At 34.4% G+C, this 144,179-nt stretch overlaps 2 protein-coding genes and 3 long non-coding RNA genes across 10 annotated transcripts in view; 3 read left to right on the top strand and 2 right to left on the bottom strand.

Annotated features, from left to right (window-relative positions):
• Positions 1-26,728: 26,728 nt before the first annotated feature.
• On the bottom strand, positions 26,729-127,284 carry LOC128237123 (uncharacterized). 6 transcript variants are annotated; one of them, XM_052952357.1, is made up of 16 exons: positions 127,173-127,284; positions 65,726-65,853; positions 65,057-65,212; positions 64,301-64,397; positions 58,775-61,439; positions 57,183-57,330; positions 56,153-56,221; positions 54,266-54,667; positions 53,538-53,597; positions 46,106-46,215; positions 45,380-45,419; positions 43,721-43,834; positions 42,756-42,821; positions 37,828-38,142; positions 34,939-35,067; positions 26,730-32,694 (listed from the first exon to the last, which is right to left on the bottom strand). In XM_052952357.1, exons 2-16 carry the CDS (start codon positions 65,811-65,813, stop codon positions 32,495-32,497), a joined length of 4,659 nt encoding a protein of 1,552 aa, XP_052808317.1. In that variant the 5' UTR covers positions 65,814-65,853; positions 127,173-127,284; the 3' UTR covers positions 26,730-32,494. The 6 variants fall into 6 exon arrangements, with proteins under 6 accessions (XP_052808319.1, XP_052808317.1, XP_052808316.1 ...); XM_052952356.1 differs by lacking the exon at positions 127,173-127,284 and adding an exon at positions 94,236-94,304; XM_052952355.1 differs by lacking the exon at positions 127,173-127,284 and adding an exon at positions 87,734-87,773.
• LOC128237129 (uncharacterized) lies at positions 70,158-79,611 on the top strand. Its single transcript, XR_008261507.1, has 5 exons — positions 70,158-70,317; positions 76,914-76,988; positions 77,552-77,614; positions 77,841-77,929; positions 78,301-79,611. It is a non-coding gene; the product is annotated as an uncharacterized LOC128237129 (long non-coding RNA).
• Positions 94,925-113,732, top strand: LOC128237130 (uncharacterized). The gene is made up of 5 exons (XR_008261508.1): positions 94,925-94,955; positions 95,680-95,741; positions 109,561-109,619; positions 110,401-110,530; positions 111,817-113,732. It is a non-coding gene; the product is annotated as an uncharacterized LOC128237130 (long non-coding RNA).
• Positions 127,285-131,687: 4,403 nt separating the features above from the next.
• LOC128237126 (NADH dehydrogenase [ubiquinone] 1 alpha subcomplex assembly factor 4-like) lies at positions 131,688-136,374 on the top strand. Its single transcript, XM_052952378.1, has 3 exons — positions 131,688-131,917; positions 134,284-134,381; positions 135,756-136,374. Exons 1-3 carry the CDS (start codon positions 131,752-131,754, stop codon positions 136,113-136,115), a joined length of 624 nt encoding a protein of 207 aa, XP_052808338.1. The 5' UTR covers positions 131,688-131,751; the 3' UTR covers positions 136,116-136,374.
• A 2,310-nt stretch (positions 136,375-138,684) lies between these two features.
• The window catches only part of LOC128237127 (uncharacterized), an 8,610-nt gene continuing 3,115 nt past the window's right edge, over positions 138,685-144,179 (bottom strand). The window contains exons 3-4 of the long non-coding RNA XR_008261504.1: positions 144,101-144,179; positions 138,685-142,711 (exon numbers count right to left, since the gene is read on the bottom strand). The exon at positions 144,101-144,179 is cut by the window's right edge and continues 88 nt beyond it. This is a non-coding gene — a long non-coding RNA (uncharacterized LOC128237127). The remainder of the gene's footprint in view (positions 142,712-144,100) is intronic.

The raw sequence follows: 144,179 nt of genomic DNA, 5'->3' as shown, positions 1-144,179 counted from the left end.
CTGGCTCACATGCTATCACTATAAATTGGCAAATACGGCCACGGAACAACAAACCAGTCGAGATCTACTGCATTCGTACTCTTATCTGTGCGTTTTTCTTTCGTTTCGCACCAAAATCAATACGGTCGGGAAAATAATTTTGAAAAAATAGTGAAATTCATTTTTTTATTTTTTTTGTACTTTTCGGAAAATTAGACCCGCCGGTTTTGTAAACCAATTTATATAAAAGTAGTGGCCTAACATTGAGAAGATTAGCATATGTTGTTAAAAGTATATTCAAAATGTTTGTATTATATAGCTACGTATTGGTCATTCGAGTTGATATAGACTAAACTCTTATCACTCATGATAAAATTGTGGATTATTTCAAATTGTCTTTTTGGGGAAAATATTTAAAGGAAACAAAGAGTTTACCTTATAGATTATGCAGATGTTTCTAAGCATATTGTTTAAATTTGGCAATCAAATTAAAAAGAGAGACAACCTTCAGAAAACTGTCAACAATATAACGTCTTAATTGATGTTTGTCACAAGCTCAGTAAGCACTATTTTAATTCAAGACCTAATCGTGTCTCGACTTACTATATGACCTCCAAAATATAATGACAAATCTACTTGAAACAGAGAGTTCTGATCAAAATGACCCTTCGTAGACGTGTTATAGTTAACAGATATGGATTAGGAAAACAATCGACGCATTTAAATCGTTATTTAGTGTGCCATTGATTTACCCGTTTGGGATGATCCTAGGTTCTAAAAATGTAAAGAATGAACCAGTAAGCATTTCCTTAAATTTGCCGATTAATCACCAAAACTTGCAAAACAATAACAATACTGCCATTGACTAAAAAAGGTATCGAATGAGGTTTGCACGAAACAGAATGGTTTTAAATCGTAGTTTTAAAGAATAAAGTGCATTAAGTGAGTCGGTAAGCATAGTTAAAACGTGTACTGTTTTCACGAGATATTTAATACAGACATAATTTTCATCTTAAACAAGCGTTATCATAAACAAGCAATTGCTCTTCATTCGGTGTACAAGGTCGTTTTTAAGAAAACTCGTTGAAACATATAGAAAACTGTGTTAAAAATCACCGAATCGAGGACGTTTTTCACCCCAAACAATGAACCAGGAAACCTGGACGCACCTGACATTACTGACCTTGTCATAAAAGAGTCGTTACAGTACATACAAAAATTCATTACATTACGATTTCAAGTTTACACAGTAAAATAATTTAAATTGTTTACTCTGTTCACGTTTTTTTTGTATGAAAATGGCTGATAATTAAATTAGTAATATTTTATCTAGTTTATTTATCATTGCGCTAATTTACATTTTTAACGCTGTTATTTTTATAAACTGTCACAGATGAATAACTACACACACAATGCACTAGTTGATTTTATCCACGATCGATCCTCAACTCTACCCTCCGTTCGCTTTACGGATAATAAAAATTGATCCGAAATCAATATATCATCAATGTATTTTCAACACTCTCGGATAGCCTAGTAAGTATATAAATGGGGTGAAATTCAGCCGGTTGCGAGTTCGAGACCAGCGTTGAATTTTATTATTGTTCATTTTTGTTGTATTTCCTTTCAGTAGTATGCTCTTGTTTATCATCTAACTCTTATCTATGTTGCTGTGTCATTCTTTTATAATTAATATTAAGGTTGTTTACAATGTAATGAAAGGTCATACATAAAATGAAGCAGACAGTTTAAACAAGATCTGAATATTGCTTGCAATATACAATTAATATTGTTTACCAGTACAGGTTCTTTTATACAATCTACAGAAACACTTGCAGGGAAAGGGTTGAGATTTTTTCATTCTGTGATGGCTTAGATTTTTAATTCTAAAATTCCAATAAATATCATGTTTAAATTAACCTTTTGACTCCTACGTGCTATCTGTCAAAAGTTTTGTGGTTTTTGAATTCGGATGTTTCAGAGAGCGTCCATAAGAAGTTATGAAGCAATCTACCAATACTTTGTATTTGAAGTGTGAATTTGGCAGATTCCCATTTCATATTGAAAAATATACTAGGATTGTTAAAAAAATCCGTTTAGCATGATAATTGTATATTATTTGCTGTTTTACGCGATCAAATTTATATTGTTTAAAGAACGCTTCTTTCACGAACTGGGCATCAAGAATTCGTGAAATTCTCCTATAGCCTTGTCTTAAAGTCTGGCTTTATCCTGGTTATGAACTCTGTTACTCCAGTACTCTTTGATATACTTTTATTAGTAATTTAAGGTCTGGGTTAGTCATGTCTTCGGCTCTTGATATATATAGAGAAACAAAATCCAACTTTGAATAAGGATGGAAACTATGTTTCTTTTTGAAATAAGCCTTCAATGGCAGGAATCCTGCATGTGATGGCTGTCGTGGTAACAAGCCTACGGTATATGGAACGCAAAATAACATGCGATAGTTACACATTCTCGTACACCAATGCGATGGTGCTATGAGCTCACAACGTCAGATTTATCATTATCAAACCTCAGATGGATAAGAATGTAAACCTACCAGGGGAACAAAATTCAGTCCCGTCCGAACATATTCTAGCGAATCTGATTAATTGCGAAAATAATACACCATAAGAATGGTACATAAGAACAGCACTATCTTATTTAAAGACGGATAATTTGCAATTTCAAAGTTAAAATCATCACGAAATCACGCTTGTCATAAAGTTTTTATGGCAAATTTGTTATCTGTTACTTCAAGTTGAGGGTGTGGGGGGGGGGGGGGGGGTGGGGGGGCACTTAAAGCAGGCTTAAACTAGAACTAGAATCAATAACACAGGGTATTCAATATTCCCTTTGAGGGAAAAAGAAAACTCAGTTTAATATGGTTTGAGTTACAATTTTTTGAAATTTTGATTAAGATCTCATATCATATAACTTTAGGTCACCAAAAAAGAACAGTTTTTCATAGCATTTTATACGGATATTAATACATTATGAGAGAAGCATTAAGGTAATTTATAGTATAATATAATAATAATAATAATGCATTAAACCTGTATAAAACAAGTTGTTCTTAATGGAGACAGGAAGAGAAACAGCAAAATCCATTGAGTTTTGACATCTGATCTCAACAAACATTGTTTGTTTTGACTTTCGTAAAGGAAATTAATACACTTTTTGTTTCCTCACATTTGAGTTTTAAAAAAGAGACTACCTTTCAACTGCAACAAATTCCGATGTTGTTTAGAAATAAATTATTTTAAAGTTTAGACATCAAAATAGTTTTACCTGATTCATACATTGCATTCAATGAATACTTATGAACTAATTTAATGTTATTCTTGCTTTTAATGTAACAGTTTACCACTACCCACGCTATTTTTATGTGATAGTCAAGAAAATTTTCCGATTTGTACTGCCTGCTTCTGTATACTTTTCGTAGGGCACTTTATAAGGGGTCACGTATCACACAGTTGACAGACAGACAGACGGACGGACGGACGGACGGACGGACGGACGGACGGAGGACAGCGGACGGACAGACAGTTTATTTGAACTTGTACAATTTACATAGTCAACAACACATATGTTTATAATGACCAATATTAACGTGTATGCATAGTAATAAACAATGTATTACAAACGAGTATATATACAAAAAAATAACAAAAAGTTTATACACTGTAGGTGTAGCCTTATCGCTATCGGCATGGTGTCAATTACTGACAACATGTGATAAGAACGAAATTATGAATGTCTGTAGGTATATAAATCATCCATTTGTCATACGAAAATCAATTACTAATAACACAACATTAAGTAAAATAGATTACTGCGCCATTTCTGATTTAAGCTGTGGCTTTTCAGTATGTTTTTTGTGACGACATTTTTGTTTGTTTGAAACCTTTTTTTTATAAAAACGTACCCGTGTAATGTTGATAGCACCTCAAAACATAAGTACAATACAAAAGTAGTAAATGTACGTGTACCGTAGTCATTCAAAAAATATTTTTGTTCAAATGTTTGCAAAAACTGCAAAGAATATGTTGAAAATACATTGGACAAAACGAGAATTTAACTGTTCACTCGATCGGCTATATCGCATTTCAAATAAAAATAATGTTAAAGTAATCTTGAATTATTTACTCAAATAATATCAGTTTACCTTGATACTTAACATGAAGTAATCCTGTAGCAAACGTAAGGGAGGCTTATTATAAACGTAATCCGGGTTAGGGTTAGTTTTAAATACTTATTGACATATAGCCGCTAGCTTATTTGAATATTTATATTAGTAAACGTGCCATTATTGCATTAAACCTGATGTTTAACAGGGGCGGATCCTGGATGTGATGTAAAAAGAGGCGTAAATTAGGGTCGAACCGAAATGTATTAGCAGGAGGGTTTGTGTGAACTCCCCCAAGAAAATTTGAACAATGTACAGTCCGAAATGGTGCATTTTGAGCGTATTCCATTACTTTTTTTTCTCCTATTTTGAAATTATAAATAAACTAAGACAATTTCTTTTGAAGGTATATAACACTAGCGGATCCAGTGGATGGGGGGGTACATTCGCCCCATGTCGACTGACAACTGACTGCTGGTCAATTATGTCCCTTGATTGTACAGACATGGTGTGATTGCAAAGTCACATTTTGCGTTGCAATGTTCAATGCACTTTTACAAAAGATGCCGCTTAAAGAAACGAAAGGGCGTTAAATGCGCGCGCGTGTTACAAACCAACGTTTAAATCTAACTCGTTAAATTTAAAAAAAATCATAACCTAAATTAACCACAATGTTGGTTTTTATTGGTGAAATAGATACAAATAACAGGAATAATTGTATTAATTATGTTTGACTTATTTAGGCCAAGTACGCTGACAATGTCCAAGGTGTGTTGTTTTATGAACAAAAAATTATATTCATACGATGATAAAATACTGAAGCACGCTACGGCAAACAGAGATTGTTTTCGTAACACATGATATACAGCACGCCGTATTGAAAAATCCATATCACCGTACTGTCGTTTTTTGAAACCGTATCATGCGAGAACGATGTGTAGTCTCGGAACTACTTTCGCATTGCTAAAAATAACGTGACAAAAAAAAACTGGTAAAACCTGTCAACTTTAAATACATAAAATTTATCTAACTTTACTCGCGCCCAATAAGCATGTAAATATTAAGGAACATGGTTGTTTAAAGAAATTTGAGGATAATCACGAAGCAGAGAACACTTCCAATCTATCTAGACAACTAGTTGTTTGCCATTTCATAAATTGTAGCATAATCATTAACATGAGCCAATACAAAGTAGATGGCGAATTCGCGTCAACGATAGAAACAGCGATTGACTCTCGAAGTTCCCTCAATTCTGTATATAAAGATCGTCAAAAAATCTCACGAATATACACTTTGTTAAAAATGGCCGCGTTACGTCTACAGAATTGACGATTAGTGTATACTTGTAACAGTGTGTGTATACCACGTGACAAATTACGTCATATAATCTACGTCGGAATGCAATATTTTGCTTAAAATGAAGACTCAAAACAAAGATAACTTTTCTTGTACTTTACCATTTTAAATGAAATAGAGGGCAGTCTATGCCACTTAAAGAGCCCCGCCTTCGTTTAATTACCGATGTTTAATAAGGTGATTAGTTTCATCAAACACTTTGACAAACCTTTTTCCGAAATAATGTTTTGACAGTGCTCCGTCAGACGGCCGTTTTGTGAAAAGGTTTTTCGAAGTGTTTTAAGAAATTCAACTTTCAATCAATCTCTGGTAAAAGACCGATGGCGGGGCTCCGTAAGCGGCGTAGACTGCGCTTTGTTTCAATTAAAGTGGTGACGAAACAGTGAAGTTATCTTTGTTTAAAGACTTCATTCGAAGCAAATAGTTGCCTGCCGACAGAGCATTTATGCCGCAATTTATCATTAGCAATATATTATTTTGCTAAGATATAAAATACTTTCTTCTTATTTTGCTAAATAAAGTGAATTCTGTAACTTCTGACTTCGTTTCGCTGTACATAGTAGCCCCCCTTGACTTCAATACACAAAACTACGTAACACACTCATACGCGCAAGCCAATCCATATGTTGACATTTGACAGATGGCGGTAGATTTAAATGCAATATGGAATTGAAAACGAAACATAAAAAGAAATAATCAGATGGGCAGGTATATAATGAATGTAATATAACGATTAAACGCCTTTTTGCATCACGTCTCGTTCGGTGAGTAAACATGTATCCGTCGATATGTGTATACACACATAACTCGACTTGATACAGGTCACCAGAAAAGCTCCTACCATTATATCCCCTATATACCAGTGTTTTCGTTTTATACTGTAAATATAACTCGTAGGTTGTGTTTCTTGTTGGATTTTATTGTTGGATTGTATGATTTAATAATTCACTGTTTCAAATTTATATATAGTTTCATAGTTTCATAGTTTATTTCAAATGCATATCAAACAATCCAACGAAAAAGTCCAACAATCCAACAAAAACGCAACCTGCGAGTTTAGATATAGCCGATAACACTTGTATATTTGCCAATATGAATGTATTAAAATGGCAAACCAAAATGACGCTTCGTTTATCAGCTTGAAGCAAACCTATAAATCATTAATATTTGTTGAAACTTGAGCTACGAGTTTAAATATAGCCGATAACTAACACTTGTGTATTTGCCAATATGAATGTATTCAAAGGGCATACCAAAATAACGCTTCGTTTATCAGCTTGAAACAAACCTATAGTCTGTTTCAAAGGTTTATTGAAACTTGAACTGCGTTGGAAAAACAAAACACATAGGTTACAAAATCGTCCCATATAATGAAACCTAAAACTATTCTTACGCTTAAAGTGACACTCTTGATCAAAGTCAATACATACACATGTATAACAAATATGACTTTTGAGTGATACACCTTTAACTACATACTAAATAATGTATTTATGGAAAATATTAATTACTGATTTTTTTCGATATGTATTCATTTCTTTTGTATATTAAAACAATTCTATTAATTGTGGTAATTGTTATTTGGGAGCCAGAGGGCATCTTTAAATATATAGGTTGGTATGTTTGGTTGCCCGCCCCTGTTTTACAACTGTTTACAAAACAAGCTTCTTATACTTGATTACTCTCCTTTGCCAGTTTGAATCTAGGAACTAAACAATTGGTCTAATAAAAATGGCAACTTTAATGATATTAACCCTGTCCCTCTATCACTCTTCTGTACAGAAAACCTGCTTTAACAGTCTAATATGGCGGCTGCCTTGGCAACAATCCTTAGATATATGGGTCGCAAAAGAACATGCGATAGCTATCTAAAATGAATATTTTCCCAGAGAATGGCTCGTATTTATAACATATAGAGGGGATGTGGGGGAATCATGTCATTACCATTTTGAATGTAATAAACAATTAATAATTTTCTTTGGCCTTAACATGATTATGCACTAGAAATGTAAATGTACAGTATATTTACAGCACACAACGCTCCGTTTAAAGCGCAGTTGTTCAACTAACCCGGATATCTTTAAATGAGGAAATTAGGAATTGAATTTAGGATGTAAGCGATGGAAATAACGTGTGTGTATTATTGTTTCGAAATAAGAAATGTTAAAAGAGATAATATCGTACAGTTTATATTATAACGCTGTATTGCATTATCGATACAAGTTACAAACCATGCTTGAATCATGAATTGTTTTTTCCATGGGAATCACAAAAACTATTTTGATAGAGAATACTTAGGCAAAAAAAAAATACCTGTGTTTCCGGTGACCCGACCGACCCTATTTTTTCCTCGCCGACCCTAAAAAAAATTGACATAAAAGAAAAAAATATTTTTAAATTCTATTGTAAAATATATTTTTTTTAAATATATCGTCATTATTTTCGTTGTTTGTCTTTTAATGACCCAAGAGAATAAACTTTCATTCCTGATTATGTATTTCCGAGACGGGAAAACAAAATGGCGGAGGGCGGCGAACCCTGTCCGATATCTTCTAATTGGCAAACGCATGTTTACGGTCCAAACACGTGGTTGACCACAGGAGACATATTTTGCTGTCTTTATAATGAAAACATTTTGGATTATAGTTCGCGGTATTTATCCATATCCATGTCCAAAATAAAACTTACTTTTTTACGATTAGGCTTTGCGAATTCATGCAGGCTTCTTACGATTAGGCGTTGCAAATTCATGCAGGCTAACAGCAAGGTTCCAATACACATTTCATTAATCGTTACATTAATTTATTGGCTATTATCAATAGTTATTTATTTCGCCTTATTTAAGTCCAATCAACTGAAATCCAAACAACACATTTATTGGAATGTGTTGGCTGCAGATCAAACGGTACAATTTGTGACGTCAGAGCACGAGCGGTGATAAGATCAAAGGCGCGTGGCGACGGTTTGTATTTAATTCGGTCAGTCGGATACCGTATGATCCCATTTGATTGCCAGGATTTCGCCTAGGCTGGTAAGAAAATACCATACGATCGAAAAATTAATAATCAATAATCGTCGTCTGGGAATCTTAAAACAATGACCGAAATGTTTGAATTCACTATATGTATGAATGAAACTTTGATTGTACGAAAATAAGATAAGTAAAATAAAATCATATCCGCGTTTACTTGTTCTATTATTAACCTAACTACACTTAAAGGCCTTAAGGAGCTCACAGTTTACGAGAAAATCGGCGATTTACCTCAAGAATATTAACAAATTTAGTTGTTAATTGACTGTTTGGCTAGAACATTATTACAGATTCGTAGAAATTAAAGTGCCGGATTTTCCCTAAAAACCGATCGAGACTTATAAACGAGCATTGTATACAAAAAAACACCAGATTTCATGGGCAAAATTGGGGGGGAAATACGGTAGTCTAAGGTAAGGAAATGATTTTAGACATTTAACAATGCTATTTTTATCAGAGTTTTTGTAAATTAGGAAACGCTTAGATATAACATAATTGATCTGATGCAACAGAAAATTGCATGATATGGAAACTGTAAAAAAAAAAAAAAAAATCCCGACCGACCGACCCTATTTTTTTCGCCATGTTACCGGAAACACAGGTTGTTGTTTTTTTGGCCTTAATGGTATATAAATAGAAGACTAATTCTATTTCACTGATGAAACTTTTAACAGCCGAAAAGCATATAATAAATAGTGGATCTCACTCTTATGGTCATCTAATACGGAATTTATTTAACGAGTTTTCTAAAATCGATTAAAAACGATAAATGGTGGTTTGTTTTACAATCTTAGTAGATGTGTTTATTAAATTGAATGACCGCCAATGTTTTATTCTATTTATATCATACATACTTTTATGCCAAATTTCAGCGCTAAAAACATGAAACGTCGTTATATAAAGCGGCCATTTTCAACGTTCTTTATCAATATTTATTTACACCTCAATTTCAATGAAAGCAGCATCTTTGGGTATGCTCGGATCGCTAATGATCTCGTATAAGTAAACATGTACATTGGCAATTGTTTATCCTATTATTGTTTTTAGTGTGTCAGCAGGCCACAAAAAACTTTAATCAACATGTTTACAAGTGGAAAATTATCAATTGTTAAATTATTGTTGTCACTAGCGTTTCAATGTTACATTAAAAAAGTCCTATGAACTATTATATTGTTCTGCGTTGGTATGACGTCATATGACAAACTGTTTCCGGTTACAGTCGGGTCGTCAATGGGTGAGAAAACATTTCTGAATGATTTTCTTAAATAATATAAAGGTTGGTTTTTTTCAACAGTTTTGGAAAAATATAATGAGCTATTGGTGTAAACATAAGTAATGAATTGCTTGATTGATGTCATTATCGGGGATATTAACGAAGTTGGGCTGGTTAAAGTACGCATGGAGTCCTTCGGACGCCACACACGTTGACCAGCCCAACTGCGTTCATATTCCGATAATGATATCAATCACGCAGTTCATTGCTGAAATGACGTTACGTCACATCTTTTTATCATAATTATTACTTTTATCATTATTTTATTATTTACTAGAAAACAACAAAACTAACAACAATAATCAAATAAAATTGGTAATTCACTGTTTCATATATATAGAGAGATCTATAGAGTTGTATACAATAAGTAGTTTGCTGTTCTTACTTGTACTTATCCACGATAGTCGCTGCCAATTAGATCTTCTTTTAATTATATTCCATTACCTTCTTTATGTATAACATGAAACAATCCAACAGTAAAGTCTAATAATCCAGCAATGAACGCAACCTTTCAGTTTGTTAAAAGGTTAAAGGCATACCAAGGCATTACGCTTCGTATATCAGCTTGAAGCAAATCTATAAATCATTAATACGTGTTGAAATTTGAGCTACGAATAACAGATCATCAGCTTGAAGCAAACATAGAAATGTTATTGAAACGTGAGCTACGAGTTTAAATACAGCCAATTACTAACACTTGTGTATTTGCCAATATGAATGTATTAAAATGGCAAACCAAAATAACGCTTCGTTATCAGCTTGAAGCAAACCTATAAATCATTAATAGTTGTTGAAACTTGAGCTACGAGTTTAAATATAGCCGATAACTAACACTTGAATATTTGCCAATATGAATATATCAAATGGGTATACCAAAATACCGCTTCGTTTATAAGCTTGAAGCAAACCTATAGTCTTTTTAAAGGTTTATTGAAACTTGAACTGCGTTGGAAAAACAAAACACATAGGTTACAAAATCGGCCTATATAATGAAACCTCTAATTATTCTTACGCTTAAAGGCCTTATTTGTATTGATCTTCATCTTAATTGCCCGGTGCTGCTTATCAGATCTCCGATCTGAGTGTCCAACTGTGACGTTATAGAGGTTTTATTATAGAAATGGACATATACATATACAATACATATTGTTTTTTAGTTGATGTTCTCAATTTCAAATGATAATAACATTATTATTACAATGCATTAGAAAAAGAAAGATAGTAATGTTATTTATAACAGCCCATATATATGATTTACCATGATGCTTCACATTTTGATATAACAATAGTGACCATGCATTTAAAGTGGATTTAAATATAAATGTTATAAAACTTTTAAAAAAAAACTAATTACTCTGATATGTTGATGATTTTTTTCAAATTGTTTCAATTAATAATTACATTAGCGTATGTAATTGACTACATGTATTAGTGAGATAATCAGATTATTGTCTCCAAAAGTGCCAACCTAAAATGGCCCTGAGCTAATAACCAAATCTACAGATAATTGGCCACTACTGTGATACCAGTGCAATGCACAGGAGATGCACAGAAGGGGATAATCATGCCAAACATTCTTTAAAGGCCTAATTTAAGTAATGTTTGACGAGACAAACCCCTGCTGGTCTTCTGCTTATTGCACTTATGTCACAGAGGGGGCCAAATTCATGTAGTAGTGTTATTAAAGGCACAAAATATAGGTTGAATATATACAATAGCAATACTTTGGTTGTCTGGTTAGCGCAGTGGTTAGCGCACTCGCTTCTCACCTAGGCGACCCGGGTTCGATTCCCGGCTTATGCGCATGTGAGTTTGGTTTATGGTCACCAAGCCGGACAAGTGGGTTTTCTCCGGGTTCTTCGGTTTCCCCCACAGCACAAGACCACACTCTCGGGTAAAATCGTGCCAAAGAGAGTGATTACTATAATGTTGTAATACCTTGTTTCACAATCGTTGTAAAATAAACATGTTTAAACTAATAGCAATACTTTCAAGGGTACTTGACTTCCGATTTTTGAGAATTAATTCCTTACAAAAGTATAACGTTTAATCAAGCGTGTTTACAAAACTTAGCTTTCCATTTTTTTAATCAAATAGTCTTTGCAGATTTGCGTTATCTTTAAAACAGTTATTTTCAGCGATTAAGTTTACTTGAAATGGTTCAACGTATCACGTCAATTTTTTCCAATAGTTTACTAAGGTATATCATTTGGAAGAAGATTTTAGGAAATACGATATATATTTATTCTATTTTTAATAATGTTTCCTTTGCGTATCTTCCAAGATAGAACAAGAAATCTCATTAAGGCTTGTTTAATATTAAAACCGACGGAAATGAGTTACATAAAACATTTAAGATTTTTCCAAATGCGACTGTTCCCAGTTTTCGGCACGTATTGAAAGATGAAAAGAAAAAAAAACAAATGAGTGTGCATGTTGATTGATTGATTGATGATTGATTTATTTAGTGCGAGTGTGTGCAAGTGAATACGTATGATAACCTAACAAGATGAGTGTGAATGTGAGTGTGGGCGTGTGCTGCAATATTGCTGCTAGCTTCACATATTCTCCATTTTGATCGGCATATCAGACCATCATCAGACATTGTGCCATGAATGTGACGGAGTTAAATGCCGTTTCATTCTTTTTCTCTGTTACTTTGATGTTGTTGTATTTGATTAACTCCGCCGTGTAACCGAGTAACACTTTAAATTAGGCTAGACCCAAATCATCAAGCTGACCCTTGGCATATATTTCGACATACTTTCCAGATTTCTTTACTGTCCAATAATTTCGCTTTATGTTTGCCCGCCTCATTTTGCGCTTTGTGCGGAAATTAATATGTGTTTGATACTTGCAAACTTTTCTGAGGCTGCTGACAAGTAACTAGATGCTCTGGGAGACAAAGACTGCCCAGTTATAGTTGTTACTTTTTTCTGAACAGACATTTCTAGTGAGTTGTTCAGTTGCAGTGTCTTTGATGCCAGAAAACCAGCAAAGCTTCTTGACATATTTGCATGGTTCGGCATTGTAGACAGTACTCCTGTATTGAACGCTTCACACTTTTGTATGGAAGTGTCATCCGATACGCTCAAAACTGCCTGTTCACTAAGTCTTATTTCCATTATAGTTTCCATGAGCGCACGGTCATTCGCTGTCATGTTCAGGTTCTCGATGTAATGTGTGGGCAGAAATGCAGAGTAGTACCACCAGTCACCTAAGCCACCTTTCCCCTCACAGACGAGAGACTCATGTGGACAGTGACTGCAGTTTGCAGAATAGCACTCAATTGTAGCCTTAAGCGGTAAATCTGACCTATAATGTTGCCACCACCAATCTCTCACAATCTTTCAATAATTATTGAACAGCGAGCCTTTATGTCCTTGGCTTGTGCGGAAGCAGCTTCTTGTTTAGACATTTTGGTGCGCATTTTTGGAAACATATTTGGGCTCCAATTAGCACCCCATTTCGGCATCAAAATTCAAGTTTAGATCCAAGACCAACCATTGTCTCTTTAAGAATACTTAAAATCAGACTCTGGCACTTCTTATCATATTCTATAAGCTGCACATGTATACTACTTATGATGTTTAAGAACTGTCTCGAATTTACTCTGCGGTTTCCCTGTTTACACCCCCCTTCTCTTGCAGATACTGCCGAGGGCGTAGTTCTGGTGAACTTGGTCAGTTTTCCACCCATGTGGAATCGACATCTCCAGCTGAACTGGGGCCGGGAATAATATCAGACCCCTAAGCCGCACGGTGAGCTTTTGCGTACTTTTTTCCAGACTGGTATACTCCGCCAGACTTTCCCCGTTTAAGCTTTCCTTTCTTCATTTTTTTAAAAAAAGGTCTTGCAATGAAATCACAACTGTGACACCTTTGGAGACAAGATACAAACTGAGGAACCATAATGTAAAAAAGCCTTTAGATGTTTTAAAATCAGATAAGTAAACATGATTCACATGGTTTATAAGAGGCCTTGTGGACCTTTAATTCTTTACCTGGGTAAGAGCAAATTAAGTAATAAGACGGGGGGATACAGATAAGAAAGTAAATAGTGTTTATAAGGTATATTTGATTGTATTTTATCACCATTTATTTAATTGGAAGAGAAGCTAATCAATGACATCTCAACTTCCACAAACAGGTCACAATCAGTATAGTCTATGATGAAGGTTAAACTGTACTTTAAAAAAATATGAACGTCAGCTATACTTTGGTACCTTCATTTAAAAGCTCATTGAGTACTTGAATTAACTTAATGCTTTTCTATAAGGCCACTCTTTTTATACATTTTGGATTACAACACAGGCGATGGTAATTTTTGGTAACACCTTTTACCATAAATAATAACTTCATCAAGATGACAGGGACTTCCCGTTGTATTCCGCATTCACTTTCGAGTTAAAGGCAGAAAAGATTGATAGATGAGTAAACATGTAAGGAACATTTATCAATTATGTGAAAGATTGTTGTTCATTGAGGTTGCTATTAAATCAAATAAATGACACATTGTCATTTGTGTATTTGGTAAATGCTGCAACTATTAAACAGTGCATGCATGCTGATAATATCATTTATTTTATTTCAGGTGTCCTTTTTGGATGTTAAAGTCGACTGAATTGATGTTCAACAGGAGAAAGTAGTTGATACTAATGATCTGCTTAAACTTACTAGTATGTCAGTGGTTGTACAAGGTAGTCTAAGTAATGGTAAAGCTGTCAGTTTCTTTCTATTGTTCTGCATAACACAAGAGACAGATTCGGTTCAAGAACAGACTACATTAAATGAAGTAAGATCTTCACAAGGACTTCAGAAATACATGTACATACACGTGAATTGCACACATCAAAATTTAGACGTCTATTTAAACCTGACATTATGACACAGGATGTGAAGCAATAACTCAAATGCTGAAAACAGTCGAACGAGGAATAACATTACTTTTTAACTTGCATAGTAGAGCTATAAAAGTTTATGCCTTACTAAAGACATTGTATTGTTACTGAATTATATATCGTTTTACGTTATTGTTAAATTGTTAAAATAAGTCATAAATATTTTTGTACATGATATTTTATTCCTATGTCTGTTTAACTCTCATGATTTCTGAAAACATAAAAATCTAGGTTATGTTTTTATGCAAGAATTAGCCGCCCAAGCATAGGTGTCATATGTGTAGGCATTAACCACTGACCTTGGCCTTAATTAAGAAACACAGTCTTAATATTGATATGAAACTTTGAACACATTTTGCAAGAAACAATACGCTCATGTTTGGCAATATCATACAATGATATTTCATAACAAATTATTCAAAATACCCCTTTGCCTTAATTTTCATAATTGAGATTGTTAAGCATTTATATATAAAGATAAGGGCCTCCAATTTAAAGGTCAAGGGTAACTCCAACCTTTGGTTTTTGTGTCAAGATACCTCATCACACCTAATGAAACATCTTAAATTGATGCAAAATACCATTCAATGATGCAATTAACTTATTCATTATGATGAGATTTTGCATATAATGAATACCATTATTTGATTTCTGTGAATGAAACATTTATAATTTCTGAAGGACCACCCAGTGGAACTTTCTGCCAAAACATTTGTAAACCAAAAATATGGAGTGGCCTAAGTGTTATTATGATGATGTATCAAGATAGACCAATATAAAGATAAACTAGGTATCATGTATACGAACTTGCTACAACTAGTATACGAGCAATGAAACAAGTTCAATGCCTATGAAGACTTCAAAACGAACTGAGAATGACACAGCATTTTAAAGAAATATTTGTAAAAACTACATACCTTTATTGTTCATGTTATCTGATTATCCAAATAGTGAAATAGAGTGAAAGTCAGAGGGCGAGGTTAGCAAACATCAGCAGGGCTTGCCACAAGAAAAGAAATGCACAATAAAGCCTTCGAACATGTAAATATTAACGGCCTTAAATACTGTTCAAAGTTCCAGATAAAATATGGTCAATAACAATGACGTCATTTATTGGGAATCATCGTTAGCCTATTTTATTTCGATAAACATACTGTATTCTTGAGTCTATTTCAGTAAGATATTGGAAAATACATTTTATATATATAAAGCAACTCAATAAAACGAAACAGTAAAACAAAATTCAACGTAAATATGAATGAGTTGGTTGGAACTGTTAATCGAAATATTGACAGAATAAAGTAAGTTAGATAAACAATATAACTCAATGATTATGTTTTTTTTGTGTAAAAATACCTTCTTTCTTTGTCTATTTTGGTTTTTGTCTTTTGTCGTATACCTAAGATCACGAAGAGCGTTATATATGCCTTCCTACTAGTACAATGCACAATGCAATGTGTATGGAACTAAAACATTAAAGAATATTTGAGAGAGTTCTATATTCTGCAATTATTGATTAACATAGTTGTAAACATGATTTCGAGGTTAACGCATAGTGGTCATAATACACATTCTTTTTCCAGATTTCCAAGAACACAACAATTATTGGCAGAAGCGAAGCTGGGCTTCAACAAAAGATGAAAAATTGCCAATATTGTAGGTAAGCAATACGTATTAGTAATGACTTTATCACTGCATGAATACTTACTGATGGGTTAAAAGTTCATATTTTACAATAATAGTATTTCGTACTCATTTATATTTAAATGATACATGCACTTATTTCAATAATTAAATTGAAAAAGGTCTGACAGGAAAAGGTTATTCTCATATGAAAGCTACACACCAATCTGTTATTTACTTGGTGGATTTTTAATATAGGTGCAGTCGACGGAACACTCGTCCGTATCATTGCCCCCGAAAGACAGTGGCGAAGCCTACATATGCCAGAAAGGAGTCCATGTTATAAACGTGATGACTACATATAGCCACGACAGAAGGTACTCCTTTGAAGTTTTGTTGGATTATAACCTATAAACAGTAAAACTGCGATCGCTCGAGGACGCCTGTGTTCGAGCTAAAATCTCGAGTGATCCGATGTGTCGAACGACCTAAGTTTCCATTTTAGTCTGTTATGAAATGTCTTATAAATGTATTAAATATTTGAAGTCGTCATACCGATTGTTTAGTTTGGCACCAATTTTGTATTGGGTTGTGGAAATCGCTCATATGTTTAAAGGCAATTCAAAATGTGAAGATATAAAAGAAAAAAAAAACAATAAATGAATAAACAGTAAAGTTTAATTTTACATTAAAACGCAAAAACATCTAAACAAGCAACATTGGTATATGACAGTGCATGTTATGGCATAAGTCAGATTTAAGTTTCGCTAAATAAAGGATGGATAATTGGCGCATCTTGTCTGTCTCGTGTAACTGTTGAATCATCATAAGAACTATTTTCAAAGATTATGTTGTTGTGCAAGCTTATTGATACTCGCACTCCGTGCCAAGCTCCAATAAGAGTGTTAGTTATTTGAGGTTTATGGAGCATAGTGCACAGACAAAATGTAACCATGGTTGTGTGCGGCGGGGAATCGAACCTTCGATTCCTGACAGTCAAGTGTGTTACCACTAGACCACGGATCCGCCTCAAATATTTGATGTTAGACTGTTATGGTATTACTCATTTATATTCTTCACAAAAAAGTATTGTCATTAACTTCTAACAAGTATCTTCTCAAATGCCCCTATCAAATAACAGAGGTCATCTATAAACGGTGATAATCGGTTTTTCACACCTTAACAAATGTTGCCGTTCATTTGTCAGTGCATCTTTTGAAATTGGAATAAAAACTGTAACAACTGGCAATTGTTTGTTTATTTTGAAACATCCTTTCGGAAAAAGTATGAAAATGTTACCTCGAGCGAATCATAAGGTTTTGCACATGATTTGTGTATTTGGGACCGGCAATAGTGCTCGACTCCTCGACTTACTTAGGTTTCGATCCATCGTCAGTATTTTTATAGTAAAATAGAAGGAATTATGGTCGGGACTTAGCTTCGACTTCGACTGACCGCCAGTTCTCGAACGACCGCAGTTTTACTGTATCTAAGTAATGAGGTCAGCTATGGGTCTTCTATAATTGCTGAGCTTAATATTTAACCATTGCATTTTTACTCCCTTTTAACCATTTTCCCATTACATTCCGTTTAAAAGGTTTATCGATATTGTCGCCAAGAGGCCAGGGTTGCAGCATAATTAGTCCGTCATGAACACCTCGTCGTTGAAGGTAATGGCTATATGACTGAATACCTAAACCATGTAGTATATACAACAGTTCTGTTGGCATTTTCTTATCTATCGGTAAAACAGTTAGAATCATGGTAGACCAATGCATCAAACCTAAGAACTTTACTTTCGACTACTGTACTTGTTTCTCTAGTTTTTCATATAAATATTAAACAGCCTCAAACTTGTGGATGCACATATCTTGACAGTGTAACGCGTGCAACGTTATTTTCTGGGAAGAAATGCAAAACATACTGATTTTGAAAACCCCTTTTTGTCTTTCATCTATTACGGGAACACATGGAGAGTGAGAGGCCAGGTTTTCTGCTTGGGGATAGTGGTTATTCACTCACTATCAGCCTACTAACTCCGCTTGCAAATCCCACAACCCCAGCTGAAGCAAGGTACAAGCTCAGAGCAAAGGAAGGATGGTTATTGAACAGAGTTTTGGATTCTGATAGGAAGGTTTAGGTGGGTTATCTCAACCCTTCAAATTATTACCATAGACCTCATATAACACAAACTTTTAAGTTGACGAAGACCCTTATCTAAGACTTTAGGCACTCTTCATGATCACTTGCCCATCTACTGATGAGTCATAAGCCGACACTGTTTCTTGTAACGTTTCGTAAAATCATCCTGATGTTTACAATTTACAGATGTCTCCACAAAACCGGCGGTGTGTTGAGTAATAGCCCTCAAAAGTCTTGTGCAATTTTACGGCATGTGCCAAGTTGCACAATATGTGTTTGGGTTGGGGTCTGACACTGGACGATGCCCAAGTAGTGTACCCAGGCCAAGATGCTATGGAGGCCTGGATCGGACAACCAGGCTTGCAGGTGTAAGAAATGCGAAGGCGAGTTGTCAACACTTTTGTGTGAACTTTAACATAGCTTGTTTATTCCATTTCTGTTTAGTGATCGATTTGTGTTAATAAATGCTGCAAATCATTACACAAGTGTATGTGTAAACTTACTTAGTCATGTAAAAGTAAATAACAAATAAACAGTATTGTGACCTTGACCTGGAAGTGATTGGTTCCAAATGGGCTGTACGTATTGCCTTGATTATCAGAGTGATCCTATTGTACATGTAATACCATAAACTGTTATGCAAGCCATTAAGTATATATGCAATGGATATAAATTGTCATTGGAACAAAAAAAAAAACGCCAAAACAAATCGTTCATATTTTAATATATATATACAATAGGATCACTCTGATAATCAAGGCAATACGTACAGCCCATTTGGAACCAATCACTTCCAGGTCAAGGTCACAATACTGTTTATTTGTTATTTACTTTTACATGACTAAGTAAGTTTACACATACACTTGTGTAATGATTTGCAGCATTTATTAACACAAATCGATCACTAAACAGAAATGGAATAAACAAGCTATGTTAAAGTTCACACAAAAGTGTTGACAACTCGCCTTCGTATTTCTTACACCTGCAAGCCTGGTTGTCCGATCCAGGCCTCCATAGCATCTTGGCCTGGGTACACTACTTGGGCATCGTCCAGTGTCAGACCCCAACCCAAACACATATTGTGCAACCTGGCACATGCCGTAAAAATTGCACAAGACTTTTGAGGGCTATTACTCAACACACCGCCGGTTTTGTGGAGACATCTGTAAATTGTAAACATCAGGATGATTTTACGAAACGTTACAAGAAACAGTGTCGGCTTATGACTCATCAGTAGATGGGCAAGTGATCATGAAGAGTGCCTAAAGTCTTACGTAAAATGAATAGCCTTTCTATAAACAACATTCTACAGAAGCTCGGTCAGTATCTATATGAATTGAAAAACTCCATTTTCTATTCAACAAGGTAAGAGCTAAGATAGGATAAATTTAAAATTTTAATCATGGGTCATTTGCAGTGACCTGTGAATAACAACATACTGCAGATAATAAATAAAATAACAGAAACATAGGCTTTTAATGCAAATATAGCTTAATAATGATTTTTCAAACGCAAAAATATAAGCTTAGTAGCTGGTTGGTAAAATTTAACATATTTCCCATTTTCATCGGTGTAAAACTAGAATGTAATTTAATATATTCATTGCACCAATCTGACTTAATAGTATTTTATTCAATTTATCGAAGTCAAACATAAGGTCATGAAATGTAAAACAAATCGGCATTAATTTGCATACCAGTACCTTTAAATGCGTTTATATTTGATAATGGTACTATTATATCAATGTTACATTTCCATCCGGGGGGGGATAGTATTTAGTGATATGCTGATTTGGGTTGAAAATCATTCGACTAGCAAACAGGGTGTAGTACACATCTTATAAAATTTATTATCATAATTATTATCGCAAAATAGGATGTAGTTCTTTGTTGAATAGCATTAACACTACCAGTTAGTAAGTTGCTTATGCACCAGTCAATTGTAACCACGCCCCCCCCCCAGGTCCGGGGATAGCCGGGGAAATGGGCTGTGTTTTTACTTTCCAGGTGGCCCCGCAGTGCCGGATGACTGCGGTGGTTTTATCTTCGTGCAAAATTTAGCGGAGAATTATCCTTATCTAGAGTCCCTTGGGTTCGGGTGCATTTGGCGGGGATTTTACCATCAGTTCGTCCCCGCAGGGCGGAGATTTTACCCGGGCTTGGCTTGACCAAAAGTCAAAGTCCCCGCTATTCCCCGGACCTGGGGGGGGGCGTGGTTACAACTGACTAGTGCATTACTAAGTGGAATTCTCAAATCATAACTAGATAACCAGTTACTGCTAGTTTAAGCCTGCTATAAGTGCAATTAACAGGAGATGCACAGCAGGGGATTATCATGCCAGACATTCCTTAAACTAGGCCTTTAAAGCCAAAAATACATTTATAGATAATCGTAACACGAATCCTATTTAGTTAACCAGTTATTATATTACTTATTAAGTGGAATTCGCAAACCATAACTATTTAACCTGTAAATGTTGTACAGATAAAAAAGGTAACAGATGACAGTTCTGGGCACTTTCAATCCAGTTTTTAGTCTTATGATATTTATCTTACCGAAAAAAATTCGCGAATATTAACTAGATAGCTAGATAATCACGTGAAAATTCTGGTTAACACGAAATAACATGTTATCTTGCGGCACTTACGTGTATATGCCACCATACCAAAGTACTAGCATACACACAGTGTTACTCATTTAACAGCCGTCTTTAAAATAAGTTTTGTGAATTTTCCTTTAGGTTCGAACCAACGGGACATAAAATGGGTCTCGAAGCCTTTTAAAATTGTACCTTTGCATGTGTGTTGGAAGTCCAAACATGTTTGACGAGCTTGATATGTCAATATTTCTCATCACTGGTGATAGCTTACACACCCAAAAAGAAAACTCTTATGACAAATGGAAATAAACAGACACACTTGTCATTAAAAAGTTTAAATCAGGTGATGTAAGTCGCTGAAGAAAATAGTTCTTGGCAGCAAACTTCTTCCGAAAAAAACCATGATCATCAGAACAGGAAAATCAGGAAATCTGAAACATCTCTATTTAATTTTTAAGCAACCAAACGAAAATCATGCAATAAAGACAGTGTTACATTTCTAATTACTTGTTGCATTATTAATTTAAATTTCACATTTTAACCGTATTAATATGAGAAGGTGAAGTCAATTATGGCATGTCTTTTGCAACAGACATACATCCGATAATAAACAAAGTCCTAATTATGTAAATCTTCATTTTCGTCAAAATATTTCTGTTCTGACATGTATTCACTAAAGATCGAATGTGCCTTTTTCTGTATATTTTAAAGTGTTCAAGTTCTTTATTTACGTGTTCAAAAAAGGGTAAAATAAATCGTAACCTTATAGTGTGGTGGTGGTGGTGGTGGTGGGTGTTGTTAGTCTAAAATTAGATTGCCAATGAGTTGTATTGGTGTTATCATTCTTCTTTATTTATTTTTATCGTGCGTGTAATAATTAATGATTGTATCGCGCAGAAAGTCACACAATGAAGTAAACATTTCTTGCTTAGCTCGATTAAAATGTCATGCACCTCTCCTGTCAGCACTCATATAGTGATCCCTAAGCACGAAATATCGAGCCGAAAGGGTTTCGTCCGTGTGCTGCTGTAGTTTATTTCTCGAGTCTTGGTACTTTTAGCAATGGCAAATGAAATGTGCAGATGTGTCACGGCAATTGTCAGTATGTTCAGGAGTAGTTTTTGGCCCAGTGATTTTTGAGGTGCGTATGTCTTATCAGTAACTGAATAATTACGCTTAATAAGTTCCTGTTGTTTTCACAGACACCAAACCTTTTTCAAGGTTCAATTGATACATCTACATGAAGAGAAAAGTTTCATTGTGGAGGTATTGCTGTAAACATTTTTCTTTCATAACATTGTGTTTCATCATTTGTCTCACTGTTCTTCCATCATTTTTTTAATCTAATTCTCGGTCAAGGTTTGCAGCATCCTTTGCCCCTACATTTGCTTGCTAATCTTCAAGTTCAATACCCCTGATGTTTTTATGCCCCGGTATCCAGTGGACTCCAGTGGACTCGTTTTAATCAATATAGGACAAATGTGATTTTATGTCAAGTAAAGTTTCAATGTGTTTTGTACGTACCATCGTAGTAGTGTAACCTTTACGAATTACGCTCAGGCATTGTCGACCTTTTCTTTAGCCAGGGTAAATCAAAGAATTGCAGCGCTATTTCTATGCCGACAAGTTCTTCTTTAAGTTTTTTATTGTGACTTGAGATACTTTCGTTCAGAATTATAAAGTGACTATTGTTACCCTCAAGGAATATACCAGTCCCTGCTCCTGTTAGCCCTGGATTACCTTACGTAGAGCCATCTGTGAAAGCCAGAATATATGTCTCATTACAATTTGCTAGTCATGACCAACTAGCATACCAAGTATAAAGTTCCTGGGTGCAAGTGTTCTTTAGTTACTGAGCAGTAACCGTTTCATCACCTCAAGGTCACGGTGCCCTTAACCTTTGACCTACTAATCTCAAATTCATCCATAGTCATGGCCAACTAGCATACCAAGTATGAAGTTCCTGGGTGCAAGCTTTCTCTAGTTATTGAACGGAAACCGTTTCTTCCCCTCAAGGTCACAGTGACCTTGCCCTTTGACCTAATGTCAAGGTCACGGTGACCTTGCCCTTTGACCTACTGATCTCAAAATCAATAGGAGTCATCTGCTTGTCATGACCAACTAGCATACCAAGTATAAGGATCCTGGGTACAAGCGTACAAGGTCACTGTCAACATATCGTTTTTTACCTGAAGGTAATCTTCACCTTTGACATGTTGTACTCAAAATCAATAGGGGCAATCTACTAGTCATGAACAACTAGCATACCCAGTATGAAGTTCCTGGACCCAAAGGATCTTTAAATATTGAGCGCAAACCGTTTCTTCACCTCAAGGTCAAGGCGACTTTGACCTAGTGATCTCAAAATCAATAGGGGTCATCTACTAGTCACGACCAACTAGCATACCAAGTATGAAGTTCCTGGGTGCAAGTGTTCTTGTGCGGAAACCGTTTCTTCACCTCAAGGTCATGGTGACCTTGACCTTTGACCTACTGATCTCAAAATAAATAGGAGCCATCTACTAGTTATGACCATCTAACATATAAGTATTATATTCCTAGTTACAAGCGTTTTTTAGTTATTAAGCAGAAACCATTTTTAAGCTTAAGGTCACCACTGCTATATCTTTTTTTTTTAACCTTGATCTTTGACCTTTTGATCTCAAACTCAATAGGGGTCATCTACTAGTCATGACCAACTAGCATACCAAGTATTAAGTTCCTGGGGGTAAGCGTTTTATAGTTACTGAGCGGAAACGAAGTGTGTGACGTACGGACTGAAGGACGGTCTGACGGACACGGCAAAAACAACATGTCTCTCCATTAATAAATGTATTTTTAATTAAAGCATCCAGTCCTTTTAATGCTCTAAACCCACTTCTTGTTTTTTCCTCAATTGAATTTTCAAATGAAAATTTGTCATCAAGACACACTTTCTTTGTTTGAACTATTTTGTAATTAAAAGTGTTTATGCTGTCAAATGTGGCTGTTTCAAACAGTAAAGCGTGGGTCTTCTCTGGTACCAAGTTCATGTTCCATTTATCGCACCAAATCCTAATTTCTTCATCATCAGGTGTTGTGTCACAATTCCATACACTTGCATCAACAGGAAATTCTACATGCTTTCCCTCAACTCTGTCTATGCTCTCACGTATGTACATGTTGCACAGGGTCGGACTTAGAACTGACCCTTGTTGAATCCATACTTTCGAATTTTTCTTTACCCATAAGCCATCATCCTCCTTCAGGAAGAATTTCATACCTGTTATGTGCACTTGCAGACACCCATAGTGTTCACTTGGTGATGCCATTGTTGGCCTTTGCCCACCCGATGACGATAGTTTAAGGGGCACGACCTCCAGACCAAGACCAGAGCCAATTTGCACGATTGGTGCTGGTTCCCCGTTATTACTGAATATCCACAACTGAGGGATTCTAGAATGTCTATTAAACAGCCATGAACCTAAAATAATGATAACTTGGTGTCAATGGGGAAAAATAAGTTTGTGCCGAGTTAACGTTGCTATTTTCTATTTTCGAGTTGTCGGTTTGCTAATGTAGAAAAAATAACTTTACACTTTAGTTTAAAAATTATGAATATTGTTGGTATCAATGCACCTCAGCACGTTTAAACAAAACTAACCGAAGTGAGAGTATTATGGGAAGTACAAAAATATGTTCTGTAAACTATTGAGTCACAAATTTCAATCCGTCACTTATGTTTAAAACATTGACTCAAATAAATGTTTGTTCAGATTTGTTTACTATTTTATCATTAATACATTTAGTGATCAAAAATTGATTTTGTCTAATGAGTATTTCTCAAGTTTCCCAATATGCGTACATGTTTGTCAGTAAATCAACAGTCAGCTGTTATTTATTTGAATGATATAAACATTGACCAGTGCTTTTAGTGGGTAGTTTACACAACAAAATGTGGCCGACTAAAACAGGTTAAGTTAGTTTGTACTTCCACAAAATAATGCTTGTTGTCACGTCTTCCATAGTCATTGTTACCCTCACATCATCATGGTAACAACCCCTAGCCCGACATTATATCAATTTCTCTCTCGGTCATTATCGCTCCAAGTATCCTTGTTTAGTCCTTCTGCTAATGATTAGCATCCCATCGATAATTTAATGTGGTTGTGCAAATTTTTGATAAAATATGAAAACTCTAAACTCTTTAAGAAACATTGTTTCTTACTTACATTCCTATCTGCTGACGATCAAATTCATGAGTTTCAGTAATGACTATTTCAATATTTGATTCTAACGAATATTCAAATTGGATTAAAACAATAGCTGTTACAGACAGGTGAGAAATGCCCCTGATTTGGATCTGATTTAGTCTTGTCGAAAAGATAGCCATTTGTTTAACAAATAAAATTTGAAAAGATAGCTACAGCTGACACACAAATTATTAGCGGCACTATAAAATCTATATCCAAATTGTACAGCATTTACCTTGAAGTGTGACCTTGATCTTTCTGATAGGAGCAGAAATTTTATGCTGAGACCCTTCCCATGGTGCTGTATACATGTTTACAAATCTATTAAATTCCCTTTCAAAGTTATCAGATATAGCTGAACTATGGCCATAAAATTCATATTGTATAACATGGACCTAAATGGTAGACTTTCACCGTTGTGCTTATCCTTATCCTTACACATTTTAAAAATCACCATGAACTTAAATTACTAACCTAAAAATCAGTAGAGGTCATATGCTATTCATGACCATCTTTCCAACCAAGTTTGAGGATCCAAGAGCCAAGTATACTGTAGACATCATTTGGACAAGTTTTTTTAATCCATGACTAATGACCTTTGATCAATCATTTGATCAAGATTATGACCAAGTTTAGGACAGAAGGCCAAAACATACTCTAGAAATCAATCAGATAAGCTTTCTTTGTGTTCAAGGTGACCGTGACTAAGACCTTAGACCTACTCTCCTAAACACCAATAGGGGTAATCTGTTGAGCAAGACCTATCACCCTAATAAGCTTGATCTCAAGGGGGTCTAAAACTAAATAAATTTTACATTTGTCTAAGAATTTAAAAAATGTCGGGTATTGAAACTTTGGAATCGCTATTTGACTGGTATGAAAATATTCTGTTCACAAATATTTGCTTGAATCGAAAAATGTTAAGTACCGCCGGTATCATAATTTTCGTCCACGGATATAAACAAGCAAGAGCAAGATCGGTTTCTGACGTCAATAGATGGGAGCTGCAAATACTTTACACACTGTATATTGCCAGGCTTAAAAGATGGTGTATTATAAGATTGATTATTGAAACAAACTATGGTATAATTATGCAAGTTATTTATAAAGACATGATCTAGATTTTATATAGAAATGGACTTTAGAAATGACAGTCACCTACTGCGGGTTTTTTTCAAGAATTAGATGGACTTCATGGTGAGAGATGCCGGCTTTCTTGAGTTTTACCATAAGGTTGTGCCATGTGCAATTCACTGTCCAATAAATTTTGGCTCAAAATTTGAAATAAGGAAAAAATATAGAATAACCATAGTTCACACACAAGTTTTTTTATAACTATGTTTTAATATACAAGGTTTATTTCAAGTTGTAATCAAATCAATAGAGGGGAATGCACTGATAGGTTTAGTTCACAAGATATGCTTAACATTCATGCATTAGCACATACATGCTTTTTCTTTATGCTTTTTGCGTTCTCCCTCTATGTTAAAACACATGTCTTAAAGCAAATCACCCCAAGTCTCATATTGCTTAATATAATTTGTTCACACTTGTCATTTTTCAAAACACAAGCATAGGTTGGGAGCAAACTTGCCCCCTCTCATAAATTTATAAGGATAACCAAAGGTTGCGTGTTTTAAGAATACAGAATAGGACATGTTTCAGTTTAACACCTGCTTATCATGTGTGTTAATATAGGCCAAGGTTTAACCTTAGTTAAAAGTATGTTTTAACATGTCTTAAATCACAAGTGTTAAAACCTATGATCTATATTGGGTCTTAGATAAATTTTATGAAGGCTTCTTTATTCAAGAAACAAGAAAACACATTCTCATTTCAAAAAGTGACATTCAAAAAGCATACTTTTTATTTTTTATTTTCAACTATTCAAATTAAACAATATTGTTCAAACTGGATTCTTTGGGCAAATATATAACAAACTAACAAGAGCAATATAAATTAAAATTGAAAAAGCAAATATGAAACTACCAAACAAAAATACAATTATAATAAACTTCTTGTATTTTTAAGAAGAAAAAATATGTATATACAAAGGCAATGAAAACTTTAGAATAATTAACGATTAATATAACTTGTGCAATTAATACAAAGCACAAACCGTTCAGAATTCAATTAATTACATACAATAAGGACAGTTACGGTTTTTAAAATGATTATGTACATATACTTCAATAATGGGCATACTATACAGACAAATTGTGCTTAAACTTTAATTTTTCGCATACCATACAGATAGATTGAGTTTAAACTTCAATTATTTGCATACTATACAGACATATTGAGTTTAAACTTCAATTATTCGCATACTATACAGACAGATTGAGTTTAAACTTCAATTATTTGCCTACTATACAGACAAATTGTGCCAAAACTTCAATTTTTTTTGCATACTATACAGACAAATTGAGTTTAAAGATCAATTATTTGCATACTATACAGACAGATGAAGTTCTAACTTCAATTGTTTGCATTCTATACAAACAGATTGAGATTAAACTTCAATTATTCGCATACTATACAGACAGATTGAGTTTAAACTTCAATTGTTTGCATACTAATACAGACAGATTGTGTTTAAAGATCAATTATTCGCATACTATACAGACATATTGAGTTAAAAGATCAATTATTTGCATACTATACAGACAGATTGAGTTTAAACTTCCATTTCGCATACGATACAGACATATTGAGTTTAAACTTCAATTATTCGCATACTATACAGACATATTGAGTTTAAAGATCAATTATTCGTATACTATACAGACAGAATGTGCCTAAACTTCATTTTTTTGCATACTATACAGACAGATTGTGCCTAAACTTCAATTTTTTGCATACTATACAGACAGATTGTGCCTAAACTTCATTTTTTTGCATACTATACAGACAGATTGTGTTTAAAGATCAATTATTCGCATACTATACAGACATATTGAGTTTAAAGATCAATTATATGCATACTATACAGACAGATTGAGTTTAAACTTCCATTATTCGCATACGATACAGACAGATTGAGTTTAAACTTCAATTATTCGCATACTATACAGACAGATTGAGTTTAAAGATCGATTATTCGCATACTATACAGACAGATTGTGCCTAACCTTTTTTTTGCATACTATACAGACAGATTGAGTTTAAAGATCAATTATTTGCATACTTTACAGACAGATGAAGTTCAAACTTCAATTGTTTGCGTACTATAAAGACATATTGAGTTTAAACTTCAATTATTCGCATACTTTACAGACAGATTGAGTTTAAACTTCAATTATTCGCATACGATACAGACAGATTGAGTTTAAACTTCAATTATTTGCATACAATACAGACAGATTGAGTTTAAAGATCAATTATTTGCATACTATACAGACAGATGAAGTTCAAACTTCAATTGTTTGCATACTATACAGACATATTGAGTTTAAACTTCAATTATTCGCATACTATACAGCCAGATTGAGTTTAAACTTCAATTATTCGCATACTTTACAGACAGATTGAGTTTAAAAATCAATTATTTGCATACTATACAGACAGATGAAGTTCTAACTTCAATTGCTTGCATACAATACAAACAAATTGAGTTTAAACTTCAATTATTCGCATACTATACAGACAGATTGAGTTTAAACTTCAATTATTCGCATACTTTACAGACAGATTGAGTTTAAAAATCAATCATTTGCATACTATACAGACAGATGAAGTTCTAACTTCAATTGCTTGCATACTATACAAACAGATTGAGTTTAAACTTCAATTGTTTGCATACAATACAGACAGATTGAGTTTAAACTTCAATTATTTGCATACTATACAGACAGATGAAGTTCTAACTTCAATTGCTTGCATACTATACAAACAGATTGAGTTTAAACTTTAATTATTCGCATACTATACAGACAGATTGAGTTTAAACTTCAATTGTTTGCATACTATACAAACAGATTGAGTTTAAACTTTAATTATTCGCATACTATACAGACAGATTGAGTTTAAACTTCAATTGTTTGCATACTATACAGACAGATGAAGTTCTAACTTCAATTGCTTGCATACTATACAAACAGATTGAGTTTAAACTTTAATTATTCGCATACTATACAGACAGATTGAGTTTAAACTTCAATTGTTTGCATACTATACAGACAGATGAAGTTCTAACTTCAATTGCTTGCATACTATACAAACAGATTGAGTTTAAACTTCAATTGTTTGCATACTATACAGACAGATTGTGTTTAAACTTCAATTATTCTCATACTATACCGACAGATTGAGTTCAAACTTCAATTATTTGCATACTATACAGACAGATGAAGTTCTAACTTCAATTGCTTGCATACTATACAAACAGATTGAGTTTAAACTTTAATTATTCGCATACTATACAGACAGATTGAGTTTAAACTTCAATTGTTTGCATACTATACAAACAGATTGAGTTTAAACTTTAATTATTCGCATACTATACAGACAGATTGAGTTTAAACTTCAATTGTTTGCATACTATACAAACAGATTGAGTTTAAACTTTAATTATTCGCATACTATACAGACAGATTGTGTTTAAACTTCAATTATTCTCATACTATACCGACAGATTGAGTTCAAACTTCAATTATTTGCATACTATACAGACAGATGAAGTTCTAACTTCAATTGCTTGCATACTATACAAACAGATTGAGTTTAAACTTTAATTATTCGCATACTATACAGACAGATTGAGTTTAAACTTCAATTGTTTGCATACTATACAAACAGATTGAGTTTAAACTTTAATTATTCGCATACTATACAGACAGATTGAGTTTAAACTTCAATTATTCGCATACTATACAGACAGATTGAGTTCAAACTTCAATTGTTTGCATACTATACAAACAGATTGAGTTTAAACTTTAATTATTCGCATACTATACATACAGATTGAGTTTAAACTTCATTTTTTGCATACTATACAGACATATTGAGTTTTAAGATCAATTATTTGCATACTATACAGACATATTGAGTTTAAACTTCAATTATTCGCATACTATACAGACAGATTGAGTTTAAACTTCAATTATTCGCATACGATACAGACAGATGGAGTTTAAACTTCAATTATTTGCATACAATACAGACAGATTGAGTTTAAAGATCAATTATTTGCATACTATACAGACAGATGAAGTTCAAACTTCAATTATTTGCATACTATACAGACATATTGAGTTTAAACTTCAATTATTCGCATACTATACAGACAGATTGAATTTAAACTTCAATTATTCGCATACTATACAGACAGATTGAATTTAAACTTCAATTATTCGCATACTATACAGACAGATTGAATTTAAACTTCAATTATTCGCATACGATACAGACAGATTGAGTTTAAACTTCAATTATTTGCCTACTATACAGACATATTGTGCCTAAACTTCATTTTTTTGCATACTATACAGACATAGTGTGCCTAAACTTCAATTGTTCGCATACTATACAGACAGATTAAGTTTAAACATCATTTTTTTGCATACCATACAGACATAGTGTGCTTAAACTTCAATTTTTCACATACTATACAGACGTACTGAGTTAAATTTTAAAATTCAATTATTTGCATACTATACAGACAGATGAGTTAAATTCAATTATTTGCATACTATACAGACAGATGAGTTAAACTTAAATTATTCAATACTTCAGATACATCAATGTTAAACTTCAATAATATACTAGATGTACAGCACATACTTATTAGACAAATAAGACTATATCAAGCACCTAAGAAATGTGAATAAAATGTGACAGGAGTATGAATGTGAAATATTAATATAATGAAAATTTAATGATTAATTACATCTAAAACATATACCCGGTACAAGTAAACCAAATACATACAGTAAAAGACCAGATACATAAGGTACAAGACCAAATACATAAGGTACAAGACCAAATACATAAGGTACAAGACCAAATACATACGATACAAGACCAAATACATACGATACAAGACCAAATACATAAGGTACAAGACCAAATACATAAGGTACAAGACCAAATACATAAGGTACAAGACCAAATTCATACAATACAATACCAATTACATACGGTACAATACCAAATACAATACCAAATACACTCGATACAAGACCAAATACATACAAGACCAAATACATACGATACAAGACCAAATACAAACCTTACAAAGGAGACCAAATACATACGATACAAGGCCAAATACAACACCAAATACACTCGATACAAGACCAAATACATACAAGACCAAATACATACGATACAAGACCAAATACAAACCTTACAAAGGAGACCAAATACATACGATACAAGGCCAAATACAAACCTTACAAAGGAGACCAAATACATACGATACAAGGCCAAATACAAACCTTACAAAGGAGACCAAATACATACGGTACAAGGCCAAATACATACGAACGAATACATACAGTACATTGAAGATAACATACATCTGCTATAAGACCAAATACATACCGTACAAAACCAAATACATTAGGTACGAAAAAGACTAAATACATATGGTACAAGTGAACCATATACAAGTTTATGATTTTAATAAAACTGAAATTACCATAATATTTGTTTTTAACAATTTACCTATGATTTATTGATTTTTTCTAAACTTTTTTTTTTGTCTTATTTTTTTTTCAATGACAGATGATCATATTTTTATATCTAAGTGTTTTAGTGTTTTTTTATGATGGGAGGGTATACAAAGTATTTGATATAACAGTTTCCATGATTTATATATTTATGGGTGCAAGTGTTAACTTGTGTATAATGTTCTTTGAATAAAAAAGAAATTTTAGTGAATGTCTACATATAAATCTTTTCATGTTTTCATTGCCACTTTTCTCATCTATATGAACAGTAGTCCGTCCTCTTCATTTTCAAAAACAGGCATTTGACTGTGAAATCTGTAACTTCAATGTATCCATCATTAAATACAGCAAATAAATGTCAATTCAATCTTTTCAGCATCCATGATTCAAGTCCCCATCTTGGTAATGAGCATATTTTTCTCTCCTCCCTGTTAAATCTTGAGTGGAAAAAGCAGATCCTGGCTAGCTTCTCTGCCTGGTCTCCAACATGACCTTATCATTCTTACCTTCACGGTTTCCTAATTGGTTGCTTGGTTCCTAATAAGCTCTTTGATGATCAAGTCATGAAAGTTTTTACGGATCCTTTTATTTTTGTCCGACATATTGGGCATTTCGCAAGCCTACTGGCGCAGCGGTCACAACTGACCAAGTGCCCACAGGGCAGCAGTGTGGTGTTCACCTGTCGTTCCATACATATCTTACATGTTTGCATTTCTCTAAGCTTCTCATTCTCCTGTCGTATCTGTGTTCCATTGTCTAAAAACATTGTATTTTGTTTTAATTTAATACTTTAATATAATATTACAACTTCAAAAAATGTTCAAAAATTTAATCTTATTCTCACATTCAACAATTTCCTTAAGTTTTATTTCACAGGATAGTATACTACATGTATGGTAGAATGGTAGAAATTTGAATGTCCTGTAAGGTTTTCAAAACAAGAGCGCCATACAACATGCAGTATTTTTATTTTTATTTATTTTTTATTTTTTTTTATTTTTTTTTTTTTTGGGGGGGGGGGGGGGGTCAGCAAGAGGCATTTTTAGACAATTATTTAAGCCAGAGTTATCTGTCCGGCTATACATCTGCTCATTGTCATGGGCCACATGTATACCAGTTTTTGAGTTATAGCCAAAGGTAAAGTTTTGTTCAACAATGCCAATGCTGGCGACACCAAAGATATCATAACACATCAACTTCATTTCTTCGAAAAACAGAGGAGCCAAAATAAGAAAACGAATTTTCAAGGCAGTTTGTTTAAACTATATATCTTTCTTAAGCAAAAATATCTCTTAATATCACCAAAGTGAGCCTGGAAGGATATAATTCATGAAATTATAATCCAACTCACTTTATGTATAGCAATTTAATACTTTACTGTTAAATGTAATTTCATTTCAGTCCAATTAAGTAAGTAAAACCACAGCAATGCGACAGAACCAGGTTTTCTATATATGGGTAATTATAGCCAATGTGTTGTAAGTGTTGGAAAAAAAACTTTCTCCATGTAATCAGTTTTCGTCACAAGGCAGAACGTTTAATCTGATTATGAACTCTTTTATATAATACATTCATTGCTACAGTAATGCACACTTTCAGCAGAAATCTGTACCAATTTTCACAAACTTCTTCAGACAAATTTTGAGACTCACCACTAAAATGTGCAAATTTAAATTTACCATTTTCCATTATTCTAAAAAATGTTATTGGCCAGAAACCAATAAATTATATTATTAAGCTACAACAACCTTTACCTCATCTCCCTAAAAGCAAACTAATGCTAGTTCTATTCTATTTTGAGTGACCTTGACCTTGAACACGCGCTTCCAAAATGCAATCCCAAGCTATGACTTCGCATATATGCTACATACACAACAAGTTCCATCACTATCCATCACGTCTAACTAAAGTTATTGGTCGACACCATTTTCCTATTTTTAGTAACCTTGACCATTACCCAACTCCCGTCAAAACCGGGTCCTAAGCTGGGTCTTCACATATGCAAAAAACATTCTAAAATAATTCACTAACCATCAATCCTACCCTTTTATTGGTCAGAAACCCTTTTTCTTCTATTAGTAACCTTGGCCTTGTTCCCTACCCCCTCAAAAGCAATCCCAAGCTTGCTCTTCACATATGCTACCTACAATCCTAGTAGTATTACTATCCATCAACCCTAACTTAAGTTAATGGGGGGAAACCATTTTTTTTATTTTAGTAACAGAATTTTGTGCACATTTTCTCAGTGAGCATAACCTTGACCACTGCCCCACAAAATTGCAATTCCCAAGCTAGCTCTTCATATGTGCTACATAAGAACCAATTTTTATCACTATCCATCACTTCTGGCTATAGTTATTGGTCTTATAAACAATTTTCATATTTTAAGTTACCTTTACCCTGAACCAACCCACAAACATTTTTAATTTACTATCCATCAATCCTTACTTAGGGCTAATCCAGTAAAACATATAATCCATCGGGGTAGTCAATTAGGTGTCTTTTTTTGCTAATTTGGACCCCAAAAGAGTTAATTTGCTTCTGTAAGGGGGGGGGGGTGCATTTTAATTCATCAATCCCAACTTAAGATAAAGGTTGAAAACCATTTTTATATTTTCAGTTGCCTTGAGCTTGACCCCCCCTCCCTCAAAAGCAATAACAAGATTGCATTTATATAAGCTACCTACACACTAACCTTATCACTTTCCATCAAGCCTGGGACTAAACTTAAGTAATTGGAAACCATTTTTATATTTTTAGTAACAGTGACCTTGACCTGATCCTCTTAAAACGCATGCCCATGCTAGCTTTCCACATAAGCTACCTATACACCAAGTTGCATCACTATTTATCACTGCAAACTTAGTTATTGGGCGAAAAACCAATGTTTGACACCCACACGCCTGTCCACCCAACAACATCCTCATTCTAATAACCCGGTTTTCGTGAAAAACCTGGTTAACTAGATCAATCTAATTATTACAAGAAACCAAGACTAACCATTACTTTCCTCCTCCTCTGGTCCTCCACTGGCCCCTTCTGTGGCCCCAGGCCCTTCCTCCTGGCTGGATTTACCTCCCTTACCCTTCTTTCTCTTCTTCTTATTCTTACCACCACCATTCTTTGGCTCTAAAAAAGAATGACCAATAGTGTAAAGATATACTGATTCATTGCACTTGTAAAATGTAATAATTCATACTTTATCATATTTTTGATATAATATATTTCTTTTAACATGTATTATTTAAGTTCATCAGTGTCTCAGAGGCATATGTAAATTTTGTAAAGTAGACCATTCATATCATAAATATACAAGGACATCTTTATTGTATTTATTGGCATTATGACAAAGATTAAAAATTAAAGAAAACAGTTCTGAAGGCTAGTTCTTAATGCAGATAAGAAGAATTTATCTAGAAGATTACATAAGCTTACGTTTGGACGAATAAAAACTAAGTAAACAATGATCAAGGAAAATATATTGCTTCATGAACAGATTGGCGAAGTGCCACCGCAATGACATCAAGTATGTCTTGCAACTAGGATATAATATAGGATATGATATGTTTTGGTATGTGCACATGTCTATAATTTGTTACACAATAAAACAAGAGCTGTCACAGAGACAGAGCGCCCGACTTTTCAGCTGTTTTTAAGTTTAAGGATAGCAAAATTTTGGTGAAACATGTTTTCGGATCACTGTAAAAATAGATTACATGCAAAACCTATATAACAAAATTACTAAATCAAATAAACAAGAGCTGTCACAGCGACAGTGCACTCGACTATTCTACAGCTTTTCAATGTAAGGATTGAAATGTTTTGGCGAAACATACATGGATCACTGTTAGATTAGATTTCAATGCAATACATGATGTGCTGAGATATTAACATAAATGTGGTTTCATGGAAAAATTTAACCAGAATTTTGAAGTCTAATAATAAAGGGCCATTATTTGCAGAATACCGTTATATAACTTGGTTATTCAATTACATTGGGTGGTTGAATACCATTGTATAAAGTCTAAACGCTATACATCAAGTATTTGCTGTGATATTATCCTATGTGTGCTAACATGCAAGACCTTAACTAGAATTTCTAAGTCTCATAATAAAGGGGCAAAAATTATATAATATGAAAGATAGAGTTATCTTACTTGTTTCAAGTAGAAGGTTAAATGGTTGGGAGCCTGTGTGTACAGTTTCAATGCAATACATGATGAATTTGCTGAGGTATTGACTTAAAAAGTGGTAACATGCAAAAACTTGACCAGAATTTCTATGTCAAAAAAGGGGCCATTTTAATGCAAACTAGAGTTATATATCTTGGTGAATTAAGTAGGTTGTACGGTTGAGTACCATTGTACAAAGGTTCAATGCAATACCTCAAGTAGTTACTGAGATATTAACCTATGTGTGCCCGCACGCAAAACCTTAACCAGAATTTCAAAGCAAATAATAAAGGCGTATTATTTGCATTAAATGCAAACTCGAGTTTTCTTACTTGGTTAATTAAGTAGGTTGGATGGTTGAGTACCATTGTATTAAGTCTCAATGCAATACCTCAAGTAGTTGTTGAGATATTAACCTATGTGTGCTTGCACGCAAAACCTTAACCAGAATTTTTAAGTCGAATAATAAAGGCCTATTATTTGCATTAAATGCAAACTCGAGTTTTCTTACTTGGTTAATTAAGTAGGTTGGATGGTTGAGTACCATTGTATTAAGTCTCAATGCAATACCTCAAGTAGTTGTTGAGATATTAACCTATGTGTGCTTGCACGCAAAACCTTAACCAGAATTTTTAAGTCGAATAATAAAGGCCTATTATTTGCATTTAAAGCAAACTAGAGTTTTCTAACTTGGTTAATTAAGTAGGTTGGATGGTTGAGTACCATTGCATAAATTCTCAATGCAATACCTCAAGTAGTTGTTGAGATATTAACCTATGTGTGCTTGCAAGCAAAACCTTAACCAAGGTGTGAAGCTGACGCCGACGCTTGGGTGAGTAGTATAGCTCTCCATATTTTTCAAATAGTCAAGCTAAAAATGTCCATAATTTTTATTTTATGCAAAATAGAGTTATCTGACTCTTGTGCTTCATGCGAAATTAACGAGAATTTATAAATCGAATAATAAAGCCTTCTTAAAGGGCAATAATTAAAAATATATGCAAACTAGAGTACCGGTAACCTTACTTGATAAATAAAACTAGTTGAATAGTTGCGAATACAAGTGTATAGTTTGAATGCAAAACATGTTTTTTATGAGATGTTTACTTTAATGAGGTAACATGGAAAACATTTTTAATGCGAAATATCAAGGCCATAATTTGCATTTTATGCAAATAGACTTATCTCACATAATGAAAGAAGTAGGTTGGGTGGTTGTGTTTTGTTGTAAAAATTCTCAATGCAATACATCAAGTATAATTGGCATTTTATGCAAAATCAGAGTACACTGGATGGTTGAGCACCATTTTATTAAGTCTTTATCTAATACATCAAATACTTGCTGACATATGTGTGCTACCATGCAAAACCTTAACCATAATTTCTTACGCCCTAATTTGCAATATATGCAAAACAGAGTTATCCAATTATTAAGTCGGATGGATAGAGATGGATAGAGAGTAACACATGTCTAAAGCTTCAATGCAACACATGATGAATTTATTGTGATAAAGACTTAAAGGTGCTCACATGTAAAACCTAAATCAAGTTGTGATGTCAACACAAACACTAGGGTGAGTAGAATAGCTCTCCATAGTCTTCAAATAGTTGAGCTAAAACACTGCAAGCAGGTTTATTATCATGACGCCAAGCCAGGACAATATTCCATATTATTTTGTAAGCTAAAATGAAAATCGCTTGCCAGCAACCTCTTTACCTTGTTTTTCAGAATTTCCTGCCAGAACATCAGCCTCCCTCCTCAGATCACTTCCTTCACTCGTAGTCGTCTCCCCAAGTTTACCACTAGGTGTTTGCTCTCTTTGATTGGTAGAAGTGGATGGAGTAGCCTCTCTTTGTGAATTCTCCTGACTGGCTCCCCTACTAAAGTATGAGGTAGAGGAAGTGACGGAGACATTGATGGAACCAGTCGGGGCTGTTGTGAGGTTGGAGGTAGTGGTGGTGGTCGTGGAAGAATGGGTGATTGAGCTAGTAGGTTGTGAGGTAGCGGCCGGGGTCGCACTTTCAGTGTCCTCTGTAATTACAAAATGAAAAATTGTTAAAAAAAAGAGCAAGAACTGTGAACACTTGTACTAAGCCATAACATTATCATTCATCAGGCATATTATAAACAGGCAGAATGTATTGTTTAGTAAATAAAACTCACCAAATAATTATGAAAATACAAAGGTTATTATACGAAAGGCCTCCGGCCGATACACAGACACAATAGCATACGTACAAGATACAAACGTGATAGATAGTGACAATTATATGGTATCGAATTTAAACTTCCATAAAATATTTTCTTTATTCAAATGCATAATATGTAAACACTCCTACATTACGTATGATCAAAGCATTTGTACTAGACATTAAAGTATAAAATCTATCTATAGAAGGGTATTCTCAATAGTATGTTTGCAATATATACAATCTTAAAACATTACATAAAGGACATATCAACAAAAAAAAGAATTAGTCAATAACATATATTGTATGGGCAAGTGCCTTTTTCTCTGTGTATCCCAAAATGTCTAACAGTTTCAATAGAAAGATTATGTACAGAACATCCTTGTGACACAATACATTTACGAAATTTAGCTACATCTAAAACATAAACATATATGGTTCAATTGTAAAATTTGTTTTAATTTGAGAATATAATGATAGCTTTCTATTGGCTATACATCTGGGTCTCCACGTTTGTAAATAAGGATCTTTTAACCTATTAGTATACATGAATAAAAACAACATAACATTATCAACATGTTGGCATTTCCAATTGACCCAAAGCTGTTACTATATAAAATTTCTCAAACAGTAGACACCCAATTACAAAAGCCAATACTTTGATAATATAAAAGCAAATAATAACATAATTTAAGGTATCTAGTATTTGGCATATTTAGAAGATGAGTCCAGTTTTTAATACAATGTTTAAATGAATATATTTATATACATCAGAAAACGTCCCAAGTCACCGAGAACATTACAAGTATTACTTAAAACAAGAGCTGTCACAGAAACAGCACGCTCGACTATTCCGCTTTTAAGGGTAAGGATTGAAAAGTTATGGCAAAACAAGCATGGATCACTGTATTAGGTCTCAATTCAATAAATCAAGTAGTAGGTGAGATTTAACCTATGTGTGCTTACATGCAAAATCTTAACCAGAATTTCTAAGTCAAATAATAAAGGGGCAAAATTTATATTATATGCAAGTTAGAGTCATCTAACTTTATTAATTAAGAAGGTTGGGTGGTTAACTACCATTGTATAAAGTCTCAATGCAATACATTAAGTAGTTGCTGAGATATTAACCTATGTGTGCTTACATGCAAAACCTTTAGCAGAATATCTAAGTCGCATAATAAAGGGGCAAAAATTATATAATATGCAAGATAGAGTTATCTTACTTGATTAATTACAAAGGTTGAATGGTTGGGAGCCTGTGTATAAAGTTTCAATGCAATACATGATGTATTCGCTGAGGCATTGACTTAAAAGTGGTTACATGCAAAACCTTAACCAGAATTTCTATGTCGAATAAAAGTGGTTACATGCAAAACATTAACCAGAATTTCTATGTCGAATAAAAAAGGACCATTATTTGAATTTAATGCAAATTAGAGTTATCTAACTTGGTTCTTTAAGTAGAATGGAAGTTGAGTACCATTGTATAAAATCTCAATAAAATACATCAAGTAGTTGCTGAGATATTAACCTATGTATGCTTACATGCAAAACCTTAGCCAGAATTTCTAAGTCAAATAACAAAAGGCCCATAATTTGCATTATATCCAAAAAAGTGTTATCTTTCTTCATTAATTTAGTAGGTTAGATAGTTGGGAATACATATCCAAAGTTTCAATGCAATACATGATGTATTTGCCGAGATATTGACTTATTTAAAATGTGGTTACATGCAAACTAGAGTTACCTAACTTGGTTAATTAAGTAGGTTGGAAGGTTGAGTACCATTGGAAAAAGTCTCAATGTAACACATCAAGTAGTTGCTGAGATATTAACCTTGTGCTTACATGCAAAACCTTAACCAGAATTTCTAAGTCAAATAATAAATGCCAATTATTTGCATTATATTCAAATAAGTGTTATCTTACTTCATTAATTTAGTAGGTTAGATAGTTGGGAATACATATCCAAAGTTTCAATGCAATACATGATGTATTTACTTAGATAATGACTTAAAGGTGCTTACATGCAAAATCTTGATCAAGGTGTGACGTCGACGCCACCGCCGGGATGAGTAGTATAGATCTCCTTATTCTTTGAATAGTCGAGCTAAAAACTGCTTTTAAAGGTAAGTAGGACATCATATGATCTGATATAATTGTTAACAAGATATGACACATGATACATTCACATGATCTTGAGAACAAGATCAACAGTGCATTAACATTCCATAACCTTGTCCTGTACAGTCTAATGTTTCTACTTGACAATATCAATGACACACTTTGTACAGATAACAATACTAAACATACAATACAATGAACTCTTAATCTAATATGACGTTTACAAATGCCATATTATTCATAGTCACAAGTCATTCTCGATATCTCATTATTCAGTGCAATCGTACCAGGCACAGAATTTTAATCACTTAAGGAGAACAATTTAGTCTCGACAAATAGCTACTAGACACACATAGTGCCATAGATTTGGAAAGTTTATCTAGCTAGTTGTATGAATTTATTGGGTTTGCATTGGGCTCAAACAAGCCAGATAAAAAAAATCCCATCAACGGCACTAACACGTTATTCTATTAATCCTGTCAAATATTTGTTTAGTATCAAATTCATCATTCCACAAAACATCTGTTTAAAAGTTTTTTTGTAAAATAGGTTAATAACACTCAACATGTCAAAGTTTGGCACATTCCATAAACTTACAAGTCAAAGTTTGGCAGATTTGACAAACTTGCAATAAGATAGATCATGTTATATGTCTAATTAAAGCATTTAAACATCATTTTATTTTCATACATTGTCTGCATGTACACTGATATTTTGGTAATAAATATGTCTTCAAAATTTCATCATTATCCTATTAATTCAATGTAGATTGGAAGTTAAGAACGTGGGTTGAATAACAATATTAAGTCTTATTGCTACATTACAGTTTAGAAATACTATTTAATTGAAATAATTACTATAAATATAACCTTTGAATTTCTAAATTAGTCCGCAAAACTGGTCATGTGACCAACTGACCCCAAGATAATAAATCATGTGAATTATGTAGTACATGTCTAATGGTCATTATGATTAAACAGTTCCTATAGATAAACCAACAAAAATTCAAATCATACAAGCAAATTCGTTGAAATGATATCCCTGACTGATTAGGCAACGAACATGGTTACATGAAATGCAAATCTAGTGTTGGTAAAATATTCCTATTGAAACATGTAATACAGCTGCAGAGAGAGAGACTCTTATGAACGTTGGATTTGTTTGCAATTATATAAATTCGAAGATTGTTGTTTATGCATCAGTCAATTGTAACCACAGCCCACCCAGGTCCAGGAAGCCTGGACTTCAACTTTTGGTCCAGCCAATCCTAGGTAAAATCCCCACCAAGCGGTGACAAACTGCTGGTAAAATTCCCGCCAACTGCCCCCACAACCCCAGGAAAATCCTGTAATTTGAAACTGACTTCTTTAAAGTTGGGAGAGAATGAAGATGGGGTGCCATCTTTTTTAAATATCTTGTGAGATCTCATTAAACCCCAGGAAAAGCTTGAATAAAATGCAGACAATCATGTTTAAAGAAAGGATATTTCCTGGCACATAGTGAGGGCCCGTTCCCTACTATTTTCGGCAAGAAACAAAACCATCACATTAACTCAGCACTGTGGGGCCACCTGGTAGGTAAAAACATGGCCCATTTCCCTGGTATACCCACGGGCCGGTGGGAGCGGGGACATGGTATCCATCTTATACATTGTCACATTTTTTGTTGTCTAGAGCCATATGTTTAAAATCATTCAAATTTAATGAAAACTATTACAAATGAACAAATTTAGGAGGGGGAATTTGTTTTGATAACATTATGGCTATGAATTGACCCTAAAAATGACCCCTCGAGTGTTTGACCCAACATGACCCAGTTTCAAATTAATCCAAGATTTCATCAAATATTCTGAATAAATTTCATGAAGATTGGATCAGAAATATTACAAACAAATATAGCCTTTTAAGTTTTCACCAGATATTTCTAAAATTTGACTTAAGGACCTAGTTTCAAACTAATCCAAGAGTTCATCAAGGAAAACCTTCTGACTAAGTTTCATGAATATTGGATCAAATATAATGTCTGTAGTGTGTGTAATAAATATTTGACCTAGTGACCTTGTTTTTAATCCCATGTGACCCGCTTTAACAAGCAGTCAAGATTTCATCAAGGGGAATATTCTGACCAAGTTTCAACATAATCCGTCCAGTCCCTACAAAGACCTAGTTCTGGACTGGGAGAAATGTGATGGAAGGACAGAAGGAATGACGGACAAACAATGCCATTACAATATATCCCTCCTGAAACCTTCAGTTTGATGGGGGACAATAATCCAAATAAGTAGCTATCAGTCCAATGATATTAAATTATACATCCATATTAGTCGTACCTGACTCGGAGTCAGTATGATCCTCCAACATCCAGTCCAACACTTCATCAGGTGTGGGGTCACGACCTATAAAACAATTAAAAACAATTTAATTACTATTGGATATTAGGCCTAAGAAAACATTTGGTTGGAGTAACCCAACCCTACCTATGAAATTGGCACTGACCCTAACGTTTTTATAGTCAGTTGTAAAAAGAAAATCAAAATTAAGAAAATTTTAATATATAAATATATATTAAATTTTTTTAGTGTGTGTTTTAATATCATGTTTAAAACCTTTAAAGCTTTATACATAAGATTACTTCAACACAATTCTCCAATGATGACAATAATGTTCTTATATAAAGCCCCCCTGCCCCCCCCCCCAAAAAAAAAATTAAATTTTTTTCAAAAAGCCTACCTACCCTACCCATTTTTGAAAAGGCAGTGGAAAAATCAGATTTATGGTGCAGTCTTCCCATATGTGTCATTTTCAAAATGAGTACCAAGTACTAAAAAAATCTTCCACAAGTTTCTCAGTTTGGACCATCATCAAAGCTTTTGTTTAATGTTGATGCTGAAGCCAGCAATACCATTCACGCCATTGTAATCATTGATATGACAACGCATCTGCTGATCAAAGGCTTGATGAATCAAATGACTCAAAAATTTCATTTTAGATTCTGAATCAATACCGTTATCCAGATCCATGCTTCAATTTTGCATCATCCAGGCTTAATGGCTCTGACGCATGCTATGTTCTGTGTTCTGTCATTGACTGGAACAGAACTATTGCATGGCATACAGTGCAATAGTTGCATCTTATATTGATATGGCAAGATCCATCTCGATTCTTACATCAGACAGAATATGCAATGTAAGCAGTAATGCAACAAAATTACTCATTTCCCTAGTTAATAGAAGTCTGCAGACATTTTTTTAGATAAATAACTGGCACCATATTATTCATAGTCACATAAACCTACCGTGTGTTATCCTGAGCGCCCTGATGGCGCGTCGTGTCCGGGCCTGGGGGAAGCCCATGCTCATTAGCTGTCGCCCAGTCTCACAGTCAAGTGGGTCTTGAGAGTTATTCTCAGCTAAAATAGAGAGGGAAAGAGTGTCACCAAGGGCATTTTTGGGGAAAAATACAAAAGATAAAACATTTAGCCTTGTGGATGAAGAAAAAATGCTTTCTTATTGGTGAAACGGTCAAGTGATATGCTCATTATTAATAAATTTATTAATAAGAACCTCTCAATGCTATTATAATATCTAAATGGATAATAGGAAAACATAATTCTCCTGTTGTGATTTTTTTGGTTAATTTTATACATACAATCTATTTTATTGTGATATATTCTGTACATTATTAGTAGTGCCTATGTTGTGCCTTTATTGTGCCTTTGTTGTGCCTTTGTTGTTCCTTTGTAGTGCCTTTGTTGTGCATTAGTAGTGCCTATGTTGTGCCTATGTTGTGCTTTTGTAGTGCTTTTGTTGTGCATTAGTAGTGCCTATGTTGTGCTTTTGTAGTGCCTTTGTTGTGCATTAGTAGTGCCTATGTTGTGCTTTTGTAGTGCCTTTGTTGTGCATTAGTAGTGCCTATGTTGTTCTTTTGTAGTGCCTTTGTTGTGCCTATGTTGTGCTTTTGTAGTGCCTTTGTTGTGCATTAGTAGTGCCTATGTTGTGCTTTTGTAGTGCCTTTGTTGTGCATTAGTAGTGCCTATGTTGTGCATTTGTAGTGCCTTTGTTGTGCATTAGTAGTGCCTATGTTGTGCTTTTGTAGTGCCTTTGTTGTGCATTAGTAGTGCCTATGTTGTGCATTAGTAGTGCCTATGTTGTGCTTTTGTAGTGCCTTTGTTGTGCATTAGTAGTGCCTATGTTGTGCTTTTGTAGTGCTTTTGTTGTGCATTAGTAGGGCCTTTGTTGTGCTTTTGTAGTGCCTTTGTTGTGCATTAGTAGTGCCTATGTTGTGCATTTGTAGTGCCTTTGTTGTGCATTAGTAGTGCCTATGTTGTGCTTTTGTAGTGCCTTTGTTGTGCATTAGTAGTGCCTATGTTGTGCTTTTGTAGTGCCTTTGTTGTGCATTAGTAGTGCCTATGTTGTGCTTTTGTAGTGCCTTTGTTGTGCATTTGTAGTGCCTATGTTGTGCATTTGTAGTGCCTTTGTTGTGCCTATGTTGTGCATTTGTAGTGCCTTTGTTGTGCATTTGTAGTGCCTATGTTGTGCATTTGTAGTGCCTTTGTTGTGCATTTGTAGTGCCTATGTTGTGCATTTGTAGTGCCTTTATTGTGCATTTGTAGAACCTTTGCTGTGCATTTTTGTTGCTTTTTTGTGCCAAGTTACAATGCAAATTAAAAAACTTTGTATTGAATTTTAAAAGCTTGATTATGTACAAATGATTGAGCTTTGAATTTTCAGAAATTACCAATTATTCATTGAAGGTAATATGAGAGTGCAGAATTATCAACAATTTATGGGAAACTTAATATTCATCATTATCTCATATCATAATAGAATTACTTCCTTATCATTATAATCAGCTTTACTTTGAGCTTTATTATCTATAATTCATAGAACACTTCTTTCCACTGCAAAGGGTGTGAGAATAAATGGTATGGGAACCTGACATCAGGTCAACTTACACAGCCTGGGAGTTTCAGCTGGAGTACTGTTGGAAGCCGACTGAAATACATTATAATAAAATGTTCAAATAACAAATCTAACTGAATTCATATCGACAGGGCAAATACTGATAACTATTTTGATAAGTCTTGTCGCTGTGGGCATTTAGGCATGTCAGTGCGATAAAAGCGTGTCGTTAATTAGCCTCGCAGCATAAAGGGACGTTGGCCCCCACAAGTCATAAAGGCCTGTTAGAAATATGTTACTTCAAATACTGAGGGAGTGGTTATTTTTGCTGGTCAATAATTTGTGCATCATGAGAAATACTGAAATCAGCTTGCGAAATTAGCCTTTTTACCCTGTTAGCCAATGGGGCTACATACTTTGAGATTTATGTAGCCCAATCCAGACTTCAGTAGCCCCACAGCTTACAGAAAAATATTTCAAAAATCTATGAGCACTTTTTATGATTATAGACAAGGAATACTATAAAAACTGTTCAGTATCTTATTTTATTCAGTTATAGATGCAAGTATTGGGTGGTCCTGTCATTATACCTGTGTTCGGCATTCGGAAGTCCTCGTCCATTTTTCACCAAAACACCACTGTTTTCTATGGAAAATGGCCAAGGATCTATTGTGTCCACCGAGAACTTTTTGCACTTGAGTCTGATGCTGCCTCAGACATAAACAAGACTAGAACAATGCCTCAACTTTTTTCTTTTGAAATCAAACCTAAAAAAGTACCAAATTTGAGACATGTCTCTGAATCTCAGTGACGAACGCTTGACCCTTCAGCTTGATGATGTATTCACACTGTGGAAACCATCGAGCATGCTCCAAAACTGGGTCATCCCCTGCAATTTTAAACCATTTAAAATGCTACATTTCGTGAGATTCTGCAATTAAATACAAAAGGGTTATTAGTTCTGCGTTTTGATCCGGAAGGACTACCGTATTTGCGATATGTATTGTGTGTGGATTTATGATGGATATATAAAAATGTATTGCAATATTAGCCCTTCAGGTATTTTAAGGATATTGACCTTGTTTTTATTAATATTGCCAAATAACATTTAATAAGGTAACTTTACACTGATATTCATCGACAAAATCATTAGTTTGGAGGTGATCAATGAAAGGCTGTATAAGCCTTCAACCATTACTTAATGACAATCCATGGCCAACGAACAAGGCCAGCATAATTTGCTCGATTGATAACATTTTACACAGTGTATGATAGATCTAGTACAACTGAATGCACAAAATGTAAATATCATAAACTCACTAAATGTTTGCTTAACAAACAAAATTTCAGGTTTATGCAAAGTAAAGACTTAATTTCAATGCATGTTCGAAAAAATTAGATCTTTTTTGCTGTACTGACACTTCCTATGAAACTTCTCTGTCTGTCTCTTAGACATAATTTGTGTACATGTAAGGCATGAATGTTATAAGCAACTTCTTGTTACTGTCTGGTTTTAATCAGTCTCACATAAAACCCAATGAATAGAACTTCAACTTCCTATTCTATAACTAAAGCTATCACCAAAGGTGATTAATACCCCCGAACACCGCCTCTCATTATGATTTATCATTGTATGAGGTTTTATGAAATTCCATCTAGTAGTTTTCAAGTTACTGTCTGGACAAAAGTTTGAAAAAAAAACACAGAAAAAGGCAATAACTCTGTAATTTGCTAAAATAGTGTAATGATTCATGTACACTGAACTCTTTCTCATTGTGCTGTACCATTGTATAAAGTTTTATTACATTCTATCCGGTATTTTTCAAGTTATGCTACGGACAAGAAAAAAGAAACAAAGGCCAATAACTTTTAATAAATAGAATTGCGGTTCCTGTACACTGCACTTCCTCTTATTATGATCTATCCGGTATTTTTCAAGTTATGCTACGGACAAGAAAAAAGTAACTAAGGGCAATAACTTTTAATAAATAGAATTGTGGTTCCTGTACACTACACTTCCTCTTATTATGATCTATCACTGTATGAAGTTTTATTAAATTCCATCCAATAGTTTTAAAGTTATGCTTCGGACAAGAAAAAGTAACAAAGGGTAGTTACTCTGTAATTAGCTGAAATATAATTGTAGTTCCTGTACACTGCACTCCCTCTCATTATGATCTATCACTGTATGAAGTTTGATTAAATTCCATCCAATAGTTTTCAAGTTATGCTCTGGACAAGAAAAAAGTAACAAAGGGCAGTAACTCTGAGTTATGGTTCTTGTGCACTGCATTTCCTCTCATTGTGCTTTACCATTGTATTAAGTTTTAATAAATTCCATGTAGTAGTTTGCAAGTTACTGTCTGGAAAAATATTTGTCAGCAAAAAAAAACAAATAAAGGGCAATAACTCAGTAATTAACTAAAGTAGAGTTATGGTTCTTGAACACTGCACTTCCTCTCATTGTGACTGACCGACCGACCGACCGACCGACCGACCGACCACATGGTGACTCCAATATACCCCCTTCAAACTTTGTTTGTCGGGGATATAAAAAGAGTCTACACAAGCTAATGTGCATTTCTTTCAGTTGGATCAATAACTTCAAGGGTCAATACTTGACAAAATATTAAAGCCGAATATATTTAATGTATCTTCCTACATGTACCTTATAGTAACATATTATGAAGTACTATCATGTAAAGTATAAGAGCTTTTAGTTGACTTTGATTTATTGTCAATCATTAATTTATTAACGATGATTGTGGTAAACCGTAAACATCATGGCCATGACAACTACATGTATACCATCTTATTTTTTTCAAATCAAACAACTTACCTTCGTTATACTTGTGACAAAATAGTTTTAGTGTTGTGAAGTTAACAGGTACAAACTACCCTTGCCTGCCTCTCAAATGGCAAACATTAAATTAGTTGCCAGGCAAATCTAGACTGACAGAGTGAATAATGCACAAGGAATTTGGGAATGTAAGTGCAAACGAAAAATGAATGACCCTTCCATGCTTGGTGTAATTAATCACAAAAACAAGAGCTGTCACAGTATGTGACGAATGCCCCCGAATGTGACATTGACCTACGACAAGGTCAGTACATGAAAAGTTGATCTTGCCTTTACGTGTCAAATACATATGGCAAGTTATTTTAAATTGCCTCTGAACATAAAAAAATACCACCCATACTTGACAACCTACACTGTTATGTCCTTATATTCAGAATTTCCTTGTGAATAAACACTTAGTGTATCTTTCACCTTAGAGGAAGGGACATGGGTCTTGCACACGACACGTCGTCTTCGTATGTGGAACACATGTAGCAAGTGATTTTAAAATCTGTCCATACAAGGGAAAGTAACAGCCCTGACACGACAACCTATACTCTATGTCCTTATATGCAGCACTCCATTGTGAATAAACACTATGTGTGACCTTGACCTTTGAGGCAGGGACACGGGTCTTGCACGCGACACGTCATCTTGGTATGTGGAACACATGTAGCAAGTTATTTTAAAATCTGTCCATACAAGAAAAAGTTACAGCCCGGACACGACAACCTATACTCTATGTCCTTATATGCAGCACTCCATTGTAAATAAACACTAAGTGTGACTTTGACCTTTGAGGTAGGGACACGGGTCTTGCACGCGACACGTCGTCTTGGTATGTGGAACACATGTGGCAAGTTATTTTAAAATCTGTCCATACAAGAGAAAGTTACAGCCCGGACACGACAACCTATACTCTATGTCCTTATATGCAGCACTCCATTGTGAATAAACACTAAGTGTGACCTTGACCTTTGAGGTAGGGACACGGGTTTTGCTCGCGACACGTCGTCATGGTATGTGGAACACATTTGGCAAGTTATTTTAAAATCTGTCCATACAAGGGAAAGTTACAGCCCGGACACGACAACCTATACTCTATGTCCTTATATGCAGCACTCCATTGTAAATAAACACTAAGTGTGACCTTGACCTTTGAGGTAGGGACACGGGTCTTGCACGTGACACGTCGTCTTGGTATGTGGAACACATGTGGCAAGTTATTTTAAAATCTGTCCATACAAGAGAAATTTACAGCCCGGACACGACAACCTATACTCTATGTCCTTATATGCAGCACTCCATTGTGAATAAACACTAAGTGTGACCTTGACCTTTGAGGTAGGGACACGGGTCTTGCACGCAACACATCGTCTTGGTATGTGGAACACATTTGGCAAGTTATTTTAAAATCTGTCCATACAAGGGAAAGTTACAGCCCGGACACGACAACCTATAATCTATGTCCTTATATGCAGCACTCCATTGTGAATAAACACTAAGTGTGACTTTGACCTTTGAGGTAGGGACACAGGTCTTTCATGTGACACGTCCTCTTGGTATGTGAAACACATGTGGCAAGTGATTTTAAAATCTGTCCATACAAGAGAAAGTTACAGCCCGGACACGACAACCTATACTCTATGTCCTTATATGCAGCACTTCATTGTGAATAAACACTAAGTGTGACCTTGACCTTTGAGGTAGGGACACGGGTCTTGCACGCGACACGTCGTCTTGGTATGTGGAACACATGTGGCAAGTTATTTTAAAATCTGTCCATACAAGAGAAAGTTACAGCCCGGACACGACAACCTATACTCTATGTCCTTATATGCAGCACTCCATTGTGAATAAACACTAAGTGTGACCTTGACCTTTGAGGTAGGGACACGGGTTTTGCATGCGACACGTCGTCTTGGTATGTGGAACACATGTGGCAAGTTATTTTAAAATCTGTCCATACAAGGGAAAGTTACAGCCCGGACACGACAACCTATACTCTATGTCCTTATATGCAGCACTCCATTGTGAATAAACACTAAGTGTGACCTTGACCTTTGAGGTAGGGACACGAGTTTTGCACGCCACACATCGTCTTGGTATGTGGAACACATGTGGCAAGTTATTTTAAAATCTGTCCATACAAGGGAAAGTTACAGCCCGGACACGACAACCTATACTCTATGTCCTTATATGCAGCACTCCATTGTAAATAAACACTAAGTGTGACCTTGACCTTTGAGGTAGGGACACGGGTCTTGCACGTGACACGTCGTCTTGGTATGTGGAACACATGTGGCAAGTTATTTTAAAATCTGTCCATACAAGAGAAATTTACAGCCCGGACACGACAACCTATACTCTATGTCCTTATATGCAGCACTCCATTGTGAATAAACACTAAGTGTGACCTTGACCTTTGAGGTAGGGACACGGGTCTTGCACGCAACACATCGTCTTGGTATGTGGAACACATTTGGCAAGTTATTTTAAAATCTGTCCATACAAGGGAAAGTTACAGCCCGGACACGACAACCTATAATCTATGTCCTTATATGCAGCACTCCATTGTGAATAAACACTAAGTGTGACTTTGACCTTTGAGGTAGGGACACAGGTCTTTCATGTGACACGTCCTCTTGGTATGTGAAACACATGTGGCAAGTGATTTTAAAATCTGTCCATACAAGAGAAAGTTACAGCCCGGACACGACAACCTATACTCTATGTCCTTATATGCAGCACTTCATTGTGAATAAACACTAAGTGTGACCTTGACCTTTGAGGTAGGGACACGGGTCTTGCACGCGACACGTCGTCTTGGTATGTGGTACACATGTGGCAAGTTATTTTAAAATCTGTCCATACAAGAGAAAGTTACAGCCCGGACACGACAACCTATACTCTATGTCCTTATATGCAGCACTCCATTGTGAATAAACACTAAGTGTGACCTTGACCTTTGAGGTAGGGACACGGGTTTTGCATGCGACACGTCGTCTTGGTATGTGGAACACATGTGGCAAGTTATTTTAAAATCTGTCCATACAAGGGAAAGTTACAGCCCGGACACGACAACCTATACTCTATGTCCTTATATGCAGCACTCCATTGTGAATAAACACTAAGTGTGACCTTGACCTTTGAGGTAGGGACACGAGTTTTGCACGCCACACATCGTCTTGGTATGTGGAACACATGTGGCAAGTTATTTTAAAATCTGTCCATACAAGGGAAAGTTACAGCCCGGACACGACAACCTATAATCTATGTCCTTATATGCAGCACTCCATTGTGAATAAACACTAAGTGTGACTTTGACCTTTGAGGTAGGGACACAGGTCTTTCATGTGACACGTCCTCTTGGTATGTGAAACACATGTGGCAAGTGATTTTAAAATCTGTCCATACAAGAGAAAGTTACAGCCCGGACACGACAACCTATACTCTATGTCCTTATATGCAGCACTTCATTGTGAATAAACACTAAGTGTGACCTTGACCTTTGAGGTAGGGACACGGGTCTTGCACGCGACACGTCGTCTTGGTATGTGGAACACATGTGGCAAGTTATTTTAAAATCTGTCCATACAAGAGAAAGTTACAGCCCGGACACGACAACCTATACTCTATGTCCTTATATGCAGCACTCCATTGTGAATAAACACTAAGTGTGACCTTGACCTTTGAGGTAGGGACACGGGTTTTGCATGCGACACGTCGTCTTGGTATGTGGAACACATGTGGCAAGTTATTTTAAAATCTGTCCATACAAGGGAAAGTTACAGCCCGGACACGACAACCTATACTCTATGTCCTTATATGCAGCACTCCATTGTGAATAAACACTAAGTGTGACCTTGACCTTTGAGGTAGGGACACGAGTTTTGCACGCCACACATCGTCTTGGTATGTGGAACACATGTGGCAAGTTATTTTAAAATCTGTCCATACAAGGGAAAGTTACAGCCCGGACACGACAACCTATACTCTATGTCCTTATATGCAGCACTCCATTGTAAATAAACACTAAGTGTGACCTTGACCTTTGAGGTAGGGACACGGGTCTTGCACGTGACACGTCGTCTTGGTATGTGGAACACATGTGGCAAGTTATTTTAAAATCTGTCCATACAAGAGAAATTTACAGCCCGGACACGACAACCTATACTCTATGTCCTTATATGCAGCACTCCATTGTGAATAAACACTAAGTGTGACCTTGACCTTTAAGGTAGGGACACGGGTCTTGCACGCAACACATCGTCTTGGTATGTGGAACACATTTGGCAAGTTCTTTTAAAATCTGTCCATACAAGGGAAAGTTACAGCCCGGACACGACAACCTATACTCTATGTCCTTATATGCAGCACTCCATTGTGAATAAACACTAAGTGTGACTTTGACCTTTGAGGTAGGGACACAGGTCTTTCATGTGACACGTCCTCTTGGTATGTGAAACACATGTGGCAAGTGATTTTAAAATCTGTCCATACAAGAGAAAGTTACAGCCCGGACACGACAACCTATACTCTATGTCCTTATATGCAGCACTTCATTGTGAATAAACACTAAGTGTGACCTTGACCTTTGAGGTAGGGACACGGGTCTTGCACGCGACACGTCGTCTTGGTATGTGGTACACATGTGGCAAGTTATTTTAAAATCTGTCCATACAAGAGAAAGTTACAGCCCGGACACGACAACCTATACTCTATGTCCTTATATGCAGCACTCCATTGTGAATAAACACTAAGTGTGACCTTGACCTTTGAGGTAGGGACACGGGTTTTGCATGCGACACGTCGTCTTGGTATGTGGAACACATGTGGCAAGTTATTTTAAAATCTGTCCATACAAGGGAAAGTTACAGAGCCCGGACACGACAACCTATACTCTATGTCCTTATATGCAGCACTCCATTGTGAATAAACACTAAGTGTGACCTTGACCTTTGAGGTAGGGACACGAGTTTTGCACGCCACACATCGTCTTGGTATGTGGAACACATGTGGCAAGTTATTTTAAAATCTGTCCATACAAGGGAAAGTTACAGAGCCGGCCGGCCGGCCGGCCGGCCGGACGGTGCGATTTTAATATGCCCACCTTCGGGGGCATAAAAATAGCTATTATTTTGTTAAAGAGTGTAATTTGAACGCAATGCCTCACTGTTGGAATGTAAATAAAAATACCAAGTAGCAAAATCAGATATAATCCATGCATCACCGTTGGGAAACCAAAATGTCACAGTTTCTAAAAAGAACAAGATGGAAATACCCTAGTAATGTTGAAGCATTAGCTGTCTGGAAACAACGCAAATTAGATCAATTCTTGGAAAGACAAGCCACAAACATGATGCAAATACCTGGTTGCCAATTGCGTAATCCACCGCCACAGGCATAACATCGACAGAAGTCAGCCACTCCTTGAAAAGGTAAATATCAGTAATTTAACATATAGACTTAAAGCTGCACTCTCAAAGATAGAACATTTTGACGTTTTTTTTGTGTTTTTTTTTATCTAGGAACGAGCCAATTTTGCAAAAATCCTTGGAAACCAGTTATATAAGACTGCTGACAAAAAAATAGATTGCAGGTTTTTATATTTAAGTTCAAAAATTTATATTTTATGCATATTCCATAAAACATTAATTTTCGAATGGAAATGAAAATATTTATATGCAAATCTACGATCTGATTTTTTGGCAGCAATCTAATATCATTGGTTAACAGATATCTACACAAAAATTTGTTCTCTCAGACAAAAAATAAAAAGGTGTAAACACGGTAAATCTGTGAGAGTGCAGCTTTAATGTATATGTAAAAATTAAATTACATTACAAGGTTAAAATAATAAAATCTTAATTTTCAGTAATATTCTTAGTGATAAATATAGCACTCAGGCCCAAAACAGATTGTTTAAAGTATTGTTAATATAGAAATATTTAATATTGGAAGAGGTTTTGAATTGGAAGAGGTTTTGAACTGTTTTTAATTCATAAAGTGTCTTATGCAAATCATATCACTTCCGCTAGTGCCAAACTCATTTCACAGGTTAGATCAGTGATTATAAACAGACAATATATTGTCTCACCCGTACCAACATAGAAGAATCCGGCCTCTCCCATCATCCGGGGGTTCTGATCAAGGTGAGAAGGCCATCCACTGAAAGAGTTGATTCTAGCCGTGAGGGTGTTATAGTCTGGGTGGCGTGGGCTAACAATGTGTATACCGGCGGTTAGATCTGGGTCAAGACCAGGTAAGCCTGTACCACGAGCCCGGTCAGGTGGGGCATCCCCTGGACCAGAACCTCCTCCTAGTCCCTGGCCTCTCTGCTGGTATGACAGTGCCTGTTGTGTGGAAGGTGGGGGTGGTCTGGCCTCCTGGTGAGGGGTGAGCCCTGGGGAGCCTGATAATCCTTGGACAAGTGGGACAGAAGAGCTACGCAGTTCGCTGACCTGGGTGTGTCCACTGACTGGCATGCTCTGGGGCTGACCTGTAATTACAACAGTAAAAAAAATATATAGATGCACCCTATGACAAAATGATAATAACATTCATATGTTGGTTCCAGGCCAATGTTTATGAAAGGTTTTGACTCAGATTTTAGACTCAATGATTTAAACTGTTTATCTATATGTTTTGTAAATTAATATCTACTTAAAGCAAAGCATTTCGGTCCATATAATCACACAAAAGGGAGATAGCTGCAAATACTGACTTGAGTTTCACAATCATCAAAAATGTTGTCATGTTATGATGGCCATGCAGGCATCCAATGTATACAAGTATTTTATGCTGCTATTTAGTTAAGTATAGGAGGTACATTATATTATTGGTAGGTAAATGGAGGGTATACACTATCCATGACTGAATACCATTTCAGCAAAGTAATTTGTTCTATTTTCAGAAACAAGGTACCGGTACTTAAAGGTTTTTCATTCCTGTTTCATTGTTATAAGTTATAATGCCTTAAATGGAAACGAACAGAGATCAGGATGTTTGTCATTTCATGTGGTATTAATTCACTCAACACATGGAATAGGCAAACTATTCTGTATGTTTGAGGCCAGAGAACTTTTTGTTTAGATTCTCATGAAAAAAATAAAATGTTATTTTCTTATTGAAAAAAATGTGTGTAAAATTTTAGCTTCATTTTCCCACTTTCTACTTCTTCTGGAGTCTTCCCACAACAGGTGGAGTTTGGATTTCAGACAAAATGTTTTTATGGACTAATAAAATTTAGGCATATTTTTCACTTGACTTGAATGTAAATTACTTTCATGACCTTGTGTCAAATTTAGGTTTTCTTTTCCCTGTATTACAGGAAATATTTCCCTGTATTACAGGAAATAGTTGGGGGGTTTTATTCAAAAATAGAAACACATCATGACTATCTTTCTTCTTTGAAAAACAAATCAAAATTTGTAGTGCTTCCTGCCATACAAGGGCATTATTTCAATTATATGAATTCCTTTCTTAATATCTAAATGACGCTTTCGAAGGAGAAGGGGATAGTGTTATTTGCAAATCACTTTATATCAACCTTTTATTTCAGTATAAAAATCCTTTTGAGATAACAAAAGCTTTAGAATTCAAAACCACAAAATTATATTGATTTAAACCTACAGGAAAATTCCCTTGGCTTAGCATTTACCAAACACATTTTCAAATCCTCAAACAGCCTTAAAAGCCTCTCCATGCATGGTTAACTGTACATAATAAAAATCACTTAAATTAAAACCTATCAAATATATGACCATATTTCATCATTTGGAGAAAATTTAGCATGTCATACTATAAAATATAAATGTAGTTTATAAGGTGATAACATGCCTTTAGTATTATGAGACTTTGAACATGTTTGGTCAATATATATATATATATATCATAAATAGATTTGCCTGTACTTGTAGAGCAATGACAAAGGATTTATGCTTTCAGGTGTATTCAAATATGGGAGCAGGTTTAAGCCTCTCACCTGCAAAAAAAGCACCTGCCCCGACTGGTTCATTACCAAGTATAGATGATGGACGGTTGACTCCAGATACTGAAAACATCAGATTGTACAGCTTATTAAAAGTTTAAAGCATTAACTTAAATAGTTTAATGCAAAGATTATGTTTTTACATACACTTGTACTTGTATAATGTATACTATAAATTTGGTGTAAATATTGTAGGACAGTTTGCAAACATGCCTGTCTGCATTCGTACATCATGAAAACACACAGTGAAACGATGACATTTTAGGTAATAAATAACATTTATTCATGTCAGCATTACATGATTCGATGAAATGTGACACTCCTATAAGCATTTCTTATCTGCCCGCCTTTAGTTTTCCCTTTAGTGCAAATTGAGAATCAGAAAAACATTCAGGGCAAAAAAGAGAGCTATTAGTTTCACAGATTGTTTTTCGAAAAATCACTCAAAATAACGTAAAACCACTCCTGGAAATAATTTGAAAATATCATAAATAATCTTTCACAATCAGGTAGCAAAAAGCAAACACTGCCCATTCAGCAGAAAATACAAGACACACATCTTATGATCATATCAATTTGTTCCGATAATCATTACTGAAATGCACTGTGAGAATGATCAAAATTCATGCATGCAAATGAACAACTTCAATCTTTTCATTAAGTATGACTATGAGATTTTGAGATAATTGGGTACCAAGAAAGGGTTTCAAGTGTATCTAAAGGGCATCAATACTAGCTTTAGCTCATTGTAATATCTCCAGCAGTTTATAAATCACTTAAAGCCCATTCATCTGTATTCTGATACACACATAATTACAAAGTATGCACAAAGGCCAACAATATGAAGAGGGACAATGACAAAACAATGATTTTTATATCCCATTCCGAAACCTTCGATGACTGTTACTTACCACTATGGTTTGGGTAAAATTACTAGCACCCAGTTAGTAGGTGGGTGTGGATATGCTTTTGAATAATGAGGACATAAACCTTGACTCTGGAGAAAAAAAAGATTGTGGTTTACCACTAATGCCTTGTTGAGGTGGTGGTACAGATATCTCATTGTACGGTTCATCCACCATCCCCATCCCACGTATCTGAGTGGTCGGGTTCAAGTGGTACATCCGGTCCGTGTTATTCGGGTCTGAGGTTGGCTGCATACTTGTAAAGCCCTGTTAAACAAAAGCACTTTTATATTATAGTTGTTTGATTTGATGTGAGTTTGTACTGGTACTTGTACCATACTTGAAAAAAAATATATATATCAAGTTTTACCATGACATTTCAGAGGAATTGACAATATTAATTGGAAATCGGGATTGACAAAATGCTAACCCAACCAGAGCATTTGTGAACACTTGATATATATAATTCATTTTTTTCCTTTTATTTAAAGTCCCAGTGCCACTTAATTTGAACACTGACACATTATATGCAAATGATGCAGATATATGTAGCTACAGTAAATCTGCGGTCGTTCGAACAAGTGGTCGTTTGAGAACAGGCGTTCCCTCGAGGTCGGAGCTTGTTTCTGAATGTTTTTCCTTCTATTTTCATATAAAATATACCTACGCTGCATCGAAACCTAATTATATCGAAGAGTGGAGCAATATTCTCGGTCCCAAGTACACAAATCATGCACAAAACCTTATGGCTCCCTCGATGTCATAAATTCACTCTTTTTGGCGAATGCGTGTTCAAAAATAAACAAACAATTGCTAGGTATTAAAATTTTCGCAAGTTGTAAAAATAAAAATTGCAATGGCAGTTGAAAGGTAATTGATAATATGTGAAAAACTGTTTAACACTGAATGCATGGCCAATATTAGTTGATATGGGCATTTAAGAAGATAATTATGAGAAGTTAATTATTAATTGTTAAGCTAAATGAGTAATAAACATATGAATAAACACTACCATATCGATTCAACATCGGAATCTCTGAAAAGAATTCCTTTTTGTCACTTTGCCTTGCAATATGGCCATTTTGTAAAATAAAATTGATTTGATATTTCTTTTACATTTTATATTAAGCATACATATGTTGCTTAGTGAAAAAGCGCTGATATATTGTGTCACTATAAACTGTCTTATAACCTTCCTTTTATTCAGTAGAATATAATTAAGCTTTGAATTGAAATATTATATGCAAATAACAGTGTATAAGTTTAAGTTTTCAAACCAATAACCTCTTTATTGAAAAATGGAAATCCGTAGTATATAAAGCCACTTTTGGCATTCAGAGTCACATGATATGCAAATTTCATAAGGACGTTGTTAACGCTAAAATTTGAATATTCTTTCAGTTTTGTTTCATTTTGCAATTGCAATAAATGCATTTTATAATCATCTTATATAGGTAGGAAGAATGTTAAAAAGGATAAGAGAAGTTGTTTTGATATACAAGAAAATAAGTGTATATCAATTAAACATACTGGGACTTAATACATATGATTTAATGTACCAAGACTGTGAAACATTCTAGAAATTACTAAAATGTACAGAAAAGTTGATACAACTATGTCATCTTTACTAGACCATTTGAGTGAAATGTTTTGACCCTGAAAAAAACAGAAGGAGAAAAAGAAGTAACAGTAACAGTAATTCCACACTTACACTATGCTGGGATCCACTGCTGATGTGAGTATCGGCTACACTTGCAGCTATTCCCCCAACTGCCGATGCAGAGGAAGCTATTGCTGATGCTGAAGTTGACGGGGCACTAAACGGAGACTCAGGTTTGGCTGAAGAGGGGACAGTAACTTGCTGGGTGGTGGTGGGAACTGGGCGACCAAAGTTACCAAGTCCACTTACACGAGTCAGTGAGGTAGCTATGGGGTTTCTTGATTGAGAAGGGAGATGACTGTGAATAAAACTGCCTGCAGATGAGGTAGTGGAGGTAGCTGCAACTGAGGATACAGATGAAGCGCCAGAGGTAGCTGCAGCAGCAGCTGATGATGATGAAGTGGACCTTGCAGGTTGTGAGTCCTGCACATTCCTTCCAGTGGGTTCAGCCGTCACTGCAGTTTGCTGCTGGGCTGGTCTCCGTCGTGGAACATCGTCAGAGACAATGGAGATATTTCGACGAGTGCCCTCACCAATGTTGCCATGGAGAAGGGGACAGTTTGGGGACAAACGTGTATGTATTTCAACAACGTTATCAAACATCTCCCACTCATTATATCTGGCATCACAGGCAAAGCAGTGTGTGGAGTTTGGGCCATCTTCTGGATTATGGCAAAACCCATTTCTGGCTAAAGCAATCCCGTTTCCATTGCCTTGATACTGGTAAAAGGAGACAAACCTTAACCATTCAAACTGTCTTTGCTCCTCTTGAGTCATGGGAATGCCTGTGTTGAGACGATCAAAGTAAGTTCTAAGTCCGTATATTTCAGGATTAGACAAATCACTGAAGTAGTCAATGTACAATCTCCTTGTAACATCTTTAGCAATCTCTAAATCTCTGTTCTTCCACCTTTGGCAAAACTCATTCAATGTTCTTCTCCATCCACTCCATGATACTATCTCCTCAATTGAACTCTCATGTCCTGAATCATAAATACCACTACTTAGTTCACATTTCACTGCATCAATTGTTACTGGCCTTGTGTGTTTTTTCTTAGAATGACTAGAATTTTCACAATGATCACATATTGCACCATCATACTGAAGTCTTCTATGACATTTGCTGCACATTCTTTTATTCCATGTTACATTTTGAAGTCCATTTGTGGAGCTAACACTTGCATCCTCAAAACTAGGACTACAATTTGAACTATGGCTTGCAGACACATCTGTCTTTCTGCAGTTCACATTTACACCCAATGGCAATTTACATTTTTTACCTCGATGTTTGAATTGCCGATTCTTCCTTACACATTCTTCAAATTTAAATGTTCTCAATGTTTTTGGTTTAAGTTGCTGTAAAATGTTGCAATCACGGTTAGTTGTTACACTCTGTTCAACAACATTAAGAATCTCATCACTTGAACTCTGTGCAGTCATGGAACCATAATCCTTAACAACTGAGCATATTTCTGAAGAAATAACCGGTTTGTCAGTTATGCAGTCATTTTCTGGCATACTGTTATTGGTTATAATATCCTCATTTCCGCAATATGCTGATGAAGTCTGATATGAAGTTTGAGTCGCCATGTGATGGTGATCACAATCTTTACTCACATCAACCTCACTTCCATATAAATGCAAATCAGTGCTATATTTTCTTCTATTTGTTAAATTAAGATCTTCAGCATCGGAAACACTATACGTCAGAACTCCACTATCATCAGTCTTCTGCTCTGAATCAGCACAGCAAAGCTCATCACTAGTGATACTTTCCGTGTCTTTATAATTGCATTTACCCGAGTAGTCAGTATAATTTTCAATTCGAATGGATAATGAGGTGCTCAAACTGTCATCATCCTTACTGTCAGATTTATACTGTGTTACAACCTGCTTTGGCTCTGTACAATCAGCTGAACAACAATTTGGTTCAGGAATCTTAATAAATGTTGGTTCTTCATTCAGGTCTGGAGGACGAGACAAAGAATTTGGCCTTATTTCATTACTTATTTTCAAATGTTCCAAGCTCATATATAAGCTAGAAGGATGATTATCTCTTCCCTTTTGCAAAAACACACTATCAAATGCATGTTGATCGGTTAGTCTGTATAACCATTCAGGTTCATTATATAAGTTCTGCTTAAAATGCTCCTTAGCCTCTTCCTCATCACAACTACTTTTATCCACCTCAGGTTCTACCAGTTGAACACTCTTACTCAAGTAATTACAAGAAAAGTAAGAGTCACAAGAAGAATAATCACTATCTTCATTCCTGTTTTCATAACGAACACTTTGTGGTTTATCTTTAAATATCAACTTATGAGATCCTCCATTTTCCTCTCCTGAAACTTGAACTGGTTGCTTACTTTCAATAGCTGGAGAGTGATCCATATCGGCTCCAATACCATCACTTTCAATATTCTCATGATTTATTACATTTCTGCAACGGCAGAAGCGTGGACTCCTCTTTGTAGAGTAGATTGCGTTTCCATTTATTATTGTTATGTTGCCTGTTATGCTGCCATTGTTAATGTTCGACTTGGAAATTGACTCAACTGATTTATTTCTGTGTCTATCGATGTTTGAGTCCTCAACAGCCTTTGGACAGCTGTCACTTTTGTCTTCATTTGTTGGTGTTTCCTTGATCCATGAATCCTTTTGATGTTTGGCAGATTCTTTCTCTTGTATTCCTTTCCTACCTTTGTATATTATTAAGCTAAAAATAAAATTTATGTACGTGACAAATTGTTTTTTTTTTGCTTCATTCAAAGTCAAGTTTCAGGGCTTTTTCTATAGTACAGACAGGTCCAACTATTGGACCCATTCCGAAAGCTAAATATATGATATTGTCCCTATCTACAGAAGAAAAATCCCAATCTAAAGTAAACAAGAGCGGTCACAGACAGCTATATCCCCCGTCTCATGGGGACATTTTTTGTAACGAAAGCCAATCAATGATAAGGGCAGTTTCTCAGGAACATAAGAAATGCCTAAAATTAAAAAAGGGCAATAACTCTTTAAAAAAGGTCAAATTGCAAAAGCCTGACAATTTGCGCTGTGTCACTATATAGTCATAAATGTAAGGAGTTGCGAAGAAACCAATTTTAAATGTAAAATAAGCAAAGGGCAATAACTCTTTCAAAAATGGTCAAATCAGGAAAGCCCGACAATATGCGCTGCTTCACTTTATGATCATCAATCTGTGATAGTTTGGTAGAAATCGCATGAAAAACGTAAGAGGAGTTGGGAAGAAACCAATTTGAAATGTAAAATAAACAAAGGGCTATAACTCTTTCAAAAATGGTCGAATCCTAAAAGCCCGACAATATGCCCTGCTTCACTTTATGATCATCAATCTGTGAAAGTTTGGTAGAAATCGCATGATAAATGTAAGAGGAGATGCAAAGAAATGAATGTGGGACGGACGGACGTACACACGCACGCACCAAAGGCACACACGCACAAAATCGTGCCTACCATTACTATATCCCCTCGCCTTTTCAAGGCGGGGGATATAAAAAGTTTTCCTAATAAAGCATGTGATGTAATATTTGGGGATAATTGAAATCAGATCAGTATGAAATATTATCTGTCATGATCTATTGCAATAGATATAAACACCCCAAGTAATATCAGTCATCGAAATTAGACTTTTGGATTAACAAGCCCGAATGCTTATACTATTGCTTGGCATCAATTTTTTCAACAAGCCCTGCTATATAAAATTCAGAATTTGAGCAAGTCCGAAAGACATTTTACCAGTGCAGGGCTTGCGGGCTTGTGCTAATTTCGAACACTGTAATATTTAATAAATTCCTCATTCGCAGGAGACTGAAAAGCTTGTTCTTTTAACTGTAAAATTTCCCGATTTCGGCATTTCCCAAAATGTCTATGGTCTTCTTCCCAAAATGAGCATAAAAAGCCCCAAGTTTTAGGCTTTTAAAACTAAATTTCAGCAATTGGATAATTATCACCTGTCTGGAGCACCAATCAATGTTTAAATAAATTTAGTGGAAATATTTTGAGTACCATAGCCAATGCAGATACTTCATACAAAAAAATTACCCTTCTATAATCTAGGATAATACTTTGAATCAATAACTCTCGCAATATTTCAAGCATATTTTGAGAAAAACATGGAAAATTTAAAAGTACAGCATTTGTAATACAGGGATAATTCTAGCAAGGATTTTTTGCGATTCCTCGCTTATAAATCTTCTAGATCGTATTGATAATATAAAATGCAAGATATTGTCCCCCTCGCTTGCATTTTGTGTATTTTATGCCTTTTTGCTTTTATTGTTTACAGCTTTTTGGACACCTATGGCCTCTCTTCTTGTTTAGTGAATAATGGCATAGCTGTCAACTATGGTCTGCCTGTGCCTAATATCAAATGTTTTCATTGATATTGTCTCAATCTGCATTTAATAAGGGTTCATAAATTAATACCTGAAGCAGTTAGAAAACCTCTCAACATTTCAGGCTAAAAAATGTCCTTTTGCTATCTAAAATTCTCACAGAAATTGAAATTAGCTCACCAATTTTTGAACAAATGGGAGCCATTCACTCATTGAAATCCGACATAGAATTTACCCTTGTAATATAGTTGTTATGCCTTTACTACGGTAGGTCTGTAACACAAACCAAACAGGGTTGGTAAAGGGATATCTAGAATGCATGGTGATGCCTATTGAAATTAACAGAGTGAATATGGTGAGGTTTGGACAATTTTATGGGCTGTAATTCTAGATTAACAAGAGATGTTTGTCAAACATTATGCCCCCCCCCCCGGATGAATATGAGTTATGACCATGACCTTTGACTCTATGACTCAAAATCCATAGGAGTTATCAACTGGTCACCCAAAACCTAAATGTCAAGTTTCAGGGTCATCAGTGCAGGCATTGTCAAGTTATCACATAGACAAGCTTTTTGAGTTCAAGGTCACTGTGACCTTGACCTTTGACCCCTAAATTAAAAGGGGTCATCTACAGGTCAGAACCAACCCCCAATTCATGTTTGACAGCCAGGGGCGCAGGCATTGTCGAGTTATTACTCTAAGAACATTTTCACATTCATGGTCACTGTGATCTTCACCTTGACCTAATGATTCCTAAAATCAATAGGGGTCATCTACTAATCGGGGTCAGGTGCAGCCTCCATGTCAAGTTTGATGATCATAGGTCCTGGCATTCTTGAGATATCACTGGGAAATTTGTTTAACTTTTTGCGTTAAAGGTCACTTTAACCAGATTTGGCCAGATGACCCCAAAAATCAATAGGGGTCATATACTAGGGGTCAGGGCCAACCTTCATGTCAAGTTTGATCACCATAGGTCAAGGAATTGTTAAGTTTGCCTTCAAGGTCACTGTGACCTTGGCCTGTGACCCGATGACCCCCAATAGGGGTCATCTACTGATCAGACCCAACTTCTAATTGAAGTTTGAGTTTACAAAATGATACTTACATGCCTGTCATGCTACACAGGCTACGAATTAGAATAAGGAGTTACCTGCTGAACTAATCAATTCCAAAATGTTCAAACTAATTTTAGACAAACATTATTTTACACTCACCACATCATCAGGGTAACAACTTGCATCAACCCAAGAATAACCATTGGATAAGAGGAAACACAAAATAAATCTGCTGTCCAACTGCTGGCTTGATCATCTACAAAGTGAACGTTTAGACTTATAATGTTATTACAAAAACAAGAAATGAGCCACATTCTCTTAAGTTGCTAACATCCTGCATTTCCATTTCATGATCTAAATAATTAAGTATGTCACATTTTTTGGGCCCAAATATGCTGGTTTGATGATTTAAAATGAGTTAGATCTTGAAAGTTCAATTCATAGTATGCAGCAGTTTTATCTGACATTGGTTATCTGTCATCTGTTGTGATCATCATAGGAAACTGTAAAAATCTTTTATTTGATTTTATGCATCAGTCAACCACGGCTCCCCCAGGTCCGGGGAATAGCGGGGACTTTGACTTTCGGTCGAGCCAACCCAGCTAAAATCCCCACCTGCGGGGACGAACGGATGGTAAAATCCCCGCCAAATGCCCCCGCACCCCAGGGACCCTAAGTAAGGCCCATTCCCCGCTATATTTAAAGCGAAGACAAAACCACCGCATTCACCCGGCACTGCGGGGCCACCTGAAAGGTAAAAAACACAGCCCATTTCCCCGACTATCCCCGGCATACCCCCGGACCTGGGTGGGGCTGTGGTTTCAATTGACTGGTGCATTAAGCATATGAAATTTCATCAGCATTAGTTTCAATAAAACAAATGTTTTTCCAGCTGCGAATACTAAATGAGCATACCTATTTGTTTGACATCATCAATACAGTCTGAAGCATTCTTGTAGATCCCGCACAAGATAAAAGAATGATTTGGGGTGACATGATACCATTCCTTAAAACCAGCTTTTTCGGAGACATCGTTCCATCTTTCCAAACAATATCTTTGTGACATGCAGGCTTGTAAAATTGTAAAAAGAAAATGTTTTATGTAATAATGAAGTATAACAAACATAATAATTATATCTTAAAGCAATATCTTAACAAATAATGATTGACACCAGTTGTAATATGTACAATAATACAATGAAAACACAGGAACAAGCCAGTTAGTCAGTAATTTCAAAAATATTCAGATTCTCAATTAAGGGGCAAGAATTCAAAAGACAATGAACTATAGACACAAACATATTAACATGGCATACACAAATACAAACACCACAAACAAACCATACCTTTATCATAATTGCTATACAGCACTGTTAAATGATGGGATTTGTAACCGCCTTGGAACAGTCAGTGAAACAAGATATAATTGAAGCTCAAGTCTACTGGGGGTTTATTCTACGGCAATAACCTCACATTAATGTCCCATCATTTATAAATAATTATTCAATTAAAATACATGCATTTATTATGTATAATAATATACTAATAGGTATAAAATAATAGGTATAAAAACTCAAAAGTTACCTGGCAGTAAGTTACATTTTTTACTTTCGCAGAATGGAGGAAGCAAAGTCAGCTCTAGTAACAGATATAATATCCCTGCGTTCTTCATTTTTCACCTCAGTTTACAGCCAGTTTTACAGCAAATTTATCTGAAATTGATTAAAATCGATATCTGAAATTGATTAAAATCGAACTTATTAATAGTTTATTTGGATGATTTCAATTTTGTTGAGAAAGTGTTCTCTCAACTTCTCTGACATATTTTTATAGTAAGTTTCGGTCCAGCCAAGTCAGGGTAAAATCCCTGTCCTGCGCAGACAAACTGCTGGTTAAATCACTGCCAAATTCCCCCACACCCCAGGGACCCTAGGTAAGGCCCATCACCAGCTATTTTTTGCGCGAAGAAAAAACACCGCATTCACCCTTCACTGCCTGACCACCTGGGAGGTAAAAACATGGCCCATTTTCCTGCTTTTCCCCAGTATACCCCTGGACTGGTGCTAGTCCATATAAACAGCCGCTTCAATGTCTTTGGCGATATTTGTTTTGGCAATTCAACGTCCATATCCCACTTGTTTCCCTAGCCAAAAAACGACTGATCCCAGCGCTAAGTATATTGAGCGGTAAGATAACGGGCACCTGCTAGATAGTTAAAAAATGACGTTGCTTTGTTGACAGATCAATCTAAATTTGTGTTCATAAAACACTTTAGTGTAATAAGAGAATGGTATTGGCTAAAAATAATTTATGTTTAATTTTTGTGTTTTTACACTATGTAGTGTTAAATATTGTGGAATTACAGTTGAAGAATATATTTTACATTCCCTATATAAACGTATTCAGCTTGAATAGATTTAACTAGTTCTGGCCTCCATAACTTAAATGTTGTTATTTTTTTTTTTTATGTTTACTAAACATTAAAGTTACGGCGTAACCCCCATATTAAAGTCAACCAGAATCAACTGAGTATGATGATGCAATTGAATGACTGCAATCACATGACCATGATGACGTCGATGAATTCTATTTTTTGCATCACCTTCATTCAGTTGAAACCAATTGCAGTAAATTTGAACATCGAAGCTATTGTTTATATGATAAAACAAAGTCAGGCAATGACAGTAATGTAGGAAAGACTGCCATGTGTAAGAACTTGCGACAGATTTTGAAAAAAAAAATCCCTACCCACCCTACCTAGATATTTTGGGAAGAATACCCTAAACAAAAAAAAAATTTTTTTGGCCTCATTTGAGATTAGATAAATAAAGTCTCATATACCTTGACCAATACTTCCTAGAATTGTGTTATAATAAGCCATTTGATGGTATGTATCACCCCATATAATGGATATTTCCCACCATATGGCAGTTACAACCTCATACTATGATGGTAAACCTGTAGTAAACAGGAATTGGTAGTGAAATTCAGTTGGCTGTGAGGGTCATGAACATTCAGGATCTGTCAATCAACATTGCTGGGAAATTTGAAATTGTTTGACAGTTATGAAAAAAATATTTGAAAGTAGTATTTATAACTGTTTGTGAGACTTGAAATTCACAAGATAAGTATATGATACATTCAATAAACCATCTTGCAAATTTTAGCAATATGTGTGTGTTAATTATTTGAATATTTGAAAAAATCTACTGGCAGTCTGTACTAGCAGACAGCTCTGTGAGGTCAAGTGAAGTGGCCATTTTTCTGACTGTCTGCCTTTTATACTATTACCCCGGCCTTTAAGAAAAAGTTTTTATAACAGTCTATCATGAAAAAAGTTTTTCTTAACTGTCTATCAAGAAAATATTTCTTATTGTCTATCGTGAAAAATGTTTCATAGAAATTAAAGGTTGAATTTATTTTAATGTTTTTGATTCTTATTCATAATTGTCATGATTTTTATTCATAATTGTCATTCGTTTTTATATCTCTTAAAACTTCAAATCTCTTAATTCAAGTACACAAGTACTTTTCGGCTATTTGAATTGCATTAAAATAATTGTGATGGTCTCTAACTTTAAGTCCATCACAATTATTTTAATGTCATTGATGTTGCAGTTATTACTATTTTTCGAGGCTATCACAATTATTTTAATGATATTCACTTTTTTTAATCAATATTTTGAATTCATTTTGCATTTTACTATTTTTTTCATGATATTAGTAGACAGTGTTATCATAAATGATAATAAGAAAATAATTGCTGTGTAGAACTAGGTTTCTCAATAGACAAATTTTATATATTTTTTTCATGATATCAATTATCATTGATTACAACTAAATAATTTTTCCTAAATAATCATTTTAAATGTAGGTTACACATACAGTACAGTTGTCTATCACTTATTATGATCTGACAGGCTTCTTTTTTTCTTTATCAATAATATCTTCAAAAATAAATGTTCTTATTGTCTATCGTGAAAACTAGATTTTCGTAATTGTCTACCAAAGACATTACATAGTGTCAATTATGAAAATGTTTTTTTTTTATTCTTAATGTTAATCATAAGAAATTTTTTCTTGTGTATCATTTACATTAAAATATTGTCTTTCATAAAAAGTGGTTTCTGAATTGTCTATCCTAACTATTATATATTTTTATTTTTTTTATTTTATAAAATGAATCTTCCATACTGGGAATAATCATATCAATAAAAAATACAAATTAGAAATGAACATAACTGTTCATTTAATCATTGTTTATCTGCTACCACCTGGCTTCAAGATAAGTTATATGAATATTGATAATAAGGTAATTTAATTTATTAAGTGATACTGGTTATGAAAGTTTATCTTAAAAGCAGGAGAGTATTCAGAATTAGCCGCTAGAGAGGGCATACCTAAGGGGTGTATCCCCCTTCCCCCAGGGTCAGCTGGTTGAAAGCAAATACTTCACATAAAAGCAGACATAACACATGGTGGCCTACAAGTAGTGGTGATATTGACTTCATGGCATGTCTTACACATGTTCAAGGATTGCGTTCTGCTACAAGACTGGAGAAAAAAACTTTTTTTCTCAGTTTATGGCATGGATGCTTTTCTTGTTTTCAACAAATATCACATGGATGATGGATACATTTTCATCAGTATCAGAAAATTATTGGAAGACCAGGAAACTGTTGTTTATTTACGGATGAAGAAATATCAAGAGGAAGTAATTAAAGGAAGTTGAGTTGTTTGAATTTGTTGTTTTTATGAGTTCATGTCGCTGCACATGATGGCATTTGAAAGGTGTAGTTTATTAATTTTTACTCCTTTGAAATAGAAAGCAAACTTAACCTTGACAATTTTAGGGATGGGACATGTGCCAGGTGTGCCCCCTCCCTAATCTGCTGATCATTGCAATTTCTCATTGATCTTGTTCATATTCATTTAATACTTCAATGTGCCTAGGAACAATCTGTGATAGACTCCAGACTGTGAGCAAAAATTATTGATTGTCAATTGAAGCCAATTCAATTTCTTTCTGATAGACACTTACTTGATCAATATACTTTTCTTTATATTATCAAAGAATATTTATGATGCAAAAATTAATATACACATATAAAATATATCAATTGATTTTGTTAATATGTACCTTCAAGTGTCTATCAAAGAAATGGTTAAAAAGAGTTATTTTTGTATGACATACATAAATATCAGTTAAAATATTTCTTTGATAGACACTAACGACTTAGCTTTGAAGGTACATATTATACAGCTTTAAGATGCGGACAACAGTTTCATAAGCGTGTTACTTTTAAGCCTATAATCTGTTTGCTCAATAGCCTATTCGACATGCTCAATAATCCGTGATAGACAACAGGTTCAACGTATTTATAAACGTTGCATTAAAATATTTCATGATAGACTCCTTAAACACCAAATGAAAGTATCGAATATACTTAGAATATAGTAATATTGCCATTCCTTTTATAACATAAAAATTCACGACAATGTGAACGACATTACTAATTGTGATGGCCTCGAAGCAGGTCCGATCATAATTAAGGATAGACAACTGGGCCGACCAAATTTAAACACAACTATAACCTAGTTAAGGAATGCTTATAATCGGAATTATCATTAAGATAAATCAACTATCTATAAAGCATTTTTTGGTTACGAAAATGTGTTTGTGAATTACATTTTACTTCATTTAACTGAGGATCTAGTTATTCTGTCTGTACAATGCATACAAGTGAAATAACAGCGTTACATAAAAATATCACGAATTCAGGTTGGGTTTGGATACGGCGTTCACGAGAACGTCAAAAAATGTAATATATAACATGTTCGCTGAAGTTCTTGAGCTAAGAATTACCTACAAACCCCGGGGGGTAATACGAACACAATCCTATAAGGCAACCGCGCTGTTTGGTGTTACGATCGGTCGCGTCGACGTATTACCGTAAAGTAAACCATGAAACTGTTGACTGCGACCATTTCAACAATTTCTGTTTCCGGACAACACTTCAAGCTCCCACTTTTAAGTATTTTACTTTTTTAAGGGATTATAACATGGATGACGACATGGGTGAACAGCCTCAAGTCAACTTTGAAAGCGCTCCGTCACCACGAGCAGTTTACATTATGATGTGTCGCTGTGCTATGTTCGAAAGGATTGGGATCAAGTTAGTCTAAAATAATAGACGTGTTATACGGGATTCTTCCAATCCCTAACGGATTTGCCATATCAAAAATCTAAAAAAAATCCGTCAATGTACAATTATTTGGACTAGGATCAAGTAAACCAATGTTCATTAAAACATACATGATTTACTTTGACACTGTTTGACGTTTGACTTAAGGGACATATCAAGAGACGAATAGTTAAATGTTAATTTTATCTATGTTTGGTTTAGAAAGACACTTTGTCAAGTGTATGACCCACAAACCTACTTCAAAGTTGAAGTCACTATTGTGCAACAGTCAATTGTAAGCACTGCCGAGGTCCAGGGAATAGAGGGGACTTTGATTTTCGTCCCAGCCAAGCCCGGGTAAAATCCCTGCCCTACGGTGAAGAACTAATGGTAAAACCCCACCAAATGCTTCCACACCCTGGGGATCCGTGCTATCACTTGACTGGGGGGGGGGGGGGGTACAGTGGTTTTCACGTTTTCATGTGAAATCCACTCAGAACTCATTCATTTGAATTATTAATAATTATTTTTTGTATACATATTCGAAGGTGCCTCATGAAGGGTTTATATTTCAAATTTTATTGATTTTTTTTTTTAAATGAAGAAGTTAGAGCAATTTTTCAAAAATTGGTCAGAAATCTAAGTGAAATCCAATTCTTGAGAAGTGAAATCCACTCGTAATCCATTCATTTTGATTAAAAGATAATATTTATTGTAAAATTTTTAACGAAATCCACTCTTCATAATAGGTTTATATTTCTCATTTTATTCAAATTGATCCAGAAATAAAAAAAGTTGTAGACATATTTTGTAAAAAGGTTGGAAATCTAAGTGAAATCCAATTTTCGAGAAGTGAAATCCACTGTTTGAGACGTGAAATCCACTCATAACTCATTTATTTTTAACAAATATTTCTTTTTGTTGAACAAATAATTGAAAAGGCTTCATAATAGGTTTATATTTCACATTTTATTCGAATTGATCCAGAAATAAGAAAGGTGTAGACATATTTTATCAAAAGATTGGAAATCTAAGTGAAATCTAATTAATTATCGAGAAGTGAAATCCACTTTTTAGACATGAAATGCTCTCATAACTCATTTATTTTTAACAAATTTTTCTTTTTGATGAAGAAATAATTGAAAAGGCTTTATAAAGGTTTATATTTCAAATTTTATTTAAATTGAACCAGATAATTATAAGAAGTTATAGACATATTTTGTAATAAGATCGGAAATTGAAGTGAAATCCAATCTTTTTCGAGAAGTGAAATCCACTCATAAGTCATTTATTTTGTTACAAATATTTTTAATGCAAAAGGCGTCGGAATAGGTTTATTTTTTCAAATTTCACTTCGATTTCCGATCTATTTTCGAAAAATCAACTGGATTCCTGTTTCACCCCGCACCCCTTACAAATGACTGGTGCACATTACATTCTGAATGCAATGTCAGATTTTCATTGAGAGAAGTGCTCCCTTTTGTCCAAATTTTATTTTCATCAATTGCAGCAATGAAAGCAGATCAGATATCATGCACATTAAAGATTTTCCTTTTCTTTTTCTTTATGTAATATGTCTTGAGGATTATCAAAGATTGTGGGAATTTAAAGGTTTTATACCAAGACTTCTAGTCTTCATTGAAAGTGACAAAGATATTAAGTATTGCAAAATTCAAATATAATTTCAGGTTATGTAGGTTGTTGAGAGCAATACCCGTGCCAAAAAAAAGCTCAGCTTTCTAAAAAGCGCAGCTTTAGCTTAGCTAAAGCTATGCTTTTCAAAAAGCTGCGTTTTTTTAGCTAAGCTATTTTGAAAAAGCTTAGCAAAAGCTGTGTTTCTTATAGAAAGGTTTGCAAAAGCTGTGCTTTTTAAAAAAAGCTTAGCAAAAGCTATGTTTTTTTTCTCTAAAAAGCTGCGCTTTTTCTTCAAAGCTGCGCTTTTTAAAAAAGAGCTGCACAAAAGTTATGTTCTTTTCTCTACAAAGCTGAGTTTTTTCTTCTAAGCTGCGCTTTTTGTTTATGAAGATGCGTTTTTTAAATCAAAGCTTAGCTAAAGCTGCGTCTTTTGACTAGGTAAAAGATTGCCTCTTAGAAAAGCTGCGTCTTTTTCATATTAGCTGCGTCTTTTCCAAAATTAAAGTTGGGTTAGTATTTCTTTAAAAGACTATGCTTTTCAAACAAAAGACTAAGCTTTTGGAGAAAAACAAAGGTTTATATTTTAATGTGAAATTCACTTTTCAAAATTTTATTATTTATTTATAACACAGTTAAATAGAAATTCCAAATATTTTTTTTGTGTTTTTCTTATTCAAAACGCAGGTGTCTGAAAATATATCATTTTCCTAAATTCCTTTAAATTGTTTTAAAATGTGTCCCATCTCGTCAGGTCCTGATTATTCTACTCTTTTTTTTTTTTTTAAACTAAAATTGAATCCATGTTGGTCAAGTTATTTTTTGTCTCTGTACATGCTGATTCGATTTAAAATAAGACAATTTTTGGCTGTCTTTGGCATTTAACCTGTGAGTGCCATTAAACTGGGTTTATGTTTAAACTTTTTGCTACTCAGAGCTAGTTTCTGTAGTTTTTGGCATCAATATTTTGACAGGAACAGAAGATACATCTTTTTTTATTGGCATCCCTTTTAAAAGTGTATCTTTAGTTTTGTTGATAATCTACTGTCATTAAAGAGTGCATTTTAAGTGTATCTTTTTACTAAGAAGTATCTTTTAGTTTAGGTAAAAAAAGTAGTATCTTTGTGTAATAAAGTAAACATTTATGAAATACACACATAAATACAAGAATATGAATCAATCAATCAATCAATCAATCAACCAGTAAATAAGCATTTTATTATTGATCAATATACCTTCAAACTAAAATAAAATAAAATAATGAAATAAAAAGAAAGATTATTTTAAAAATCAAAAATATATTATAATTTCTTATTTATTGTGTAATCAAAAGAACACATTTTACTTATAGGCAAGAATCAATTGCATGTAATAACAACATTTATAGAATTATTATTCCTTAAATTTCTTGTAATGCCACTACCAAATTCTTTGTCATTTCCTTTCCAATTTTACAACATGCATGATAAGCCTGATCTTATCTGATTGTACCAAGGACCAATTAAATCTCAGCATTTAGGGAGCCAATTTCAAATCAAAGCTACTGGTAGCCATTTTGTTGGGATTTCATTAAAATAATTTTGATGAAGTTTTAATTAATAAATGAATCCACACCAATTAAAACAAATTAATAGTAAAGGGATTAGTGAAGTAAAATAATGATCATTAGATCAGGTAAATATGAACTTTGATTAGAAACATGACAATACCACTATTGGATGATTTGTGATAAACTGACATGTGAAAGCACTCAGGTCATGGTATGTATTCTTTATTTCAGTTGTTAATTTCACTGTTATGACACTTGACTACTTGTGGGACTTTTATTTGTCAACTTTCAATCTAGTGCACATATTTTAATAAATAACAATGCTGTTGTAGATAGTAGCTGGAAGTAGGATTATTGGTCCCAGATAGTAGATGTAGTTTTAAAACTCTATGAAGATGCACTTGTTTTTATCCTTATATATATGTTAATATCATATTAACATATTAAGCTGAAATTGCCATGTTTCCATACATATGCACACTAGCACCTTTAAAGCTATACAAATGATTACAGTGTTGGTTTTTGGAGGGGTCATAAAACTGCCATCTGCCACATGGCTTACCAGTTATTGGAAACTGGCCAAATTGGGTCAATCAATTTAAGTTAAGTACTTATAAAGTCATTACATATTTAAAATATGATACCCTGTTTTATTCCAGAGCTGTCAGGAATCTCTAGATTTGACAAAAATATAACAAAAGTTCCTTGAGACTGTCATTTTCCAATTTGTAGCTTTAACAGTTTCATGATTTTCTATCAATTATTTTTGCCAGTGAGTAAAAGGTTATTTTATTATTGCTAAATTTGACAAATTGTACTTGTTTGTCTGTCTGTAAATACATTATGTCCAGTTACAAGGTGTCATGTTAAATTAAATATGAAATAATAAAAATATATGTAACACAAACTCATGTTTAGGAAATTTAAATAAAGCAAAAATGTGTATGTATTTATTCAAATGTATTCTATTTTTGATGGTTTAATATATATATATATATATATATATATATATATATTTATATATATATATATATATATATATGAATATTTTTGTAAAAATGGACACTTTTAATGCAGGTAAAATGCACCTGAGTGAATTTGTGCTTTTTTTTAACACAGAAAAATACACTTTTAACACAGCTTTTTTCATAAAATTTGGGTGCAAAAGATTCCCTTTCAATCAGTAAAAAGGAAGTATGTTTTAAACGCTTCTTTACTGAAGTGTGTTTAACTGCGTTTTTAACCCCAAAATGCGCACTTAAAACGCAGTTGAGTGCGTTTTTTTCTAGAAGTGCGTTTTTGAAGGTAATTATACCCCCCAAAACAAAGTTTTGGGGGGGGTATACTGGAATCGGGTTGTCCGTCTGTCTGTCTGTCCGTCTGTCCGTCCGTTTTTTTTTTGTCCGGGATTCATCTTTGTCGTTATTGAACAAATCTTTTTCAAACTTTCAGATATTAATGGCCATGATGTAAACTTGCGCCTCTGTGAAATTGGTACGGGTCACATGACCCTGACCAGAGTTATCTCCCCTTGATGTGTTAAAGTAGGCAAAATAAGCCCTGTCCGGGATTCATCTTTGTTATTATTCAACAAATCTTTATCAAACTTTCAGAAATTAATGGCCATGTTGTAAACTTTCGCCTCTGTGAATTTGGTACAGGTCACATGACCCTGACTGGAGTTATCTCCCCTTGATGTGTTAAAGTAGGCAAAATAAGCCCTGTCCGGGATTCATCTTTGTTATTATTCAACAAATCTTTATCAAACTTTCAGAAATTAATGGCCATGTTGTAAACTTTCGCCTCTGTGAATTTGGTACAGGTCACATGACCCTGACTGGAGTTATCTCCCCTTGTAGGCAAAATTAGCTTTGTCCGGCCTAACTCCAGGGCAAACAACCTAGACATGGAGGGGTGGGGGGGTATTCGTTAGCCTATGGCTTACAGTTCTAGTTTTTAGGGGCTTTTTGGAGATAAAAAATGCAGTTTTTTCCCGCACTTTTAAGTGCCCTTTTGCACAGAAGTGCGTGTTTTTACCCAAAAAACGCGGTTTAAACACACTTTGTGCATTTCATTTTTTTCTAAGTTCGTTTTAAGCATATTTTTTTTTTTGTTAAAAAATGCATTTTAGATACACTCAAGTGCCTTTTTTTGTAAAACCTTTTCTTCACCTGTGGTATTTTTTATGAAAAAAGGAGCTACGTTTTTTTTTTTTTAAAGCTGCGCTAAATTAGCTAAGCTATTTGAAAAGCTTCATCATAAAGCGCTTTTCATAATTAGCTAAGCTATTTTGAAGAAAAAACACAGCTCCATCCAAAAGCTAAGCTAAATTGGGCCAATTCTGTTATAAAGTTGCGCTTTTCATAATTAGCTAAGCTATTTTAGAAAAAGCTAAGCTTTTGGGCCAATACTGCCATAAAGCTGCGCTTTTCATAATTAGCTAAGCTATATTAGAAAAAGCTAAGCTTTTGGGCCAATACCGCCATAAAGCTGTGCATTTCATAATTAGCTAAGCTATTTTAGGAAAAGCTAAGCTTTTGGGCCAATACCGCCATAAAGCTGCGCTTTTCATAATTAGCTAAGCTATTTTAGAAAAAGCTAAGCTGTTGGGCCAATACCGCCAAAAAGCTGAGCTTTTCATTAAATAGCTTAGCTATTTAAGAAAAAGCGCAGCTCCATCAAAAAGCTAAGCTTTTGGGCCAATACCGCCATAAAGTTGCGCTTTTCATAAATTAGCTAAGCTATTTCAGAAAAAGCGCAGCTCCATCAAAAAGCTAAGCTTTTGGGCCAATACCGCCATAAAGCTGCGCTTTTCATAAAAATAGCTTAGCTATTTTGCCCAATATCACCAAGAGCTGAGCTTTTTTAAGAAATTAGCTAAGCTATTTTGGCAAAAAAGCATAGGTTTATTGCAGCAGCTGTGTATTTTTTTCCAAAAAGCTGCGCTTTTTCGGGCCAATACCGCTAAGCTTTTAGCTATGCTTTTAGCTTAGCTTTAGCGAACCTTTTTTGGCACGGGTAGCATGAGGGAAGGCAGGAAAGATTAAGGGAAACAACTTATAGTCTGGTAATGTTAACAAGAAATACGAATGTTAAACACCTTCATTTTTTAATCATAATTTTCCAATATGATATTATGTGATCCTATAATTGGGTACAAATAGGTCTTTTCACTTTATTGAATTTTTAGGAATATTTAACTGCTTCGGAATTAAACATAATATCATAACAGTAAAGCAAACCACAAATTATGTTTTAAGATATTTTGCCTAATACTATTGTACAGGCCATCCATAAGCATACCTTTGTTGTGAAAAACATTTTAATACTTGCACAACAGGTTCTAAGTCTTTGATTTTTGGAGGCGATATTAACAACCTTATAGCAATATTATTATTTAATACAGTATGTACTCGTGGCCAAATGGTGTTCGAGAGATGGCGAAAAAGGATTTGCTAGCAGCATTAAAGAACGATAATATGTATGTTGTATTTGTTTTCTTGTATATGAATACTGTGTTACTATTCATCGATGGAGATAAAAATATTGACATTCACTTTAACTCTTAACATTAGCTTTACAACACAAATGAAGTGCAATGGATTTTATCATTTTCAATTCTTCAACAGATATTTTCTTTCACTAAAATTATTTACTCTTTGATGCAATAGAAAAAAGTAAGTCTATTGACAAATGGCCACAATTTCTTCAAAAATCGTGTAAAATTGAGCTTTAGTATTTTATTCCATTCACAAAATAAATATAAACTTTCTTTTTTATCATGTCTATCTCAAAATAATTTCCTTCACACTCTTCAGATTCTAATAGTCAACGCGAGAATATTACACAAATTATATCAAACAATGGAACATGAATACGGCTTTGCATTTAGAATTGTTGAACAGGGTCATAAGTGTTTTTATACACTGTGCAGCTTATTTGTTCATTTTATATGGAAAAAATAACTTTAAGAAAGAGCTATGAATTAAAATCGGTTTAAAAAAAATTAGCATGCTGATTATTCCATACCATTTTAAATTTCAGGCTGCCGCATGTTTATGTTAAAGAGTTTTATACACTGAAGCACTTCTAGTCATATTCGAAAAGGTAACAACATCTGTAATTTTCTATGCACAACATTGTAAGTATTGACAATTTGTTAACTAAACTTTGCCAATTTTTCAAAACAGATACTATGCTAAATGTTTCAAACCTCAAGTGTATACATAAATAAATGCCTTAGATAGAACTTTGGTTTTGTTTTAGCATGCGTTAGACAGTGCTATTTACTAGCGTAGCAATTACCATAGGGAACACACACTTATAATTTCAGGCTACCAACATGCAATATGAAGTGGCTGAGAAAATACCATTTGGTTCCATACGGAGGAATGTTATATCATCATAAACGGCTCGGACAGAGTAGGTGTTAGCATTTGTTAATTCTATCAAACTAAATTACTACCGTTTTTGCAATCTTCAACTAATTACTTACTAACATTAAAAATAAACCAAATCGTTTAAAATAAAAGTAAAAATTAAGCATTAAATCTTGCCATGAGATAAGTTTCATATTTTCCAATTTCATATTGCCAGTATTACTATATTATAATCCTAACAGATCCTCTACAACAAAAGTTTGTGCAAAAATGAATATCAAACATGTGAAACTCTTGTCTTTTCCTGTTAACAAAATTCCTGTATGCCCAAGATTGCCAAAAGATTGTTAAACTGCTGATCTTTAATAAATAAAAAATAAATGTTTTTAATTTATACCTTATGCATTTTTTCAGGCAAGTGACAGAAAAAAAGGTTCTCTACACATAGGAAGTAAAGAAATAATACAGATCACACTAAAGTTCACAATCTGGATGTGTTTCCTTTGTTATTTGAACATGATTTATTATAGCTTACATTTGCGATACAATGTCTATATTAAAAATAATGATATTCCATTAAACACAGATATGGAAAAAATATTCTTTGACAGTGCAAAAAAAATCCAGACATAGTAGACTTGGGTCTTTACAAAATAAAGGCCTACTATTGCCCTATATGTTAGAGTCTTTAGTTAACTTGGATGTGTTCTATTTGTTTCATCTTGTAATCATTTTTGGAGGTTAAGTGGCGAGAAATCAACCTTTTTCACAACATTTTCTTATTTGTGGAAAGTATGTACTTATGTCGACACTATCTGTACCTTTATTCTCCTCATTTTTCTGTACGAACCAAGATCAAATGTGTCATTTTAGTTTAACTGTTTTAAACTGTATTTATTTTACTTGTTGCAGATTCTAGAAACAGACTATACTTTATATATTTATCTCTTTGCATGCTGAGTATTCCTGGTCAGTATGTTGGTGTACATTGCTTAGCGTAGTTCATAATAAATAGTAAGAGCACACTTGTGTTTCTTATATATTATATCACATTAGTGAACAGTGAACGCACACACAACAACAAGGAAAACAAAACATGGTGTCAGAAGTTATTTGTGGATTAACTAAATTTTGATTTGAACAGTTTTACATTAGTAAACATGGAATTGAGTGGAATTCAAGCACCACGCATGGAATGGGACTCGACAAATCTGCCAGAGGCATTCGAAAAGTTTGAGCGTCACGCGAAGCTGATGTTCTCTGGACCATTGAAGGCAAAACAGAAGAAGAGCAAGTGTCATATTTCATGTTGTGGGTAGGCGACAGAGGAAGAGATATTCACTGTATGTGGAAAGACATTTCGGAAGATGATGCAAAAAAAGCTCAGTACATTTTATGAAAGATTCAGAGCATATGTACAACCAAAACTCAATCCTATTTTTGCACGTTATAAGTTCTTTAATCAAACGCAAGAGAATGACACAATTGACGCATTCATCACTCGCTTGAGGATGTGCGCAAGGGATTGTAATTTTACAAATACAGACGAGATGATTAGAGACAGAAAAGTGTCGCCGATTTTCCTTTCTCGGGATTGTACGTGTTTCCTTTTTATTAATTACTTAATCAATCGCTGCTGCCACCATCCAAGATAATACTTGGAACAATAATGAAGAATATTATAAGTACCACCATGACCGAGAGTGTAAGATAGCTTACATTACAAGTTTGCGATACAATGTCTATATTAAAAATAATGATATTCCATTTAACACAGATATGGAAAAAATATTCTTTGACAGTGCAAAAAAAAAAATCCAGACATTGTAGACTTGGGTTTTTACAAATTTGAATTATTCTCCGCTAAAGAGTGAATGTAACTCTTCCCATTACTTATGTGGGCAAGTTCGTTTATATTTTTTAAGATTCATAGTCAGTCACAAACATTTTTGTGATAGAAATAGTTGCTTTCTTTAATGGTATCCACATATTTATACTAGTTGGGAAAATAAGGCCTACTATTGCCCTATATGTCAGAGTCTTCAGTTAACTTGGATGTGTTCTATTTGTTTCATCCACATTCTTGAAATTTGTCTTGTAATCATTTTTGGAGGTTAAGTGGCGAGTTATCAAACTTTTTCACAACATTTTCTTATTTGTGGAAAGTATGTACTTATGTCGACACTATCTGTACCTTCATTCTCCTCATTTTTCTGTACGAACCAAGATCAAATGTGTCATTTTAGTTTAACTGTTTTAAACTGTATTTATTATACTTGTTGCAGATTCTAGAAACAGACTATACTTTATATATTTATCTCTTTGCATGCTGAGTATTCCTGGTCAGTCTGTTGGTGTACATTGCTTAGCGTAGTTCATAATAAATAGTTAGAGCACACTTGTGTTTCTTATTTATTATATCACATTAGTGAACAGTGAACGCACACACAACAACAAGGAAAACAAAACATGGTGTCAGAAGTTATTTGTGGATTAACTAAATTTTGATTTGAACAGTTTTACATTAGTAAACATGGAATTGAGTGGAATTCAAGCACCACGCATGGAATGGGACTCGACAAATCTGCCAGAGGCATTCGAAAAGTTTGAGCGTCACGCGAAGCTGATGTTCTCTGGACCATTGAAGGCAAAAACAGAAGAAGAGCAAGTGTCATATTTCATGTTGTGGGTAGGCGACGGAGGAAGAGATATTCACTGTATGTGGAAAGACATTTCGGAAGATGATGCAAAAAAAGCTCAGTACATTTTATGAAAGATTCAGGGCATATGTACAACCAAAACTCAATCCTATTTTTGCACGTTATAAGTTCTTTAATCAAACGCAAGAGAATGACACAATTGACGCATTCATCACTCGCTTGAGGATGTGCGCAAGGGATTGTAATTTTACAAATTCAGACGAGATGATTAGAGACAGAATAGTGTCGCCGATTTTCCTTTCTCGGGATTGTACGTGTTTCCTTTTTATTAATTACTTAATCAATCGCTGCTGCCACCATCCAAGATAATACTTGGAACAATAATGAAGAATATTATAAGTACCCTCCATGACCGAGAGTGTAAGATAGCTTACATTACAAGTTTGCGATACAATGTCTATATTAAAAATAATGATATTCCATTAAACACAGATATGGAAAAAATATTCTTTGACAGTGCAAAAAAAAATCCAGACATAGTAGACTTGGGTCTTTACAAATTTGAATTATTCTCCGCTAAAGAATGAATGTAACTCTTCCCAATACTTATGTGGGCAAGTTCGTTTATTTTTTTAAGATTCATAGTCAGTCACAAACATTTTTGTGATAGAAATAGTTGCTTTCTTTAATGGTATCCACATATTTATACTAGTTGGGAAAATAAGGCATACTATTGCCCTATATGTCAGAGTCTTCAGTTAACTTAGATGTGTTCTATTTGTTTCATCCACATTCTTGAAATTTGTCTTGTAATCATTTTTGGAGGTTAAGTGGCGAGTAATCAACCTTTTTCACAAATTTTCTTATTTGTGGAAAGTATGTACTTATGTCGACACTATCTGTACCTTCATTCTCCCCATTTTTCTGTACGAACCAAGATCAAATGTGTCATTTTAGTTTAACTGTTTTAAACTGTATTTATTATACTTGTTGCAGATTCTAGAAACAGACTATACTTTATATATTTATCTCTTTGCATGCTGAGTATTCCTGGTCAGTATGTTGGTGTACATTACTTAGCGTAGTTCATAATAAATAGTTAGAGAACACTTGTGTTTCTTATTTATTATATCACATTAGTGAACTGTGAACGCACACACAACAACAAGGAAAACAAAAAATGGTGTCAGAAGTTATTTGTGGATTAACTAAATTTTGATTTGAACAGTTTTACATTAGTAAACATGGAATTGAGTGGAATTCAAGCACCACGCATGGAATGGGACTCGACAAATCTGCCAGAGGCATTCGAAAAGTTTGAGCGTCACGCGAAGCTGATGTTCTCTGGACCATTGAAGGCAAAAACAGAAGAAGAGCAAGTGTCATATTTCATGTTGTGGGTAGGCGACAGAGGAAGAGATATTCACTGTACGTGGAAAGACATTTCGGAAGATGATGCAAAAAAAGCTCAGTACATTTTATGAAAGATTCAGAGCATATGTACAACCAAAACTCAATCCTATTTTTGCACGTTATAAGTTCTTTAATCAAACGCAAGAGAATGACACAATTGACGCATTCATCACTCGCTTGAGGATGTGCGCAAGGGATTGTAATTTTACAAATACAGACGAGATGATTAGAGACAGAATAGTGTCGCCGATTTTCCTTTCTCGGGATTGTACGTGTTTCCTTTTTATTAATTACTTAATCGCTGCTGCCACCATCCAAGATAATACTTGGAACAATAATGAAGAATATTATAAGTACCTCCATGACCGAGAGTGTAAGATAGCTTACATTACAAGTTTGCGATACAATGTCTATATTAAAAATAATGATATTCCATTAAACACAGATATGGAAAAAATATTCTTTGACAGTGCAAAAAAAAATCCAGACATAGTAGACTTGGGTCTTTACAAATTTGAATTATTCTCCGCTAAAGAATGAATGTAACTCTTCCCAATACTTATGTGGGCAAGTTCGTTTATTTTTTTAAGATTCATAGTCAGTCACAAACATTTTTGTGATAGAAATAGTTGCTTTCTTTAATGGTATCCACATATTTATACTAGTTGGGAAAATAAGGCCTACTATTGCCCTATATGTCAGAGTCTTCAGTTAACTTGGATGTGTTCTATTTGTTTCATCCACATTCTTGAAATTTGTCTTGTAATCATTTTTGGAGGTTAAGTCGCGAGTAATCAACCTTTTTCACAAATTTTCTTATTTGTGGAAAGTATGTACTAATGTCGGCACTATCTGTACCTTCATTCTCCCCATTTTTCTGTACGAACCAAGATCAAATGTGTCATTTTAGTTTAACTGTTTTAAACTGTATTTATTATACTTGTTGCAGATTCTAGAAACAGACTATACTTTATATATTTATCTCTTTGCATGCTGAGTATTCCTGGTCAGTATGTTGGTGTACATTGCTTAGCGTAGTTCATAATAAATAGTTAGAGCACACTTGTGTTTCTTATTTATTATATCACATTAGTGAACAGTGAACGCACACACAACAACAAGGAAAACAAAACATGGTGTCAGAAGTTATTTGTGGATTAACTAAATTTTGATTTGAACAGTTTTACATTAGTAAACATGGAATTTAGTGGAATTCAAGCACCACGCATGGAATGGGACTCGACAAATCTGCCAGAGGCATTCGAAAAGTTTGAGCGTCACGCGAAGCTGATGTTCTCTGGACCATTGAAGGCAAAAACAGAAGAAGAGCAAGTGTCATATTTCATGTTGTGGGTAGGCGACAGAGGCAGAGATATTCACTGTACGTGGAAAGACATTTCGGAAGATGATGCAAAAAAAGCTCAGTACATGTTATGAAAGATTCAGAGCATATGTACAACCAAAACTCAATCCTATTTTTGCACGTTATAAGTTCTTTAATCAAACGCAAGAGAATGACACAATTGACGCATTCATCACTCGCTTGAGGATGTGCGCAAGGGATTGTAATTTTACAAATACAGACGAGATGATTAGAGACAGAATAGTGTCGCCGATTTTCCTTTCTCGGGATTGTACGTGTTTCCTTTTTATTAATTACTTAATTAATCGCTGCTGCCACCATCCAAGATAATACTTGGAACAATAATGAAGAATATTATAAGTACCTCCATGACCGAGAGTGTAAGGTTCATTCTGACCCGAGCGTAGAGTTTTTTGCGAAGTCGAGGTTTACCGAGTTTCCGCAAAACACCCACCTCGAGGGTCGGGATGAACCTATATTACACGAGCGGCTATGGTATATGCTTTTTCTCCCACCTCAGTTAGACAAAATTAAATAAAAATGTATTTTTTGCTGGAACTCTTTTGTGCTTAATGAAAATAATTGTGTATGGATATGCGATGCACGAGGTTGTCATGGATACGTGCGTAGTGATCCAGTTAATGTTAATATTTAAATCGGTCTTTTTAAATAGTTCTAAGGAGAATGAAGCATTATTTCTTGAATGATGCGTGAAAACTGTTTTATGGTGACATTTGAAGCGAGAAATAATTAATTAGCGTTCTGAATATTACCATAAGACAAGATTTCCTTGATGCTACTGACGACAGTCTTCAGCAAGGGAGGTAATTTCAATGAGGTGACCATTAAAAAGGAGTTCCATACGGGCATTTTATCTTCGCCCGTTGGCAAGATAAGAATATCTAGCATGATTAAATTATTGGATCTACTTATCTGAGGTGGGAGAAAAACGTTTCTAACACTTTATTTTCACAAACACACTAACACTTTATATCCACAAACACACACAAAGCGTTTAATTTAGAAATTTAGATGTTTCAGTGACCAAAGTCTTTAAGTTCCTAAAGAAAGATATGCCGAAAGAAAGAGCGAGAAAAGAATCACTGACCGAGATCCTGAGCTACTTTGCCTGCTTCTTTATATATTACCAGTTGCATAACAGACTCAAAGTCAGCTGATCAAAAAGTTGTGTTCTCTCAAGAGTTTCTTGAGGTAACTTACATAATAGTTGGGGTAACTTACATACTAGTTGGGGTAACTTACATAATAGTTGGGGTCCCTTGCATAATAGTTAGGGTCCCTAATGTAATAGTTGAGGTCTCTAAGTATTTACTTATGTAATAGTTTGGGTTTCTTGAGTACCTTTGGTCACCGAGTGCATTCATACTTATTGACAAATAATCATACTATTTCTAAAAAACTGGGAAGGATAAGAGTGTCAAGAAGTAAAGTAAACATTTCAGCTACTATACTTAGGAGCTTATTTTATACAAATCTCATTAAGATGACACCATCTGTGCATAGAATACCAATAAGTAAAGCAAAAACTTACTTTGAGTAGTTATCTATATTTTTATTGATATGCTGTACTTTTAAAATTGCCACAATAGTGTTTGGAACCAATTCAGCAAAGTTACGCGAAAAACTAGTCAATATTGGTTTTGATTTAACACTGGACAGAGCAATCGCAGGAACAGCTACGCTCAATGAATAAGGACGTGGACGTCTGTCGATCCAAACCGTTTGGACACAAGCCGATTACACAGCGCGGTCAGCAACAACGCCATTCGGAACTCCTCGGCCATTTTTTAGAAAACAACCTCGAATGTATTTGGACGGTTTACATACTCAAAAAGAGGTACGTTTAAGTCCGCTGCAAGTAGATCGCGTAGTAATTTTATTAAGCAGTTAAACTTTATGTCTTAACTCTTGAACATCTTAATTATGTTTGCAATAATACACTTCACTGGCAATCAATTTAAACTTAGATCAATAAATACAACTCTAAAACACTAATTTTAATTAATGATATAATTCAAAAAATTACGAACTTCTTCAACTGATATACCGGCATACATCCGAGGTTGTTTTCTAAAAAATGGCCGAGGAGTTCCGAATGCAACAACGCCGACCAGTGACTTTATCTTCAAGATCGCGACAAGGACCACCGAGACAAAGACGCTTGTGCATGAACTGTGTAACTTCACGTACATTCGGAGCGTGCCCGGCAAAAGGGAAACAGTGTCATAACTGTAACAACTACAATCATTTCAAATATTGCCGGCATGGAAAAAACAGTGAATAGTGTTGACGATAATTATGAGGAGATAATCTGTGGTATTCAAGAATACAACATTGACACGGTAACCACAATTTGTTCTACCGATCGTGCACTAGTCTGCCTGTCCCTTGGCACAAAACAATATCCTGTAAATTTCAAAATTAATAATAATAATAACAACTTTATTTAACGAAGGTTACATACTAAGTGTACAATCATTACAGACATACTACTTATTTCCAGCATGGCCTTCACACAAAAAGTATTACAAAAACACATGTACTATACATATTAAGCAACATACAAAACATACATCAAATTTTTTATAATATAAAAATTATATACAGGAAGCGCAGCAAATATTCTTCCCCGCAAAGATTTTTAAGCGCTAGGTTTAAATTCCCCGTTAGAGCCGCCCTCTGAAACGTTGACATCCTATACAGGTATTCGTATTCCAGTTCTCAGTCCTACGCATATGTACCAGAGGGCATGTTCTAAAACCTGGCCTCAATACACATTGAGAGTACAAGCACTGAATATACTGGAAAACAATGATAGACCTTTGTTAAGAAAAAATTGCATGTTAATGTTATGATTTTTTTCTGAGTTTTATTTAGATAAAAAAAGTAGTTTAATTGAATGCATGGGAATACACTGTATTGAAAACACTAAGCGGATTAATAGAAAATAGGTGCATAGATCTTGGTTTACAAATCGAATATTAAAATTCACGTGTTCAAATTCAAATGTTTCATACATATATATAATATATATATTATATATATATTATTTTTAACATACATAAAACATAATACATTTTATTTGTGATCATTTTGTGTTTGTTTTTATTCATGGTGTAGAAATTCCATCTTACAGTTCATATAAAGTTGAACATCCAAGTTGTTCAAAACTACAGGCATAGTTTAATTGAAAAAAAATGTATAAAAAAATAATTAAATATGCATTCAAATAAATACATTATTTATCTAGATAAATCTAAAAAAAGATAGTATATTAAACATGCAGATTAATTTTTAAATAAAGATCTATCATTGTGTTTGCGTTTATTCAGAGCTTTAACTCTCATTATGTATACAATCTGGACTGGCCTGGCCTGACACAAAATGCTGAGTCAGCAGGCCAGGCCAGGCCAGGTCAGGTTTTAGAACATGCCCACTTGTATTCACTCGATACCGCACCGCGCGTTGCTATCAATCAAATTATTGTTATCAGTGATTAAATCAACCGACGACAGCATATTCAGACTGACGTTATCGCTTGGTTTCTTTTACCTTTTATACTGCACCCACGAATGGAGTATACAATGACATTTTAAAGATATTGATCTAGCATGAGCTGGCACCTGCTCAGTATTAAATGACACTAATATGAACTTATTGATATATGACATTTTCTGAAAATACTGCAATATAATAGGGCAGTACCTGAAGCGTTTACCTTCAGTACACTTGAGCGAGGTTTGATATGTCACGGAAGGATCGAATTTCTTTTAATAGCCTTGGTCGCAATATGTAATTGTTCGTTGACAGATTATGTCAACGAGTTTTGATTAGGCCTTCACTTGACATTAGGGATTGGAAGAATCCCGTATAACACGTCTTTTATTTTAGACTATATATGTTTTGAGCGGGACGGGTGCCTCATCCCTAACGCATATTTTGAAGAATACATTAACATTTCAAGCCTCCTCTTTATTATGAATGCCAACATTCAGTGTAATTGTTATTCTTGATTTCGAAATTCTAGCACTTGCAATTTCGAGACCATTTGTACTCCCCTGTATGATAACATGGCCGGTATTGCATTCGGAATATCTCGGCCATTTCATCGTTGTTTGCGATAATATGGCCGAGGAGCTCCGAATAGTGTGTTAATGGCGAAAATGAAGTATCCGGGGGATTTCCAATGGAATCCCAAAAAAATCTATTTTAAACGACATATCACAATTGTTTATATAAACGCACAAATACAATTTTTCAGCATGTTTCTCTTACACTTAAACAATGGTTAATAACTTTGATAAATACAAATGATCCTATTAATTTAAGGGATAGTTTGAAATAAATTAGATGTAAGGGTGTATTGTATAATTATGCATTAATAATTTACCTTGTGTGTCCTTTCATCCAACACTCCTTCACTATCGGGGTTTTTCAAATAAGTGGAGGACTGAACTAGTTGGTATGAGGTAATTAAAACCGCAGCAGTGGCGGCGGCATGGGAGAAAAGTGAGAGGGGCAAATAATATTCATTACTTTTGAATCTTATCGATAGTAGGATGTGTTGCCTTGGTGATGACAGTCGGATGTTGTACTAAGTATAACCTAAATCGATTATGTAACACTATCAACACAGTTGTATCTGTTAAGTCTATTTCTTACAGTCGGATTATTTAATGCTATTTCAAAACGAGCAGAAACTGTAGTTCCCACCTATATGATACACTGAGCAAAGAAGCTGTAAAATCTTGTACTCATAAATAATTAATAAGGTGATATTCAGCCGCTTGATTGGTCGCATGAGACACACCTCATGCGATGCGGAAATGGCCGAGAATTTACGGATGTTATCTCGATTCGAAATAGTTTAATGAGATCACGGCTTACCAATCGTTTTAAGCAGGATATTGTTAAATATGCCGATAGCTCTTCACTTAGGAAATTCCTTCCCTTTTGTTATCGGCTATTTCATTGGTCGGAAAATGCTTATGAATATTCAAGATTTACGAAGTTTCCTTAATTTGCCGAGGGTATATATATATATATGTGTGTGTGTATTATATGATATATATGATACGCTGGGGTGCCGAGGATGGTAGTTCCCGACGCAGCTTTAAGGTAGGTGCAAAACTAAATATTAATTGACAGATACACACGCTGGTATAGGTTCGTTTAAAAAAAGCATGTTAACCGCGTGGAGTTCAAGCTCCATTTTGGGAGTCAGAAGAGGAAAAGTCACGTAACAATTGTGGGTCTAGGTACATGTATATAGCGACGGCCGTTTTAGGACAGTTTTGAAGTAAAATCATACAGCAATCATTTGTCCTGAAGAGCTATACCACACAGAAAATGTAGCGTCAAAGAAAGGATAGAGGTTCTTTGACCGCTCGGTTAAATAGCCATGCGTTACTATATTTAATCATAATATGGCGTTTCTATGAATACCACACAATATGTGCGTAGAAAATATCGCGGATACAATTAATCAAAGAATATCCAATTATATTTGTGTTCGCTGCTTGAACAAATATTCTAGTTAGAAGTTTTGTTCAGTGTAGGCTGAAACGCATTAGATTTTGATGGCTGTAATCCAAAACTGGTCATAATAAAACTAGGAGTAATAATACGGAATCCCAACAAATACATATTTTACAGTGAATGAGATATTATTGCATAAGGCATACAATTGACATTACAACATATTCAACAATGGAAAATGTCATTTTGAAGAAAAATGCCTGAAATGTTTTAATGTCGTCATCGTTTAGATTTAACTGCAGGTCATCCAACGGAAATTCATGAAATTCTTAAAGATTAAGCCCAGTACTTTATGATTTATTTAATGCATTTCGGGCTTTAAATTTAGGTTGTACTTGAAATTGAATTTTGTATTTTGAATGATCCTTTAATGAAAAACTTATTTTCGTGACTATCTATATTGGGGAGACAACCTCTTAGACTGTCTTTTACTATTTACTAAGTAAACAGCCAAAATGAATTTTAGAGGTCGAAATCATATTTTGTCAAATGGGATAGCAGTATTGTTGACATTCCGCCGTACATTTATTTTGGTAAATTAGCAGTCAGCCGTTCTTGATTTGGGTAACATTGTACCGCGACCTGACCAGTATACAAACTTAAGTCGTCAACATTTTATTTTTGTCCAATGAGAAGGCAGTATATGTCAAGTTTTCTAATACAATTATTTCAGTAAATCAGCAGCCAGCTGTTATTGATTTGAATCAGGTGAAGAGGTAGATACTCGTAAAAACAGTGAGTAATTTACACAATATAATATAGACCACTAAAACGGCTAAAAAGTATTAGTAGGTACTTACACAAAATAAATGGTAATGCGACTGCGTAGCATCAAACCTTTTATTTGTTTAGGTACATACTAACAATACTTAACAAAATTGCCAGTATAATGTATCGTACGATTTTCAAGTATAAACACTTAAATTATTAATATAACCACACAAATTGATTTGAAAATTGATTGTTCGCACATCCGTTCGGTGTCAATAAATTCACGATAAACATGTTGCTTAATAATACTGAGAAGAACAAACACAACTATGGTGAACACAAAACGACATTTGAAATGATATATTATTCAAGAGGATGGTCACGTTGAGGTTTATTTGTAATAATATCAGTTGATAGATTCATGTACTAAACCTATATGTTAAGTGTATTTACCCCCTCTCCCACACACAAACAGAATATAATCAAGATAGCATGTATTATTCTTGCAAAATATTAAAAAAATGTTCATGTTGTTCTTTTGGTTAATGAAACAGATGATTATGGAGGCTATTCGTTGCCAAAAGTCCCGACGTGTTAATTTCCACAATGTGCTTCTTAATCGTTCCAAATATCTCTTGCATTTGTCAATGCAGTCTTGAAGTCCCTGGTCAGTATTACAGACGCATCTTAAGATTGTTTTAACATATTTTTACTTAGGTGTATATTTCTTTAAAAAACTAATCCTTTAAAATGGGGTTTTCATTTTTAAAAACTTAAGTTTGCATGTTTTAATTGCAGAATATACAATTAGCACAACACTGTCTTCAAATAATATAAACCAGTTAAAGAAATTGTTGAATTTAAGGAAAAGGTAAAAATTTAACATATTAGCATACGTTTATATCAAGTTTGTCACAATTGTTGTAAAATAGATAAAGTTTCAAGGCAGAAAAATAGTCATTGCCCTTGTACCAAAGTCGGCGTGTTGGAGCATCCGTATCCTATGGACATATTTTTAATTCTTCATAGATGTTTAAGTGTTGAGTGAATAAATTAAAGATCAAACGCATTGAGTTTGAGAAAAATTCAGTGTTACAAAGAATTGAAATCAACAGCAAAATGAAAACCCCGAACAGAATTTTATTGATTATCAACACAAGCAGACTATCAGGACAATATTACATACTTCATTACAGGTCCTTATTTAGATTGAAGTACTGATTGCGGACTTTGAGTATGTACTGTCCTTGCCTAAGAAACATTTAATTTCATTGCAAGAATGCCAGACAATGCACTGTTTTTGAAAGGTATACGGAGAACACCATTCCGGACTATAGATCATGCAGACATAATAGATGACGAAGAAAAAGTTGTGTTTAAATTAGCAATAACTGCATCGAAAAGATTGCACGGATCACGGATTATTTCACTTTGAAAAGGAGCCAATTTTATCTGAAATTATGACCATTACCAGAAATGGCTTACACTATGACATGTCAATGGGCCCATCCGCTTTTGATTTCTGCAAGATTTCCTCATAAACCTGATTTAGTTTTATAGACAGATTTGTGGTATTATATAAAGACTGTTTAGTGTTGAAATGTGGCCAACTTTTAACGTCTGACATAATCACGGCAGATCACCGTACACCGAAATAGTAGCCCTAGCGAGACGTAAACTACGCAATATGGCATTTTTTGTCAACAACTGGTACAATAGTACATGCTTGTTGCTAATTTTAATAGTAATACATATTGATTGTAATCGTCAGATGTTTTATCCAACCAAATAACATGCAACAAGTCCCAGATTTGTTTGTAAGCAGTACCATTCGTTTTTAAAACGTAACAACTCACTCAAAATTTACACACATGTTCAATCTGTCTCTTGTTTTACCGGTAAGTTAAACTGTACAATAACATAAATTTCAGAACCGTACGAATTATTCATTGTCTTAAAAGTTAGTTATATGCCTAATTTCGTGTTTGTAAAGTTGCTCCTTATTAAGATACAGCCTTGATATGTTCGCATTATATGGACTGGGTTTAGTATTTTTGTGGACTGTGTTTAGCCGTATACTAGAAAATAGTGTGCTGTGGATAGTAGCATACTGATTGTGTCATAGTCGTAATAATTATTGTTTGAATAAGCATTAAAACGTTAAAAGATAATTAAATTTTAAGAAATAGACGTCTGTAGAAATTAAACGCCATTTTACGAATCGTGAAATGTATTATTCTTTTAATACCAAGTACTTTATGCCTCAAATGGGTGCACATATGTATTGTTTTGTTGTCTTTAGACTGTTGGCACCAGTGTCGCCGATTTTCCTTTCTTGGGATTGTGTTTCCTTTTTATTAATTACTTAATCAATCGCTGCCACACTTCACTGGCAATCAATTTAAACTTAGATCAATAAATACAACTCTAAAACACTAATTTTAATTATTACCTTAATGATATAATTAAAAAAAAAATACGAACTATTTCAACTGATGTACCGGCATACATCCGAGGTTGTTTTCTAAAAAATGGCCGAGGAGTTCCGAATGCAACAACGCCGACCAGTGACTTTATATTCAAGATCACGGCAAGGACCGAGACAAAGACGCTCGTGCATGAACTGTGCAACTTCACGTACATTCGGAGCGTGCCCGGCAAAAGGGAAACAGTGTCATAACTGTAACAACTACAATCATTTCGCAGTGTTGGCGGCATGGAAAAAAACAGTGAATAGTGTTGACGATAATTATGAGGAGATAATCTGTAGTATTCAAGAATACAACATTGACACGGTAACCACAATTTGTTCTACCGATCGTGCATTAGTCTGTCTGTCCCTTGGCCCAAAACAATATCCTGTAAATTTCAAAATTGATACAGGAAGCGCAGCAAATATTCTTCCCCGCAAAGATTTTCAAGCGCTAGGTTTAAATTCCCCGTTAGAGCCGCCCTCTGAAACGTACAGGTATTCGTATTCCAGTTCTCAGTCCTACGCATATGACTAGAGGGCATGTTCTAAAACCTGGCCTCAATACACATTGAGAGTACAAGCACTGAATATACTGGAAAACAATGATAGACCTTTGTTTAGAAAAAACTGCATGTTAATGTTATGATTTTTTCTGAGTTTTATTTAGATAAAAAAAGTAGTTTAATTGAATGCATGGGAATACACTGTATTGAAAACACTAAGCGGATTAAAAGAAAATAGGTGCATAGATCTTGATTTACAAATCGAATCTTAAAATACACGTGTTCAAATTCAAATGTTTCATATATATATATATATATATATATATATATTTAACATACATAAAACATAATACATTTTATTTGTGATTATTTTTTTATTTGTTATTATTTATGGTGTAGAAATTCCATCTTACAGTTCATATAAAGTTGAACATCCAAGTTGTTCAAAACTACATGCATAGTTTAATTGAAAAATTTGTATAAAAAATAATTAAATATGCATTCAAATAAACTACATTATTTATCTAGATAAATCTCAAAAAAGATAGTATATTAAACATGCAGATTAATTTTTAAATAAAGGTCTATCATTGTGTTTGCGTTTATTCAGAGCTTTAACTCTCATTATGTATACAATCTGGACTGGCCTGGCCTGACACAAAATGCTGAGTCCTCAGGCCAGGCCAGGCCAGGTCAGGTTTTAGAACATGCCCACTTGTATTCACTCGATACCGCACCGCGCGTTGCTATCAAACAAATTATTGTTATCAGTGATTAAATCAACCGACGACAGCATATTCAGACTGACGTTATCGCTTGGTTTCTTTTACCTTTTATACTGCACCCACGAATGGAGTATACAATGACATTTTAAAGATATTGATCTAGCATGAGCTGGCACCTGCTCAGTATTAAATGACACTAATATGAATTTATTGATATATGACATTTTCTGAAAATACTGCAATATAATAGGGCAGTACCTGAAGCGTTTACCTTCGGTACACTTGAGCGAGGTTTGATATGTCACGGAAGGATCGAATTTCTTTTAATAGCCTTGGTCGCAATATGTAATTGTTCGTTGACAGATTATGTCAACGATTTTTGATAAGGCCTTCACTTGACATTAGGGATTGGAAGAATCCCGTATAACACGTCTTTTATTTTAGACTATATATGTTTTGAGCGGGACGGGTGCCTCATCCCTAACGCATATTTTGAAGAATACATTAACATTTCAAGCCTCATCTTTATTATGAATGCCAACATTCAGTGTAATTGTTATTCTTGATTTCGAAATTCTAGCACTTGCAATTTCGAGACCATTTGTACATCCCTGTATGATAATATGGCCGGTATTGCATTCGGAATATCTCGGCCATTTTATCGTGGTTTTTGATAATATGGCCGAGGAGCTCCGAATAGTGTGTTAATGGCGAAAATGAAGTATCCGGGGGATTTCCAATGGAATCCCAAAAAATCTATTTTAAACGACATATCACAATTATTTATATTAACGCACAAATACAATTTTTCAGCATGTTTCTCTTACACTTAAACAATGGTTAATAACTTTGATAAATACAAATGATCCTATTAATTTAAGGGATAGTTTGAAATAAATTAGATGTTAGGGTGTATTGTATAATTATGCACTAATAATTTACCTTGTGTGTCCTTTCATCCAACACTCCTTCACTATCGGGGCTTTTCAAATAAGTGAAAGAGTGAACTAGTTGGTATGAGGTAATTTAAACCGCAGCAGTGGCGGCGGCATGGGAGAAAAGTGAGAGGGGCAAATGATATTCATTACTTTTGAATCTTATCGATAGTAGGATGTGTTGCCTTGGTGATGATAGTCGGATGTTGTACTAAGTATAACCAAAATCGATTATGTAACACTGTTAACACAGTTGTATCTGTTAAGTCTATTTCTTACAGTCGGATTATTTAATGATATTTTTCTAAACGAGCAGAAACTGTAGTTCCCACCTATATGATACACTGAGCAAAGAAGCTGTAAAATCTTGTACTCATAAATAATTAATAAGGTGATATTCAGCCGCTTGATTGGTCGCATGAGACACACCTCATGCGATGCGGAAATGGCCGAGAAGTTACGGATGTTATCTCGATTCGAAATAGTCTAATGAGATCACGGCTTACCAATCGTTTTAAGCAGGATATTGTTAAATATGCTGATAGCTCTTCACTAAGGAAATTCCTTCCTTTTTGTTATCGGCTATTTCATTGGTCGGAAAATGCTTATGAATATTCAAGATTTACGAAGTTTCCTTAATTTGCCGAGGGTATATATATATATGATATATATGATATATATGATACGCTGGGGTGCCGAGGATGGTAGTTCCCGACGCAGCTTTAAGGTAGGTGCGAAACTAAATATTAATTGACAGATACACACGCTGGTATAGGTTCGTATAAAAAAGCATGTTAACCGCGTGGAGTTCAAGCTCCATTTTGGGAGTCAGAAGAGGAATAGTCACGTAACAATTGTGGGTCTAGGTACATGTATATAGCGACGGCCGTTTTAGGACAGTTTTGAAGTAAAATCATACAGCAATCATTTGTCCTGAAGAACTATACCACACAGAAAATGTAGCGTCAAAGAAAGGATAGAGGTTCTTTGACCGCTCGGTTAAATAGCCATGCGTTACAATATTTAGTCATAATATGGCGTTTATATAAATACCACACAATATGTGCGTAGAAAATATCGCGGATACAATTAATCAAAGAATATCCAATTATATTTGTGTTCGCTGCTTGAACAAATATTCTAGTTAGAAGTTTTGTTCAGTGTAGGCTGAAACGCATTAGATTTTGATGGCTGTAATCCAAAACTGGTCATAATAAAACTGGGAGTAATAATACGGATTTTAGAGGTCGAAATTATATTTTGTCAAATGGGATAGCAGTATTGTTGACATTCCGCCGTACATTTATTTTGGTAAATTAGCAGTCAGCCGTTCTTGATTTGGGTAACATTGTACCGCGACCTGACCAGTATACAAACTTAAGTCGTCAACATTTTATTTTTGTCCAATGAGAAGGCAGTATATGTCAAGTTTTCTAATACAATTATTTCAGTAAATCAGCAGCCAGCTGTTATTGATTTGAATCAGGTGAAGAGGTAGATACTCGTAAAAACAGTGATTGGCCTAGTTAGCGTGTAGTTTACACAATATAATATAGACCACTAAAAAACTTGCTGACAAACATACTGGCAATTTTGTAACGGCTAAAAAGTATTAGTATGTACTTTCACAAAGTAAATGGTAATGCGACTGCGTAGCATCAAACCTTTTATTTGTTTAAGTACATACTAACACTCCTTAAGAAAATTGCCAGTGTGTTTGATAATGTATCGTACGATTTTTCAAGTATGAACACTTAAATTATTAACATAACCACACAAATTGATTTGAAAATTGATTGTTTGCACATCCGTTCGATGTCAATAAATGCACGATAAACTTGTTGCTTAATAATACTTAGAAGAACATACACAACTATGGTGAACACAAAACGACATTTGAAATGATATATTATTAAAGAGGATGGTCACGTTGAGGTTAATTTGTAATACTATCAGTTGATAGATTCATGTACTAAACCTACATGTTTTGTTCTTAAACTATTTATTCAAAGTAATATATATCTTTTAACATAAGTGTATTTACCCCCTCCCCAACACACAAACAGAATATAATCAAGATAGCATGTATTTTTCTTACAAAATATTAAAAAAAATGTTCATGTTGTTCTTTTGGTTAATGAAAGATGATTATGGAGGCTATTCGTTGCCAAAAGTCCCGACGTGTTAATTTCCACAATGTGCTTCTTAATCGTTCCAAATATCTCTTGCATTTGTCAATGAAGTCTTGAAGTCCTGGGTCAGTATTACAGAAGCATCTTAAGATTTTTTAACATATTTTTACTTAGGTGTAAAATTTGGAATTGTGATATTTCTTTAAAAAACTAGTCCTTTAAAATGGGGTTTTCATTTTTAAAAACTTAAGTTTGCATATTTTAATTGCAGAATATACAATTAGCATAACACTGTCTTCAAATGAAATAAACCAGTTAAAGAAATTGTTGAATTTAAGGAAAAGGTAAAAATTTAACATAAGACGCTTCTGTAATATGGCCCCAGGTTTACAAACGTCAATTGACAAGTTCAGAAGTGAAAAAGAAAAAAAGACAAGTTCAGAAATACAAAGATAGATGATTTCGCCTATACCTTTCGCTACGCGTCTGCAAGCTTTAACATATTTATAAGTATCTCAAACAGACCGCCGTGAAGTGGCTTAAATTTCATTTCCGGTACATTAATGAAAATGTATCAAGACGTTTTTAAACCACGACCAATACGGACCAGACACTTTGGACCTTGCTCAGGGATACTTCGGACTATCATGTTTTGTTTCTAGTTTAGGTCCAGTTTGTTTTACAAATATTTACTTTATCATTTAGATGGTTTAATCATTTATTCTCAATAAATATTCGTTACCAAATTATAGTCCAAAGTGTTTTAATATAGATGATCCGTAGTGCCATAATAAGGTTCGCAATATCCATAGTCCAAAGTGTTCAAAATTGATTTAAATAGAGACGAGTGATAGCGGAAATTTCTGAGAGACGAAAGGGGGAGTAAAGGCCGTGGTTAAGGCGGAGCTATCTATAAATAAAATTAAATTCATCTCGTTAACATGTTCAACAGCGAATGGAAAGTCACCATCATACAATGTACTTCGTAGAACTACAAACTGAAATCTGTCTTCTACGAACCGCAACGTAAAAATCTGCATTTGACTTTTACACAATGACGACTGTTTACCATAAACAACTCTATAAACACGACTGAATCTTCTGTTGAATAGATGCAACGAGAATAAAACTCCAATTGGCACAATGAAAAATGAAAATGTACAGTGTGAAATGTAAACATACAACCGATGAGTTGTCGTTTGTAAAATGTACATTGGTAAATCATTAATGTTACAAATATAAAAGACACACATACACGTCTGGACTTTTGGCAACGATTAGCCTCCATAGGTGATGCTGTCAAAGATGACTGACTGCATAAATTCTCATGAATTGTTTTTCAATTGACTGGTTTGTCACAATGTTTAGATGTAGTCTCAGCAATTTCTATGTATTAGCAGGTAAAAATACATGGAGATTTAAAAACACAGTGGGTGCCTTCAGTGGGTTGCATAGAGGATACTTGTTTCCTAATGTGAAATAAATGGGGTCTAAAGTCAGTGACTTCAATTATTTGGGGACTGTTTTCAATTGGTTGTTTTCAACAAGCGTACATTTGCCATTAATCATGAACACCTAGTTGGAAAAGCCCTTGAGGCACTAAGTGTATTATTAGCTAATTGCAATAAGAATTAGTTGTTGGCTCAATGTAAGGATATTTGTCAGTGGTTTGGGGATTCGAAAAATCAAAAGAAACCGAGCGCATCCAATTTAAAGAAAATCCGTTGGTAAACGCAATTGGCCATTGGCAAATAACAAAGCTAGAAGCAGAGTTCCAAACCTGTACACTAATGTTATAAGTACATTAGACTTTGAACATAACTTGAGCAAATATGATCCCTATTGATATGCCGCTAAACATGATTACGAACGCATGATATTCTGAAGGAGTCTTGCGGGAACGTATTTCGAGAGGGTTCAGAGTATATATAGTTCTCCAAAGAACTTTGAATTGACTGAAAAATAATGTTAATGATATTGCGTTACAGAATAGATTCTACTTTTAGTAATAACAATGATGGCAAACTAATTGTATTTCTAGAGTCAAGGGGAGATGTGGAAAGATATGTTATTGATCGTTATACAGTTGTATATTTACGTAGTCTCTCCTGCTTGTAATTGTCCAAGTATCATACACTTTGGCGCATAAGATTTTATCCACTTATATAATACGTTCTCACATGTATTATCAACATATACGTGCACAATGAAAACTACAGGGAAAAACCCAGTTGGCAAAGACGGTTGACGACGTTATTTCACTTGCTGCTATAAGTTGTTATCTCTAGCTGCCATATTGATTTAGAAATAAAAGCAATATTTTAATATAAAACAAAGATAACTACAGGGACAAGCCCAGTAGTCAAAAGTTTAAGTAAAAGCCCTGTTTAGAAGCACAAGGCTCTGACCCAAAAGTCACCGAACGAGGGTCATAACACGTAAAAATGCCATAAACAGGCCAAACATGTATCAGAATAACTTCCTAAAAATGATGGGATTACCGCCTTGTAATGGCCTGGGAAACACGCGTTCACTGAAAAACTAGTTATTGAGTATTCATCCTTTCACTTGCCGCAACATTTTTTAATTGTGATAATTACTAAAACAAACAAACCCAAACGGAACCGCCATCAACTTTGATACGATTAAGTATAAAGTCAAGCAAATCTTATAAACTGATTAAGTAATATATATATATATATTATAATTGGATAAAGACATCAAATTCAAACGATTGAATCCAGCCGAAGCAACAGTGCCCACTCCTCAAAGATACGATACAGAGCCTGCGAACAACACCTTTTATATGAAGCCTTATTGTTGCAATTTCAAGGATTACACAGTGTCAACAAGAAGATAATAAGAGGACGCTATTGCTCACCTCAGTTCAGAAAAGTGAAGAACATTTACTGGAATTTTGTATCTGAGGCCAATTAAATGTTAATGCATTCAATGAAAGAGAATGAGAGCGCCACTATATGACTACAATGCTCACGTTAATCTAACAATTAAATTAGTGTTATAAGTATGAGTCATCTATTGTCGCAGTGGTTCTTTGTCAAAACAAATACAGACAGAAAAAACGGCAAGTGCAACATCAAAATGTCTGCTTCCTCTAAAGGCATACTAAGATGTAAAAAAGTACTAGTAATTGCAAAGTTCTACTAACAAAAGGTCGTTACATTAAATTGTGAATATATTTAAACAAAGGTCGTATATTATTTTTAAATTTATATGACATTATGAACATAAATTTATCAAATGTATTCCATTATGATGAAATATTTTTCATATGGTTTCAGTCTATTGCTGTACATACTTGCGTTGCCTATATGATACAAAGCAAGACTGATAAGGCCTCAAAAAGACATACCCGTGTTAAGGGCAGCGTTCCCAAAAATGCGTAGCAGGGTAGAGACATAAACAGTTTAAGTGCAGTCAAAGCAGCAGAGCAGGTTGATAAGGCCTACTTCAAATATTTCTAGAAGCCGGGGAGGACCCTTTGACTTAGGTCTGCTAACTTGTTACTTTTAATTTATGACTTGTGGCTTTTGAATTGCGACTTAAATTGTGACTTTAAACTTATTGCTAACTTTGCCGCTCATTTCAACCACGTGCTTGCGACGCATAGGAATACATTGACGATGGCAGACAATTATACCACCGAAGCCCATTTTGCTTGTTATAATAACGTAAGCTTATCCAGCGACCAGGACCAACTTAAATAATGATTCCGTAAAAAACATGTCTCAGTACACAGTGTGTTGTGGTTATATCCCTTTGCTTCAAGTTTGAAAAAAAGTTTGTAGGATGTAAAGAAAAAGCAAATACAACAAATCACTAGTCATAAATATTCCTAATTAAGGGTAACGACGCATCACTGAACATTGGAATTGTTTAGCTTGTGTCGCTCATAACTGCTAAACTATATTAATACACTCATGAAACCGTTCTGAAATGCTTGAGGTGGCTACGTTGTGCAACTTAACAAATATTGTCCGGTTAACGAAGTGAAGAGCGCACTTGGTTCTTACCAATGCGTCCCGGGTTAGATTCCCGGTCTGAGCGTATTTGAGTTTCAGTAGATGGTCAACGAAGCGGGACAAGTGGATTGTCTGCGGGTACTCTGGTTTCCCCCACACCACAAGACCAGACTCTCGCCCAACATCGTGCCAACGAGAGTGATTTAGCGTACGTTCATATCAAGTTTGTCACAATTGTTGTAAAATAGATAAAGTTTCAAGGCAGAAAAATGGTCATTGCTCTTGTGACAAAGTCGGCGTGTGGGAGCATCCGTGTCCTATGGACATATTTCTAATTCTTCATAGATGTTTAAGTGTTGAGTAAAGAAATTAAAGATCGAACGCATGAAGTTTGAGAAATAATCAGTGTTACAAAGAATTGAAATCAACAGCAAAATGAACATCCAAACATGAATTTTATTGATTATCACTGTCCTTGCCTAAGAAACATTCAATTGCATTGCAAGAATGCCAGACAATGACGTACTTTCACAACTGCAATTGATCTATAATTCGGACAGATAGAAAGCCTCAGAGCATTTTTTTGGTAAAAAAGCACATGAAAATGCTAAGGTTTGTGATAAGGGACTTTCACAACTTTAGCTAATGAATTCACTGAACAACATTTGGAGATAAACGATATAAAGATGACATCAGACATGTGTTGCACTGTTTTTGAAAGGTATACGGAGAACACCATTCCGGATCATGGATCATGCAGACATAATAGATGACGAAGAAAAAGTTGTGTTTAAATTAGCAATAACTGCATGGAAAAGAAAAAAAGGTGCTCACGGATTATTTCACTTTGAAAAGGAGCCAATTTTATCTGAAATTATGACCATTACCAGAAATGGCTTACACTATGACATGTCAATGGGCCCATCCGCTTTTGATTTTTGCAAGATTTCCTCATAAACCTGATTTAGTTTTATAGACAGATTTGTGGTATTATAGAAAGACTGTTTAGTGTTGAAATGTGGCCAACTTTTAACGTCTGACATAATCACGGCAGATCACCGTACACCGAAATAGTAGCCCTAGCGAGACGTAAACTACGCAATATGGCATTTTTTGTCAACAACTGGTACAATAGTACATGCTTGTTGCTAATTTTAATAGTAATACATATTGATTGTAATCGTCAGATGTTTTATCCAACCAAATAACATGCAACAAGTCCCAGATTTGTTTGTAAGCAGTACCATTCGTTTTTAAAACGTAACAACTCACTCAAAATTTACACACATGTTCAATCTGTCTCTTGTTTTACCGGTAAGTTAAACTGTACAATAACATAAATTTCAGAACCGTACGAATTATTCATTGTCTTAAAAGTTAGTTATATGCCTAATTTCGTGTTTGTAAAGTTGCTCCTTATTAAGATACAGCCTTGATATGTTCGCATTATATGGACTGGGTTTAGTATTTTTGTGGACTGTGTTTAGCCGTATACTAGAAAATAGTGTGCTGTGGATAGTAGCATACTGATTGTGTCATAGTCGTAGTAATTAATGTTTGAATAAGCATTAAAATATTAAAATATAATTTAATTTTAAGAAATAGACGTCCATAGAAATTAAACGCCACTTTGCGAATCGTGAAATGTAATATTCTTTTAATACAAAGTACTTTATGCCTCAAATGGGTGCAAATATGTATTGTTTTGTTGTCAGATTCAAGGCCAAACCCACTTTTGGAGTATGTCTTTTATTCACTATTTATTTCGTTTTCGAAATGTGTGATATATGCAAGTGACAATTCATACATATAGATTATTGTGCTTACATAAAGTCTGCTTTTCATTAATGAATTTCTTTTTAAATAAGTTATTGTTGTTTCTTACAGCAACGAAATCCAACATATACGAGAATACACACTCTTGATAACCACGTGTAAATATTACAAGTATTATTGCATATATGTATTACTAAGATGACATGAAGTAACACTTTAATGATTAAGAATGGGCGGAGTGAGCGTAGCAATGTTACTTCAAGTCATCTAACTGACTTAGAATACAACTTCATTGGCTGTTAGATTGTCAACGCAAAATTTGACGCAGGAATTGTGTATCGGATGAATGGCAGTAGGCAGACCTTTAAACACCCGCGAAAGCTGAAATTCTTGAATATTAAGCCTAGTACTTAATGATTACCTATTTGCAATTGCATTGGCTGAAAATGTAGGTTGTATTCTAAAGATGATGTATAATCTCTATACAGCTTTTTTGAAAACAGAAACAAAACAAATGTCGTCACATGACAGGGCAAATGGAACCTATATTCGTTCAGGAAGGGGGGGAATTATATGCATTTTTCGTATTTTAAAATCCTCTATTTTCAAATAATGTTTTCATAGAGTGTATACTTATCATGGCTCATCCATTCAAGGCAAATGGTGGTAAGAACTTTAGACATGGCCAGTACAGTGAAGCCGCACTTCTACACGGCTGCGAAACAGTGGCTCCAGCTCTTTTAGGAGCTGTGTATAAAAAAGAGCCAGTGACACTTCCGAGCTAGAGCAAAAGAACGGATATCATCATAAAACGTAAGTATGACTCGTTATGACTGTTTCGCATCCGTGTTCTATTTGAGACCCAAGGCAATTACAGCACTGTCGATTCCACAACGTGATTATTGTGTCACTATTCTTTTCTGATAATTACTTAAGAACGGGAAAAGGTAATTACAAGGCACTGTGGTACATTTTCTCTATGTTACTTGTTCTGTTTAACTAAGAAAGCCAAATATCAACACTATGATTAAAATAGTTATAGAGCGCATGTTAATGCCATAACTATCCCCAGCAAGTAGAAAGGCTATATTCCATACAGTATCTGCGTTAAAATATCTTGACTCAGTACATTATTACTGCAAATTTAAACGAGAAATTACTAATATCTTCTTAAAATGCTTTAAAACAGAGAAACTTTACGGACAAATAAAGATACTCATCGTTTCAGATTTTTGTTAAATGACGTTTACAAGCCAAATTATTAAAATAGTTTTGTAAAACCCCTACCTTTGCCCGTGAGCAACATGTATCTACCAGTGTTTACTAATGTTTTAAAGCCATGCGTCACAAATGTGTTGTTGTTTGTATACCTGAACATGTCTATACTCGTTAAACTGACACTTCATTGTGTCGAACATAAGTTATTCTTAACAAAAACAGGTCAAACCCTTACCGTCCTTATGAAATAGCATGTTTTACGTCTCACTTGTGCTTCTATATCCGGTGTACGGTGATCCAACGTGCTAATTATTAAACTGGTGAAACAGAATTATTATGCTAAGTTTAAGCAATACTCTCCCGCCAGTATGTCAGTCATGTCATTGGATCAGAAGAAAATACCACCATTTTGTTTATTTACATAGTTGTGGGTAGGTTTCTTTTTGATTGGCCAGTTAGATAAACATACATATGTGTTCTAACATGGATGCAGGGACACTTTAGTAAAAAGGATTGGTTTAGTGTAATTATCACTTCTAAAGATAACTCTGGTTGATGTAAATGTTCTGTTGGGAACGTTTTTAAAATTATAGTTTAACCTTCGACAAGCGGGAGGAGTCCGGTAAGTCGTCCGATCAGTCGAAGCGTTTGTCCAATCATCACCAAAGTTGATCAAAATATGTATGAGCATAATATATAAGACGAGTTTTAACCGGTGATATCACTCAAGTCACTCCGGAGTTATCGCACATTCACTATAGAAATTACCTAAAATTGGTCTACTTTAGAATTATTTGCCCGATCATCACCAGATTTAATTATAGAAATGACCTTAAATTCAGGTGCGTGAAGTTAGCTGGATAGCCGTACAGCGGTAAAAATTCTCCGGCCGGAACATTTCTCCGAGCGAAAAAAGTGTTTCGTCCGGAAAATATAATCTCCGGCCCGAAATATATTTATATCGGAATACTTTATTAAACCATTTCCCCCATATGTAGGGGACACAAACACCTACCACCCATAGAGGTCACCATACTGGGAAAACTCGTTAACTCGTTTAAACCCCTTGCAAAGTTGGCCGAAATTCCACAAAAATCGACACAAAAACCGATTTTCGGCTAAATCTGGTACTCACCAGAGTGAAGTAGGCGGAGTACCGTTTTTTTGTATAACGCTAATACAAATTGTTTGTATTCAGTTTGGGGTGTAATCAATGTAAATTGAATGTTCCATTACATTAGCTTTCTTTTATTAATTAAACTAACCTGTTATGGTTAGGGTAATGACCCTCTCAGGATATCTCCATAGCATTGAGTACTAGTCTTACTGATAGAGCTGCACATGGATTTGGTTTCTTTTGAATGGGCTTTATGGTTGCCGAAATGTGTAGTATTTGGCACTGAAAAGCCCTCATGTGAGAAGCACATGGGTTTATTTGGCTCTGAATGGGCTTAATCATGGGTTGGCAACATGTGGTGTATTAGGCACTGCGAATGGTTAATGGCAGTTGCACATGAGCTTGTTTGGTTTACAATTGGCGTTATGGTTGCCAAAATGTGGTCAATTTAGCACTGAGTAGGCTTAATGAGAGATACACATGGGTGTGTTTAGCTCTGAATGTGCTTTATTGTAGTCATAATGTAAATGAAAATGACAGAGAACTAGAGTGGTAGAAGCCTTCCGTGGTAAAGAAAGCTTATTGTTATGCTGCTTTTGCGTTTGCTGACACACGATTGATCTTAATGTAGCTGCAATTGTGATTATTTTGAACCGAGTTGAATGTAGATTTTAGAGCCCTACTGTGGAATATTTGACATTAGATAAACTTCATTGCAGCAGAATTTTTTTACAGGGCAATGAATTGACTTGGTATCTTTACATTAAATGGTCTTAAGTATTACAAAATAATGGTCAATTTGACACTAAATAGAGCTTCATAGAGCCCCTTTATCGTTTGTTTGGCACAAAAGGTTTTTTGAACACACAGTGGACTTGAGAACAGTCTGTCTGTGGTGACTGTATGGCAGATATGGGTTGGTGGTAGCCATAATGAGGTTCAATTAGCTCTGGCTTGACTTTTGGAGAGCCCGTCTGGGGTTTGTTTGATAATGAGTTCGATTGACTTTAACCACAGTTAGGATGCAGAGCGCTGCTGGAGACCTATTGTGTCTACAAGAGACAATTTGAAATTACGCCCTGATGGTGTTTAAGGAATTCAGTGGACTTAAGAAACACGTTTTTGCTTTCTAAATACTGTTTTGACATGGAGGGAAATGTTTACTGCGTTGTTTGGTACTAGAATGTTCACACATTAGGCTGGAAAAACACAAGTTGGAGTTAAAAGGTGATACTTCCGGCTGAATGGACTTACATGAAACTCACAAAAATATTTTATCTGTAACTCGTTTACCACTGGATGCGTTAAAGTAGGGACATTGTTTTGTTGACTTGACTTTTAATATGGGAAAAGAGATGAACTACGATTAAAACTGTTTTGTAATTATATTAATGTTATGACTTTTTCCAATAAAACGTAGATATAAGTAATAGCGCTATCGATATTGGTCATATTTATTTGCATTTCGACATTAAAATGATTTTGAACTTGATTTTGAAATGCATAGTTGTGTACATGTATTTCAGTAAGCTGTAGATTATGAAACAGTTATATCATCTTTTCATTACGATATGTTGCGTTGTATTGCAACGTGTGCAAATTTTCACCTCGGGTAATCTTTTGACTTGCTAGTATATTATTTGATAACGTTGATTTTTTTAATAAAATAGTAGTAGCCAAATACAGTTCGTGGAGGAGGTTCCTGTGGTTCCAGTCCTAGATCTTGACCAGTAGGTCACCATCTGGATTGCGAAACGATAATCAGTTCAAGGTCTGTCAGCGTTGAGGCGAAAACTAGATCATTGTCAATGTATTTAGGTCATCTACAAAGTCATCCTAACTAGGTTGTTCGATCCCGCTCGATTCAAGAACGAAACCGGGTCAAGGGTCGGTCAAGGTTGTAATGACTCTTAACTTGACCAACATATTCCCGCCCGAGTCACTCGGTCAAGGACTGTCAATGCTGAGTGTGTTTTCTATAAGTTCAAGGTTAAGCGAGTCATGTTGTAATTGGTGTATATGAGACTAACATTTCAATAGCTTGCCCACAGTATGGCACAAGCTTAGTTTGAGATTACAGAAGAGACGATAAATTATTTTCAAGAAAAGGGACTAGAAACTGTACAGTGGTCGCCTATTATACAACATATTACTTGTACAGTGGACGAAAAACTTTCATTGGTGGTGAAGAAAACAGAACATACATCACACGTTTTATTGAAGAAAGGGTCAACTCAAATCAAATTGTTTCAAGAGTCTCATTTCCTCATCCGACTCTCGAGACAAAGGGTCACCAGGAAAACGAGCATCAACAGGAAAGAAACAAGGAGGAAAATTACATTTAACAAGTTATTGCGCGAAGATAGAAAACAACCAAGGAAAACATCGAATGAAATCACAAAAAAATTGAGGAAAAACAGTCAAATTCCAAATAAAAACTCTAAAAATTCAAAGAAAGTACTCTTTAAAGACATATTCGTGTAAGACATATTCGTGTAGATATCCCTAGATATATTGATATCTTGTCAAACATGAACTCTTGCGACAAATGTGATGCGTCATTTGATAGGAAATACAACTTGGATAGGCATGTACGAAACAAACATAATCAACAATTAAGCGATATGGAGGAACCAATCAGTTCATCAGACACCGAGGAGGACGATAACCCCATGGACACGCTTGTGGAACAAGTTTTTGAAGAACTTTACCCTCAATATGAAGAGAAGGTTCTAGCACGAATTAATCAAGAACAAATCTCGGAAGAGGATGCGATGAATTTAGTGTTTCAAAGTATGAAAAGTGTTTATCGTAAAGCATTGACAGACCTATTCACAGACAAGCTTTTGTGGTACACGGCACTAAAAGACAGTCGCTTGTTTCAAGCAATCAAGAAAACAGCAGAAAATGTAATGCAGTCAGAAGACTTTGATAGAGAAGAGGCGTTAAGATTTGCAATCAATAAAAGAAAATTTCTCTTCGAAGTCCTTCTAGATGATTATACTCCACCAGAACTCACAAATTAATGCATTTTGACTTGCAAATTTCCTGTGTTCTTGTTTACAAGTTAATTACCATTTACAGAATGGTAATAACAAGATGACAATAATTAAAGAAAAGCATGCACACATTATATTTACAAACATAGACATAAAGCAATTTAAGAATAAACAACGGCACAGTGTATGGATAACATGTAAATATATATTTATATATTGTTATTATTTTGAATTAAAGCTGTCTTGTATTAATGATAGAAAACAAACAATCCGTCGGACAATAGATGTGAGTAACCAATGAGTAATTGCTCTTTTTACTGAGTACCACATGAGTAATTGCTCTTTTAATTGAGTAACCAATGAGTAATTGCTGTTTTACTGAGAACCACATGAGTAATTGCTCTTTTAATTGAGTAACCAATGAGTAATTGCTGTTTTGAGATTTTAGAGTTTTTTGTTTGATTGTTTTAGACAACTTTACCTATGTTTTCTACGAATCATTTAATGTACACTGTGATTATGTAGTGATGTTTAATAAACATTAAAATTAATGCTTGTGTTATAGTTAGTCTCTATATTTATACAGTTGTGTACAAAGAAAGTTCCCGCTGAAATATTTCATTACTTAGAGATAGATGTTTCAACCCCATACATTATTTGAAAACCTTGAACTAGTTTGTATGTCAACGGATAAGTCACTTTGTCTTTTAAATGAAGCAAGAAAAACCTACCATCAAGGATAAGATATATTATCCTTAGCCAATAATAACAAAGATCATCTCTCAGTCCTCATTTGGTTAAGATTTATGACGCAGTGAAAGAAGTCCATTGTATTTCCCTCCAAAATTAAAACATGAGCTGACATAAGTGAATAAACTGTTAATAATTCAGTTATGGTGTACGTGGAGGTCATCTAGGATACAAAAGATGATCCCAACTGATATTCAAAAGAAGTCATTTAGCAAACGGAACCTACTAACCACTTATAATAACCATTAGAGGCTACATCCGTAAATGAGATGATAGTTTGAGCAACAAACTGACCCAACACTTGAATCATGTAAATCCTCAACTTGTTCAAGATGTAACTTTTTCAACCTTCAACAACTAGGTTAGGACCGGATGCAATAAATAATAAGATATTTAAGTATATGAACTAAAGAGAGAGATGACTTTATGACTTTTCCTTCAATGTAATTTCACTTTGACATATTTTGCATTGCAAAAGATATGCCTTTTCTTAGACCTGCACCTTAAAAAATTAGGTGCAACTCCATTTTTTCATTTTACATGGCCGTTCAGTAATTTTTCACCCAAATGGTAAGTCAAACTGAACTGACTTGCTCACACTCAATCTCATGGTCAAGTTTGTTATAAAATTGCCATTGTGTCAAAATTTCTGCTTGTTAATTAGTAAAAAAAGTCTAAATGAGGTGCCTAAAGAAGTTTGTGTTGTTGACAGTAAGTACTGTAAACAACCTCTGCGATTCACTAAAATCTGCATGCGATAATGCACCAGTCAATTGTAACCACGGCCTACCCCTCACCAGGTCCGGGGAATAGTGGGGACTTTGACATTTGGTCCAGCCAACCCCAGCTAAAATTCCCGCCCTGTGGGGACGAACAGATGGTAAAATCCCCGCCAAATGCCCCTGCACCCAAGAGACCCTAGAGGTAAGGCCCATTCCCCGCTATATTTAAAGCGAAGACAAAACCACCGCATTCACCCGGCACTGCGGGCCACCTGAAAGGTAAACACACGGCCCATTTCCTCGTCTATCCCCTGTATACCCCCGGACCTGGGGGGGGGGGGGGCGTGTTTACAATTGACTGGTGCATAAGACCCCAGCTTCTCGATAAATCTTAAGCGTAACGGACTTAAAAAGCTTGAACCTGTTATAAAATATTTCCATAAATTGGGGCAAAGAAACATGACATACAAAATAAAAAAGTCATGTACATAAAGTGTACTAATGCTCAATAGCAATATGTTTGGTCATAAAGAAGTTGGGTTACTTTAGTTAAGAACAATTAGATTTCAGTGTAAATCACTTGTAAATGGGATATGTAAGCTTCACACAAATTACAGACTTTTTTTGTAATTCAGAATGCATCCATGCCACCTGGTTTGACATTACTGCTGAGGACAGATTTTCAGCAATGCAGGTATTGCCATGTTATGTATTACTGGAGGCAATGAGTTTGGAAATAAACCAGACTTTTGTCAAGGTTTCCCTGAAATAAATTGCCAGTATGTTTCTAGCTCTTTGATATTAACATTCGCTTGTTATGACAGTGTTTATTTCAATAGCTCATTGATGAACTGTTTCTTTCCGAATTGAAATTCTTTCATGCCGTTTTCGTTGCAGCTTTGAGATAATATCATTTTTTTTATAAAACTGCCGACCTTCATTGGTCTTTGGACTGTATTGTGCATCTATTCGCCCATTTTGTTTGCTCTTTTAAGCAAACATTGCATTAATTGCAAACAAGTATCACAACTTACTACACATGATGCAGAATTATGTTTCATTTAGTGTGCACATGATTTTTAGCTTATGAACATCTACTAAAACAATCACAGCAACACAATGAGATCCCTATCTAAAGAAATATTGCTACTTTTCATTCATTCATACTGTCAATCATTCATGAATATATTCATTTACTTAAAGTTAATACTTTGAAAAAAAAATACATCTCTGATGGCAAAAGCAATAGTGAGCAGGGGAATTGAGATAAGAACCTTTTCCCTTTATGCATTAAAGAAAAAACCTAAATACACTCAAAATACCTTAAAGGGTACACCAGATTGGCACCAAAAAGGTGTTTTTGTACCGAATCTCAGGACAATTGTTTAATAAAATTTGATCAAAACGTTCAATCTGTGAGAGTGCAGCTTTTATAAATTAAAAACACTATCAAATTTATTGTTTATTTAATATAGCCAGCCTGGTTGCTGAAGCCACAGAGGTATTTTCAAGGACAAGAACCAGTGCTGATCAAAACATGGTCTAGTGATGGAATTCCATACCCGTTCTTGGCAAGGATTTTTTAGAAAGGAATTTTGTCTGCAAGTAAGAAAGATTTCTAAGAAAGTCTGGTTTAAAGGCTTTCAAAATGCATCTGGGTACTCAATTAGTAAAGATTAACCTTTGAGTTGTTAAAAAGGTTATTGCAAATCGTCCAAAAGACTATATATTAAATATTTTTGTCATATTTTTTTTTTAATTAATGAGCTTTACTGCACATTTGTCGCATTAATGCACCAGTCAATTGTAACCTTGGACCCTCCAGGTCCAGTGGTAAACCGGGGATAGCCGGGGAAAAGGGCTGTGTTTTTACCATTCAGGTGTCCCTGCCGGGTGAATGCGGTGGTTTTGTCTTGGCGCAAAATATAGCAATGCGGGGGCATTTGGCGGGTATTTTAACATCATTTCTTCCCTGCAGGGCGGGGATTTTACGCTGGGTTGGCTGGACTGAAAGTCAAAGTCCCCGCTATTCCCCGGGCTTAGGGGGTGTGTGTTTACAATTGACTGGAGCATAATTCCTACATAAAAGGTTATGCATGTCTCAAATGAGTGTTTACCGGCATTTTTCATACTTTTACAGTAGAAGAAGTCTTATTTTGTGTCAATCAGTGATTTTGTGTCTTGCTTGCAGAATGTGATGTGCCAATAAAATCCAGTTTGCTGCGGCTTTTCGCAAATAAGCAACTTATAGACACTGGTTAAGAGCTGTAATCTTAATTTTAAGGCAAATCTAGCCTTCAAAACAGATACTTAAAGCATTTTTTTTAAACTTAGCATAATTATGCTATCACTGCATTTTCTACATTATGTAGCCATCTCATACATGAAGACACTAGCAGTTGTCATGAATCTTTCAGTTTTGGTGTTTTTTTGCCATTCCCTTTGCTGCGTCATTTGTCACTGGAAGCATTTCAGTTTGGCTCTATGTCATTTTTTAAAAGTTTGCGGCTTACCGATTGATGGAAGTGGGTATTTCTGCTTTTTATGAAAACACCACAGGTGCTTATACTCATTCTAAAAGTGTTTAAAATATCCAAATAGCCAAACTTTCAGTATGTGTTGCATACAGCCTGAAACTGAACTACAGGAGTTTTGAAGTCTGTTTTTGCAAAAATATTATATGGAAATACTGTTTTGAAGAGATACATTGTAAGCTCAAGGTTAGTGTCTATATGAAACATATAGTTAGAATAACTATGGTCTTAGGCCATATTTACATATTTTAACAACGGTGACTTCATTTGTTAGTGTGATAGTCTCTTCATCTGCGTCAATGTAAACACATTGACCCTTGTTTATTATATTCTGAGTTAGGTGATAATCTGTTTCAGATCGGAATTCATCACTTTAGTACCGTATTCACCAGTACGGTTTTATCCAGGATACCAGAGTGGCATCTGGGATTGATCTCTTCAGTAAGCTGGATTCAACAGTAACGTTCAATCCAGGATACCAGAGTGGCATCAGGATTTGATCATTTCAGTACTGTATTCACTAGTTACATTTTATCCAGGAAACCAGAGTTGGCATATGGGACGATCACTTCTTCAGTACCCTATACCAGAGTGCATTATGTATCTTGGATCGATGACTCTAGTACTGTAATCATCATGAACAATTGAAATAAGAGACAAGAATTGAGTGACATTGTTAAAATTAAAACAAAATCTAATAAGTTCTGAATAATTAAGTGTATTGGCAAAGGATATACATTTTGTAGTTTAAAACTGAATGAGCTAATGAATGAGCTAATGTAAGCATAATTATAGTACATTTTTGTTCTGATAATGTTGTGGACTGTTAAATTGCTTTATTGTGGATATATAACAAGTTTACAACACATATATATGTATATATATATGTATCAATATCAATAACTAATGTTTTGTTGAAAAATATATGTGCTTGTTTTTAGCTCACCTGAGTACAAAGTGCTCAAGGTGAGCTATTGTGCTCGCCCTGTGTCCGTCATCCGTCGTAGTCGTCCGTCGTCGTCCGTCGTCAACAATTTGACTGTTAACACTCTAGAGGTCACAATTCGGGAAATATATTAATGAAAGTTGGTCAGAATGTTACCCTCGATCAAATCTTGGACGAGTTCGATATTGGGTCAACTTGGGTTAGAAACTAGGTCACTAGGTCAAATAAAAGGAAAAGCTTGTTAACACTATAGAAGTCACATTTATGACTGTATCTTCATGAAACTTGGTCATAATGTTAATATTGATAATCTCTAGGTCAAGTTCGAATCTATGTCAAGTGTGGTCAAAAACTAGGTCACCTGGTCAAATTGAAGGAAAAGTTTGTTAATACTCTAGGCCCCAATTTCTCGAAACTTCTTAAGCTTAACAGGCTTAAGTAGCTTATTTCAATTACTCAAATACATACTTGAATGGAATTTTGATAAATGAAAAATGGTGTAATTTTACTAACATATAGATCATTTCTATCTAAAGTATAAAAACTCTTAAAGAAGTAAACATTATCCAAATTATTGAAAACCAAAAATAGTGGGTTTAGCTTAATCCTGTTATAAGGGACTTAAGAAGTTCCGAGAAATTGAGGCCTGAGGTCTCATTTACAACTGTATCTTCCTGAAACATGGTCAGAATGTTTATATTGATTAGCTCTAGGCCAAGTTCGATCTTGGTCATGTGCGGTCAAAAACTAGGTCATTAGGTCAAATCATAGGAAACGCTTGTTAGCACTCTAGAGGTCACATTTATGACTGTTTGTTCATTATACTTAGTCAGAATGTTCATATTGATTAGCTCTAGGCCAAGTTCGAATCTGGGTCATGTGCAGTCAAAAACAAGGTCACCAGGTCATGTAATAGGAAAAGCATGTTAACACTCTAGAGGCCACATTTATGATCATATGTTCATGGAACTTGATCAGATTGTTATTCTTGGTGATCTGTATTGGATCAGATTAGCGATACAGGGCCTTCAGGGCCCTCTTGTTTTTTTTAAATGTTATAGATGTATAATTCAGTTTAAAGACTCATACTTTAAATAATTAAATATTTTCATACTTTCTGCATACATTGTTATATTCAATGATGGAATGGTGCTTACAACATCAACTACAGGGAATTTATATTCATTTCAAACTGCTGAGGTGGTCAAACCATTTTTCCAGGTTATTTGCAGACCCTTAAAAATCTAAAATATACATAATGCTGTTTTACATAATTTTTAAAATAGTTTAGTACAGGTTAATATGTCAGATAACTGTAATAATTAGTTTTTAGTTAACTCAATCTGTTTCGTTTACCTTGTTATGTTTAAAGTAGGAATCATTTATTTGTACTGTAAATGCTTGTATGATATTCAGTATTAGGTGAATTAATATACTTGTGTTTGTTATTATCAGTTCTTTCAAACATTAAAATATTAAATTTGCTTTGCATTGCCTTAACCTTACTTGTTATGCACCTTAATAATCTAATTTGTGTAGTCAAAGTCATAGCATGTCATATAAAATGAATTTTGACTCTTGTTTTAAAAATGTTTGAAAAAATGTTTGAAAAAATGTACTGCATTAGCAGTTTCTGCAACTGATAACATACCTAGAGCCCGTCTAAGGCAGTGCCTTATTTCATATTATGTATATACACATGTATGCTTAGCCGGAAAACGGTTTCTTTGTCGTTTTTGTGGAAGTTTGGCCAGCTTTGCAACTGGTTTAAAGGAGTTAACGAGTTTTCCCAGAATGGTGACCTCTATGGGGTGGTTGGTTTATGTGTCCCCTACAACATCTTCTAGATGGTGCTCCGACTACTCCCCTCTGGTGAGTACCAGACGTGCCGAAAAACGTTTTTTGTGGAATTTTGGCCAACGTTGAAAATGGTTAAAATGAGAATTCACAATTTACACCTCAACTTCCATTCTTTAAATGAACTGGTTTTCGGCAATTGCAGCTATCATCCGATGAACGCAACATCTTCGGATGTGTTCGGATCGCAATTCATGGTATAACAATATACATTATTTTTTATCTATTAATTGTTTGTTTTGTGTCAGCAGGTGCCGTAAAATATAAATAGACAATTTAAAAAGTGTTAAATTATCATATGTTAAATGTATCGTTGCCATAAGTGTTTCAATTTTACGTTTAAAAGTGATTTCAAGCGATTTCCGCGTTATTGTTACGTCATTTGATGTTACAGATTGGGTAAGAAAGGATTACTGAAAGGTTTTCTGAAATGAAATGAAATATTTTGTTGAATGAAATAATGCACTATTGGTGTAAATATAAGTAATGAATATATATGATATGAACGCAATTCGGCTGGTCAAAGTACACGTGGAGTCCTTCGGCCCAATTGCGTTCATATCCCGATAATGACATCAATCCCGCAATGCATTTCTTAATTAATTGAAAGTAATAGTTATAAACTGTAAGTCTTACAATTTACATGCAACCGACTGTAAAAACATATAACACTTTAATATGATATAACAAAAATCTTAGAACTGATATGAAAGCTTAAAAACTAAATGAATAACAATTAATAAAATATGAACTCTTCCAATTCTCTACACTTCATATCAACAATGAGATGTGATTTCACTTCTTTTTTTAAATTATTCTTATTTTGCAATTAGTTTACCTTTATTGCAAGACTTTTCCAGTCCTGGATTACTTGATAAAAGAAAGTATTTAATATAAAACTGTCAGCCTGTGGCACTTTAAAATTTCCAGCTCTATGTCTACTGTTGTAAGAATGTGTGGATGAGACTTAAATAAAATGTTCATGTAAGTATGATGGGCATTAACTATTAAAGATTTTATGTATATGGTTTAGTCTTAGTTGCTTTATCCTATTTTCTATATTAAGCCATTCAAGATCACTGAAAGCCGAGGCTCAAGGAAGTTCTACAATCATAGCCATAAATAAATCTGACAACTTTGGTCTGAGTGACCTGTAATATATTCTTGAATTGTTTTGATATACCACTGTACCAAGATGTCGATGCATAGTCAAAATGGCATTGTATTAAGGAATTACATAACATTCTTCTTAGATTCATATCTAAAAACGGTTTTGTCTATATAGATATAAAAATTTCAACCTAGAATTAACTTTACGGACAATATTGTTAACAATAGATGCAGCAGTTAGATCATTGTCCAGTATACTTCCAAGATATTTAACAGATTTTTTAGGTTTTATGATATGACCATTGCAGTTTACATTGAAGCTATCAACTTTTGTTAGTTCCCTTCTAGACCCAAATAAAATACATTCTGTTTTTCCAAAGACAGTTTGTTGTCAACCAACTTACCACTTACTACAAGTTTCAAGTTCCTTGCCAAGTACATTACTAGTAACAGAAGGATCTGTGTGTGAGAAAAGGATAGCACTCTCATCTGTATATAGTATTAACTTACTTTTTTTAGTTATGCTTATACTCATATCATTGACGTAGAATAAAAACAGCAACGGTCAAAGTATGCTTCCTTGAGGAACGCCACACGAGATGTTCATTAATTCAGATGTTGTATTATTTACATTGACAACTTGTTTACGTCCAGATAAATACGATTGAAACCACTCAATTGAATCCAAGCTAATTTTGTTTAACTTCTGACATAGAATTATATGATCTACGGTATCGAACGCCTTTTGAAGATCCAACATAATCATTCCTGTATATAGACCTTTTGAATTTCGTTGTTTTATTTGGTCAGTCAAATGAATTAGGCAAGAGTCAGTTGAATAGTTAAATCTAAAACCACTCTGAATTTCGTATAATAATTATTTTTAAACAAGAAAAGATTCTAGTTGGTTGTATAAAACTCTTTCTAACATTTTTGAAACTATACATAGTATGCTTACATGTTGATAGTTTGAAACATTATATCTGTTGTTTTTCTTAAACAATGGCGTAATTTAAGCATTTTTGAGCTCAGATGGTACAATGTTACTTGTGATAGAGCTGTTTATCAGAAATGTTACAGGTATCTTTAAAAAATGGTACAGCATCTTTTAAAAATCTTGCAGAAATGTTATCTAACCCTGTGCTTTTTGTACAATTAAGTTTACATTTAAGTTCGTTGTAAATGTATTATTCACTAACAGTGTGAAGTCTAAATTTAACAGAATCAGGATTTCTATCTTTATAAAATCGTTTAAATCAGTCAGACTCATAGTTAAACAAACTGAAGGTCAAAGGTAGTTTTTCTACTAGAGTTAAGGCTACGGTAGTAAAAAAAAATATTAAAATGATTTGCAATCTTACATGGTTCAAAACAATTTTCATCATCAATGTTCTAAACAATATTTGGAGAAGATTTAGATTTTTTAAATATGACCACAGCTTTTTTGGATCATTTTTATTTTCCTCCAGCTTGTTTGACATATATTCTGATTTGGCCTTAATGACATCTTTCTGAACAAGGTTTCTGTAAAAATGATATTTATCTAACATCTCTTTCTGTTTGTTTGTTTTGAATTTGAAATAATAAGCATCTCTTTGACTGATGAGTTCCAGAATGCTGGAATATAACCATGGTTCACTTCTTTGTTTTAGTCTGACTTCCTTAACAGGAGCAACAGTGTTCAAAGCTGACAGAAATGTTTCTTTAAAAGATAGCCATGAATCTTCTACATTTTTGCAATAAACATGGTTGACCATGTTTTCAAAGATCTTAGAACAACATTTTTTATGGCTATTATACGTTCCTTTCTGTGTTTTACGCGTAGAAAATACAGGCAAATGATCACTAAGATCTATCAGAAGAGTACCAGACTGAACAATCTTGTCTTGATGGCTACATAAAATGTGATATAACACAGAAGAGGAGGACTCAGAGATTATGGTAGGGTCATTTATGATCTGTTTTAAATTACAGATATTTAGAACTTGTTCAAACCTTTTAAAAAGAGCTGATTTCTTTGCAAAAAAAAAAAAACAAATGTTAAAATCACCTAGGATGTACCATTCTGTGTCAGATCTAACCATAGATTAAACATTTTCAAAAATATCAATTAAATCTGTTTGTTTAAGTGGTCTATAACATGACCCTATTAAAATTTGATTTTTGGTAATGAAATATCAGCCCAAACGGCTTCAAGATTCTCCTGTTCTAGGTCCCGTCTTTCGGTGAACGCCAGATCACCATGAATGTATAAGCATACTCCACCTCCCTGTCTGTTCCGGTCCTTTCTGATCACATCCGGTCCTTTCTGATCACATTGTATCCTTGAATATGTATTTCCGAGTCCATAACTGAATTGTCCAGCCAGGTCTCTGAAAACGCTACGGCTGCAAATCTATACTTTGACATTAAAAGTCTCACTTCTGGCAACTTTGGTAATAGAGATCGTATGTTGAAATGAATAAAATGAAGTACTTTACGTTCAAAGCAGTTAAAATTACTACACGATTCTGTAAAAAACTCTTTCGATTGTCATGTAAATCTGGAATAATTCATTATTCATTAAGAATATTGTTTAAGTCATCACAAAGATTAAAAGGTAATAATTTAAAATGTACATATCCGACTAGTGAAATAGAAAGATCCATTGCATTTGCATACGTTTGAGTAGTAAAAATCGTCAATATAACCAGAGCATCTAATATGTGCCCGGATTTCACAAAAATCACAGTTGACAGCTTTACTACGGGCAGTTACACCTTTTCCTCAAATTGAACAAGGATATCTAGGTTGTCTCCCTTTCTTCATACGTGACAATCCCGAATTATCAGCATCCGTCGAATACTTGCACTGTTCAAAAGGTCCAAGGTGCGGGTGCACATCACCACTCAGTAGAAGGAACACGAGAAAAATATATCTTGGATTAACCTTGGCATAATACTTCTGAAGGTTTTTAATAGTTCTGTTGATGATACAAAATGGCTGGGTGCCACTTCAACCACATGGGGCGAAAGGTACGAAAGTATTTCAGATGGGAAAATACTTTTTTCTGCAGTTGACTAGTGTTTTTTCGGCTGGAAAATACTTATGTTTTGTTTTAGGCTGGTTGATATCGTTGTATTACACTGCTTTTATATATATTTTAAGAAGTGTACAAGCGACTAAAATTCCACGAACAGCCACCATCTTGAACGACTAGAACGTTAGCTCCTGTATACAAGCGAAATTAAATGCCTCACCAGTATGTCCAGAGGAAACTGTAACTCTACCACGTATGTTGAAAAAAATCAACTCTTCCCTTTTATTAAATTGGTAAGTCCCTCTTCGGTAATTGCTACGCCGAACAGTGTCAAGCGTTAACGTTTTATCTACTGTGGAATTGTTGTTCGATTTTGTTGAATTTATCTTAAACGGTATGGTTGTTCATTGCTGATTTTCCATCTTTTAAATTAAAGTTCCGTCATTTTCATCTTTGTTAATCGATTTCTTGCGCCCACGTCAAAAAGTTCACACAAACCATATTGCTGAAAATTGTACCATAAGACGTGAAATTTAATTTGACATCGTTTGATAATGTATTTTTATATAATGCTTAAGAAATAACGTTAAAATAATTTATTTTTTGTTAAAATTTATAAGAGCGTCATTATATACAACTTGTTATGAAGACGTCATTTCTAGAAGTAGAATAATTTAAGATATCGTTTAATAGCGCTTTTTTACGATTAAGTGCATATTTTATCATATTTTCTTCAGGTTTCTATGCAAATGATACGTATTGTAAAACAATATTTCAATAAAACTGGCATTTGCTTCACATATCATATAAAAAAAATGCCCACATGTTGAGAATAAACATTCTATTAGCATTTCCTATACCAGATATTAAAGGTTTTACGTTTTTTGCTATCATCAATCGATATCAATGAATTCTTTGTAAGATAGAAAAATAGAAGAAAAGTCACAAAAACATCAGTATCACTATTGTATTAGTAAAATCTTCACAAAACTACAACACTTATTGGTTAGAGCGATACTGACAAACGAATGGTAACATAATCATATTCTTTTGGGCTATTCCTAAATATTTTTACTCTAGAAATAAATGCAGTGCCGCATCAGCATCTAAAAGATTTTGAAGGTCTGGCTTCTAAAAGATAGGCTTATTATTTGAATACATCAACGTTTCCCTTTGGAATAGGATACATGTCCTTATATCCAACATCAAGCGCCTGTATATTGGTGAACCGTTAACGCGTATGTAGCATCTCCGGTAAAAATACATTACGACAGGTTTTCCGTATTTTAGTTTGGCTGTGGCCGTTTATCCTGAATATTGCTTTGCTGTGTCATACAATCCCTTTCTGTTTGAAGCGTAACCATGACACAAAATTTCAAATTCTCACAACGTGTCGGGACTTACTCTATGAAAAGGCCAGAATCACGAACGTCTTGAAAGAAGTTTATCCAATACTTAATATCTTGTTACCATAGAGTACCCCGCTCCCCATCCTCGAATGCGGTTTTCGAAGTGCTCTTTCAAACAATCAAGCTTTGACTACGCAAATGGGCGTGTTGCTTCTTTCTACAATAATACTGTAGACGAGTTCAATGTACCAGGAAGTGTTTTTTTTTTCAAATTTGAATTCAAAAAACATTGTGCGCTTAAGTTTGGATTGTTGTTAATGTCTGAAACTTCTTGCTCGTTTATTGCCCTGCTAAATCCATCCATCGCATCATGTTTAAAAGTCCGAATGGCTTCAACGTCTATATGCCAAATGATTTGCTCTTACGTACAATAAGACGTTGTACCTTTCGTAGTAATACACCATTAGCATCCAATGCCATCATAACATTCCATTACATCAACTCGCTTGACTAACTTTTGACCAGCGCCTTACCATTTGGTAGCCAACCAAGGTCCGCTATTCTGTATTACCCTTCAAATTACAACAGCAACTTATCCCAATAAAGTGAACAAGTTCATACCGCCACGTCTCAATATGTATATGAAAAGCTTCACTAGAGAAACAAGCTCTGTAGCCAAAAGTTCAAACAACAGTTCAAACTTCGAAGTATCATTTCTAATTGACGCATTGACAACAAAATACAATAGCATAGTAGTGTTGTATCTTTATATTGAATCCAATATTTAGATCCAAAAAGACAAAGCGTGATTAATATTTTGAGTTCTTTATTTTCAGTTGTCTCCAATATGTTTATTTTATAATATGTTTCCAAATACTGAACTGAGCTTTTTTTAATAAGCCCTGAAACAAACATAGGACATAACTATAATTAAATTGTAAATAAAACAATATACACAAATGCAAGAAATAGAACACAAGACAAAATAGACAAATACAGCGAGTTCCATTAATTCATGTAGGTTATTAAAACCGTTAATATAATTAATTATATGGAACACAATACAAAGCAATTTACAATTCTTGATATACATAAAACACACACACCTAGAGTATAATCTCTAGTAGACTATAATCGTAAATACTTCAGTTACTGATATGGAGGTAGACAGATTTCACGCTCATCCTCTTACATGTTTTATGGTAAAGCTGAAACATGCATGTTAATAAATATTAAGTAATTTGTTAAAACACCATGTTAAATTCCAGCAATAATAAATCTCAAATAACTATTTGAATCTCAATTGCAATACAAGTAGAATAAAAACATAAAAGAAGCAATTACCTTTAATTTGATGTTTTCCCTTCCAATGAAATTTTATTAAATTAATTAGAACCATCACGCCAGAAACCAAAATCAGAAATGTTCCTGAGAAACATTATTTGGCCGAGGCTCACCAAAAGCTTGAAACAAGACATTCATTGGTTAAAAACTCAGGAAAACATATACTCCCTGGTTGCTAAAAATGGAATGAATATTAATGAGAAAAACATGAAAACCAGAATTCCATCCCGAATCAATTTCTATTACGTTATGCCATACTGATATGAATGACAAAAACATTACTTACATACATATTTATCCATTTTTAGTTATAAACTGAATCAAACAAGAATGTAATTGTCTCTAAAAAATATTTTTCTGTTCAGAGTTTCAACACATAAACTATTTTTAATAACTGATATGTAACCATCGTTAAATAATCTCATTAATGATAAATAAGTCAGTTAACAACTCTCGATTCGTCTCCTTATGTGACCATATATACCGAAACAAAATTATAGAAAGCCTTAGAGAACAATTACTAAACAATATGTGAATTAGTGTACAATGTACAATGATGCTTTTTATTATGAAACTCTATGATCACACAGTTTTAAACCTTTTATTTTATAAGGCAGACTGTGTGTGATGGTTTTGGTTTCTAACGATGACTGCATCGTATCTTTGAAAAGTATTTGCATTAGGTGCTCTGAATTGTTTCCCTCCGTCTGCAGATAGAGTTGGGATCTCTAATCATTGAAGTACTTGGGGTTTACCTTTTCGTTTTTTATTATTATTTGTTTCATTGATAAGTTTCTTCAAGTTAATGCATACTTTGATAAGATTTATCTTTTGCGTTTTGATCTTTATTAAGACTTGTTGGGATAAGAGTGAGGTTTGTGCACATAAACTGGTTTAAACCCCCAGTAAATTTACATTTTACTGACCGTTCCAAGGCGGTACCTAACAATTCTTGATAAACATACCAATTATTTATATATATAGTATTTATGCACTGTGCTGTTTGTAGAGTTGTGTGCTGTTCTATGTTTCTTGTTTGTGATTTTGTGTTCTATGTCTTTGGTTTCTTGTTTGTGATTTTGTGTTCTATGTCTTTGGCGTTTGCCCATTGCCACTAAACCGGGTTTATGTTTAAACTTTTTGCTACTGAGCATGTTTCTGTAGCTTTTTGCATATATATTCTAATATTATTAGAATTAATTGTATTACTGATAGTGTTAAAAACTTCACATATAACTAACTTTACACCTCTTGCAAAACTTACACATGAAATATTTGGCTATACACACATGATCATATTAAGCAGCAAGTATGTTAACTGATCTCATTAAAAAAGGCATTACATGCAAAGATTTTCTTAACATGTCTTCATTGTTCGATGAAACTAATGTTTAAACTTTTGCATATTTGGTTTCCTTTTATATAATATAATGGAATATAGTCCCTCGTATATCAGAATAAAAGTTACATTCCAAAACAAAATGGTATTCGTCTTTTAAGACTTGAGATACGTTACAAATTCCCTGATTAATAGTTATAGGGTTTGGTTTCGCCATTCTCCCACGTTCGACCTTAAGTATATGTGCAGATACACGTAACCTAGATAAGCTCAAATGGACCTTATTGATATTACATGAAATCAGATCAGACTGAAGTTGAAATAATGATTGTTTAACTGCTCCACTGGATTCATCCTCCATTCCAATTTTGAATTAATTGACATTTAACCTCTTTATAACATTAGAAAGAACTATTTTATCATTACCTACAACCTAGAAAGGCCATGCATCATAAAATCCGAGTGAACTTAACAAATTTCGTATCAATGAACACTAGCTTGTCTTATTTGGGAATCTTTCACAATCATTCAACAATGTAAGGTATATTTTCTTATTGAACTTATTATCGTTTGTATGTTGCAACTTAATCGAATACTTTACAATACTATTATATCTTAATTTCTGACACGTCCAAGTTCACCATCAATAAAATTATTATGTGTACTCATTTTAACACCTAATAATATTTTACAACATTGCATATTCACTCGCTCTATGGCTTTTCCTTTAACAAAGCCCGATACTGCCATTATTCAAAATTGGCATGATAAGTTTATCGAACAGTTCTAACTTATATCTAACAGTGAACTTATTTAAGTATTTGATCATTTTAATGCTTGACATGCCATAGTACTTTGGGCATCTGAAAAAAGCCACCGGTGCTAAAACAATTGTTTAACAATTAAAATTATTAACAACTTGAATTTCATTTCCGTTATACTAGAAAGTTATATTAGTCTTTCTCCTTTTCTTAAAGCCATTTCCTTTGTTTTTTCCGGTATTATCAACCAGTTTCCAGCGTTCGCAATATTCCGATAAATTTTTTAGACTCTCTTGCAATTTTTTCGCAGTTTTAGCAAATATAACAATATCATCAGCATACAGAATAAGAAAAACATAAACGATTCTGTATCACTGCCATCAAAACCCTTTTCACAGAAAACAGATTTTAGATCATTTATAAACACGGAAAATAGAAAAGGAGATGAACATTCTCCTTGTCGTTCACCTACTACACATTCATAGATTCCACTCAGCTGATTACAATATTTAACAAAAGACTGAATCGACGAATACATAAAAATTATATCACATATTGTCCACGAAGTCCTTACTTAATAAGTTTACACCAAAGATTATCTCCAACAATATAATCAAAAGCTTTCGTAAAGTCAACAAAAATTCAATAAAGTTGTTTCCCTTGATTAAGAACATGTATTAACCAGCCATGAAGAACACAAATATTATCTAAGGTACCCATAATTGATTTAAAACCAGCCTGTGCTTCAATATAATCGCGTAATATTTGGCCTAATCATTCAGTTTATTGTTCAAAATTCGTGTGAAAAGTTTTCCCAAAGTACTAAGTAATGTTATACCTCAATAATTGTTTTGTTATCATTAATGGTACCTTTCTAGTGTAATGGCACAACAAAAGCTTCAAATTTTGTCAAGTGGTGTATTTGCGGCCTCATACTAGCTCGTATTGATAAATCTAGGCGTGCTTTGAGGGAATCATGTATTTGCCGATGTCGTGGTGTATAGCCCCTTTAAGTTCAGCAAATATAATATTATGTTGTTGGTTTTTCTGTGAGTTTCTACTGTATTTCAAGCATTTTGTTGCTAGACAAATATTCTATTTTTGAAATCAAAGACCCTAACAACTTATTGTCAGATGACCACTCATTTTTAAGTGTCTGTTTTAAGAGTCAGAGTATTTTCTTAAAACATGTCCCAAATGGCAAAATGATAAAAAGTAACAAAATTAATCAAGAACACTGGTCTGTGCTTATACAAATGGTAGATTCAATGAATTCTCAAAAACGAAAAGAAGAATTAAATGTAGATGTACATATAATTTGGCTAAATCAAAATATAATGGAAGCCGTTTTTTACATAATGATATTTCCTTAAGGATTTGCTAGATTCGCAAATAAAAGAACGATGAATGAATTTATCAGCAAGCACAAATAAATAACAGCGCGTAAACTTCGTAGTTTAAAACCCCACAAAACCAAAGAGTACTGGTCGTATCTTAACAGAGTGAATACGAAATTAATTAACTGAGAAAGTAGGACAGTCACACATGTATTTATCACCTTACTCGAGATACATATTTTTTTATAATGTAAAAACAATAGTCATGGAAATATGCTTACAATTCTTACAACGGTTTTTGCAATTGTTGATGTAAAAAGACTTTCTTGCAGCAGGCTTTAAATGTCTTTTCTGTGTTGATTTACGCATTCCTTCTGATAAAGAGTTCAAAACTTTCCCACTGTAGCATGCAAACGAATGTTTCTTGTATTGTGTTTTATGTCGAATATGAGCAATGTCTTGTCGCGTAAAAGACCGTAATCCATATCTTGTATTGTTAGATAACTTTATAATGTCTCTTATATAACTCGGTGTAAGATTGTTAATACATCTATATACCATAACTGCCGTTTGATATTTGCAACGGTATTAAAATTGAAGTAATTCTTCAAAAAGTAAAACAAAATCGACCATGTATAGTTTTCCTGCTCACACGTTGAAATGAATTGCTATTTTACACTATAACGAACTCTTTGTTTTACACATATGTAATATAACATAGTTCCTTTTTATTGGTCAAAAAATACATCGCTTTGCATATATTTGTAAACAGTCGCGATCGTTGGAAAATAAAACACAATTTTATTGAATTCGTCAAGGGAATGTGTTAGTAAGCTCGCCAGACAAGTTTCCCTCACGAAACAAAATCACACGCACGTATTACATCATGCCAACTAGAGTGGTAAATATAATGTTGATTTAACTTCTCTCACTGACAGTGATTGTAAAATGAACATGTTAAACCTTACAGAAAATACATGCAAGTATAAACAAAGCTAGCTAGATTCATAGCAAATGCCAGTCAAAGTCAAACAGTTGTTTTAATCAATTTATTAAATGCCTATTTATACAGCTTTGTCAGTGACATTAAGATATATTTCACTGTTGTCACGTTACAGCCACATGCTGACACCTAATTTTTCAACTCAACTCAGCTGTAACACAACGACACAGTTCCCTTGTTCCATGTTTTATTCAGTTAATAACTTAATTTCCCTGAATACCATTCTATAACCTCCTATAGAAAACAACAAAATCAATACTTTTCAAAAGTATCATTTTGGAAGTCTCAGAGAAGCACATGGGAAACCGATGAACACATACAGCATGAACTTGCAACATGAGCAAAGTATGTCTACATAACAACATGCTTGACAAAAAAATGGAGCTTACAGAGATAAACCCACCTTCTGGGGGAAAACTCAGGAACCCCTGCCCATTTGGCATCCAGATTTACAGGATTTGTCTTGTACCACTAGATGTCGGGCCTCATCACCCATAAGCAATGATGTATAGTTCCATTCAGTTGTACTGTTATGCTTGTCGAGAATAAATGTGTATACAACTTTATGTTTCCATTTAAAAAGATTACTAGGTATGTCTACCTAGTAGAATTCATTTCTTATGCGTGATTGGCTTGTCGATGTTATCACGTGATATTACCAAGTTAAGTTTATAGCTTTAATATTCCAATTTAGGGTAAGCCTTCCGTTTAACACTGGACTGCAATTTTGGCGACACTGGTTCGAACCCGGCCCCGACTCGATTGTTTTTACATTTTGGTATCTTTTTTACCATTGCGATATGAAAGCGTAAAACATTTTATTAACTAACTGTCCTGAGATTCGTTACAGAAAATATAGTGTACAGTCCCTTTAAAAGTGATAAGTGATAAAGTGGTAAACCAAAGTTATTTAACAAAAAATATAATGTAAATTGTTTGCATAAATGTACAATACTTGTTTTAAATCTGACTACCTTTAACAGCAAAGTTATATTTTTTCATTTTATATTTCTCTGATTAGACTTAGATAAATGACTGATTTTAGATTTTAGGGCCTTGCTACAACTATGTATATTGTCACTACGCAATGTTCCATGTGATTTCTTGCACGGTTTTTAAGTTACGGCTCAAGATTTTGCCCGACGATGAGGCCAAACTTTTAGTTGTGTAGGTAAATGAGTAGTATGTTTTTGTTCTAAAGGTAGTTAAAACGATCTAGTTTCTTTAAAGCTGCACAGATTTTTTCTCTTGGAACGAGCTATTTTTGCCAAAATGCATGGAAACCAGTGATATAAGACTGCTGACAAAAAATCAGATGGCATGCTTTGATAGTTATGTTCAAACCTTGATGTTTTATGCGTTTTTCTTAAAGCTTTAGTAACGCTTTTAATAGCCATAGAACATTAATTTTCGAACGGAATTATAAAAAAAACTGCAATCTGATATTTTGTCAGCAGTCTTATATGACTGGTTTTTCAGATATTTACGCCCATTCCAAGACAAAAAAAGCAAAAGATAATTTGTCGAAACGTTTAATCTGTGAGAGTGCAACTTTAACAAAGATGAACATTCCACTCCTGGTAGGAGTATTTATACCAATTGGAGAAATTTATACATCTAAAGTCTAAAATTTGAAAGGCTAACTTACCGTCGATATCTTAATATCGTTGTCAGTCCCTGGAAACGCACATTAGCTACTAGCTGATCCTGGTCGTTGACTATATAATACGTCTGGCATTTGGCTATACGCACGTTTGACAAAAGATATGACCTATTCCAAAGTCCTTGAAATATTGTTGAGTATCACAGTTATTAAAACGCTTAAAGTAGGTATAATATCATAGTCCCACGGTCTATGGAAAATGACGACATCTCTAAAAATAACTTATGCAAGAATTCCAATAGTGATGTATCAATAATGTAAGTGTGTGATCACGTGATAGGCACGGGGTTTACAAACTGGCTGTCAGGGGATAAACACAACCGTTTTAAAGTAACGTTTTTATTTGCGTGAATAATTAAAATTGTAATATGCAAATTAGCAAAGCCCGAGCTCCTTGTGGATGGAGAATTTACTGTATGTAAAGACCAATGGACCCCTGCAAGATAGAGCATGCTTTTCTCATAAGTGATCTGTTGGCACTGTTTGACGTCGAACGTTACATTATCAAGAAGTAATCCCAAACAAGAATTACTCTTGCGCCGTTACTGAATGAATCTTTTAATATTTGAACCTTAAATTACACTTGTATTTAACAGTTTGTTTTGTTTGCATTAATTTCAGATTAAGCAAACATACTGAATGTTCATGCAACGATGTTGATAAGTGCCAATCGTACTGGACCTATTATCATTGTGCGTATTATCATTCAGCTTAGGTTTTCAATAATTCGATAAATTGCTGGGTACTCTTATTTCGCCACGTTGTATTTGTTTTATGCAAAGAGTCGAACCCGTAATTTGATGCTCGACTAATGGTAGGTAACTTGGATGGCAGAGATACATCAACGATCCTATGACTGTTCCTTGTGATAATCCATATTCTACATGTAAGCTCTTTGAGTGTTCACCTTTCACAACTACATCAATCGACTGGTCTTTTAAGAAGGTTGACAGCCACGCCAAGAGGTGATCTTCAATATCGTAATGCGACATATTCTGCAGTAGGCAATCATGGGGCGCAATATCAAAGGCCTCAGGTCATTATCGGGGATATGAACGTAATTGGGCTGGTCTAAGTGCGTGGAGTCCGAACGCACTTAGACCAGCCCAATTACGTTCATATCCCCGATAATGACATCAACCCCGCAATTCATTACTTATTTTTACACCAATAGCTCATTATTTAAATTAAAAAATGTTGAAGAAATAATTCATTTTCATGAAATGTTCACTGGTCGAGAAGTTTCTGCTGTATGTTTGGCGTCCTTCTTGAACATAGGGATAATGTTAGCGTTTTTCCAATCCAGGGGTAGCTCGCAACTGTTTAAAAAGTGTCGAAATATCATGCTCAGACCTGTTGACAGTGCATTTGCACGATTATTTTATACAATATAAGGTATGTTGTCTGGTCCGCTTGCTTTCGATATATTAATATTTTCATACTTGCTTCCTTACTCCTTACGATGCAATCAAGAGTTGTCTGGGAAGGCGTTGTGTTCAAAGGTTTAGGTGTAGTTGCTTCAATGCTTTAAGTGAAACTGCCTGGAACTGATCCAGATGTCTGCTTTCTCGTCGGATAACAAGTTACCTTTCTTTTTTAAAGGACATTTGACCAATTTGTTTCTTTATCTTATATTTTTCCAGAATGGTTTTGTGTTATGTTTATCAATAATTTCTTTGATGACTTTGTTCACATGATCCCATTCATCCCTGCGCATCTCGCATTTGCTTTCTTTTTTATATTGTCTATACCTGCTCCGTGGTCCAGTTCTCTTGGTCTGTTTGTATAGTCTCTTTTTTAAAGATCTTTTAATATTTGGTTACGCAGTTCTTTTTATATGTATGTAATTTAGATGGTACAATTTTACAATGTATATTTTTTATCTGATTTCAGGGTTGTTTTTATGAGTTCAATCTCACAATGTTATAGCTATAGAACTTCAGCGAACACGTTATATATTACCTTTTGGGACGTGTTCGCTGAAGAGAACGCCGTATCCAAACCCATCCAAAATTCGTGACATTTTTATGTCACGCTGTTATTTCACTTGTAAGCGTTGTACAGACAAAATAACTAAATTATCATGTAAATGAAGTAAAATAGTTGGTAACACATCTCTTTTCGGTACTTGCACAGCCTCGCTTCCTTGGTTGGACGTGTTTGTGGGCGATTGCCGTCCAACTTTGTGATCGCTTTTTAAACTCTACAAACCTTTTTCCTAATTTAAAACTTAAAAAATAAATCCGTCTGGCAAAATCTTTATCTGCCAGACATTTTCAACCATTTCGGAGTTACACTTCCTTTTCCCTTTTGCCACAAATGAACTGGGGAAACTTGGCTGTGCAAATATAAAATCATACTTTATAAGCCATTTATAAAGTGGTTTATATTTGTTGACATAATATTATTATAATATTCTTCATTGTATGTTTGCCTTGGAGGTTGGAGATATCGCAACATAAATAAGTTTAGTGTAACCGCACATTATTTAGTGCAACATAACCTCTGTCGTAAATTAGCCTCGTTTTGGCATTCGGAGCTCCTCGGCCATTTTTTCAAAAACAACCTCGGATGTATGCCGGTACATCTGTTGAAGTAGTCCGTATTTTTTTAATAAAAACATTAATTAAATGTAGTGTTTAAGAGTTGTATTCATTGCTCTCAGTTTAAATTGATTGCCAGTGAAGTGTATTATTGCAAACATAATTACGATTCCCAAGAGTTAAGTCATAAATTTTAATTACTAAATAAGATTACTACGCGATCTATTTGCAGCGGACTTAAACGTACCACTTTTTAAGTATGTAAACCGTCCATATACATCCGAGGTTGTTTTTGAAAAAATGGCCGAGGAGTTCCGAATGTCGTTTCGGATGCGCAGCAGCGAACACTTTTGAGAAGTTTTACAAATTTATTTTATCAACCGCGAACCACCCCTCCACCCTCCATGCTATTTTATCTAGTTCGCTTATATGTTGCATACATTTTATTGTGGGCGATTGCCGTCCAACTTTGTGATCGCTTTTTAAACTCTACAAACCTTTTTCCTAATTTAAAACTTAAAAAATAAATCCGTCTGGCAAAATCTTTATCTGCCAGACATTTTCAACCATTTCGGAGTTACTCTTCCTTTTCCCTTTTGCCACAAATGAACTGCGGAAACTTGGCTGTGCAAATATAAATGAAGTAAAATGTAGTTCACAAACACATTTTCAAAACCAAAAATAGCTTATGATATAGGTGTGTTACCTTTATAACAAATTCGATTATAAACATTCTTTAAATGGTCATAGTTGCGATCAAATTTAATCACGTGATAACAAGATTTTCAGAAATTACCCACGTGACCTCCATTTAGCTTCACATATCTAAAGTTTATTTTTCTGTGTTTTTTTTTATTATTATTTTGAATGGTTAGAAATTTAACAGATAATACATCCGGGATATATTAATTGTTTTTATTCATTAAAATTTATTTTCAACCTAACTGCAATCGGTTTTAGCTAAATAAACAATGTGAATATTTATGCGAAAAAGTACAGAAACAAGCACAGTAGCAAAAAGTTAAAACATAAACCCGGTTTAATGGCATTGGGTCAGTTGATTCTGGTTGACTTTGGTATGGGTGTAACGCCATAACTAAAATGTGTAGAAAACATAAAAAAAATTATTTACATTAAAGTTATGGAAGTCAGAACTAACAATGTTAAGGCTCTTTGTGGTGTTGATGGTCAATCGTCGATTTGTTAGCATAGATAGATAGATAGATTTATTTCAGTAAGGAATGCACATACATGGACATTTAAAATAAACAACATGTTTAGTAAATAACATCATACATACATGATATTATCAATAGTCATGACAGGCACACCGAACCAAGGATGACACAAAAAAAGAGAAAACTCTTATTACCATTGTGGTCCTTTGTTTTGGTATAGGGAGGCATTTCATATTTAAGTAATAATATAGAGCTCTGTAATCGAAATTGCACAAATATATTAAAAGTTAGTCTTTATGCATTAAAAAAATATTGCCGTAGTTGCAGTCACTTTACATAATTTAGTAACATAAAGTTATAGTTGAGAAAGTTATGTATATAACTATCACATTAAAGTATGAATATGACAGTATGTATTACTTATAAAATACGAGGTTAAGTTAAAATAGTTCCTTTACTGAAAATCTTTGAATAAATAAATGAAAAAAAAGCATAACTAATTATGCCAAATTATCTAAAAAAAAGATTCTTTACTAACAATTTAAAAACAGGTAATTTCTTAGTCTGTGCGATACAAGCATGGGAATAGAATGTTAGCATCCTATTTTTAACATTGGAGGCTATGGAAAATTGATGATTGGCTGGCTCTAAAATTATTAAACTAGTTACCTCATAATCTGTTCTCCATTCTTTTAAGGAAAATGATGTAGGGTACCAGTCTAAAAAATAAATTGACCGTTCTTCACATTGCCGTTTTAACCAATTTTGAAATAAAAAAATAAAACATGTAAAATCGGCAAACACATTGCCCTTCGACAGAAATCTTTAAAATTATGCAACAAAATGGGAGGACAAGCATCAAAGTCAATAGCTTCAAAGGTAGCGCGACCAATAAAAAATTTCAATTTCGAAAGCAGAGCCCAGAAAGCTATAGAAAAGCAGAAGACTGAGCCTAAACCGGCTCCAAGACATCAGTCCACTGACAAAATCTTTGAGGAGCAGTCAACAGGTAAATGACTAGCAAACTTCTATTGATATTTCGAAAGGAGTCATTTATAACAAACAATTCAAGAAAATAAACTGTACTGGTATGGTTCAACGGAGTGTTGTTCTGGTTTTTGATTTTATTTTTTATTTGACTTCACGGGACACTTTATTTTCTAACTTTTTAGTTATTTATTTATATTATTTATTATGGGATTTATATTATTAAATAGCATACATGCCATATCACCCGGCGGGGGGGGAAATCAACCGAAATTTCGATCCATCCCCTGGTCTCCCGGCGGGAGATGAAAATCCCCCGGAATTAAAAAAAATAAAAAAATAAATTGTTTTTTTTAGAAATTTTACATCAGGCAATAATGACAGAGTGAAACCACAGTATGTGAGTGTAACTGAATGTACAAATACACGTGAGTGAAATGACAACAAGTGATCAATTACTTTGTAGTAATTATCAAAGGCAAAGAAATATTACTATTTTGGAAGGAAGAAATATTAATATTTATTCTATTATCTTATTGTCTGAAAGTCATCAAAGCTGATAGAATTAAGCACAATTTTTTAATTGTCTCAAAAACATATTTTTGCAATGACATATTTTGTTCTGAAAGTGCATTACAGTATGAAATGACAGTGTATCATAAGAATATGATAAATCATGACATAAAATAATTCTGTATAATGAAAAAGTTAGGTTTTCAAAGCAAACTATATGTGAATACAATTTTTCGTACTTGTGTCTAAAAATACTTTAATATTTTGCCAACTTAGACCTGCTAAAAAATCCCCCTGAATACAACCAAAATCCCCCTGAATTTTCAGCCTTTTGAACAAATCCCCCTGAATGGTCTCCAGAAAATATGGCATGTATGTTAAATAGTTCTGACATATTTCACTCTACGGTATTTTATCAAGTAAGTTGGTTAAAGATTTACAGTCCCTGATTGAATCTGCTTTTTTTGGTTACTTGATAATGGCAGTTGATAAATAAAAACTCTCTTTAAGGCCAGAAATGGAAGAAAATAAGCTATATCATATAACAACAAAGCTAATGTAGGCCTTAAATAACTTAAACAATTTCTGTCCTTCTCTCAATCCCTGTTTGCAGTCTGAAATTGGGCTTTGAATTGATCAAAGAACTTGTTGTCAACATATGTATTTTTTGAGCTTTTTATTGCATTTGGTCGAAATAAGTTCTGATTGGCCAATATGATTATGGCACAATTTGTTTCTACTTTTTTCACCAGAATTGCTGTGTTAAAAAGTTTAGAAAAGAATAGTCTTGATATAAATGCTTAACTTAAATACCGTGAACCCATTCACATTGAAGAAGTTAATTAGCCAGTTGGTTGACACTAGTATTATTAAGTGGGAATATTTTTTTTTGTTATGTGGTTATTTTTACACAATATAAGATGAGAATATGTTAAATGAATTAAATCAAGGTTGTTGATCTTTTATTTTCTGAAAGGGATAATTTTATTTTAGAAAAAAATAGGTACCATAATTCTACAGCCTAGAAACTTGTTGATTGAATACGGTAGTTCAGCTTTGTCATAACCTGAAATTTTAGATTATTTCTGTCCATTTAAAAGAGTTACTTTCCACCAATAAATATTACCGCTCACATATTTAAATTTGTAATTAGTGTAATTCATTATGGCAAGATGGATAATAGTAACATATCAGAAAAGTCAGAATATGTGTAAGAACTATGGTAATGAAATTGTGTTGCTAAAATGCAACATTGGATTTTTTTACAGAGATAAAAATATTTAATTTTTAATCTGTATACTAGTTAAAATCAAAGAAAAGCTAGCATGAGTGGTTATGTATTTTGAAAGGCTTTTTTAACAATTTTTTATAGCAAGTCCAACCAAAGTACAAGGTATTTTATATAAATTCTAGGTCAGTTGTTAAGGATGTAACTTTCTGTCATAAAAAAAAATCTTGTAACTGTCACGGTACCGAAACCTATACAGGTGGTAAGGAGGTGTGAAAGTGGTCCGGTAGCTCAGTCCCGGGTTCGAGCACCAGTCTGGCTGCACACTTTTCTCACCCTGTGACATTTGGCACCCAACGAGGGAATGTGGCAGCACTGTTTGGCAGCATAGCATTGGTGTTCCTCAAATTCGAGGACGAATTTCAAGTTTGCGGGGAAGTATGTCACGGTACCGATACCTAAACAGGTGGTGAGGAGGTGTGTAAGTGGTCGGGTAGCTCAGTCAAAAGAGCACTCGCCCTGATAGCGAGGGATCCCGGGTTCGAGCCCCGGTCTGGCTGCAAACTTTCCTCACCCTGTGACATAAAACATAGGTTTCAAATAAGTATTTCCATTGTATTTAAGTATCTTGATTTTTAATATTTTAGCCCACCCTGAAGTTCGAGAGGAGGTAGAGAAGCAGGACCCGAGGCTGATAGGCCGTGTTAACAAGCTAAAGCTGGAGATGGAATATGACATGCCCAGAGTAAGAATATATTCCCGGCTGTTATTTCTAAAATTTTAAATATTATATGACAGTAATCATTTAATTGATGTGATGCAAGTTGTTCCCTGTCTTGGACTGTACCCGGTATTGATTTTTTATGCATCAATTGTTGATGCCAGACTGTTATTCAAATAAAAAATGTAAGTTATAACCTAACATGACAAAAATTCAAGAAGTGTATACCGGTAGTTAAGAATTGATGTTCTAGTTCACATAGTCCAACTGAGGCTGCTATTAATAGGATTTACGTGATTGTGTCATTGTGTATCCCTTAAAGTTAGTCTGGTCCCTTTTCCCCAAAGGTGTTCCACCATTTAAGTTAATTTATTAGAGCTCTACATGTAACTGTGTACAATAACAAAACAACAAAACAACAAACAAGAAATTAAAGGTAATTGTCAGTCAGACTAAGAACACACATGGCACATATAATAAGATGTTTGAGTGAAGCATGAAGAGCGACACAAGTAAGGTCCAACATTCCCCTGTTTAACTGCATTGGTTAAGGGCTTAACTCTATCACTAGCTAGGGTTTGGGCCTTGAGACACTTATTGTTATTGGTAAGATTTATGTGAATATCTCTAACAACAGTTTTGAGATATGGTCAACTGGACAATTGTTTAGGTCTTTACATAGGAATGAAGATTAGTGCTGTATTGTGAATTTCACTTTCTACCATGATGCTTGAATTTCGGTTATTTCTTCAAGTCTTGTCTAGTTTTTTTGTAAATTTCTTTGTGATAGATTAAGGTGTGTATACTCAGTAAAATAGTAGTTCAATTAAATTGAAAATAGTTAAATTTAATTGAAAATAATTCATTTCATATGTAAGGGTTTAGTTAGAAATTTTGTTAAGTGTATGTTTGGCCACTACAAATGGATGTTTCATTCAACTGATTAACCGCACATACTTTTCAGAAAATGCAAAATGATAACACTCAAAAAAGATGAAAACATGGTCCCCTAGATTTAAATGAAATGAATAAATGTTGTTGTGTTGCAAGCAAAAATGCAGCAAAAAAATACATTGCTTAGGCCTTAATGATCATAAAACATAAGTCTTACCTATGAAATGAATTACTCTTTCAATTTTATTTCAGTTATTTATTTTTCAACCCCACTAAAGTCAATTTATATATAAAACAATTTGTTAATAGATTTCAGCGTTGAATGGTAATTGAATACCATACATGCACAAGGAAACTTCCCTACTTAGTTGAAAAGAAAGCTTATTATTATATACTTAATTCTATAATAGTAGACCGACATGTCAATAATAAAATCATGATGTGTAAATCATTATTTCTTTAGTGGTAGATTTCTTTACATTGTCCTTTTTCACCTTGTTTCAGATTCGTTCTTCTGCTGACCGACCCCTACCCTCTAACAGAAAAAACTTTGAGGACCCGGATGACGCTTTCATCAACGTGAAAAAAATACCAAAGGGGAAAATGTCCTTGGTTCAAGCTCATACAATCTTGGAAAGACATTTAGAAGACCAGCAGAAAAACTCTGCAGTAGCTCTAGCCAAAGAATATAATCTAGATATAGACAATACTCTCAATTTTCTTAGGTTTTACAGTAGAATGAATGTTGAAGTGCAAAAGGCTCCCCAAAAGACTGACTCACTAATAGAAATAGAAAGCATCACTAAAAAGAAGACAAGATCTGTGACGAAATTTATTGACACTTTGTTTCAAAAAAAAACTTGACGAGTGTATATTTTAGGATTTAATCATAATTATATGCATTGGATTATTATTGCTTTAAAGCCAAAGTTAAACAAGATGTTCTTTGAGTGTTCAGTTATTTAGAGATATATAAACAGTAGAACATAAAACTGAGCAGAAAAAACAGCACAAATGGCTCAATGTGAGCTGAACTGTCAAATTGTTTGTGTGTTTGCGTGTTCTTTGAGTGTTGTATTTAAAATATTTATACCGGTAGATATTAAAATGGTGGATCATAGAACTGAACATTTACAAATAATACAAATTGTTTATTGTGAGCTGAATGGTAAATTTGTTGTCAATGCTAAAATTTTAGTCTTAATTAAAAAAAATCCCAATCCTCATGAAACTTGGTCATAATTTTTATCCAGGTTTTCACATTATAGTGAAACCTGGTTATTAGAATGATGAACGTGGTTGTTCAGGCGGGCGGCCGGCAGCGTCAAACTCACTTATGAAACTGAATAATTTCAGTTAGGGTTGACATATCTTGACCAAACTTGGTCTACAGGAAGAGTTTATGGAGACCTTTCATGGGATTGCGAATAGGGTCAAGGTCACTGTTACTAAAGAGAAAAATGGTTGAAACTGAATAACTTTGGCATCTTCTTATGCATACACACAACACACAACAAATCAACTTAATTATAATTCTCACAACACCTACTGGTCTACCAAATCTTTCATCAATTTTGTTTTAATTTCGCGTTCAGGACCAAGTTTTGTTGACCTGCACATTACTACCAAATCTTGTGGAACATCGATATTTGGTTCTGTGATGGATTGTTTTCACAAAGCAAAAGCATATAGGATATTTAGAACAGTCTATTCAATTACCAAGAAAGCATTCATTGTGATGGAATTTGGCTGTCTTTAATGTGCTATTTCATTGCACAGTACATCTGCATTTTAATTGAACTGCACAAACCTATTGGACATCCCACAGGCCAGGCTGAACTTTTTTTATTCTCATCCAAACAGCTTTTACAAGTCGGGTTGTTTCATTAAGGAGGGCATGCATATTGCACTCTCAAAAAAATACAAAATATATTGCCCGGGGAAGCAACTTTCTTAATATTGGCACTATGATTTATCTCAGTAACTATTTACGTCTGATTTTGTCGGATAAATTCATTCGAGTTCTTAAATAAAAAATCAGTAAATCTTCTCCCTAAATCATAATTTTACAAATTATTCAAATTTAATCAACACTCATTAGTGACGTTACCTCATTGAACTGGTCTGTAGATGCCAAAGTGTACATTCATTTTATAGAAATCTACTTAAGGAGGGATTCCACAAGATAATTTTAGAAAGGTGATGACCCTGGCTGTTTTAGAAGCATCTTTCTGCCTTTCCTGACATGGAGTGCTTATGATTATCAAATTTTCTATTGTTTAGAAACAAGAAAAAATAACTAGTACTAGGTTGTTGGTATAGCTCATGGACAGGGGCAAATTATTTCCATCTATTAATAATCTAAACAAGAGAACAAATACAGCATGTCGTGCAATATATTGTGAGGTAGTATTAAAAATTTCATTCCAAAATACTGATTGGAATCCTTTCTATGTGCAGTTTTTAACAGCCACCTTGCACAGCACAGAGCATTCAAACATGTCACGAGGTCGTGAAATAAAAAAATCCGAAAGGCAGTTCATATAAGGAATGGAAGTTAGGGTGTAAATATTGTATCATAAAATAATAATCATCTATACTGCAAAATAAGAAAAATATACACAAAAGTTTTACTTGCGAGTCTGATGAACCAACCATTAGGTCAATATTACATTTCTATAGCCCTGGATTGGTTGGAGTACCAGTATATATTTCCTTAAAATATGACTTAGTAGAAAGCATGATTCTATTGAACAAACAGTTACAAGGTTAAGTTATGATACAGTCGTACCCCTTTGACTCGAACTTCCAAAATACCTCAAGCTTCAAAAAACTCAAACCAAGTTGGAATGATTACCTTCAGTTGATAGAAATTGGTCCTTTATATTCAGTTTGAGTCAAGCAAGTTCAAGCCAACGGAGTTCAACTGTAACTAAAAATATCCAGTTTTCACTGTTTTTCTATTTTATTAACGGTGACATTGAACCTAGCGGTCCCTAATTCAATCCCATGAAAGGTCCCCTTAAACTCTCCCTGTATACGAAGTTAGGTCACAATTTGACAACCCAAACTAAGGATTTTCAGATTCATTATTTCCATTTGTGAGTTACCTTGACCCAAGGGGCCCCGAACACAATCCCATGAAAGGTCCTATATACCTTGGTCACAATGTTTGGCCAAAATTTCAACCATTTTTCTGTTTTAAAGTAACTGACCTTGACACTGAGGCCACAAACACAAACCAATGAAAGATGTCCTTTCACTTTTTGAAAACCTGGTATGGCAGTTGAAACCTCAAATTACTTCATATAAACACAGTATCCAACATTTTCTGCCAAATTCTCATTTCAGTTCTCCACAGCAGCTCCTTGCCCTTTTTAAAACCTGGCTAGTTTACCTCTAATAAGCAGTCCACTCAATTAACAACACAACATACCATTGTACATATATTTTATTTAATTTTCTATGGTACACAACATTTTGTGACATGATTATAGCGCTAAATAACAATCATAACAACTGAATCAGTAAAATATTAAATTTTCTCAACGAAAGTCATCGACCTTAAGCAATGACATCAACTCAATATCAAAGAATATTTATAAGCTATTTTGTCTGTCCTATGTCCTTCCTACATAATCACAAAGTCTATGGCAAAGGAAGACCCTGTATGTGGCTCAACAGAGGCTGTATAACAGAAACATTTTGAGGATATTTAAAAACAAAATGAGAGTAACATTCATATTTCTTGAAATTAACAATTGCTTTAAAATGACATTTCCAATTTGAAAACTTTAATATTTTAATTACAGAATTAACATTAAGCAAAACACTTTGTACCTGTGGAATAAATCACTTCCCAAATAGAATTTAAGGAAAAGTTACAATTTTAACTCAAGATGCTTCTGTAATCCAGCCCCAGGCTAAGACAGCTTTAATAGTTTAAAGGGATTACAAGACAAATGTATAGAATAAGTTTTTGCATATAAGTAGTGATTACAAAATGATTACTTCCAAAGCCTGATAAATGAGAAACACCAAAATGACAAAAAGCCAGCTTTTACTGAAGATGAAAAAATGGAGTCGTAGCATTCTTCAAGATTTCACAAAAGTATGGAAGTACCAGTATTATTGGAATGAGCATGTTATATCAGACTAAAATTTGAAAATCATTTCTTTTCAATTAAAATAAATTCAGCAAAATAAATAATTCTAACAGGACAATGATTTCTGCCATAATCCAAAATTTCACACAAACATTTGTTTGTCCATTGATGCTGCTCGATATTTTTTTCAAGAAAATTACTTTATTATACTGTGTAGGGCTAATGCCAGAATATACCAAAGCCATATATATTTTAATGTCGCTTTAAACTTTCTGGCATCAACCCCACAAATTATACCGGTATGCTTAACTAAGACATAGTATGGTTCTCCCCTCTGAACAGTTACATAGTACGAAGACTGCAGCAATGAAAAGCCTAGAGCATATATACGATAGAGACAGGGTACCACATGACAACTGTATTGCTGTGTCACATATACATGCTGCTATACAAGACCTGATTGGTAAGCACTAAGCTGTCAGTGAATTAAGAATAAAGTCATTTAGATCAACAAGTCTGAATCCTAGAGTTACTTTAAGGATTTGATATTAAAGTTTAACACTAATTGTAAAGTTTATCATACTTTGATATGTAAAACTTGAATTGTTATCAACAAGCACTTCACTAGATGCAAAGTGAATAACTCAGTCTCATACATTCTGATTTTACATACACATATATAATATTTGACTGGCTTTTCAGAAATGGAAATGTGAAGCCAAGAGTGCATAAGTTATTTGTATATACAAATGTCATTTGCAAACATGAGATAAACTTACAATTAAAAATAGCATTAATCTGCATTTTACTCTTCTTTTTTTTTTTCATACTTTCAATTTCTTGCAGTTGAGTTGTGCATCCAAGAATAACTGACATCTTTGTCTAGACAAATGTATGATAAAATTGTCTTTATCCAGCAGTTACATGCACATATGACACAGCAAAACTCTACAGCAATAGGTCTATAACAGCATGCGAGTAAAATAAATGAATAGGAAAAACCTGTGTATATATATATATAACTTAATATCTACATATTGATAGAAAAAGACCTCTTATGTACAAATACACAATGAAACAGAAATAGACAAAGATGGACATTGTATGAACATCTGACAAAAACACTGAAGTCTTTTAAGGTATCCAATCCAAAAATAAGCTCATTCTCTGACAACTCTTAAAACCATTACATTAAGTTTTGTTGTCTGGTTATTTAAGAACCATTTACAATGTGTTTGCTTGGTTATCACTAAAATGACCAAATGTACAATACATTATACATTGAGCTATAACAGTTGGAATATTTGCACTTTATTTCATTTGAGTTGAACTTGGACATAAAATAACCTAATTTGCAATCTATGAAGGCCAAAAAAACCCACCCTTTTATTACATTTTCAGTATTATTTTTCGAACAAAGTATTTTTTTTGCATGCAAAATCCATTCAAATGGTTCCAATATCAGATGTGATCACCCGGCATCCTAAAATTCACATATTTGTGGGTGGGATTCCTTTAACAATATGACAGCACTTAATATGACCATATATAAATACAGTAGCAGACCATGTTTGCATGCAAAATGGGTGAAAACAAGACTTTTGTAGAGAGATAATGTTTACGAGTTAAAAAGATGAAAACAAAAATTGTCAAGTATTGTCTTACAAGATGTCAGTACCCTTGACTTTATTATTGGTTAGCAAAAACACTAAGTCAAATGGGAGGTTAAAATGAAATGTGCACACTGAAAATGTTGTCATGTGAAGGTGTAGAGCAATGCGGTGGACACGGACAGGGCAGGATGCAAGAGCTTGTAAGATTTCTAGTAATATTTTCAAGCTCTACAACAAACACAATAGGAACATGACGGGATACAAAAAGTGCCATTTTTGATTGCACAAACCACCACAAAAATGAATTCATTCATATTTTATAATATACCTTTCATCTTCAAAAGTCAGAGAACCCTATGGGTAACTATGAAATAGGTGACGTATTTGCTATAAGTCAATTAATGTAACACAATAATATTACGATTCCATATTATGACCTCAAACATCTACTTGTAAAATAGGAAAACAAAACACATTTAGTAAGATAAATACATTGTATATAACCAAATTCCAGTAAGATATGAAAATGAAATGCTCAAAGGATTATCAGGAGTATAATATTTCACGAAACTAAATTCACCCATGGAATGTCAGAATTTTGTACATTAGAACAAACTAACTTTCATTTACTTATCGCACATTCAACCAAATTCTTGTTTATATTTCATGGAAACAAAATGGCACATTTAAAATAAAGGGAATGCACACATCATACAACGAACCATCATGTTATCACATACTCGTAATTATTATATGTAAGTATTTTGAAAACTTTACAGCACTTAAAATGCCCTCATAACAAGGTAGGTTGTGTTTTTCTGAAATATAGCAAATCATTCCTAAGTTAAGGAAATATTTATTGAATTAATTCACTGGTAAACATGGAAACACGAGATTCCATGTCTGGCTATACAGCAACGCCTGCTGACCTTTACTAAACTACCCATCTAAATTTTAGGTCAAAAGTTTCACATGTGCGTAACTGAATTAATACTAACACTCTAACCCACAAAGCTACAGAATATAACACATTGTAACTTAAAACACTTCAGTTTAGAGTTGACAGTTTACATACCTATGTATTAACAGAGGACAGATTCAACAGTTCACACACTTAAGTACAGATTTAACAGTCAACACACTAAAATTGGGAAGTGCAGAACACTAATATCACTATAATAATAAATATTGACAATATTGGAACCACAGCTTCTAGCGACATGGAGTTTCTTTTGCACACCGAACGACAATGATGATTGGCAACAGTTGCTGTATATTTCTGTGCGTGCTACCGGACAGAGATGATGATTGGCAACAGTTGCTGTATATTTCTGTGCGTGCTACCGAACAGAGATGATGATTGGCAACAGTTGCTGTATATTTCTGTGCGTGCTACCGAACAGAGATGATGCGTGTTGTGCAGTTCTATGAACAGTAATAAAGTACAAAGGTTGTAGGTTGTGCAGTTCTACGCACATCCAATATCAACAATGTATCCTGCAACCTCACAATGCTAGAGGAATAAAGATTTTGTATGTTACAGATTTCTATGCATCCCAATAACCGTGCATGTTGAATATTTCTATGCACATTGAAGTACAATGTTGTATAGTGAACATTTGTGTGCACATGGCTGATAGTAGGACGATGATTATGTTGTATGGAGGGGGTTGATCTGATAATGAACACTCTCCTGGCCTGCATGATGGCTGCATCCTGAGCTCCCATTGGAATTATTCATCTGAAAATATCATGGAGAGAGGTAATAATATTAGCTTTCGCTTTTGGTACAGACTGTTTTCTTTTAAATTAATTTAACACAAATTTACACCAATTTATTTCAAAGTGTATTTCTTTAAACCTACAGTATGAGAAATTAACAGTTATTTCAATGTAAATATTAAATTTATTTCTATTAATTGATGACCAAGTAAAATCTATTCTTTTTTATATTGATTTGGAACAACCCATTGCTAGAGCCAGAGTTACGGGCCTTGCTTCACAGGTGCTTGTTATCTCTTCCAACACATGTACTAAGTTTCATCAATATTTTAGCTATGGCCAGGGTTTAAGTTAGTATTTGCAAAACAACTATATTAAGGTAATTGCAATATTTCATACATAAAACATAAGTACTTGACAATTTCCTTCACCATCCCTTGGTTCTCGAGTCACCATTAGTGCAAAAAGTCACAAGTATAACATTCTAGGGATGTGATTGACCACACACCTGAATGTCTGAAACAATTTTGGCAATGGGTTTGGGCTCCCCACCTCCCCAGTAAAAGTAGAAGAGGGTGAAGCACCCTACCACAGAAGCAAAACTGGCCTTTTAGAAACTTCAAAGCCTTTAAAAAGCCTTTTTAGGGGCTCTTCTGAGTTCCACTTTGAAGCCAACTGGAGTGTCAAAATTCACAACAAATAAGTAACAACCAAAAGCAACCTGCTATCTTTTTTTATCAGTTAAAAAAACTAGACACCAAATGGCGACATGGGGAACCCGTTGAAGGACCTGTCCTATCAACAGTACTCATTTTAACATTAAACCTTTAACTGTGGCCTTGACCTTTGAGGTACAGATCTGGCTCTTGTGCGCGATATACTGCCTCATCAAGGTGAACTTTCATTGCAAGTTTTCTGAAAATCCTATATTAATGCATGGTCAAGAAATAGTCTGGACAAGGTTTGTTTAAACCTTTGACCAATAAGCTTGCGGTACAGATCTTGGTGCAACATGCTGCCTTATCATGGTGAACCTCCATGGCAAGTTTTTTGAAAATCCTATAATGCAAGGTCAAGATATAGTCCGATTCGAATAAGGATCATTTCAACTTTTAACTTCCAAGCGTGATCTTGACCTTTGAGAAACAACCCATGGTCTTGTGCCCGACCTGCCACCTAATCATGCTGAGCCTTCATAGTTTCTTATTATGCATGGTCAAGATATGGCCCGGACAAAGTTCAGTTCAGACAGATGGACATACATGGAACCCACATTGTGACCAGTATATCTCACTCATTGCAAGCAGGCTAACCAATAATATTCCGCAGACAGATCACATCCCTGCATTCTCATGGCTCATGTCATTCAATCAGGACTATACAACAAGGATAACCCTTCCATACTCACCAAATATCACACACAGATCACACATTCATGCATGGCTGGTCTCACAAGGCGCCAAATGGGTCGTTTGGCTGGGTCTGTG

This window comes from Mya arenaria, chromosome 6 (assembly GCF_026914265.1).
Source record: "Mya arenaria isolate MELC-2E11 chromosome 6, ASM2691426v1".
Taxonomy (NCBI): domain Eukaryota; kingdom Metazoa; phylum Mollusca; class Bivalvia; order Myida; family Myidae; genus Mya; species Mya arenaria.
This window is presented reverse-complemented; position numbering and strand designations above follow the sequence as displayed.

Excerpts from the sequence above, each read along its gene's own strand:
- LOC128237123 (XM_052952357.1), bottom strand. The coding sequence starts at position 65,813 with ATGAAGAACGCAGGGATATTATATCTGTTACTAGAGCTGACTTTGCTT. Across the intron at positions 57,331-58,774 it reads GCAGTGGATCCCAGCATAGT|GGCTTTACAAGTATGCAGCC; the intron begins GTAAGTGTGGAA and ends TTTGTTTAACAG. Across the intron at positions 53,598-54,265 it reads ATTCTTCTATGTTGGTACGG|GAGTGGCTGACTTCTGTCGA; the intron begins GTGAGACAATAT and ends TACCTTTTCAAG.
- LOC128237126 (XM_052952378.1), top strand. The coding sequence starts at position 131,752 with ATGGGAGGACAAGCATCAAAGTCAATAGCTTCAAAGGTAGCGCGACCA. Across the intron at positions 131,918-134,283 it reads CTTTGAGGAGCAGTCAACAG|CCCACCCTGAAGTTCGAGAG; the intron begins GTAAATGACTAG and ends TTAATATTTTAG. Across the intron at positions 134,382-135,755 it reads TGGAATATGACATGCCCAGA|ATTCGTTCTTCTGCTGACCG; the intron begins GTAAGAATATAT and ends ACCTTGTTTCAG.